Below are 133,316 nucleotides of genomic sequence, written 5' to 3'. Positions count from 1 at the left end.
GTTTACATGAAATATTTAATAATTAGGCCTACTTAAAAAACTAAAACTTTGAAAAACGAAAATCAGCGTATAAATCCACAATATTAGAATTTCATTTTCATAACATTCAAGTAATAAATTTTTTTTTCAGGAGGTGGTGGGATGACGAATGGCCTTGCTTCTACGAAATGACGCAAAGGCCTTATGACGATAACAAAGTAAAGATATCATGCCGTTACTAGAATAAACTTCAAATTTCATAAAACCCTAATGTAAGTGTTGAGTCTAAGGTAGGAAGGAGCCTTATTTTCCAGATCTTATCTGAGAATTAAACTTGGTGAGATAATGTATCTACTTTTAAAATAAGAATACAGAGCCGGCGCAAGGATGCTTGACGCCTTTATGCAAGAATTTATATGGCGCCCTAAAATTATTGTTATTATAATGTTTAATATTAATTGGTTATTTGTAACTATAGTTTAAAATAGGTACAATTTAAACTAAAAACATAGAAATAAAAGAAATGCTTACTGAAAATTAAAATTTTTTCCTTTTGCGTCCGAAGTGCCCCTATCACTGACGACCTTGGCATTAAGTGTCCTGTGCCTTGCATAGGCTACTTAGTGCGTTCAGTCAACCCTGTGAGAATGCAATTTGTTTTGAGTTGTAGGTATTAATTTGTAACTTTAAAAAAGTGAAATAAGAATTGTAAGTGATAGGTGTCTTGTATACATCCTCCAACTATTTACTCCATGGTCCTCACAGGCGCACGCATCGTGTTCTGTGGCCCTGTGTAGTGCTGTGTGATATCTTCAAAATTATATTGATAATTCAATAAATTAGCTTAATTAGAATTATTCACTAATTTTTCAGTATAGCTAGCTACTGCCTATATAATGTTGTTTATCCATCAGATTTTACCACAAGGATATCTAACAATGCCCGATTTCTGGTTTAACTTAAGTGTTAGCTAGGGTTAGGGTTTCCATATTAAATAACATTGGATTATATAAACATCTTGAAACTTTCACTTTAAACTTAAAAAGCAGCACAGATTCAGTATGTACAGAAATCAATAGTACCGATCTATAATAATCTATGTAGATCGATACTATTGATTTCTTCTGTATTAGCCATAAACTATTATATAGAGATTTCACAAAATATTTTTATATTGTAAAATAAAATGCTTTGTACTAAAGAAATTGCTCTTTATACGAGTATTTTTAAAATTATCTTGTGTAAAGTTATATCGATATTAGGATTAAGTAATTATAATCCCAACGTCGAAGTTAATTAATTTTGTAATAGCATTTATAATTTTATATAAGAATTGATTTTGTATAATATATTAATTATATATAATAAGTACTATTGTAAAAAATTTTATTTATAATTCATATTATATTATTTTTAATAAGATTAAAGACATTAGGTCTAATAAATTATCAATTAATAAAAATTTGAGCGAATTCTTGTATTGATAAAAATATTTAATTTAAAATATATACTCTTTATTTTATTATTATTTGAATAGAATATTTTTTAATATTATTTATTATAAATAATTGTAGATAAAATATCATATTTATGAATAAATTTTATTTTAATTAATTATTTATAATGTATAGTTTAGATTCTACAAATCTTTAAAGATTTATTTTATATTTAATAAGAAAAGTTATTAAAGTAATTTAATATAAATAATACAATAATTATATATATTTTTTAATAGTTTATGTATATCATATATTATTAATGTAGTATTATAGATTTAATTATTATTAGGTTTTTGAATGATATTAGAATAATATAGAAGAAAATTAAATATACCATATTTATTAGCTTAACATAATATTTTTTATATTTTATCATAGTATAACGTTATATATAACATACATTTTAATTGCGTCTTTTTATAATTTTAACCTGTATGTTAGAATTTAGCATTTCTATGTTATTTTAGTATATGTTATAAGAATATTAGTTTTATTATAAAATTTTTATAGAGATTGATACTGATTTATTTTATATTAAGTTATAGATTTATTAACAAATAACAGGTTTTTGATTAAAAAGAATTAAAATTAAAAAAAAAAATAAAATAAAGAAAAAAAAAAAAATTAATATATATAAATAAAAATCAGCCCTCGGGCTGAGGTTCACCAAAAGAAAGTGATATAAAGGCGTCAATAGATAAATTAATATTCACTAATTTTTCAGTATAGCTAGCTACTGCCTATATAATGTTGTTTATCCATCAGATTTTACCACAAGGATATCTAACAATGCCCGATTTCTGGTTTAACTTAAGTGTTAGCTAGGGTTAGGGTTTCCATATTAAATAACATTGGATTATATAAACATCTTGAAACTTTCACTTTAAACTTAAAAAGCAGCACAGATTCAGTATGTACAGAAATCAATAGTACCGATCTATAATAATCTATGTAGATCGATACTATTGATTTCTTCTGTATTAGCCATAAACTATTATATAGAGATTTCACAAAATATTTTTATATTGTAAAATAAAATGCTTTGTACTAAAGAAATTGCTCTTTATACGAGTATTTTTAAAATTATCTTGTGTAAAGTTATATCGATATTAGGATTAAGTAATTATAATCCCAACGTCGTTGCCCTCATTTGATATATTTTTATCATAGGAGGACAGATGGAGGTTGAGATTACGATTGCTCCAAGGGGGGGGGCTAATTGCACAGTATAACATTCATAGGATACACTTGCAGATTATAAAAAATGTAACTCATGAGTAAGGTGATACACTGAATCGAGTGAATCAGTGAGTTGACTCATTCGATTTTCTCTTTATAATAGTCAAATTGATATAAGAAATTCAACTTTTCATAAATATACCGATAATCTCGATATTTTCACTCAGGTAAAAGTAACATAAATTAATACAAATATAAACAAATTATCAGATATATAAGAATGGTTTATCTGCAGTCTCTTGTGACCCCAATTTCCGCCAAAAATTTAGCAGTAAGGCTAAGAAAATCGTATCGCTGAATTGAATCATTAGTTAATTTTTTAATAGGAGTCGGAAGCAAAGAAGCAACTTACCGAGTACAATCGCTTTTCTCTTTTCTGTTATATAATATTGATTTCCTACCAGCGATCAAACGGCGAATCACGGAACTTTCAATCGGAAATATAATATAGTAATCTCGTTACCCGGCTTAAATAGAAACGGCAATGAGCCGAATAATAAAAATTCAGTTTTTCGAAAGTTGAATATCGGTGGATATTTAACAACTTTCTAATGTAACGGTTGTGTTTACGTTTCATTGTAAACGATCGAGTTTTTGGTATGGTTTCGTCGTGTCTGCCATGTTGATTTGTAGACATCTCAACCATTCTGGCTTTATATTTTCTATCGACTTTCCGTTTCTGTATACAATAGAAAAATTATACATTTTTAAACTTCGATTTTTTTTTTACCTTTTACTATGCTATCGAAAATTAATGGACTTGCTTACTTTGCTGTTTGCCACTTAGAAAGGCCTATTATTTGAGATTATTTTCAAGTACAGTCAGCATATCGGGAAGGGGGTTTCGTTTATATATGAGGATTGCTGACGTTGGGGAAAAGGAGGGAGTGTCTTTGATGAGGTATGATTGCATCAATCGTTTAAGCCTACTTTTCTCCCCAATCATCACAAAATTGTAAAAATAATTCCTGTGTATTTGCAAAATAGTTTAAACTTCTGGCCTGATAATATAATTAGGCGGTGGAGTTACAACGATTTCTGATGATTACTTTCAATGTTTGGTTAAAGTTTACCTAGGGAACCCCCAACAGCTGCACTTCCAGAATCTCGATAGCATTTACGATTAGAATGCAAATTTTTAATTTTCGTGGGCCCGAGGACGCACGTTCTAACCTAATCTAACCTATTCTAATAAATTACCAAAATTATCGGTAATTTATTAGGGAATAGAATAGGGATTAGATTAGGTTAGAACGTGTTCCCTGATTCCAGAAAACAGAAGAAAAGAATAATTGGGTAATTTAATAGAATAGGTTAGGTTAGAACGTGGGTCCTCGGGCTCACGAAAATTAAAAATTTGCATTCTAATCGTAAATGCTATCGAGATTCTGGAAATGCGGCCGTTGGGGTTCCCTAAGTAAACTTTAACCCAATGGGTTTATTTTAAAAATCTAAAGCGAAATAAAGTTGTTATATCTAAAAATTTTTAAATGATTTATTTTGAAGAAACCAATACTTTTCCTTGTTATGTATACGTAACAGCCGGAACAGTATTGGAATCGTGTCAAATTTGACCCTCCGAGTTTTTTGCAAATCTCCACGTTTTGCATCCTTCTGAACCCAAAAAAGTAAACAAAGAGGCAAAAAATTCCGTGGATGTATGTGTGGTGTTGGTGTTTATTTCGCTTAATATCTCATGGAGGAGCAACGATTAAGAAACGAAATTTGTCATGGTAACTTGTATATAAGGGGCATTGATGCTATTAAATTTTGGTTGTGAAAGGTCAAGGGGATGGAAGGATAGGGGATGTTCACGTATCATATCTCGAGTGGGGTTAGAATTAATTAAGATTTTACTTGTTAGCATTTAGTGTTTTATAAAACTCATATATAAGGACTTAATTTTGAGGGTAGATATATTTATTATAAAATAGCAAAAGTTTTTTAAATCTCATAATAAAATGTGGCGCCATTTGTTTATTTATTATGGTTAATAATAATAAAAAATTGTTTTTAAAATAAAATCTCGTAAAAGCCGGAAAAGTTGCGCAACTCGTTGCTAGATTTAAAAAAAATAGATTTTAAGAATACATAAAAATCGGCACACTTTTAATCAGTATTTATTATTGTTTCATTCTCTCTTAGAGTCGTTCAATCTTCCATTGGCCTATCACAGCTTTTGAAATCTCCCAGTTTTGTTTTCAACTATTCTTCAACTATAAGTCTCGTCTCTTATTTATGTTACTTACAATTATTGGAAAAAGAGAACTGTTGTAAGTATTCGGTCAATTACTTCCAATGTTTTCTTGTCTTCTGTATCTCAACATCTCAAATTCTTATTTATTATTGTTCAAGTTTCTTCATCATTTTTGGTTGACTCGGAGAATGAAGTTCTCTATTTGTTTGCAGGCACAAAAAAATGACGCTTCTCTTCTTGTTCTAGTTCTTTGTTGTATACTCAGATACGAAACAAGTCATCACTGTTTAAGATAACGCGTTAAATTAAAAAAATTAAGTGTAAACCTAACCACGATCGTTAATTTCAGCTTTAGCTTCTTGACTGAATTCTCAAATTGGTTTCGAATATCAAATTCGTATATGTAATAAATAACATAAAATTTATTTTATTTTAAGACATATTTATTTTTTGATTAGTTTCTTCGGGTAACGGTTACCATGGAGGCAGCGAAAGTCGTCTTTTTTCACAGACGGGGAGGGAGGGAACCGAGGAGGTTTTAAAAAGAAATGCAGGCGAAGTCATGTTAATTTTGAATTCTAAGGAGAGGCGGGCGAATTCAGTTTCGGTAGATTCTTGAAATTTTTCGGAATTTTATAAATTATCCTGTCTGAAAGAGATCATTTGAACTGTGTCACGGAGAGCGATGTGTGTATTTCCAAGAACTTTGTTATGTTTTAAATCTGTTTTCTTTTTCAGATGTATCATTAAACAAGAGATTTCTGTTTCTTCGCTACGTCTCAGTAAATATCTTTTGCATGTGTTAGGCTGATGTAAGGCACGTGTGCGGACATATCAGTCAAAGATTATTAGAGTTTTGCACTGCAATCGTTTTGTGATATTTTAAGTATTTTTCGTGTAAAAATATACTGAGGATCGTATAAATTAATAGTGCTTTAAGTATTGTGTATACCCCAAATTAAAATATCACGGAGAGTTGGCTGAAAGAAGATTTTTGACGAAAAATATAGCAAGTACTTAAAATGTTTCTATTGACGAAGAGACTGAAAAGGCAGATACAAACGAAGGTACAAATTCAGGCACTAGCGCTGTTTAAAATATTGAAAGAAGAGAAGTTTAATCCTTCACATTAATCAATTACCATTCATTTTACTTTTACGGCCGTATTCTGTCGGTTGAGCCAAATAAAGAGTTGATGAACCCCAGTTTAGATCTAACTCGAAGTCAGATTACATCTTTTGTCTTTCGTATTCAAATAAAAATATAACTCTATTCTTTCGTAGCTCTAGAGCAGTGTTTCTCAAACTTTTTGGACTGCGACCCCCCTTCTGCACTTAAAAATTTCAAAGGACCCCCGAAGAATAAGTATGTGTCAAAAAACATCCCGGAGAGAGGGGGTTAGGCTCGTATTTAAATATTTATATTATTTTTATTATTTATAAGTGCAATTTATTTAAGTAAAAATTATTTTATACATTTTTTATTTCTATTATTTCTAAACACGAATCCACAGTAAATTTATAAAATATTTGAAAAAAATTGATCTGGCATCAGTTTTTCAGCGACCCCAAAAATATTTTTCACGACCCCCTTGGGGGTCGCGACCCCCACTTTGAGAATCATTGCTCTAGAGTTAGTTTTAAAACAATCTTGCATTCGAGATTAAATAATTATTCTTTCGTAAGGGGTATCTTGATTGGTTGCAAGCAAATACGTGTAAGCAAGTACTTATATATAGAAAATGATGGAAATACAAATGGAAAGCAACGCATGTAATAATTTTACGTAACTCGTAAGGAAGTACTGGAATTATTATAAGACAATACTAAAAAATAAAAAGACAAATGCTATTTCTTCTAAGTAGAAAAGAGATACTTGCCTAGGAAGTATTCTGTAAAGAATATAAAAGTAGTCAGGGTTTCAGGTCAAGGAAAAGTGACAAACTGTGGGATTGTTATAAAAATTTTAAAAAGCAGCACAGAATAAACGTAGTCGATGAGTTTTCTCCTGTTTTAATGTCGACAGAAACGGATGGAATAGGAGAAAAATTACTTTCTATGAGAGTCCTAACACAGCCTTTAGAAAATAACTGTAACGCCAAACACAATAGAAGTATTAAGGTACTAAAATAATTTATAAATTAACGCATATGGATTTTAAATGTGGAGTTCCCGCTCTAACTAAATATAATATAAATTTTTAAAGATTAAATTTTATTTACGGTATGATTCAAAATTCTCCAAACAGACAAATTATGTAGTCATTTATGTCACGAATATAAGATGCTTCCCATAAATTTAAAGCTACCTCTTATTTGTCTATATTATAATAGTGCGATGATACTATAACTTAATGTATTATATTATTGTGTGTTAATTAATATAATATATTTATAGGTCAGAGTATCTTAGAGTAAATAGGCTTTATTAAAGAATTTAACATTTTTAAAATTTGTATGGCCCATGAATATAAAGCCATCGTCCAAACAATGACAGTAACAAAGTTTTTACTAAAAATTAGTAACCAGTATAGTATCCTGTCTAACAATAGTTTTGTACATACGAGTAGGCATAGACAAAATTAAATGGTGAAGATATTTTTTCATATTTCGCAATTCCTCAATTGATGTTACTGTCGCCTATTTCCATAGACTGCACAAGGTAGTATGCCCCGTACAATAGGGAAACAAGCGAACCAATCAATTCTTGGCACTTCATTAATCAAGAACCACTCATATGTATCTTAGTCTTGTGCACAAGTACACTTTCTCGTTTAAAGAAATAACCAGTTCTTGGCAATATTTTCTGCATAGGGTAGTAAATCTTCCAACATCTTTTGGAAGATGCAACATTCATTCGATGCTTGATAAACGATAAAAGTTTTGACGCTTTGCAAACAGTTGTTCATCTTTGCGGAGATCGTGCCAATAGCAGCACAACCATCGGACCCGTCAAGCGACAAGGAAAAGTCCAATATTTTTCCATATTTCAGTCCAACAATATGCTGATTAGACCAGAACAGATACTTCTCCTTATGTCGCTGTTGTAGGGCAGGTACAGCTTTTTGTGAATGACTAGATGAGGGTAACTTGCCACAGTTCGGTCGATGGTCGATTCAGACATATTATTACCGTCTTGATGTATCTCCGCTCGTAAAGATGCAGAATATTTTGACACCCAACTCATAATCACCCGTTTTGTTGGTGGTGTAACTTTGCTAGGCCTACCAGTTGGCTTCTTTTTAGCATAATCTACACCTTATTGAAGAAAATTATCGACTACCGTGTGAAATCTGTTTAATTTTTTCGCAATTAGTCTTCCTTAAAACTAAGAATTTTTCTTTCTTCTTATCAGTTAAAGGTTAGCCATTCCATATTCCGCAAACAAGATAATGATTGCTCATTTGCATATTCCTATCCTAACATTAAGTACACCATATATATAATATTTTCAGTATAAAAATAGTAATTGCGATAATTTCCCTTTATAAAATAGCCTACATAGCTTTATATTTATGGGATAGGCAAAAATAAAAGTTAAATTTTTTTTAAAACTATTTAACCTTATAAACCATTCCACCTTACAATTAAGTTTCATTATCATGTCTTAGTATAACAATAGTGTAAATCAGTACATTAATATAGTGTGAAAAAAAATGTAGAAAAAAGGAGTGACCTTACATTAGTGTCATTTAACTAAATAAACATTTTCCTCCAAGGGCGTATCCAGAGAGGTGCTTATGATGCTGCACCATCCCTTGATCCGTTTTGTTACGTAAAAAGTAAATATAACACATACTGTACGTAAGATTAGGTAACTGAAGTAATTCTAATGTAATTGAGTAACGTTCTCAAAAAAAAGATAATGAAACATGTCTTGGTTCCTCGAATCTGCCTTGAGCAGCACTCACATTCTCAAAATCCTGGATATACCAGATTTCTTCCCATTAATAACACGTTATGTGCACACACATCTTTTCGAATGGTCTGTTTTATATGGAGACTTAAATCATCCTATATTAAACCGAATATGATAAAATAATTCAATTAGTGCTTTTAAAAACGAATTGGGAGCGAACATACGAACACGCTGACTCTGCAATTTATAAAATTATATAAAGTTAACTAATAATACATAAGCTCGAAAGATCTCCAATTTCAGTTACTTTGATATTTCTTTAGTAAATACGTTTATAATAAATATAAAATGTATTTTATTTTTATTAAAAAATTGTTTATCATTATATATAAAGTCACTTTTTAAATTATAAATATGAAAAATAACAATCAAGTAGTAGTTTGTATTAATGTATTGTTTAGACTAAACATTTATTTTATGAAGTTATTGTAGAAAACTTTGTTTTTTTTCTTTAATAATTTATTATTATTGCAAGTTATTGATCGAAATAACGTGTTTACGTCTTTAAAATTCTATTTTCACTCATTTCCGACTTAATGAAAATTATCCATCGTTTCTCAGTTTGTTAATGATACGAATTTGATAAGAAATATTAATTTGAAAATGTAGTAAATTCACTATTTTAATAATACATTAACGATAAAAAAATTTAAATGGGGGGGGGGGGGGGGGGGGGGGGGGGGGGGGGGGGGGGGGGGGGTTACAATATTTTAGTGTACAAGTATAAATTATAGGCTTTTTCATTTTATTTACTGCTACTTTATATTTAAATAATAATAATAATAATAATAATAATTTTAAAAAGCTCAAATTTTATTATCTAATGAGTTTTGGACACACAAAAGTATCATCATAATTGCGAGTTCAATTGTCAGGATCACACGAGAAAGAGGGGAGATCTAGACAAAAGGCTTTATTGTTATAAGAACCTTTTTTTTTTTTTAAATAAAATAAGTTGTTATAACGTCGTCAATTCTCTCTCAACGGGAGGGAACTTCTAACTTGATATCGCATAGATTAAGTATAATTCATTAAACAAAATTGCAGAACTTAGAGAGATTCTTGTTTCGTAGTCTGAATTTATATTAAATGACCGATTAAAAAGTGTTTAATTATGTTAAAAGGGTTAAAAGGCAGCATGTCTGGCACCTTATACATCAAGTGATTGAATTTCTTAAAGTCGAAATAATTTTATTATTATAAAATTTGGTCAATGTTTTAACGTAATTACAACTTAATATAGAAACTTACATATGTATACATTATTAAAAAAAGAATTTACGGTAAAATGTAGAGTTTGCAAAGGTACAATTCGTCGTATGAATTTTGATAAATGAGAACGTACGTATAACGAAAATCACAGCAGAGCGAATAGCACAAAAGCTGATTTATTAATTAATAAAGGATTCAATAGTTGTATGATAATAGAAGTGATCGAATTAAAAATCGTCTCTCTTCTAACTGCAGGCTTTTAACAGGAATAGGACAATTTTTGCTTTTCCTGTTGTTATTTATGTAACACGGGAAAGTATTGTAATCGTGTCAAATTTGACCCTCCGGGATTTTTGCAAATCTCGACGTTTTGAAACCCTTGAACCCAAGTTAAATGACGAGGAAAAAATACTGTGAGAATGTGTTTATGTATGTTTGCGTGTGTCTCGGGATGGGATAAAGATTAATAAACGAAATTTGGCATTGACACTATTAAATTTTATTGGTTAAAGGTCCAGCGAGGGGTGGCAAGATAATGGGATCGTGTGTCACATCTCGGGTGGAGTCGGGCTTTTAATGAAAATTTTAACGCTATTTACAACTTTTAAGAGCTCAAAGTTTTTAATAAAGAAACTTATCAAACTTTATTTAACTTTTAATTCTCTCTCAACTTATGGATCCGACCAACCATTTGTTTTTTATTACAAAAAAAAACCCCATTTATTAATTACAGATTTTTAACACGAATTCATTTAGAAACAGATATTTACTTTGATGACCATAGAAATGTATTAAAAGTTAATGTAAATATTTTGAAATCGTTAACCTAAACGCTATTTTTATATTAACGATAACGTTGTTTTTGTACTGCATAGAAGACTTATTCATATGCTTATTGCAGGTATTTAAGTTTATAAAACGTCAAACAAGGGAAATAAACTTTAACGTGCACGACAAAAACGCATTAAATTTAACAAAACGTGGTTTGGTGTTAGAATTTTTATCAAGATCCACCCTATTTATATCAATACAATACTCTCGTTAATAACGTATACACCCGTTATTATTAGGTGATCATCTAAATATAGTTTTGATTAAGGAAGATAAGAGATAGATAAATATTGTGTTTTCTTTCTCTCTCTATATATAATTGAAATTATATATATACATATACATCTTTTTATAAGTATTTTTCATTTTAAAAATAACTAGGTAAATAATGCGGTTAGAAAAATCACCAATTTCCTTCACAGGAATATATTATAAAGCTATTTCTTTCAGGATTTTTTTTTACTAGAAGGTAGCTTGGGAGTTTCTTTTGTAATTTTCAACTAAAGATATAAAAAAATCTGTAGAAGGAAGGTAGATAATTACTTTTTGTGAGAAATTATTCATTTTTTTTAAATATAACTTAATAATTTCTATTTTAAATATATCTCAAGATATATATAGAAGTTGCAACTAAAACTTTATGAATTAGTTAGTATTAAATATGTTTGTTGATTTAATATAGAGTAAAGAAAAATTTATTTACAAAAGAAAGTTTTATAGAACGTTTTAGACAAATTAATTCTGTGCATACGAGAGTAATTTGCATATTAAATAGTAGAAATTTTAAGAAAGCTTTCATTAATAGAACAGCTCCTGTAAACTGAAGGATAAATGACTCTATCAGATGCCAAGTGATGAACGGCGCAGTCTCTATTAATCCTTTCTACCTACATATAAAAGGAGAACTTTTAAAAGCAGAGACAATCGCATAAACTTAGGAAAGTAAAAATGTATTTGAAACTATTATTCTTCGTTTTTATCCTCGTAATCTTTAAAGTATTAGAAGTTCAGACTAGAAGCTATTACAAACATAATTGGTGGAAGAGAAGTGCAATTGTACCAATTTCAAGTAACGGCGATGAATTAGTAGATTATGATAAGCGATACAGATGGAATTTAAATCGAGTTACAAGTCCTAAAAAATTCGATTTTACTAAATTCGACTTAGAGGGTATTATACAAGATGGGACGAGCTTGTCTGGAACAGAAAAAATATCTAGAAATAGTAGAGAAATGGGAAATGATCGACTAACAAGTGAAGGTGAGTTGCAGTTTAATTAAACTACTAGAAAAAAGTTAAAAGTAAAAAATAAAGTATAGATTTTATAAATGTACTTTCCATTTATCTCCATGTTATATCCATAGATTTATAGCAAAAGTTAACTTGGAAAAACTGGATGATGACATAAGAATGACAATTGCGTGTCTCACTGCTAAATTTATGTTAACAAAAGCCGCAAGCAGACGTTTTAACACTACAAATAGTTATTTTTATACTTAAAAGCACGTTTACTAACAGTGAATAAAGGCTTATTAAAATAGTTTAATGCAGCTTTGGTTTATATAGATTTAACCATTTTGAATCTTTCAGAATTTTTAACTTGCAAACTTCAATCAGTAAATAATAATAATAATAATTCTTTTTAATAATTTGTTTAAGTAAATAACAAAATTTTACATTCTAATCCTACCTTAATCATAAATGTCACCAAGATATACTAATTTCTTGATATCAAATTCTTAATTTCAGTAATGACAATCTGTAAGAAATGTGATGTGTGTCAAATTTCCAATCAAAAACATACGAATCAATTAATTTGCCCATCAAGAGATAAAGAGGATCGTTCGGTCTGTATAGACATCATCATGCTTTGTGATGGTAACAGCGACTGCCCTTTGGGAGAAGATGAACTACCTGCAGAATGTCTTTTCTATCAAGCAGTAAGAGTTTATATTTATTATCTTTAGCACTAAAACTCTAGCTAATTTTCAGTTCAGGCAAAACGTTTACTTAATACTTTTTCTCCTCTACAAGTGACAAAATAAGTTAACTTTTTTAATACTTCCAGTTAAGAAATTATCATTTATCTTATATATTCTCCCAATATTAGATTATTTAAACTACGTAATTAGTAATTTAACACCATTTTACAAGTTCGGTTCGATTAATCTGTTGCTAAACTAATCTACTGTTGGGTAAATCATTTTGATATTCTCTAAAATATTCGAATGAGAGTAAAGTACACAAAACAGAAAAAAGTAATAAAGATTGTCTGGAAGTGAGGAATTTTAAAATGTTTACAAAACTCGACAATTTTGCCATTCATCATTCGTAGGTGCTATTTTGACAGCTCCTTCCGCTACGTAACATCTATGAATTGCAAAATTCATCCTAAACAGACAATTCAACTTAACTGTTCATTTTGAAATTTTAAGAATTTATACCGGTATATATTCAGCTACGTAACATCTATGAATATTTCAATTCACATCTGTTACGTAAGGCTTCTAAATTCAAAAAATTAAACTTTCTAACTACCAGACCGATAATTTTGATTTCCTACAAGTACAGTACTTAACAATTAGCTATAAATTATAATTGTTAAGTAATGTACTGTGTACTGAATATTTAATAAAATTTATTTATTTATATTAGTTAGAATTAGGTAATGTCTTGAGAAAAATGATTCCCACTCCCCACACCAACACCCAAACAAAAATATTTAATTATTATGAGATATTTAAATAATAATAATAAGTTATAATTAATACATTGTACACACACACACACACACATATATATATATATATATAGACTATATATAATTTGAAATTTAATCAAGATGAATATGAAATGATTTTTCTCATTTTAGATCACATTCCAGATGAATATGTTGGAGAATTACATCAAGTTCTTTCACGGATAGATAGAAAATACTGTTTTCCTTTTTTTCTTCAGCTTAACTTTATCTATTGTACAACGTATGTTATTCCTTTAATAAAGTCTTCAAGTACAACTTTCTCTTATTTACTTGGATTAAATCATTTTTTCACCTCTCTTCGTATAAAGTTTTCCCCCTTAATTTAATCGGAATCTCTTCTTAAAATCTATTCTAACGGATAAAATCCTTTCTAACTTTCTAAATTCTTTCGGGGGAAAAAAAAAATTAGATAATAATTACACTAATCAAAAATGACTTTTCTCTTAAATTTTTTAAATTATTATAGCCGAGAAACTCAATTTATGACGTTCTCGTCCTTATTGTTTTCATCATTAAGTTATACTTGTTACTGTGAATTTCTTCTTTAATTAACAAAGCTTATTTTAAGATTAAAACAAAAGAAAAACAATTATTAAAGTTACTTGTAAAACATTTTTAAAAGATAAACGTGAAATTTATAAATTTATTAGGCCACTCAGAATACATCCTATTGGATTTTGTAACCAAAAACAACTCTCCCATCTCCGTATTAAGATTAGAATTAGAAGTTTTAAATAACTTATAATTGATTTGGTTGACGCATTTTTTAAAATTGTAATCATCCTGCTGCTCTTAATGTTTCAACCTTTAGTACCAATCATTAATAAAGTTGAATATATTTTTTTCAATCATCGAAATAATAATAGTTATAAAAGCCAGATCCTCAATCTTCAAAACAAGCAACAAATTATATAACAAATAAGAATTGTAATGAATGGATTAGCATATATTTTAATTGTTTCTAGTTTTTCTTCCTCATTAAACGTTGATCGGTACCGAATATATCGAGTGGAGTTAATAATTATAGCGTAACGAACAGGTTGACCTCACTAGTCTCATCCATCTTAATTATATTGGGTTGTGGAATACCACTACAGGGAGGAAGTCCTGAATGAAATCTGATAACGTATGAATGGAAGAAACACCTTCTCATCCGAAAACAAAAACATTAACATTTGCATAAACGGCACTTATTTTTTCAAGCTTTATCCTAATAAATATTAAAATCGTATTATACGTAGAATTTATAATTAAAAATTGCATCAATTCTGCGGTTTTTAATAAAAAAAATTTCGTGTGTTAAGAGAAATTACCGTTGGATAAAACCGAAGTAATAGATTCAAAATGTTTCAATCATAAAAAAATATAATTCTAGGCTATTAACGAAAACAGCTGTAAGAAATATTTACACCGATAATTATATTCATAAACAAATAAATATTACAGTGTTCTGTTAAAAGTTTTACATAAGCAACTGAGGTACTGAAAGCTTTCGACCTTGACCCTTACCTGACCAACACTAGGTGAACTGCCACATCCGGTTGGCAAGGGGCAGTCGTGTCCTACTTCATAAGACAGGTTTCTATGCACGTCAAGAGGTCAATAAGGATACAGGATCTTGTAGCAAATATTAATGAATGAACTTTACCAATGATTCAGTTTGATTAATTTATAATTACACTTTTTGAATTTTATTTAATTACACGAATAGATTAAAAAGGTAGTAGTAGATTTGATCGCCGATCGAGTTGGTCTAACCAATTAGTTTTAATCGTTCTTAACGTATTTTTATAAGCATTTATAACTTTATTTTGACGACAGTTGACAAAACAAGGATCTGATATTTTTGGATATATATATTTGTGAGAGGTGCACTACACAACTCTCCCCAACCTTGCCCTTTGGCGATAAATCCTGTTCTCAGCGGACGTACAAAAGTGCCAGTTGCCATATCAGCATCACAAGAGAAGCATCAGGTAAGGAAGATACATTTACTAGGCTGTTTTGCATACTATTTAATTGTTTAATTAGCAATATACATCACCGTACGTCGTAACCACGAAGTACGAAAGTCAACAAGCTAGAATATGTAACTTAATTTAATTTTTCGAACAGAAGAGATGAATGACATCAACCGGGGGGTAGGGCTTTATCCTATATAAATTTCATCACTCTATCTCGACTTACGATCTGATTACTTAATCGCATTATCGCATCTATTGTTCTAGCTCTATATTTAGTGTAAAACAGCTCGAGAATCGTATTCTTCTCATATTTTCTGCTCATTTAATAGTTTTCTTACAACGCTTTATTGGTTTTTCTAGTATATTAATGTCATCATCATCCAGCGAAGAACAATGGATAGATGCGACTCGATTGAACAATTTTGCTTTAAAATTGGGTTACAGCCAAAATCAGATCCAAATGGTAGTTAATAGACTCGGTCCGAAAATGACCCAAAATGAACTCTTATCGGAATTAGTCAAGTTAAGAGGAAGCAGCAGGGAGAGAGAAACGCATTTGTTGTCTGAAGAATATTGTTTGCGTCATGTTGTTATTGATGGTGGAAACGTTGCTGTAAGGTAGGTTTTAGAGCTATTTTTCCATGTTTTCTTTAAGTTAACCTTGTTTTACTTTGACCTATTTCTTAATATTTTTACATATTCTTCATATTTTAGCTACTCTGTCTTATTACATAAGTATGCTTACTATTCAGACTTAATGATAGAATATATTAGATTAAAATAAGTCTCTTTAAACTTTTAATAGCTACGGTAACAAAGAGAAGATATCCTGCAAAGGGATCAAAATATGCGTAGACTGGTTCAGAAATCGTGGACATAAAGATATCACAGTTTTTACTCCGTCCTGGTGGAGGGATCCATCTCCTGATTTAATTATAAAAGGTAGTTAATTACATTCATTTATACAAAATTCTAAACTATAAATAAATCGCTTAATATTTCTTTAATTTAATAAACGTTTTAGATAGATATTTACTAGACGATATGAACAAAGATATTCTATGCGTTTCGTGCTGTGACGATCGTGCAATATTGAAATATGTAGCTCAAGTTGATGGCGTGTTGGTATCTAACGATAATTATTCCAAGTATGTAACAGAGGACATCGAGTACGAAAACGTTGTCGAAAACAGACTACTGATGTATTCTTTCGTAAATAACAGGTAATTTATTCTTCGTGGAAGCTTATAATTTATTACGTTAAGAATTTAGAATTAAGAAACGATTAAGTACAAAAACCTAAATATATAATTAAAACCTGAGCAACAAATCCAAGTTTTATGTGATACGGCTCGTAAGCAAAATATATGAGAGTGAATAGGACATAAAATCATCATAAATCCTTCTCCGTAAGAATTAAACGAAGGTTCTGCAAGTCAATATTATCTTTAAACATAACATTTAAAAGCACGCGGTGCCTACATAAACCGAGATACATCTTAAGTCTGGTTCTCAATTCTTACAAAAACGAAACGTGTTGAATAAGATTAGTTTACTTTGTTCGGATAATTACTATAAAAACTGACGAATTATTCAATAATCTGCCAATCTCGTGTAAAAATAATTATTTTAAATTGAATACTTGCAAAATTAATAAATTTGCACGTGTTTAAGTTTAATGTATAATGTATAATTTAAATTTTAAATATATTCTTGAAAATAAAGAGGAATCATAACTTTTACCTTCTTAACTCATTTTTTTTAATCTTAATGTTATAAGTATTTAATGTTGTAGTCATGTTTTAATGTATCAATAATATAAATAATCAGGTAAATGTAATCAAATCGTTCTCAATCTTTTTAAGCTACTGGCGCATTGGTGTTTTTAATCGCGCACCAACGATACGATGTGGAATCAAAGATGCTCTTATATAAAAAGTGACATTGAAGATCTGCAGTTTTTTTCGTATAAAAAACATATAACTAATAAATTTTAACGAATAATGCTTACGCTATTGTATAATTTAGTATATTAGATCTAAATCTTTCAAGTTTTGTTTCATTTTGATAGATTCATGCCTCCGGACGATCCTCTTGGACGCCACGGGCCTACTTTAGAAAAATTTCTGCGAAGATCAAAATCTCATCGAGAGGAAAGTAGAAACTTCAAAATTTTTAAGAGAACTGAAGGTTTATTATTATTATTATGTTTTTAAATCTAAACTCTGTCACAATATATAATTTTTTCTATTTAATTCTTTTAAGATGAGAAGTTCTTTTTAAGGAATAAGAAAAGTTTATCAAGAATTAAAAAGGGGAGAAGTCATGATACAGAACAAGCAGCTATAACGAGGACGGATTCGTCGTCTGAGACTGCACTTTGTCACAAACTGAAAAATTTGACTTTAGAAAGACCTAAACTCGAATTAGATTACGATAAAGTTTCATCGATACAGAAGAGCAAACAGCCACATTACGTAGCCTCTCATTTGACATTGCAAAAACATCGGAAATTACATCGGCAGAATTACGATTTCGAACAAACTTTAGGTCGTAAAAACTTTTGGATAGACCATCCAGCAGAAAAACCTTTAGAATCATCGAAAGACAAAATGGAAATGATCAGTCAAGAAAATTGGTTTCGCTGGATGAAAGATACGCATAATTCGATTGTTTATTCTAAAAAACCTATACAAAGTGAACTTTGGGTTTCTGAAGATTCTGCATTGTCAGAAGAAAGCGATAATAGGGATGTATCTAATCAAATCTGTCAATTTCCTAATTATAGCATTTTAAGAGAAAAATTACATTTTCACCTCTCAGCAATATTTCCTAAGGAACAAGTAGAAACTGTTTTGAATATATACCCTCACGAAACTAGACCACAGAAGTTGTGTGCTGCAATTCTTTCATTGTTTCCCAATGGCTAAACTTTGAAAATTACACTGTTAAATTCTAATATTTAATTGTGATATATAAACTGATTCAGTATTTTGTGATTGTGATTTTTCTTTTCTTTCCAAATTACAATTCAGGAATTAAATACAATTTTCAATTCCACTTTCGACTTCAACAAAATCCAAATGGATAGTTCAAATTATCAAAGTTTCTACCAGAATACTGAAGAATCAAATTTTTATTTCAATAATATTATTCGAAGTAAAATATGAATCTTAGTTAATTATACTTTTATATATTATTATAGTAAAATTGTATATAATATGTAAAATTTTATAATCTACCATTTCATCAATTTTTTTTTAAATTTTAAGAACAAACTTCTATACCATAATTGCTGGCAATATGGTTAACATTGGAGTTTAAAGTAATATAGAATTAACGTTTATTGTGAAGGCTTAATTGATTACTCATTACTATTAGATAGTAATGAATATTTTATAAAAGTACTGTGCAAACACAAAACAGTTGTTTGGTATTTTGCCTAGCAAAGCAATTATAATTTGTAATGTAAAAATATTCTACAATATTGTATACTTCATTTTTATTGAAGTTCATTACATTAATATGTATTTATCTTAGTTTAAAATAAAAATTTATAATTAATTATATATATAACACATCATCAATCATAAAACATTACAGAACTAATAATTATAAAGTAGAATTAGAAAATATATAATAATGTAATTTTATAAAATGTATAAAACAGTTATTTCTAATTATATATTCTTCAGGAAGCATTAATAGTAAATTTGTAATTATTATAATTTGTGTTATCTTATATAGACTATCAATATGTTTATATTACACTCGGTGCCGTAACTAGGGCGGTGCCAGCTGTGCCCAGGCACAGGGCGCAGACCCTGGGGAGCGTAGAAATGACCTGGACCAAGTTTTATATCGTAGTTTTGGGGCACAGTTACAGAAGCTCGCGCCGGGCGCATAAAAGACTAGTTACGACGCTGATTACACTACTAAAAAATTAATGATTTCTTATCTGAAACAATATATTTGTATATTTAGTAATAATAAAAATTCAATTTTTTATAATAAAAAGAATTGTCAAAATTCTTAATTTGTGTCCAAAATGTCATGAGTGTTACTTAAAAGCAAACATTTATTTATTAGTAATTTTCCTAGAGAATCTACTAAAATTTATTTAATGAAAACAATGGAATAATGAAGGATGTATCTGTTAAGAAATTATATCAAACCAGTTTTATTAACTATTTATGAATTAAATTAAAAATAATTTATAAAATTTATCTTTTAATTAGTTTAGGATGAGTCAAATAAATTTACAGTTGAAGTACAGCAATATACTGCAAAGTCCTATATAAAATCTAAATTGCTTTTTTAAGTTTATTACTGATAGCATTAATATGCATTTATTTATTTAAAAATTACATTAATTTTAAAATTTTGTAGAAAACGACAATTTCTCCTGCAAATGTATTATTCAACATAAAAAAATTGAAAATTTACTCTAGTTTTCAACTTCAAATAATTTATGCAAATAAAATTCAATACTATTTACTTATTCTCTTTTCGGTCGTAAGTTACATTTAGAGCATTTTCATTAACTTTGTTAATTTTTTTAATAATAATTTTATACCACAATTTATAACCTAAAGAATTTTTGAATAATACCAACTGTCAAAATACAGGATTAAACACAAATAAATCACACCACTAACACCAATAACCTAATGATGTCCATTATAAACAGAACAAAACATTAATTACAGTCAAATTTTTGTTCTTTTTGCCGGTTATTGTTGTCAGCGGTATGATAAATTTTTTAAAATTATTAATAAAATAAGTTTTCAAAATGAATAATTCCAAATATCATTCTCAATCTTTTACTCACGTTAACCACTGTATTATAAGTCATATCTGTTCAAAACAGACAAAACTGATACCAATCATAATCCATGTTGACAACAATCACATTACACAAACAGCAGGCCCTCAAACAGCCATTGATTAAACAAAATTCAGAGTACAATACGTTAATTGCATATAATAACAATATAAATATACCATATTTCCTTTATTAAATCCAGGAAATAAAGGTGCTGTTAGAAAAATATCCCAAGTGAAACACAGGTAACATGTTGAAGTACCGCACTGTATAGGGTAATGTAGTTTAGAGTGACAGGTAGAGTTTAACTAAAACTCTACCTCTTCAAATTGCCCAGAATTGGACAGTACTTTCCATTCCGGCATTCATTGAAGCATTTTTTAAAATAAAATATTGTTGAATATTGAGTATGGAAAAGTTTTAATTGAGTATGTAAGTTGAGAGCTTATCAGCTAGAGAGTAATTCGGGAAACTCTAGTTCAAACTCACCATCTTTCCAAAAGAGATGGTAAATTTGAACCAGAAGATAGTAGTCAAGATCTTGGTTCCTATGACATTAAAACAAACATGAATGACTACGTAATAATCTAATTGGAAGATGCTGAATCAGGTTAACTATGAAAATCAGTAATTATTCCAAATATTTTAGCTATAACCTGTAAATATAGTCAATAAATGGTTTTGATAATTTGGAAAAAAATATATAAGTAATTAAGATATTTCTTTTAATTTTTACTCATTCAGCTCCTGTTGCAAGATAATAAACTGTGCATCTTCAAATAAACTTTGGTGAATATGTACATTTTAAAAATATACCTCTTGAGGTTTAAATGAGAAATACAGTATTTGTAAACATATATATATATATATATATATATATATATATATTAATTACTTTTTCTTAAATGAAATATTTACTTCTACAAAGCAAAAATTAAAAGATTTGGAAGCTTAATATTAAATGTTTACAATTATTTTAATCTAAAGTATAAATTATTTGAAATATGATTTTCATTAAAGGAGAATGTAAGAATAAATTATCATTTATATTTCTAAATTTAATGATAAATTAACAAATTATTTTTAAATATAAGTGCTTGAAAATAAATTTGGCAAAGATCTGAAAAGATAAATGCATACTCAAACTGCAGTAAAGTTAATGCAGAAGGTATTAGTCTTAAAAAAATAATTTATAAAATAATGAATTTACAACAACTTTTCTATTTTTTTAATTATAAATTTAGGAAATTGATAACTTTGTTGTTTCACTGTAATTTATGAAACAAAATAACCATTTGATTTGAATTTATTTCTTATACACATGGCAAACACATATTTAAAAAAATTTAAATTAAAGATTGTTTATAGATCAATATATTAAACATTGAAAAGCATGATTAAGCTGAACAGCTAAATGATAAAAATAGTTTTGTGAAATCCAGTAGTTTACTTTAAGTTAATTACAGAAATTAATGATCAAACAAATTTGACACAAGGATTTGTTTGATCATTAATTTCTATAATTAACAAAAACAGTGTGATAAAACTCAGCAGTTGTTTATTTGTTTAGCTAATTACTTGTAGAAAATCGCATGTTAAATTAGATAATAAATGTCTCATATGTTAATCTCTAATTGTATAACAAAATTAAATTCAATATCTAACACAGTTTATATATAATGAAAAAACAGTGCCATACAATATATAAAAATTATAATATTTTAATATATCATGATAATTTAATTCGTGATTTAGTTAAAATGATAATTCAGAAATAGTAAATTTACATTTTTAATGATATTTTAATGTATGGAATATTTTAAGGATTCTCACAATTTTATAAATGTTTCAGTTTGATAAAATTATTTTGTCATCTCTGTGTATATTTGTATAAGATGTAAATAGCCGATATAAAATATTTTATATCGGCTACTTACATTTTAACAAAACAATCTTCATTAGCTTTATTCAAATTTCTGTTGTTAAATTTTAGCCAATTTAAAATGTTCTACCGAATTGAAATAATGCACTATATCAATAAAATTGAACATTTTTTTCCCTAAAGTTTAAGATAGCAAACTTAAAAGGCATGATTATTTCTATGCTAACAATCACAATCATTTCAATATCTATAAAACTTCTAATTATAGCTACAAGATCAAAATGCAAAATTTCTTAATATATGTAGCAACTATTATGAGAATATGATTACTACTGTATGAGCATTATTATTTACATATTGACCATTTAAACATATCTATTACTTCTGATCAAATATAATTTCATGAAAAGCTAGAATATTTAATGTCTTAAGCCAAATACAGTATATCTATTAACTATACACAAGACACAGCAATGTTGCTACTAAATATTTTATTCAAGAGATAATGCTGTTTTCATATAGCAAAACCTTTTGGTAAATTGCTACTCTGTTAACAGAATATTTTAGAAAACAACAATAGATACATTTTAATTCAAGATAAAATATACAATTAACTTAAATCAAAGACCACAAGTGTTGAGTGAGTAAATGTCTCAAATAATGTCAGTTATTACAATGCAAAAATGCTATATATATTTCAAATTGGTACATCGCACGTCATGTGTGATGTACCAATTTGAAATATATATTTCTGTATTTTTTATTATTCATAAACATCTTTAAATTAGTATATTTTACACATCTAAATTTATTATATTCTAAAGATTTTAAATTATTCACACATTTCTTCTCATCATTAATAAATAGTTTAAAATACTTTATTAACAAAAATATCAATTTAAAACAAATATATATATATAAAATAATTTTTTTAGTAAAGCTAAATATTTTCTGTGACAAAAGCTAACATATATATATTAGAAAAGAACAAAGAATTTAAAATTAATAAAATACTAAAACTTCAATAAATTTACAACATACATCACACTTGAAGATTACAAAAACGTTACAAAATAATTTTCATTATCATTCTTTAAAAAAATGTCTTCAAAGCACGGACATAAATTTTGATATTTCTCAAAATACAATTAACAAAACATTAGAAATAAAAAAATTAATCCGATTATATCTGTTCTGACCTTGATATCTCGACTCTTGTATGACAGACAGACAGACCTATATAACTAATATATGCAAAAATTCTGGTTAAAACACAACATCATTGCCAAATATATAAAAGTTGAATACTTTAAATAAAATACTCAACTCACCTTTCGTCATATATTTTTATACTTAAATATAGTATAATCTCAATAATTAACTGACGAATAAATATACACTAAATATCTTGTTAAATGCGTCTTTACTAAGCTACATTTAATGTTATTGTTACATTGAAATTTTTCACTAACTTAAAAATTACACATATGTGTGTAAAAACTATATTTTTCTAGCATGGTATAAAAGCTAGGATAAGAGTTTGAGAGTGTCTAAATACAACAAATGGCATAATGTTCTGGTTTCAAACAATTTTTCAGTAATCGGGATTTTTACATAAATTATATATTTAGGTCGTTTTTACTCATGAGAGGTTTCAGAATCAGGATAAATATTGTAATCTGACGTCCGAAAAAAATTTACTGCAATATCCAATAAAAAAAAAACTTAGAAACAAAAGTTCTACATGATATATTACTTTTATTTAAATATTGACTAATATTCAAATAATTTATATGTTAAAAACTGTTATTTCTCATGAAAAGATCATCACACATAACTACTTTTAATATATTTGTGTTCAACTGAATGACTAAATTATTAATAAATAAGAAACATCCAAAGTACAAATACAAATGTAAAACACCCAAGGAAATAATTAAGATCTAATTTGTAAAAGTCTTTAAATATATTCAAACACATGCAATTTTTTCATTTTTCATTCTATTCAAACAACAGTTGAAGACATTTAAAATGTATAATAAATAAAATATATTCTTTTAAATAAATTTTTTAGTATCATTAAATGTCTCCATAGAAATAATTTATCAATGCTTCAGGTGAGAGAAGAAATTTTTAATTAGAATATTTATGCATTCTATACATTTGGGTTTCTTCTTTAAGTACTGTATTTAACGAAAATTTTACCACTAAATCAGTATACAACATCAGTAAACATAATATTTCAAAAAATAATTCTTCCTTAAAGTCCTAGTAAAAAAACAGGATAAATGTGTATAAATGCTTTGGAAAGTTTAATTTTATAACCATCAAATCAACCACCACTGCCACTAGGATATCTAATGCCAACGTGCAAGTCCTATTTTTTGTACCTCTTACAAATTAGTATAAATATACTGCAAATTGCTATTTTTTGATAACAATCAAAACTCCTTTGAATTGAGACTGGATGACATAAATATCTGACAAAGTTGTTATATACTAGTCTGTACAATTTTATTTCTTGCTAGTTAAAAAACTCACCACCAGAACCACTTTGTACACCTTTGATCATACAATATTTATAAATCCAGCGTTAACACTTAGACTATTGAAGCCTACAATTTTGCTTTTTTTCAATATAATATTTTGTTGTTTTTTTATTTCATGAGTCAAATCAGGCACTTAATTAGGAAATAATGTCTTTTGCCACCCCCTTGACAACAGTACCTGCATGCAGTGCCGTAACTAGAGCAGCGTCAGTGGTGCCCAGGCACTACTGACGCTGCTCTAGTTACGGCTCTAGTAATGTGTAATAGTGCCACTACAGTGGGGCATAGAAATGACCTGGACCAAGTTTTATATCATAGTTTTGGGGCATGGTTATAGAAGCTCGCACCGGACACATAAAAGACTAGTTACGGCACTGCCTGCATGCAATGCAATGTACTGTACACCCACTTGCAGAGGCCCTGACATCAGCACTTCTTTTGCATTTTTTAACCAGCTTGCAGAGGCCCTGACATCAACAATGTTTTGCACTTTTTAAAAGCACATATTATTTAGCTTTTTAATATTAAATCCTTAAATTCATATTTCTATATCTAAATTTATACATAAAACTGCTCTATGTTAAATAATTTTTAGCCATTGAAGCAATTGATTACCCTTATCAATTTCATTCCAATTTCTTGACTATCTAGTGCCCAATATTTTTCTAACAACATTATCTATTTTCATCTACTTTCTTCTTTTTCTGTTGTTCTGAAAACTTGTATTGCCAAAGTTTTTTATTTTTTTAATTAATTTACAGATTGCACACTGTTTTACAGAAAAAAAACTGCATGACAAAACAAAAGAGTAATTTAATGTTCAATTTTATGTTTCAGATGGCTATTATGTTTAAAAACATAATAGCTATCTGATGGAATTCTACAGAAAAGTAATTATTTACACTTGTAGGTTCAAGTCTTTAATAAAGTATGAAATATCAAATGGAAATATCTTTATTAAAAAGATCTGAGTTTTGAAACAGTGCATGTTCATATTCCTGTATAATATAATTTTTAAAGAAAGATTTGACTCAAAGTACAAATTTTATTTTTGGAAAAAGATTTTAACTGCTTTTCCAATATTTATGTAATTATATTTTTTGAACATTCTGATGATGATAGGACAGATTATATATTTAATTACTTTCAGAATATATTGAAAAATTGCATACCATAAATAAACTGATATGATAGATAAAATATAGAGAATTTTTAAGGAATAAGATATAAAATTAGTGATGAGATGATTAATTGAAATTTGTATCAAAATCTAAAGAAATTGATCTTGATTTTCAGTCTTAAAATGATTCTTTAACATTTAATAAAAAATTTAATTTTTTTTACCAGATAATAATTAAAATTTCTTCAATTAGGGTCATTAACAATCAAATATTATCTATAAATCATGGAAAACATGAATTTTTACAGATTTAGAAACTAGAAAGAATTTCATGGAATTCTCATAGAAATTGTCACACCATGTTAATGTTATATGCTATTATCCAAAATAATCAATTAATTGATGCAGTGGGTGTGCAAAGTTTTATTCATGTGTAATGTATGAAAGTTTGAGGCATCTAACCTCAAAACCAAAGAATGCATTCAGAAACAAATTTTATCAGAAACTGAACTCTATCTAAATGAATTAGTTGGCTCAGAGTCCAACACCTATCAATCTCTCAGTGAACATTCTTTGAAAAAGTAATTCTTGTCTTAGTACCACGTATTTTTGATGATGTCTGCTATTGTAGATAAGCATGCAAGCACATTCACACATAATGAATTCAGGGGCTGTCCATAAATTACATCTGCATTTTTCTTGAAATTTTTACTCTTCCTCCCTATCTTGTCCCAGTTTATACAAGTTTCTATAACCTCCTCCCCTCTTCGGACATCTAACAAAACTCAACCCCCCCTTTAAAATCTTTATCACTTCATGAATGATAAATACCATAAGTAGAAACAAAACATACAAGAAATTTTGAAATAAATATAAAATGTGTATGATAATGATAATGTATAAAATCTCTCATTTGAACAACTCTCAACCTGTTACAAATGTTTCAGACTAATGTATTTTTCCCTCACTTTATTGTTGTGATAATCAATCACAAGAACAGAGTGCAGTCACTTTGATATAGGTCAAACAGATGCCCAGCAAGATAAGAAAACAGAGAAGATTATCATACTGAACATAATATCTTTTTTAGAAAGAGAATGGCTGCTGGCTATAAGTTTAGATAAAACAAGTGGTAATGTCAAAACTCTTTAGAGACCACTGTCATGTATGTCCAGATTATTGTCACATTCTCCTAAAGCTGTTGCCAGATATATATTGACTAATAACTTTGGGTATGAATTTTGTGACAGGTCACAATTATTTACATGCATATTTTTCAAATTTTGACAAGTTGACCTTCTCTGACATGTATTCTATCTATGACAAAGTAACCTTTGGATGGCCAAGGAAATTTCCAAAATCCACATACTTCCAGTTTCTGTCCTATGGAGATTTTAACAAAGAAAAATCCAGGCCCACTATACATTGGCCTTGCGGGCCCACTTTTGCAGCAAAACTTGGATATGTGCATTAATTTTTGTACCAATGCTGCCAGATTTAACTTTGTATTTTGGATTTAAAAGAAACAATGCTTTTAACTGGTAATCAATACAGTTATATTTTTAACATTTTTTATTCAAGTTGGTCAATCTCTCTTTTTAACAACTCTCTCACTTATGGGACTTTTATCATTGGTCCCTTTAGAGTCGTATAACTGAGAGGTCACTGTATATTGTTAGTTTGTATATTTCCAGTTACAGTCAGGTAAATGTACTAGGATAGATGTGCCAGTTTTGGCCAGTGTACCAGTTCTGGCCAGAAAACAAATTTAACTTAAAAATATAATCCCCACATATTCAAATCTGTCCAATGAAATTTTATTGTTAACTGTGTGAACAGTTAACAATAAAAGTTTGTTTCATTTGTGATTATATTTTTAAGTTAAATTTGTTTTCTGGCCAGAACTGGTACATCTACCCTATACTTTCTGTTGATTACAGTGCAAACTTGTACTGTGCTAAGATAATACGTTTGCAGGTTTTTCTATCACACAAAATCAACATTCACAAAGATTCATTTGCATATAATATTTATTTTCTAGACATCAAGGATGGATTTAGATTTGTTGTGGCCCTAAGCAATTACTCTGTGTTAGATGTCAAATAATACAGTTCTTACCATATTTGTCTGCATTCATCTACAATTTTCTCTATTCTTGCAGAAATATCATCTGTCCTTAAAATTTGGACATGTGCTTAAATAAAAAGGTGAGATATTAAGCTACAATTTGTTTGGCTTATGTAGTAATCTGACCCTTCTGGATGTACTGTGTACTCTGTTCAGCATTCTGGTATTGTGCATAAAAGCTACACATGCACAATACCAGAATGCTGAATTACCAGACATTCTAGACCAGTGGTCGGCAACCTTTCTTACCTCACGGACCACTATCATTAAGTTTTTTAAAAGATAAAAAATCTGTAGAATAATGATCATAAAAGTTCAATTTTACCATTTTAATATGAAACTAGTGTGTTTAATTATAACAAATTAATGCAAGCCTAAAGTTCACTGTTGCTTGTTTGAAATAAGTTTATGTATTCTTAGCGCTTTTCCACAAAGGACAACAATCGCACTCACAATATTGTTTATTGTTCATTATTTATTGATAACAGTCACTTTGTATTTTGTTCTAGATTCGAATAAAAGATGCCTATAGTGAAAAAAGTAACTAAGCATTTTGCATTTCTTTTGTAATATTTCGCATAACCTTCAGTTGATCAATGTCCAAATTTCTCCACGGACCACCCAAATTTTCTTGCGGACCATCAATGGTCCATGGACCACCGGTTGCTGACCATTGTTCTAGACTATTGGATGCCAAATTAACAAAGTTCTATTGTATTCCAAAAATTATATGATATATATACATACAATATAATCTTTGAATAGTGGACACTGTCGGGACTGAGAAGTTTGTCTGCTATTATGAGGTACATGCTGGTGGCTATACTGTATCGTAACCTGATCATCATATGATAAAGAATATAATGAATTATGAAATCATCAAATTTGCATTACGAATGTGAATATACCAAAAAGTATACATAGCATATATAATTAAAATATATATACAATATATTATTTGTTTCTTTCAGCTGTAAAAATCTCATTTTAATTGAATTTCATTGGAATGTTGAGTTACAAAGGTGATTTGCCATCCACTTCAAGGGATGGGAAATATATTCAGAATTGTTACATTTATATCATCATTTATGATCTAAGCAACTAATAAGAATTGATATAGGGATTTGTCTGCTTTGTAGTTGTCAAGCAGGTGTAACTTTTCAAACATTTTTGCTTTTTTCAGAAACTGATTTATTAAAAATTACACTTTAGCTACCACAAAACTTAAAACAGTTACAATAACAGTGTTTGTTTGGTGACAGTTCAAAAGTTATGTTACGAAGGCAATTTTCTTACCACTTTAAAGTGTGGGAAGATAGTCGGTTTTCTCGCATTTATGATAAGTTTCCTTTTCATTACTACTATACTATGGTTCTTGTCAAACGAATGAATAACTTCAGAAAAGTTTATAGTTTTTTTGGTAACATAAGTTCATTCCAACAATAAGACAGAAGTTTTAAAACATTAACATGTATAATGATAAATGGTAATGGACAACTTAACCAGATTAAACTTCTCTAAAGATAAAGAATATTGTTCAAATTTTTACGACTTGCTCTCCTCCCCTATTCCTATTTTAAGCCAGTCTTTATTTGACGCCTACAGTCAAAATTCATTGTCCAAAAGAGTATTTGAATGAATTCTTTTAGTTTTAAAATATTTCATATGTAATTAATTCTTTCAGAATAATGAAGGCAGGACATTGCATTTTCATAAGGTTGAGTACAAATGACAGCATCCATTATTTTAGTGTGTCCATTAATGCAGGTTTCACTGTGTGTGTGTGTGTGTGTGTGTGTGTGTATATATATATATATAATAGTAATTAATATATCCTTTCCCATCATCTACTAAAGAAATGAGAGCAATTTCTCAAAATACTAAAACTTTATTGATTTATTGAAAAGATATTTCAATCTTCAGAGTTATCTTCCATCTAAAATACAAGTTTCAATAATGATAAAACATAGTACAGATTGAAAAAAATTGTTAAAATCTTGATTATACTGTTCTTATCATTGTTAATCCTGATTTAACACATTGATCACCACATCAACCGTATATGGCTGACACGACTATTTTCTTAGAGCACCGTGTCAGACATATATGTTTGACACTCGCCGTTTCAACTGCCATACACATCTGACAATAAATGTAAATTTACATTACATTTCAAAAGTATGGCCCCTGAAGATGTTTTGCTGAAAAAATCATGGCATTGTGGTAAAAGTAAGTGACTAACTTATAATATTGTCACATATGTAGCTGACATGGCCTCTCAGTAGATTTAGTAACTTACTAAGTCATGTCAGCCATATAGATGTGACACAAAAGAAGTCATTTTTTAGGAAATCAAATGAAAAAAATATCATAAATCATCAAGTCAGATATTTGTTTATATATTATCATTCAAATTAACAAAAAATTTGATCTTGGCTCAGGGGGAAGTTTTAACATAAACTAGCATGGCTATCAATGTGTTAAAAAACTTAACTCTGAAAGTTATTTACAATAATCGAGCTATAGTTTCTCTATATTTATTAAAAGAAAATAATTATAATACGAATAAGTTCATTAAAAAATTTTAGAAAATGCCATTTTTCAAAAATGAAAAAAATGAATATATTTGCATTAATAAAAACAAAAAACTCAATTCCAACACTAAAAATGTTTTTAACAAAAAACTACAAACTATATTGTATAAAAATATATATTAAACAAACTTATTATTTTTCAAATACTTATGATAATTTTATATAATTAAAGATGTAATTAATTATATAAAATGTGTTGATATAATTAGTTGCAATTGCTGAGAAAAAGATGGATAGATGTAATTAAAGCTAATGATTCTAAATTCAACCATGAAGAGCAAAATAAAAGAAAACATAAAAATGTAAATTCAAATAGTATTATTTATAAAAGTTTAAAACTTAAATTTTTACAGAAATAAATTAGGATTCAATTTTTTAAAATGATTTAAATATAAATATTAATGGCTTAATACATTGATCTGAATTTGATGCTTAAGTAATTTTCAGAATTTTTTTATTTCAACAGAAATAATTTACAAAATGTACTCTAAAATGAAATAATGAGCTTGATAATACCGCTTAAAATGGCTTTATTGAAAGAATTGCAGCAAAGCAGCAGTACAAATGTTTCCTTTAAAAGCCATAAAAAACATAAATCATTCAAAGCAACCCTCAGCAGCTAAATTTCAGTGGTTTTACAAGGCAATGCACCCATGTAAGAAAACTAGTAAATTTTTCTTTCATATCTGTATTATGTTAACATCATTATCAAGAATTTGTATTTTAGACTCAGGTGAATCTTGAAAGCCAAAATGTAATATTAATGAATGCAAAAGTTTAAATAATCAAAGAAATTTCTTTTTCCTGTCATAAATAATATTAAAAGATGTACTATTAACATTGAAAATTATGTAGATTGTAAGAATTGTTATATAATCTCAAAAAATGTTAACTGACAGTTAAATTTGTCTCAAAGTGAAGTTTGTTTTAACAAAACTTTATTAATAATATTCATTTATTTATATTATCTTTCCTATAGTATAAATAAATAAATATTATCTTTCCTATAATATTAACATATATTAGAGATTTATACATAATATCAAAATTACATTATAATTAAATAACTATATTTTTAGCCCCTCAAAGTAAACATGTTTATTTTCAATATCTATATTATTTTTAATAATTGAAATAACAAAATTATACAATTTTTATTCATAAAAAAATTTATTTCTAAATTAAATAGTATCACATTTGCAATAAAATTAAATTCTTAATTGTTTAGTAAATAGGTTTTAAAGCAGCTAACATGTATTATCTAATTAAGTCTTATGATTTAACTGCTTCAACAGTATTAGAGGAAGACTTTTTAGGTAAGTATTTTTGATATTTATTTAAAGATAAAAATCTACTTGGTTTATACTTCTCGTCAGGAAATGCAACACTATATAAAGAAAAATGCTTCAATATTTGCTCAGTCATAGTTAAATCTAATTTATATTCTTTAGCAATTAACTTGGCATTCCATAAATTTGGATCAGTCTGATGTTTATTAAGGAATTCAATTACTTGACGTAAAGATATTTTTCCTTGGGGAACTGAAGTGGCTTCAAAAACACCATATTCAGAAGACTTCACATAAGATTTGTTTTGAGGTAAAACTTTACCATCATCCTTCTTACTTTCCTATGATAAATTAAAATAAATAATTAAAAACATTTAATGTAATATAAAATTTAACTAAACACTGTATAAATTTAACATAATTGATATGTTTTTACATATTAAATGTATTAATTTTGTATATTACACAAATTTAATATATGAAAACATATCAAGAAGTCTTATCAATTTTAGGTATTAATGGTTTTTTTTAAAACAAACAATTTCACATAATTTTTAAAATTTAATTTGAAATTTTAGTTCAATCTTTTTATAGAGCATAAAAATACAATATAATCAAAATCATAATACTATAACTTTGGATAAAATGAAATTAATTTTTATTGAATATTAACATTGCAAATTACGAAGTTAATTCAAATTACTTCATTCACATTGATTCATTCATCATTTTCATTTAAACAATTTTTAGTTAAAAGACATATTTTGAAGTTGTTTGAAGTTTAGAATATTTACATTTATTATACAGTAAGATCTTGTTTTATATATAGGATTGTTATAAGCATTTTTAAATGAAAAATGGTTAGGTTAACTCACTCCTAGTCTACTGAATCTGTCTGAAGTAAGTAAACCATTCTTCACCATCTTCTGATATTCTGAACACAGAACTACTGAATGTGGGAATAACCTGTTTGTGTGTATTTTTCTTAAGTAGTGTATTCAAGAAACACAAAATTTTGCTCTGTTTTTATCCAGAAATATCACACTAAAATGTTATTATTAGTTAATACTGTAGAAATTTCTGTACCTGTATACTGTAAATAATTAAGGTAATGCAATGTTTCTCAACTTGTGGTTTACAAATGGGTTGATTCTTGAGTTAATAAAAAAGATATTTCTTGTAATGTTTACCTTCATTCAAAACATCCACTAAAGTTTAAATTAAAAAAAAAATTAAATAAAATTTAAATTAAATTAAAATTTTTAAAACAAAGTTTTAAATATATATATAAAAGATATTAAATTAATATTAAAAATAATCATTATTAATTAATTTACTTTAGGGGTCACCAAAAGGCCCTGAACATGAAGTTTGAGAACACTGAAGAAATGCATGCTCTATAGCAGGGGTAGCCAAAGTAGTCGATATAACATTATTGGGGGTCGATGAAAAGACAAAACTTACAAATTTTGAACTGAATATAGCTAATCTTGCTAAGGATCATCAAGCTTATCTGTCTCATTGATTGTCAGTTACAAAAATTATTATTAACATATATACAATAAATGTAAAAAATGTAAAATTAAAAGAAATGTATTAAAATAATAAAAGCTTTTTTTTTATTTGTAACACAAACTTTTTGGTGGGGGTCGATGTGAGGTTTTGAAAAGTTGTAGGGGGGTCAACATTAAAAAATTTGGTGACCCCTGCTCTCTAGCTATAGTTATGAAACTTTGTTATTTTTTCAAACAATGTGCAAACAAATCTAATGAGTTAATTTTTACACACATAAGACTCATCTTTTTTTTTGCATTACAAGATAGTAATATTTTCAAATCATTTAAAATTAGACAGCACAAATCATGATCAGAATGTTTTTTGTTTTACTTCTATAAATAAATCCACAAATAATAAGTCAGGGTAGCATAATTGGCAATGCATCTGCATGGTATGCAGGTGCTACAGGTTCAAGTCCCACTCTGGCCAATTCTTTTCTTCCAGAAATTCTAAATTTAATTTAATTTACAGGGTGTCCCAAAAAGATGTACTCACTCTTTGATAGATGATTAATAATATGTTTTTTTAATTTAGTAATAGGTTTTAAATTAATGTATTATTATTTGTTTATTGATTTAACTTCTTAGGACTGTGTTTTTGTCAAGACACGTCTATTTACAAAAAAATATTTATATATTTGACAATCAAAGAGTGAGTACATCTTTTTGGAACACCCTGTATTATAATTATTATATTTAATAGGAGAAGGCAACCAAACCACCTACATCTTGTCAAATTACTTCATATTTAATTCTTAAAGTTAATTTCATTTGTATTTTTTTGTTTTAATGTTCCAACAATTAATACAAACACTTACTTCTTTTACTGACGGATGCAGATCCATTTTACAGTAAAATTGCATGCTAAGTTTTATAGTTTTATTTTAAAACATATTCTAAGTTTTAAAACTAATATTAATTGTTTGTGTGAAGAATTATTATAAAATGCAACGAGGAGGAGAGCATTGAAAAAGGTTGGAAATAGACCACAGAAGGAGATCAGACTTAGCCCCTAGTGTAATCTGATATAGCAATTGCTATATTTCTATATTTAAAATTTTAAAAATGCTGTGTTAAACAGACAGAAGTGAATTTAAGAGAATAATCTATAATACACTTAATAATCTAGCAATAATGAAATTTTTCCAAAATATTTTATCTGAACTCTTTTTATAGAGTTCAGATAAAGTATTTTGGAATTTCACTTTTCAAAACCTCAGTTTGAAAACAGATATTAATAAACTAATGAAAACAAAGTACAAAAGCTTAAAGTAATTGTAATTTAAAATGGTACCATTTATCATACTTCAATTTTCATTTTATTAATAATTTTGACTGTTATAATGAAAGCATGGATTTTTATTAAACTTTTTCCAGTTTGTTTATATTTTATAATTTCAGAAATTTATTAAGATATAAATTTAATAAATTTGTGTGTTTGCAGTGCTGTTACTGTTGTTTCAAGAAAAGTAGGAAAACTAGGACTTTCTGAGTAAAAAATTAGGATAAGTAGGATAAATTTAAAAATAGTGAAAATGATCACTCAGAGATATTCAAAGAATTCACGGAAGAGACAGAATAAGGCATATACTACATTAACTCTTTTTATTTGTTTATTTTTTTAATGTAATTAAATTTCCTATCAAAAAGACTTAAGCTTAGTTCACACTGAACGCGATTTGCTGGCGAAAGCGAAAAACAGAGCGAATAACACGTCAGACATGACGTCGTTTCCGGCAAATTTTACCATTTCGTGAATCGCTTCGAAGTTCGAAACCGTCGAGCTTTTTCGCTAGCGAAAAAATTCCGCCACCAATCGTATTCCCGCTAGTTGTCACGTGGTTCTTGTTGTTTTCGAGATGGCTACAGAAACTTCCTACACAATAGAGTAAATGTTGTAATTACGGATTTTTAATATTTCTCTCACCCAGCATCGTTTTCTTTTTGACATATCATTCTTTCTCAATAAATGAACAAACGTGGTTAACGACGGAATATGGAAGCGGCCATTTTGTTTTTCGAGATGACGTTTTCTCTTGCTTGCAGATGATTCGCCCCTTAAACTTCAGAATCGCTTTTCGCTTTTGGTTGTAGGGTCAATTTCGCTAAGCGAATAAAACTCGTTTTTCGCTTTTCTCATTCGCTTTCGCTATTCACTCAGTGTGAACTAAGCTTTACTCATTAGTTACTAGAGTAATAATCCTGAATAGGTTATAGTCTGTATTTTTCAATAACATTTATAATTAACAAATATGCAGAAACAATTTGAAAAATAAAATCACAGAAAATATTAATTACACCATCAAATTAAAAACTTCATAATATACATTGATACAGTCAATATTACTTTCCCGGATGTTATAGAACAGAAGGAAAGGGTTGCAATTGTTCAAATTTTCATTCTCTGGGTTTTTGCATTTTTCAACCTAAAAATCTCCAAATCTAAAAAATCATCACAAATTGTGTGTGTGTATTATTAAAAAATTAGGCATGAATATTTCTAAGCATATATATGAGGCATTAATTAATAATTCAGTTATTGAATTTACTGTAATAACCCTACAACACAGTTTGAGAATTGGAGACATCCCGATACAAAAAGTCACAATTTTTAAGTGTAAACACTATCATTCAGTATTTTCTTATTCAAGCAAGTATGTGTGTTGTCTCATATTTGCCTATGGATTTTAGAATATTGAAATTCTCAATGTTGTTTTGTACCTTTTTCCTGGTTTTCTTTAATGAGAACATTGTACAATTTTTCTTATTCCTTGTCCTAGATTCCTATTCTAGCTTTCCTATAAACCAGGTGTTGATGTCATTGGTGATAGAACTCTAAATGAACTCGAAAGACTGTCACTGTGTTTTGTTTTTGTAGATTAAATTGGAAGTTACTACACAAAAAGATTAAATTTTTAATGATGTCTTATATTTTCATTTGTTTGCATTTATCTAAGATTTTCTGAAAAAAGCAGAGAAAAATCAAGATGTTGCTGATACTTTTGATTAAGATCAACAGGAAAGCTCAGATGATGATGACATTTTGCCAAAAAAAAATCTTTGTTTAACAGAGCGTAGCAGTAAAGAAAAAATTAATATTAACATGTAATACTTTTAACTGTGATTGTTAGTTAATTATTGATTTCTTTAATAAACATATCTCTCTTATTTCCTGCTAGCTGTATTTTATCTTTACTGAATTGTAAAAATACTAACTTACTTTTGATTTAATGATTTGTAAGACACAAAATACAAGTAGCATATTACCTTTACTAATTACATTGTTTCCTTATATCTTTACTAATAATGCTTTAATAAATGATGATTTCAATTTAATGCTGTCAAATTTGAACTTTGGACTTGAATTCATAGAGTTTTAGATTGAGTATCAAATCCAAATGAAAGTGAAAAAACTTGACAAGTCTGAGCCAAAACACTCAAAATCAAAAAACCCTATATGTAGATAGTATTATAATAATTGTGTATGCAATACCCAAGTATAAAAACAAATATGCAACATTCAATATTATTAATTACAGTAAAAAGTATAAGTAAAATGTTTTAAACACATTTTAATGTTTTTCTGTTAATTATTGCCTAAGTGTCTAGGTAATTATCAAAGAATACCGGGGATAGAGTTCAAATTTATATGAAATTTTGTTTTACATAATACATGCTGACAAGTAACTTCCATACAAAACAGGACTAAGCCATAATTTCAAACTTTTATAATCTATAACTTATTAACAGAATTTTAATTTTATGAGATATATCTTTAAAAATATAAATCACATGAATATTTGTTCAAATAGCATATATATATATATATTTTTATCATTATTTATTTATATATATTTTTATATATATATGGCATCAAATCATACAAAGAAAAAATTTCACATCACATGAAAGTTTACAAAATTTGTTCATATAAGCTGGCATTTAAAAGAAATTAAAATATAATATATAATTAGAAATCAATATTTTTTTGAATATCCTTTCTTGGATATATATAGTATTTTTGGATGGTTATAAAGATGCCACAAGTGAACATTACACACCTCGTATTTCAGATCATTGTCCCAATAAAATTTGAAACTGTTTGAAATGCCCATATTTGCTATGTGCATTAGCCTTCAAGTTTTGCTTCAAAATATTTAAGTACATTGTTGGTCAATATTTGAATCATTAAATACTAAATTTCCAACACCCACAGACCATAACAGAACTTCCTCAAAGCTTAACTGACAGTAGAATATTTTAACTTAATATGGAGGAATCTAAATGAAGAAATGTTATCTTCTTACCATCTGATCTAAATAGATCAAATACACTCAAACCTGTTTTTGTGCGGTCTTTTTTTGTGCGATTTTTTTATATGTGCAATGTGTTTTGTGCAATTATTTTTGTGCAGTATACCAATTTGATTGAAATTCATATACCGCACACAAAAAAAAAATCACACAAAACAAATTGCACAAATAAAAAATCGCACAAAAAAAAGACCGCACAAAAACAGGTTTGAGTGTATGCTTTCATTACAAAAATAACATCACTCCAAAAGTCACCTTCCTTTGTTAGGTAAATTTGAGCAAAAGTAACTCTTCTATTAATTATACTCATTTAAATATGAATTTTTTTTTCTATCTATTCTTTGTGGAAATCTTACCATCTCAATGCTCTATAAATCATCTCTGGACTGACTGTCTTTCCAGTTTTTGTCTGAAGCAAAACACCCAATTTGGGACAACAAGAGATGCATCAGAAGAGAAAATATATCATCACTTCGTTACAAACCTGTTACTGGTGTGCTTCATGAAATTACAGTTCATCATAAACGCTTTTGAACTTTTGAGCAGTTTTTCTTCAGGTGAAATCTGATGGAACACTTCAAAATGGAATGTGAATATTTAAATAAATTGAATTCCTGTAAGCCGAGATCCGTTGCGACAGGCATGTGCATTCGTGCGTGGATGGCAATTAAAGGTTGGTTTCTATGAGGATCTGCCAAGCTACCGATAGATTTAGCTCCTCTTTCCGGTTGATGCAGGTGGTGCTCTGGCTAGCTCTATAAATGGCTATGGCTTTTGGCCATTTAACACTTACCATGCTGGTCCAGTTGACCTAGTTCATTACCTGTGTGCTGGCTGATTTTTGTAATTTTACTATATTTTCTACTGAAGATAGAAAATGTTCGACTGAAGCTAGGTAAAAAGTGAAAACAGATTCTGGTTTGTTTAACATTTCTCTATATTACACTCAATTTTGATGTTTGTGTGCAATATTTTAATAAATTGCATTGCAATTTTATTTGGACACATTTTACAAATAGACATAATGAGAAAAACATTGAAAACCACCACAATGCTTATATTATATGTCTTATTTACTAAGAAAACATATAATACATTGCTAATTTAGTTTTCTTAATGTAGTACTGTATGATACAATTTAAAACAGAGGGTTACACACAGTCCTATATCACATTCTTTTTCGTGGATGTGATGGTACAGCAGATGTAGATGGGAGGGTATTTACACTGCCATACATACACAAATCTGACTAAAAATATAATATCACATACTTTATAAACTATATATCTACAGAGAAAATAAAATTATATGGCTTACCTGTACTTTCTTCACTTCCAGATAAGCTTAAAATGTAATCGCTATCACTCTCATCAAATATATCACTATCATCGTCACTATATTTGTCTAACTCTTCATTAATAAATTGGCAAATATCCTCTTCATTACGTGTATGAGCCATATTTAAGTTGAAGTAAAGCTTGCAGGTAACAACTGAACTCCAAATCAAACTATGGAAGTGACCATAACAATGAACTTTTTGTTTGAATTTCTGAAACAAATATGCCCTCTGATGGTCAAAAGACAAACTAATAAACACAAATAATTCTTTCATGTTTTGCTGCACATGTAACGATACATTTTAAAACTAGAAATAACAGGATATATCAAAAAACATAATGTTATGTTTTTTGCAAAGGAATGTGGAAAATGTAATTTTATGTTCATAGCATGGTAAGTGTTAAGATGCTCTTGGTGGGGAGTACTGATGATGATCTTGGCCTTGTCAAATTGCACTTCGATGTCCGGGTCAGATGCACCCGTACACGAGAACACCAAGCGAACCTGCAGTATGGGTGACATGCTACTGCCCTTGCCACATATGCATCTGAGCTGGACATCAAAAAAGCTGCAGCACCACCTGCATCAACCGGAAGGAGGAGCTAAATCTATCGGTAGCTTGGCAGATCCTCATAGAAACCAACCTTTAATTGCCATCCACGCACGAATGCACATGCCTGTCGCAACGGATCTCGGCTTACAGGAATTCAATTTATTTAAATATTCACATTCCATTTTGAAGCGTTCCATCAGATTTCACCTGAAGAAAAACTGCTCAAAAGTTCAAAAGCGTTTATGATGAACTGTAATTTCATGAAGCACACCAGTAACAGGTTTGTAACGAAGTGATGATATATTTTCTCTTCTGATGCATCCCTTGTTGTCCCAAATTGGGTGTTTTGCTTCAGACAAAAACTGGAAAGACAGTCAGTCCAGAGATGATTTATAGAGCATTGAGATGGTAAGATTTTCACAAAGAATAGATAGAAAAAAAAATTCATATTTAAATGAGTATAATTAATAGAAGAGTTACTTTTGCTCAAATTTACCTAACAAAGGAAGGTGACTTTTGGAGTGATGTTATTTTTGTAATGAAAGCACATTTGATCTATTTAGATCAGATGGTAAGAAGATAACATTTCTTCATTTAGATTCCTCCATATTAAGTTAAAATATTCTACTGACAGTTAAGCTTTGAGGAAGTTCTGGCGAATGGATCAGTTAAGCAATGGATCTCGGCTTACAGGAGTTTGATTTATTTAAATATTCATGTTCCATTTTGAAGCGTTCCATCAAATTTCACCTGAAGAAAAACTGCTCAAAAGTTCAAAAGTGTTTGTGATGAACTGTAATTTCATGAAGCACACCAGTAACAGGTTCATAACAAAGTGATGATTTCCCCCCAGTGTTTGGAAGATGGTGAGTTTTATAGAGGAAATATACTTTGGATAGGATTCAGTGAGTAATAAAAACCCTATATTACTAGGTGTAGATGGGTTTTTGTTTCTTTGTAAAATGATTTAAAGATTAGAATGTATGATATATACTGCTAATCATAAACCATTTTCAACATTTGCAATAGCTAAGAGTAAAACAGCATGAAGGAGACTGTTTAATCCCATGCAGGTACATTTTTCCTGACCTGATTTATTTTAATTTTATTCATAAATACAATTAATAAATTATAAAATATTTTAATTAAATATTTATTTAGTAGTTTGGAAGAAGATAAGTAATTTTAATAAATGTAGAGAATGGAAACTGTTTATTCTGTATACATGCATATTCACTAAGAGTTATCACTTACAATCATTTTTAAAACATTGTATTTTATTACATTTGTTTTTCAAAGTACTACTTTGATCCTATTAGTGAAAATTTTATTTTATTGCTTCGTAAAAGTGACTACATAGAAGTGAATATCCTATAGAGCTAGTGGAACTGTGTTGAGTACGCAGGCAAAAAAAACGGCTTCGGGAAAACATGTGCGTCTTTGGGTTGGATACTCACATGAAATACGGTGCTTGTTTTCTTCCTGTGATAATGAACCACAGCTTTCTGCCACACAAAACTTCAAAAAATAACTGTTGTGTGGTTGGTTATAGTGTTACCTATATTAATGCACAACTAGGTACAAAGTTTTATTCGTTCCTGAATGGGAAATACCCTGGGAGGAAAGAGAAATGGCTGGCTGCAATTCGGCAGATTGAGTACGTATTCTTCATTTCATTGAAGGTATTTTTTTAAAGTTGTGTGTATATATATAACTGACATTTAATTAAAGGCATTGTATTATAATTATCTCTGTAAATTGCTAGGGTGCTTCTTTTAGAAGTAAATAGGTGTAGTCCACTTTTTATTACTACCCATTACTTACGTAGTGTATTGAGTAATAACTCATTGAAAATAGCAATTCTAAAATATTCTAATTTCATATTTCTAAAAATCTAAAATCCTGATAATAAATAACTAAATTTAAAAAATGCTTAATGGTGTCATTACTAGCCATGGAACACTATCAAAGATCATTTCAAGTAATTCATTATTTAAAAAGTGACCAAAGTTGTCTGATAATTGTAATATAATATGTAAAAATTTAAAAACTTTTCAGAAAAGATGACAAATTTGGCAACCCACAAAGTACAGCAAAGTCTGTAATCAGCATTTTGTAAGTGGACAGAAAATTGATCACTCTGACCATCCAGCATACGTTCCCACTTTTTCCAACATGCTACAAAAAATGGGATTGTGGAAATGTTGATAGGTTTTTAAGGCAGGAAAGAAGAAAAGGTGGAGGAGAGTGTGGGTAACAGTATGGATGTGAACACCAAAACCACACCCATGATCACCAAACATGCCATTGGAACACAAACTGATGTAGGGGAACCACTTTATAGCACAGATAATATTGCAGTCTTATTTTGTGAAAACATGTAATGATGTGGGATTTATTGTAAAAAGCTGTTACCTAAACCTAATAACCAAATAGTATATAACCAACTACTTCTTCAGTGATGACGGTTGAACCTCGATTCATATTTGGATCTGTATTCTCGTCCATGGAAATCTATTAGTTTGGAAACGTGTCCGCATTTGAACAGCTTCTCTCCTTTCTTTAAGTTACTCAGGGTTTCGGTAGATATTGCAATGCCGTCTAGTAACCATTATTTGTTCACCCTGAAGAGAAGAAGCACAAGCCACCTTTGTGGCCTCAAGTCTGTTTCCCTGGTGTCGCCTCTAGCGACAACACCAGGGAATCTAGTTTCACCATTCTTTCCACTAGCTCTATATTTGGTCATTTCTGTAAAGTTATTAGCATCAATCAAAATAAGTTATTCAGAAGAATATTTAAGACATGAAATGTTATATGAATTTAGAAATGGTAATATTGCATTGACAAATATTTGTAGCATAACTCTGAACAACTGAAAATGTCAGCATTGGTTCACTAAATTTTAAAGATAAAATTTTAAACTAACAGTATTAAATAACAAAATAAGTAACTAATAAATGCAGATAAATGGAAAAATGTTTAGATTTTTACAAAATACTAACTAAATGTTTAATTAAAATATTTTATAATTTATTAATTACATTTATGAATAAAATTTAAACAAGTAGATGAAAACAAAAGTAAATAAATGCAAATGTACAATGTGAGATTGAACCAGTCTCCCTTCTGTGTAAATCCTTGTCACTTGACTCTCAGTTATTGTGAATGTTGAAAATGGGTCACAATTAGTGGTATATATCATATGTCATAATGTTTAAATCCATTTTACAAAGAAACAAATACCCATCTAAACCTAGTAATTAGGATTTCACAATCTACATTTATAATCTACATTTTAAGCCCAAAAAAGTGTATTTCCTTCATAAGTTTAGAATTCTTCTTGAATAAGAATTTAGTATGTGATTTTTCCTTGTCAGAGATCCAACCCTCTTATATCTATTATAAGTTAATATATTACAAAAGTGAGTAACTTCTAACAACTTCTGAGATTTTTCTGTAAATTTCTCTCTTTTTGAAATATACTACATTCTTTCTAATTCAGTCCTTAATTATCAAGACTTTCAATTATCTGGCATACTCCCCAGTATGGCTCTGTTCTTCTATTTCCATGAAAATGTTAATCATGTCTCATATTCTCTTTTCCTGTTTATTTGGGTTTTATTTCTGTGTATAACATTGCTCCAAGCTGAGTTATGGGCAATACTCAAAGCCATCAACCACATTACAGATTATATTCACAAGTACAAGGGCACTATATGCCTTTACACAGACAGTAGAACGGCCTTTAATATCCTCATGAATGGTAAGAGGCACATCGGCCTTTCTGCCAATCTTATCTCCAAAGCCAACAACCTCAGCTAGATCAGAAAACTCCACTTCACTTGGATCCCCGAGCATAAGGGGCACACTGGTAATGAACTAGCAGATAAACTAGCCAGGAAGGCTTGCACCCTGAACAGGGAACCATCCTACAAGAAACTTCCTCATTCATGGTTAAAAAACCAGCTTACCGACTTAGCTCTCAACGAGTGGCAACACGAATGGGAAAATGCAGACACAAAGAGGAAAACTTACGCCTTCATTCCATCTATTACTCACCGTGTCAAGGCCACACACTACACTCCAAATGCCGAGACTACCCAAATTTTGTCTGGGCATGGCAACTTTGTTGCCTATCTCCACCGCTTTGGTAAAATGGACAACAACCTCTGCAACTGTGATAAGTCCAGTGAGGCCACAGCGGAACACTTCCTCTACACATGCTCAAAATACGATGATGACAGACTCCCATTCATAGGTGAATGCCTCATGGAGGGACAGAACTGGCCACCAAACCCAGCGGAAGTATTTAGCAACAAAAAACTGGAAAAGACTAACACAATTTGTGTATAAAACAAAGACTCTAAGCACCAATAGCTTCAGTAGAGAGGCCACCAGTTCTGCCAACTAGCTAGCTACAGCCTAAGAAAACGCCTTTCGTGGAACAGGGCGTGAGGAAACAGGTAAAGTATTTATGGTAGCTGAGCGTTGTGTAACAATCCTGTAAACACCGGCAATAATGTGTAATGTATTGTAAACACGGTTATATTTCTGCTGGTATCAATTGTAACCACCATCAATAATCCGGTACATTTTGTTGTACCCCAGCTGCCAATTCAGTTTAATTTTGTTCAGAATGGTTATCCATTTATGCAATTTGGTGTTTATTTTCTAATGGCCTCCCTCTCTCTTCAAAACCGCTACAAATGTGTTAATGTACTCATTATCTTTAAAATTTGTACTGACTTGTAACACTCACAACTGTATCCTTCTTTAATTCTCATCAACATTGTCATTGGTAAACCCTACTGTTTCTGGGTTGCACCTTCCAATTCTGTAAATCAACTGTTACCTGCTGCTTTTGTAATTGCCACAAGTCTTCAATGTTTGTATACTATGACAACCACTGTATATATTATGTATACATATTGTAATCTTCTGGTTTTATTTTAATAAATGTGATGCAGGCACCAATGGGGCCTCCCATCCTTCCTTCCTTTCAAACTTTACTATTACCCTTTCTTTTCACACTTCAACCTCTTGCTTTCTCCTTCTTTCCATTTCCAAATAGAGCAAAGTCTGTAGCCACAAACGGACAGCTCTCTTATCTCTTTAACTTGGTACTTGGTATAACGTTGCATGTCAGTGCTCCATATTACTTGCCCACTTGCCTCAAAGAAAGAATCAGTACTGAAGGGCAACAAATCAAGTTAATTCATTGTCTTTATGCAGGCTTTAAGCCTATACTCTTTCAGTAATTTAGCACCCTTCTGTACAAAGAATAATCAAATTAACATGAGTCTAGTGTAATAGATTATAAGTTCAAATGATTCCACTGATGTATTCTTTCATTTAAGTCCCATAACCAAAATTGAAAGTGAATAATAAAATTCCACTGTGTATTAATATCTAATTGTAAGATACCAGAATATACAAAACTTTGATAAATTTACAAAAAATTGAGGTTATTCTCATCTTTGCATACCTTAATGAATACATGTTATGTCAAAAATTTACATTTTTAGAAAATTAGAATAAATAAACGTCTATTTAAGTGAGAGCAATGCAATGTTGTGTTTTCACTAATTTCCAGTATTGTTAACTGTACAGTATAAATATTGTATGATAAATTAATTTCTATTTCATTTATCTGCTAACTTATAACAATAAACATCCATGAGATTTACTATATTAATTTTACAATTCATAAAAATGCCATAAAATAAACTTACTTCTTTAACTGGATCATAAGATGTAATTTTAACAGATTTTAGTCTATCCAATAATCCTGTCCATTGTTCTTTACTCTCTCTTACAACAGCTGTAAAAGAAATGTATTTTTTAGTGTACAAATAAAATATTTTACTACAAAATTACAGTATTTAACAGATAGATCCATATTAATGATATTTATAAATATTTATAATAGTGTCCCATTGTTATATTGAGCATTGGATGTATTGCACTTTTTTGAATTCCCAAATTTTAAAAGCACCTGAGTCAATAAATTTTAAAATATCAATTTCCATTAAATTTATCTTTGCTACGAAATATGGTATTTTATTCCTACCATTGTATTTAAAATTGCCACTGCAGGTAAAACAATAAATTCATCAAGATCTAAATATAAAGACCAACAACTGCCGAATTATCGGGCTAGCAAATGGCTATAGTAATATTAATAATTTAAGTTATCTTATATTGACTGGAGGGGGAGGATCGGACCGAAGGTCCGGGTAGCGTAACTGGTAACGTGTCTGCACGGATAGCAGAAGTTGCGGGTTCGAATCCCGCTTCGGGCCGATTCTTTTCTTCCAGTTAAGCCTAAATTTATTTAAATTATTTAATTAAAATTCTAATTATTAAATTTAGCAAGAGATGGTGCCTAACGCCTAACTCTAGTACCAAATTAACTTAAATTATTAATATTACTATAGCCATTTGCTAGCCCGATAATTCGGCAGTTGTTGGTCTTTATATATAACGGGTTAGTTGTTGTTTATTTATAAGATCTAAATAAGCAATACAAGTGGATAGATCAATTATCATTTATATTTCCTTTCGATATTAAAAGTTGTTCATTGGTTTCAAGTACCTTCTCCTCTATTTACAAGCTTCTGTGAATTCAAAATTTGACCCCTTTATGTAAACTGACTTAATACTGTCAATTCACATAAAAGTATGAAATTTTGAATTCATTCTGTAATGTGTAAGGAAAATATTTCCTTATTTCTGAACAGAAAGTTCTAAAATTTTTATACAGCAGTAACTTTATTTTACTTTTTAGAGAATTTTTACTCTAATTTTATAAGTTTTGATGTTCTATTATATGTTAAATATTTATTTTTTAAATTTTCAATTAATGTATTTATAATTTTTATTGGAAAATATAAATTACACAAATTTTTAATAAACGATTTATTTGAAATATAGTACTGTATAATAAACTGCAACTGATATTTTGTATTTATATCAACAATATTTGTATTTAAACGTCATTGTCAAAGAAATAATAATACTAAATGGGCGTTCGTGGTATTGATGTTTACGTAAACATCAATTAATACGATATAACCACGATTAAAAATTCAGTATTGAAAAACTACGCTTATTTTATATCAGAAACACTTGCTGATGAAAGAACAGAGGATAGAGATTCCATAGCATGTATAATCTGTTTAGTAAAAATCCAGAATTTTTACTACTCAGTTATTATATTGCGCTTTATCTTTCTCTTCCGACAAATGAGGGGCTATTGTATATATTTTACAAATACAGTGGAACCTTGGTATATGTCTGCTTTAGAATACGTCCAATTCGGAATACATCCTGTTTGGACAAAACAAATTTTGCTCGGTATACGACTTTTGTTCGGTATACGACTTAATTCAATTATACGCACCATCTATGAACAAGTAGCACTATCGGTGTACTAGACCAGACTAGATGTTCATGGTACCACAGTTTATAACTTTGTTAAATTTCTTCTGATTTTAATTTGTAAGTAAAACTTTATTATTTTTATTAATCACGAATTGCAAAAAGACAGATGAAAAGCAACAGAAAACTAAAAAAAAAAAAAAAAAAAAAATGACTAGAATCACAATGGAATTGAAAAAAAAAAAATTGTTGAGAAATATGAAGGTGGCATGCATGTTCGAGATTTAACTGAAAACGACGATATCAACAATCATGAAAAATAAAGACATTATCAAATCTGGTAACGTTGCGAAAGGGGTTAAATCAATTTCTAAACAGAGATCGGAGACATTAGATCATGTTGAGAAATTGCTTTTGCTTTTGATAACTGAAAAACAATGTATCAGAAGCAATTATTTGCGATTATTACTGTAATAACTTAAAAAATCTATAATAAAATTTATTCCTTTATTAATGTGCTCAAACGGTGTTTCAATTATTTTACAATTCCATTAATATACCATATCAAGAGGAGTTTTTTTACATGAGAACGGATTAATCATTTTTACATTACTTCTTATGGGAAAGGTTGGTTTGGTATACGTCCTATCCGGTATAAGTCCAAACATAAGGAACGGATTAAGGTCGTATACCGAGGTTCCACTGTAATAAGAAATTTCAATTCATTAGTTAATCACTAGAAAAAAATCATTTGATAAAAAACTTTTTATGGTAAAATAGTTTATAATTTTTTTTAAGAAATGAAATGGATTATTATTATGTTGGGTTTAGTGTGTTATACTCGATTGACACTGGTGGCTGTGTACTATGTTAGACCAGAGTCAAGGTATAGTAACCAAAACAAAACAAAAATTAAAAAAAAGTGCCAGTGTGTATTCAGGAATTTCCTAACAATATGACATGTTTTCAATATAGTGGCCTGTAGTGTGATGTATGTGTTTCTATTCAATTGTAATGTGCCCAGTCTTTTGTGTAGTGTGATATGACACCTGTAAAGGAGAGAACAACAGATACAATAAGCACCCTATCCATCCTTCACAGACGCCTTATTTACTGGGCAAGTTCCATGTACTTTCTGATTTTTTTCAGTGCATGTGTTTTGTACATTGTGAGTGTTTGGAATTGCTGTCTATAATGTATGTGATTTTATTGTGTTTGTCAATCAGTGTAATGTCTGGTCTGTTGTGGTAAATTGTTTGATCTGTGATTATAGCTCCGTCATAATATATTTTGTGTGTGTTATTTTTCAATAATGTCTGTGGAATGTATTTGTAGTACGGTTCATGGATGTCTAATAATTTGTTTATCTTTGCTAGCTCCTGGTGTATTATATTTGCTACTTAATCATGTCTACGTAGATAACATGTCTGTGCCAAGAGCTTGCAACCAGACGTGATGTGTTGTATAGTTTCTGGCATGATATGACATTTTCTTCATGTACAATTTGTGAGTGTTGTATCTTTGTAACTTCAGAAAACACTCAAAAACGTTTTTTGAAGATATTTGTATTTTGATCCTGTATGACAATCATAAATCCTTCTGCCTAACCAGAGAGGCATCCCCAAGCTAACCAGCTGTTTGATGCAGTTTTGTCAACAAAATCCTGAGCCAGGTCGTAGGGATGCCTGCAACCTTTTTATATGTTGTGTCATGTCCATATGTTGTGAGTGTAAATTTAATAGTGTGTTATTTGAGTCTGCTTTATGTAACTGTGATGTGTCTTGTTTTTTGTAGAAAAACTCTTGCAGTGTCTATTATTATTATACATAAAGTAAAATGCTGTAACCTCATAGGAAAATGCTATTTTTAATTTACTGAAAAATATGTAATATAATTTGATGCAAAATACAAATAAAGATATATTTATATGGCATTCATTAACCAATTTTTTCTTGATAATTAGTGAAAGTGTGAAAGTTGTAAAGGTAATTAATATAAAAAGAATGATAAATTTTCAAACTTTCATTGTAAAAATAAACTTTAATAAATATTTACAAAAATAAATTGTCTAACTTTAAAAATCATCTCAGCATGGCATTTGTTAATTTCATTGTTAATAGGAAAGTTGCTACAAATAACTAAAGATAACAGCAAAAAAATAAAAGTAAAATCTATTATAAAAACTGAGATAATCAAATATATAAAATTTGTAAATTATCAATAGTTTACAACAGTCAGTTTCACTATCTCAAATTACCAACATGCTATGCAATTTTTACATTTGAACTTCTGCAACAGATATTATTTTCCTTATTATTATTTTTTGTGCACACAATGATTTTCCTGCTAACATCAATTAGTTTTAAGTTGGGCTTTTTCAAACTTAAAAAAATCAATTTCATGGAAACTTTTCTATTTATAAACTTTAATTAAATTTTATTTTTAATCAAAAAGTATGAAAATTTACTATTGATTTTACATTAGAAATTCATATAAATTCTTCTATGATCAATATATTGTGAGAAAATTCTTGGGATGATTCAGTCGAGCATGAAAAGCTATGGATGGTATTGAGTGAGTATAGAGTACCAGAAAAGTTCCTGTGTGTGTTGAACTTGTATGTATGTGAACCGCAAGGCATGTCTGCGTGTGAGTCTTCTTCTTTGAATTCTTTGCAATTCAGAAGAGGTCACATCAAGGATGAGTGATAAGTCTGTGGCTGTTTAATATCTTTTGGATAAGGGTGCGAGGGAAGCTTTGGCCAATGACCATGGTGTGAAAGTTAGGAATGAGAATGTGCATGTGTTGTTGTATGCAGATAATGCAGTGCTGTTAAGTGAAAATGAGGAGGAAATGTAGAGTATGCTTAATCGTTTTAACAAGGTGATGCACGAGAAAGGGCTATGAATAAATACTAATACGACAAAGTTCATGGTGTTTGAACATGCTAAGGTGGACAGGATAGCTTGCCATTTGATGCTGAATGGTGTGAATGTGGAACAAGTAAACAACTTCGTATACTTGGGGAGCATAGTACAGAGTGATGGTGGGTTGAAGGGGGAGTTAGCCAGGAGAAAAGCAGCTGGTCTGAAAGTCATTGGTGCATTTAACTGCCTGCTTTGGAATGAGTGTACATCTAAGAAAGTAACTTTAGCTGTATGCAAACAAGTGCTGTTGCCTTCTATGTTGTATGGGTGTGAAACATGGATGTGACAGAAGAAAATTGGAAGTGAAGTGAATGTTGTTGAACTTAAAATGCTGCATGCAGTTTGTGGCAAGACGCTCAAGGATAGGATAAGGAATGAAAGGATTTATGAGTTGCATGGAATGCAAAAACAAGCAAGCGAAGGGGCACAAGGGAAGTTGTTAAGGTGGTTTGGACACATGAAGCGCATGAACAATAAACAACCGTTGAAGCGAGTTTATGTTGGTGAGGTGTGTGGCAAGCGACATAGGGGCCACCCACCAAAGAGATAGACAGATAGTGTGCGAGATGCTTTGATTGCAAAGAATATTATGAGTATGTGTGGACGAAGTCAGCGTAAATGTGTTCAAAAGACCTTAGTGAGTGTCGAAGAAGTGGAAGAAGTGAAAGAAGTATGTTTGGACTGAGCAGTGTGGAGACAGCTCATTCACTGCCAACCCAAAAGGAAAAAGGCATAAATATATTTATGTATGTATCCTATACAAAAAAAATAAACTTTGGCAAAAGAAGCGGTTTAAACATTAATATAAATAAAGATCCACAATCTTCAGATATATAAACTCAAAAATTTTCAGTTTTATAATTCATCCTTATTCTGCAAACAAAAAAAAACAAGAAAATATAATGTTAAAACTCAAAACATTAAATGCAAATGCAAAATTATCATTAATTTATATTTATGTATAAAATAATACGCTAAAAATGATTAATTTTGGTTTAGTCACAAATATTATATTATCTTCATGTTATCAACAAGTAACCACTTATATCGATCTTAATAAAATAAAATTTTAATTAAACCACTTCACAAACACCAAGAACCAGCAAAAACAACAAACTGCAAACAAAATTTTCTTCTTTGTATAATGACATTATCAGGTTCAACCAGTGGCATAGCAATCGAAAATGGCGCCTAGGGCATGCATCAAAGTTGCGCCCCTTCATAAATTATTTTAATATAAAAACAGATACACTAAATAAAACAGTCCGTTTGGCCAACTCCCCTTTTCCCGCCAAAACTCTAACCTTTTATACGAATTGAAGTTAAGTTTGATTAACCAATCATCGCTACCTAGCTCTGTTGTAGGTCAGGCTATGGTCCGATGATCTGCAGCCAATCACGATCGTGGATTCAAAACTACTGGTCATTTTCCAACCGACTTCTGCAACATTGACTAATTTGAAATAAAATAAAAAGAAACAAGAAAAGGCGGGACTCGTACGTCCAGACGATTCTAACCCGACAATGACAATTAGATAAATCAAGTAGCTTCAATAATGCTCGCTCACTCGAGAGTATTTAAATCAGAATCACAAATCACATGTAAACAAAATAAACAACTGCGCGAGAAGTGTTGAATTCGAAGGAGCAAGTGCTCCGCTTGCGCGTACCACTCATTCCCTCTCACTCATTCGCAAAGCGCATGAGTTGCGGATGAGATTGTTTGATATGAATTGATTTATTTTGATTTTTAAATTTAATAATTGGCGATTTTGCGTGCTCCCTTTGAAAGGCGCCCGGGGCACGTGCCCTACTTGCCCCACCCTAGCTACGCCACTGGGTTCAACAAAAAGAATTCAAAATGGAACAAATTAAAATTTAGTATTAACTAACTTCCATCTAGCACATAAAATACATTCTTCTACAGAAAAAACAAATTCAATCATCACATACTTTTACTAACCAGCAAAAACATCACGACCAGCCCACTGATGCAATGAACCATTTATACAGACAGAATGGTATGTGTCAAGGTATACAACAGCTTACAGCAAAATGGCATGAACAATAGTCATTATAACATGCAAATAGATTTATCTAATTTCAACAAAAGCCAAATTATAACGGTCAAGTTCATCGGTGATAGCATCTCCAAAACAGTGATGCTTCTGTATAGACTGTTCTTTTTCATCAATAGTAAATGTCTATCAAAAGTGGTCCAAACATGGTAAAATAACAACGTTGGCGAGGCAGGATCAGCCAAACCTTAATAATGAGAGAGATTGGTGTAGGCTATGTAGGTTATCCTGTCTTGCGCAATGCAAGGAAGGCTACAGTGGCACAAATCTTTCAGTTTCAATAGTGGTGACAGTGAAAGTCCATCAGAACACACCATTCGTCAAACACTAGTGAATACAGAGCTATAGAGCCACCGGCTGTCGTATAGATTACTCCCTATGGAATTTCAGGACTGAGTATATATCTGAACTCAGGGGACAAGACAAGTTCAATGATACCTTACTTTTAGAACAGAGATGGAAAATAAGAAAGTTATCATATTTACAATTTCTTGCCTTTCACAATGCATTCTACACCATTTTAGAGTTTTCTACTAGGTGGCTTTCGACTATTCGTGCTCCTGACAGACTCCTCCCAGAGGGGAACCGCTGATAGGCTGCCCATTAATGTCACTAGTTATTGATTCACGGTAGTTCTTGAACAAAAGAAAAAGAAAGGAAACATATACTAAACTACAAGCAGCGCCACCTAGTGGAAAAGTCTAAAATGGCGTAGAATGCATTGTGAAAGGCAAGAAATTGTAAATATGATAACTTTCTTATTTTTCGTCTCCGGTCAAACAGTAGGATATCGTTGAACTCGTCTCGGTCCAGAGTTCAGATATATACTCAAAGTCCCGAAATTCCATAGGGAATAATCTATACAACTTCCGAGCCACTGACCTCATTGCATGCCCATTAACGGATGTCCATTGCCAACAGTACTCGCAATGGGCACGTCAACACCAAAATTTGACCACTGAAGTTCATCGATAGTCAAAATGAGAGAAAATCATTGTAAAAAAGTCTGAAACTGATGGAATTTACACTATACATGATTTACTGTCTATTATACTCTCATTTCCAAGTGACTATCCTAAGCTCCACACAATTTCTGGATCACTGTACTACATTTCTTTGCACGCCGTTCAGCATATTGAGATTTCTGCTGTTGGTTCCAGACTTTTCGGGCACTCTGTACGTATCTAAGATTTTTCATTTAAATATTTACCTACCAAACGTTGTCTACAATATTATGCATTATTATTTAACTTTTAAGATTAAAAACCGTGAAGTCTTACGTTCCCTCTTGTTTAACTCGGGACGATGTCGAGGAGCAGGTCTTGGTTTTTCGGATTCGATAACTTTTAATGCTCGATTATCTACGTTAAAATTACGTAATGGTCGTTTAATTAACGATGAAAATACTCTTCCCATTTTACTATAAGCGCTCATACTACAAACCAGACGACATTATGACTTTATTGTTGCATATGGCACCCTAGCGGGTTTAATTAACATAATGATAAATAATATTTTATTTTAAAAAATTACAAATAAAATAATTATAAATTTAAGAAATAAATAAATAATTTTAAATAAAAAATGAAATTCTAAATAACTTTAAATAATTAAAATTTGACTTTTCCAACTGCGACTACAGTACGTTGCCATCTGTTAAAAATCTTTTAATCGGTAAAAAATGAAAAAAAAAAAAAAATATATATATATATATATATAATACCTAAATATGACTATTTTTAAAATGAATCAATAATGTTAATGTTACCAAATTTTAAAATTTTCTTAAAAGATTCAATTTTAATTTAAACTTTTTATAAATTTTTTTTATTAGAGTTGTTTGATGGTAAGCACAGGGAGGGCGATCAATCAAGGTGATGCCTCCTGAGAGGGACTTTTTATTAAAAACAGCAAAATAAAAATTGTAGACCGTAGGGTATCTGCAGATGTCACGCATGCATGCCACCTATTCTAACACGCGTATATATTTAGTAATCTTAAAAAAATAAAATAAAACCTTGCCGTGTGGGCACTAAGAGGGCCCTCTTTCGGCAAGCCCATTATGAGTTCGGCCAGACCCACAATGTAGTGGCCGGGCGATGAGGGACTAGGCTCGACATATCCGGACGGACCATCACCTAAAAAATTTTTAAGACTTTTTCTACCTGTCCGGATTCGATCTCGGATTCCCCAGAGCGGTAGGCTGTCGCCTTGACCACTTGGCATCTGGCTGTCATTCAGTATTTAGTAACCTGTGACGTACGCGTCATCGAGTGCATTCTTTCATTCCTCCGCGTAATTCGACGCGAGCGGCATTCGTTTAAAATTCCTGCGAAACGCGTTCCTATATTCAGGACGGAGTGCGCGCCGTCGGACGGCAAAAACGGCCACTTGTAGTAGCTTACGGTGAAAAGCAACTTGGCATCCTCCATGGCTCAGATAGTTTCGTTTCGGTATCCATTATGTGGTTTTATGAATGAAAATTTCGAAGTTGTGAAAGCACACGGTATGTGTCATTTCGAATGGTAGCCGACATTCTAATTTTTTTTTGTGGCTACTTTGAATGTCTGTAGGCAAGACAATCCATTTTATGATTAAATTTTACAATTGGAACCTTTTTAACTTTTGTTTCTAAAAGAGTCTACGAAAAGATATTCTCTTTTCGTAGACTACAGGTATCCCTCCTACAACACGGTTTCGCTCCAACACTGTCCGAAAATTGAAGACATCCTCGTATAAAACGTCACAAATATTTTAGGCGCAAACATCATCATTCGATAAATGTTTTATTCGAGCATGCATGATGCCTCAAATTTGCCTTTGGATTTTAGAATATTGACATTTTCAAATGTTATTTTGTGTCTTTCTCGCGGTTTTCTTTACTGATAACTGCTAGCAGGGCCGGATTTACATAAGGGCATTTGGGGCCGGTGCCCAGGACCTCCACAAAACTATGTTTAAATGTAATTTTCTTTTTTTTTTTTTTTCTATTACCGCGACAGTTTAGTGTGGCCTAATCATGAGGGCCTCGGGCAGAGAAAACCAAACCCGGAGAAAAACCTACAAAACCTCGGAAAATTTCGGGAAAAAATTTCACATAGGTATTTTTCAGTTAAATTAAAATAATTAGTTTACACAATAAAACATATGTATGTTTGCAATAACCTTATTTTTAAATGAAATTTACAACTTTATAGTTGAAATCCTAATTGTTGAAATCCTAATAAAATTTACAACTTTCTAATTGAAAGTACAGTATTTTGTGTAAATTTTCTAAATCATCAAATTTGCTTACTCTTAAACCGGGTCCCCACCTTATGTGTGCCCAGGGGCCTCTGATTGTTAAATCTGGCACTGACTGTTAAGACAAGAAAGAAAAAAAAATTGTACAAGTTTCCTATAAGTCAGGTGTCGCTGCCCTTGGCGATAATTTTCATTACTCGGTACGTTACACATTAACTCAGCCTACAGAATTCGGCTGTTAAAATAAACATTAAATCTAGTTTGCAATAAATTGGCATTCATAAAGTCGAGTAACCCTAACAGATTCATTTAAACTTTCACTCGAGAAAATTGGTGATTGAGTTAAAAATTAAAGTTGAGGCTTGCACAATAGCGCTGTCATTTTAAAGTGGCGAACTACAGTAGCGAAGATGAGGAAATGATAAGAAAATTTAGAATATTTGCAATACTTTCAACGTCGCTGTCGTGATCTCTATAGAAAATTAATGGTGAGAAGAAATGATTTGGAACAATTGAATGACGGCGAATTTATTTCACCACACTGTATAAAAAACGATACAGTAAAATGTTTCTTAAATCGATTTGATGAAAAACTTCAAGCACAACGTTCAAGAAAAAATATAACATCTCTAGAACAAATTCTTATAGTTTGCATATGCTTTCATACTAATTGTAGTAGCAATTCTTCCTCGAAATTCCTGAAGTTACAACATGCGTTAATGCGTTAGATTGAGGCCGAAATTTTAAACGCGAAAACGTGTACGTCGGAGGTTCAGCGCCACTTTCCTGTAAGCCTAGAAGTTTGACAATGGTGTTTGGAAAGTCAGTAGAATCATGCTCGACATTCCAAAAGCCATTGTTAAACTTCTAGGCTTACAAGATGGCGGCGCTCAACGTTCGACGTTCACGTCTTAGAGGTGAAAAATTCGGCCGCAACCTCTCTAAAATACGGTTTAGCAATACTTATTCATAATTCGCTTGGAATTTTTAATCGATTTTTTTAATGCGTTTTTGAAGCACTTTTTCTCCCTTTGCTCAATAAAGGTTTGAAAAAACACGCTTTTTAAACGCTTTGAGAAAAATCGATTAAAAAATTTCAAGCGATTTTTTAACGGATTTATGAGTTCGTTCAACCAAGCGGCTTTGATTATATGTTTTGCAATACATATCACCGAAGCCGCATGGTCAGGCGCAGCGTGCTATATTTGTAATTGCGAGATCGCTGATTCGTGTCTCAATGAGCGGATTTTCCCCCCTGAAATCGATACAATTTTACATAAAATGATTGTAAATTATGAGTTTATATATTTTGTCTATTTATTTTCTATTGACAATGCGCATAAATTTTCTCTTTGAAGATTAGTTTTCGGAATTGTTGTCTGATAAAAATAAAGTTTTATATATTTGAAATGCAAGAATATTGTGAAAAATTTGAAATTTTAAGCATTTAAATAAATTTAAAAATTTATTAGTTATAACTAATCCAAGCTAAGGTTTACCCTTACAAAATGTATTATTAAAACCCTCGATGATTCCGTCGTAACCTTATCTTATGAAATACGAGGTCTGTTCAAAAAGTTCCCAAACTTTATTTTTTACAAAAAAGAAATAAAATAAAATACTTTACTTACAATTTATTGGTCAGGGTCCCCTTCAAAGCAGTCTTCTCCCCAACGTATACACTTATCCTAACGGTGTTTCCACTTTTTGAAACAGTCCTGGAGCGCTTCTTCCGGAATGCTCATAAGCTCCACCGTCGAATTTTTCTTTATCTCTAGAATGGTGACAAATCTTTTTCCTTTGAGCGGGTTTTTTAGTTTGGGGAACAGGCAAACGTCGCATGGCGCCAGGTCAGGTGAGTAGGATGGGTGGGGAAGCACAGCGGTCTTGTTTTGTGCCAAAAACTCACGAGTTATGAGAGACAAATGAGCCGGCGCGTTGTCGTGGTGAAAAAACCACTCGCCGTTCCTCCAAAGTTCGGGCCGTTTTCTCCTGATTCTATCTCTTAGGCGTTTCATAACTCCCCAGGTAATATAATACTCCGTGTTGACTGTCCGTGATCCTCACCATAAGCCTTGGTAATCAACTCAAAAGTTTCCGTGAAGGATTTTCCGAGTTCACAGAGAATTTCACAGAACAACGCTGCTCTTTCAAAGAGCTCATTTCCGCGGATTCGATTTTTCGCCGAACCCCACAAACACCCCTTCACATAAACGGCCGTAACTAATCACCAAAACAAGATATCAACAAACGAATTGAAGGAGGTTACTCAAGAGATTTCCACGGACACGACGTCTCCAAGCGGATTAAAAAATAACCAACTGGAGGCGCGCTATTCAAAAAGTTCCCGAACTTTTTGAACAGACTTCGTATATAGAATTGAATTCCGAATATTGGTATGTATATATAGTATTTGGGTGCGTTTGTCAATAGCGGTCGCTTTGCGTCTCCACTACTACGGGATTCAGCTGCTGTTTGTTGGCATTTAAGAACGACGGCGAAAAAAAGAAAAAAATAGCGGCCCTCTTATTATGAATAGTACCGTGATGGAGGATCTACGATTTAAAAATATGCGTTTTTAGAGACAAAAGTTAAAAGAAGGGTCCCAATTGTAAAATTTAACCATAAAATGAATTGTCTTGCCGACAGAGCATTCAAAAGCAGCCACGAAAAAATTAGAATGTCGCTATCATTCGAAGAAACTTCGAGATGACACTTACATCACCGTGTGCTTTCACAAATTCTCAATTTTCATTCATCAAACCACGTAATGGACACCGAAACGAAACTATTTGAGCCATGGGGGATGCCATGTTGCTTTCCACCATAAACTATTACTACAAGCGGCCGTTTTTGCCGTCCGACGGCGCACACTTCAGCCGGAATATAAGAACGCGTTACGAGGAGTTACGCGAAGGAATGAAAGAATGCACTCTTTGCTTATTAATCGTCTTAGTCCAATATTCGGAATTCAAATATTAAATGCGTCTTAGTCCAATATTCGGAATTCAATTCTAAAGCTTCATGAGACCTAGGTAAATTTGAATCACGGGGCCCCAGGTACAGTCTTCACGGGGCCACGACTTCAGACATTTTTCTTCGAGGAATTTTTTTGGGAATCTCTGGTCTCCTCGTTCGTTTTTTAAAGCAACCTCTGGAGGGTTGCTTTAACGGTCTTTGGACAGTCTGTGCCGAGTCTTGCACCACATCGGTAATCTAGGGTCATTCATTAAATATGGCACCAAATTTAAATTTCGATATTCTTACTACAGTAATGGGTTTATAAAAGATTGGTTTGCAATTTCCATATGATAACGCGCCACTGTCATTCTCCCATCCTACAGTTGTAGCTAGGATCAATGGCGGACTCGGGGTTTACTTTCGGGGGCAATCGAGTTAAACGGATAAAAACATTTTTAACGCCAATTTAAGAAAATTCCTACCTTATGTGATCGCTAATTCACCAGTACTATAGAAATAGAAGACATCACAGAATATAAATTAAAAAAAAAAAAAAAAGAATTTTAATTCGGAAAAGATTTTTGGAACATTTTTTGTTTGTTTTCCTTTTTCTTTGGAGAGGACCAGGGCCTTTGGCCCACTTCGATAAGACGCTGGTTAGGATTATAGACTTCAAACGAACAAATATCCTACGATACATATTTTATGTGTATAAAAAGGAACTTCTTAAGCCCTAATTTGCCCAAAATAGTCTAAAACAGATATTGATTAATTTCACAAAGATTGACCTTTTCTTAGCTTACAAATTGTTCTTTATAGTAATAGAACTTATTAATGAAACTGATGAGAAAGCATATTGTAATTTTAAAAGACAGTTAAGGTCATTTCTGCTTCTGTAAAGTTTGTTCCATAAGATAAATTCGTATGTTTACCGTTTAAACTGGCTTGCGATTTTTATTTTAACTAACAATTTTAAAAAATGAGTCCATTTTCTGTTCACTTTTATCGACTTTCTTTTAATATGATGTATTTAAACTTACATCTAACTAACTTTACTACATATAATAAATTTAATTAGATCTAACTTTGTATAGTACATAACAGTAGACACCCAATAGTAATATTTTTGCCATCTTAAAATTCTATTTATTTTCATAACAATTATCCAGAATTATCAATTACAACATTGTTATTATCGGCAAACTTGAACAATAAAAATATAATAAATCTTTTCAACATGATTAATTATAAATATAGTTGTAGTTATTATATATATATATATATATTTTTTTTTTCAAAAATTAAACAAAAGTCAAAGTCCCTGGAGTAGTTTCAGAAAACGGGCCTTCTCGCTGTAATAAAATGTAAATCAAACAACTAGGAAACCTTGAAAACTTAAATTTATAATACCCAATGTCATAAAATAATATGCCTTACCAAAGAACAATTCACTTTTTAATAATAATGCATTTAATTAAAATATTTAAGTTATTTGAAAATACTTTGCATCAGACTAATATTATTCTAAATACATATATATTTTAAAAAAATCTTATTGATTTTTACATCATTAGCTTATTGTTTAATAATTTTTTAAAATTGTTTTTAAAGTGATAAATCTAAGGTAAAATCCTTGAATGCAGCAAAATATTCTGTTAACTTACAACTGAACACACTATTATCAAGTTTATAGCATTGCTTCCAAATTTTATACAACAGGACTTATTACCCTACATATATTTTTAATGAAGACAAAATAAAAGCTGAAATTATCTCTATATGAAAATATTAATCAAGAATCGAACCCGGTCTCTTTAATTGTATGCTTCAGTTTCAATTAAAGATATATAGCCTATAACATTTATAATCATTTCAAATAATTTTTTTTTCAATTATGCTATAATTGAGACAATGTAATTTTTATTTTGTATTATGGAAATAATTGTATTCCTATGTAAATGTAGTTATAATTTATTAACAATTTTTTATATGTAAGTCTATTTATAACAAGAATTTTAATTGATTAATAAGCTCTAATCAAATCTGTCTGTGACTGTAAAATGTAGCCTATATGTATCATATATCCTATTATTTATATGGAATATCCTATTATAATTATGCATCTAGTAGGTATAATCCTATATATATGTTAAACGTTTAAAGTTTATATGTTGTATGGCTTTGCACATGGCGCATTATTTTCTAATCTATTTGTATATGTAAGCTATAAAAATTGTAATCTATGTTTTAATAGTCACGTATAATGTCTATATTCGATTATTTCTATAACACTACTAACACCGAACATCTAGGTCTAAGCAAATTAACATTACATTCGTGAAAATAAAAATAAAATGAGAAAAATTCTGAAAATATTTAGTAGATAAATTAAGTTACTAAACGGAAATGAACCACCAAATTTTATAGAATTTTCCCCGTAGAATTTTTAAATGAAATAAGAATGCCAAGACTTGCATTATTCACAATTAACCTTCAGCAGAGTCCTTGAGAATGGATTTATATTGACACTGTCAAGGTATGCGAATCATTTCTCAACGGGAAAGGTGGTACCTTTACTTGCCAATCTAAAAAATCCACGTGATCCCGAAGGAATGTCAACAACGTCGTTAGTAGGCGGAGTAACTGTCAATCAACTCAATTGCTGGATATGGAGGATAAACGGAATAGTCATACGCTACCGATAATAGGCTTATTCTGCTTAGAAATTAAAAACGATATAACATTTAAACTTTAACAGTATAACATTTGCTATCTAACAATTATTATTTGCTCAACTATAAACGATTCAAAAAAATGTCGAATGAGATGACGAACGGATAAATTCTCCCAACCTCCAACGATCTCAATTTCCGTATATGGTAATTAAATATCAAAGATATATCAAACGTCGTCATTAATGGATATTTAAAATATAAAAAGAAAATAGTATTAAGTCGTATAAAGTGTTTAGAATCGAATAACATTTTAAAAAAAGTTTATATAAATATATATGCGCTTTTCTTTTTTTTTCTTTTCTTTCTTTTTTTTCTTTTTTTTTTTTTTATTAATCGTCGTGTGTTGAATGCGGAGTATGAATTTCAAGATGGCTTCTCTCCAAAGTTGTTGATTTGATTGGAGAACTGTTTCTACTTATTTTAAGTTTATATCGTTTATACTCTCCGTTCTGTTATTTAATCGGTGATTTGGATACGTTTATGTGATTTTTGATTACGTTTTCATCATTGTTAAGTCTCGTTGGAGTCTCTTTACAACTTCTTAACGAGGTAAGTTGTTAAATATGTTTGAAATTTCGATATTTTTCACCGATATATACGACACGTTTAGTTTATAACGGGGTATACGTAACTATAAAGGTGATTTAAAGTAATATTTCTTACTCTTAAGGCAAAATTGTAAAGTATTTATATATATATATATATATATATATATATAAAGTTTCCAGTCGATTATTATTATATTGGCTTGAATTTTGTTAGATTGAGATGCGTACGAATTTTATAAATGCTATTTTTACTTATCTTCAATGTTTATGCTTTACTCAGACAAATATCAGATTGTATAAGGTTTGTGTAAAGCAATGTCTGCAAGTGAGATAAAATTCAGTTATTGATATTATTATCAGCGAAACTAATCAATATTGATTATTGTTGAATATTTTAACAGAGATTAAAACTATTATAATCTTGTGTAGTTTGTATTCTTAGTATAATAAACTATGGAATTTTCTTACAGATGTGTCGAAGTTAATTTCGATACAGAATTTGAATTGCTTACCGGCGATAACTTCTTTACTCTTGTTAAAAATCAATACTTAAGTCTAACACTGTGTGTTATTGAAATTATATTATATAAAGATATCAAATTACAATTGTAATCGGTCCAGTTACCTAGATGGATTAATTGCTAATATAGACTCGGTCTGCATATAATTGGTGTTTAAACCGAATTTACAAAACTTGTGTTAGAGTTGCATCGCTTTAAAAAATTTAATAGTAATTGTTTACGTAAACGACGGCGATAGTGGTAATGCTTTATAAACCATACGCCGATGTTTTTTCTCTTTTATTAGTATTTTTTATTTTGATGGTAATTATTGCATTAGAAGAATATAAGGAAATGATCTTTTTGAAAAAAAATAAGTGTTTATTGCACAAACAAGAACTAATGAAATAAAAACATTAGCTTTATTTATCAAATATGTCTGATAAATTATATATATTATCCAAATATTAAAATGTATTTAATTTATTTAATATGCTTTGTAAAAAGATATTGTAAACATGTCGATATTTTGTATAAAAGTTTCGGTAAAATTTGTTCGTTTATGAAATTTAATTGAAGAAAACTTGTGTTCTTCATTGGACAATTAGATATGTAACAGTCTGTATGCTTTCTTAATACATTTGCTTCATCATTATTTTTTCTGATAAGTCATTCTAGATGTCTGAATAGATGAAGAAGTTACATCTTGAAATATATATATATATATATATATATATTGATGATTATTTGCAAATTATAAAAAAATATAAGTAGAATAAAAAAACAGAATAAGAGAGATTAATTTTTCATAATCTATTTTTCAAAAGGTTTCCAATTCTTTACCAAATTCTTTAATTATAATGGGAAGATATTTTCTTTTTGAGTAATATTTATAAATTAATTTTGATTGTTGGATAGAATATATTTTTCATTAAGAATTTATTTAATGAAATGTAGATCTATAGAATGTAATACAATCATTCAAATTCTGCCTAATAAACATTTATCTAGTTCTTATATGTGATAGCCCAGCTGACTTAATTTAAAAATGGATCTGTGTCACATAACCTGCCTATAAAATTATAACAAATTTAAAATAACTAACCAGCAATAAACATTTAAACTCTGTTATGATATTTAACAGCTTCTGTTTGTAAATTTGTTTCAAGCATCTTTTATTAATAATTCTAATAAAAATTTTAAAATGTTTTTAAATTATTATGTGATTACAACTGTTTTTTTTTTTTTTTTGCATTATGCTGATTTGTAACTGATATAATGAAGTAAATGATTACTGCATTTTTATATTTTTAATAAATATTGTTATATGACAATTAATGAATTGTTACAAAAATCATTTAAAACTTTTTTCTGTGTACAGTATTTTTCATAATAGAACTCATTGGCCTAGATTAAAGAATCAGTTAGACTTTTTGTTTTATAACTTTTAATATTAATTTTCAGATGTTAGTCATTTGTTTTAATTATTACCAAGTAGTAAGAAATTTTGTAAATTTTAAGTAAGGTTTTCAAGATTAAAAATTACATTATAAATTAGTGGAAATTTGCTATTGGGAAGTTTGAATGAGTTGGGAAATTCAAATTTATCCTAGTTTATCTTATGTCATCTTTCAGAAAAGATCTATAGAAGGATAAAGGAAGCAGTTATTCTCCTGTGAGATTAGACATGTTATGATCAAACTGTCTTTTCCAAATACTGTATTGTTAACATCAAAGAATGACCAAACTTGTCCTGTATAAACTTGTCATAATTTCAAAACAGGGAAATTGTGATTTTTTTTTAATGATGAAACCTTCCTTCTTTTAAGGGATGAAAATTACTGTTTACGTCCTTTTAATACAATATTTTTGTTATTTGAAAAGAATTGCTTGGAGCTAAATTATGCAAAGTATCTATAGAGCATTAAATGTATCAAAACTTAGATGACTTCATGCCCTAAAACTCTGCATAATTAAATTTGACTAATGCTGTAGCAATCTTCTGTTCATAAGATAATTTCCAGTTAATTATTTTAATTAAAAATTAACTTGAAAAACATTTATAATTGAAATAAAATTATTATCCAGATAATTATAATTGTGATCTGTTGGTCATTCAGTAATTATTATGGCACAATAGCCTTTTGAATCATGATCTACTACTTGAATTTAGTAGCTTTTATTTATAAATTGCAGAACATGTTTTGTAATATATCAATTAATTTTTTAATAAATTATAATCAAATCGTATTAAAATTATTTGTTAAAATTTATTAAAGAGAAGCATAACTCTTATTATTATTTATTTCGAATATTTAAATTGGCTATGGTTTGGCATCTTATTATATTTTTAAATTACTGTTTTCATTCTGTGTATTTATATAGTTAATAATAATTTATTTTTTGATGTGTAATCTTCAAAAATACATTTGAATGTTTCAAGAATGTTATATGATCTTGATTTAAGAGTTACATCTTGTTTCTTTCTTTTATTCATTTACAAGTCTATAAGTAAAAGTGAACTAATGAACTAAAGAAACCTTTTTTTTCAGTTTTTAGGTTTGTTTCTACTTAAGGTTTCTATAAACAAATTTTGATTTAAACATTTCGCACTTCCTACATCACATTACTTTTATTAACTGTTTTAAAGTTTTATTTTATATTGATCTCTTATTCTGAATTAATCTTTCAAAATTGTTTCATTCATTCTAAAGAATTTATTTAAATTTAATATAAACAAATACACATATGAATTGAATTTTTAAATCAATATATATTCTTTTTTGATTTAATTAATTAATGGTGCTTCGTCGTAATATTAATGAAGTTGAATTAAGTATATTATTAATGATAATCAAATGTTTTTAGTATTTAAAGTTTTAATTTTTAGTAATATATAAATGTTACAATAAATAATACATATTTTTAAAATCATTTGAATAAGCTGCTATAAGCATAATTAAAGAAATAGTTCAATGGTTTTAAAGATTAACATTTAATTAGTAAAAAATTGTACATGAAATATGAAACTGACAAAAGCTTTAATAAAAAATTTTTCTAATATATATAATTGCACAGATTAAAAATAAATTTAGTTAATGCATTATCCACATTCTGAATCTTCACCTAAATCCTTATTGTAAAAATGTAAATACATATGTAGTCATATGTCACTTAACACCCATAATATTATGTTCTGTGAAATAGGACATTGTGTGAACACCATATATTATGAATACTTATTTACTTTATATACATATATAACAAAGCTATATGGGATGTAGTGTACCTGTATTGATAAATATCCCAAATATTGTACATATATAGTATTAATTAAAATGTTTATTATGTAATTATTTCTGTATCCTAATTTTTGTTATATATTATCTATTTTAAATCTGGAGATTGAAAATTTTTTGCAAGAATTTTTGGAAACTGGAAATTTTAGTATCACTTTATGTTTGGCAGCACAATTGTTTTGTAGAAAAGAAATGTGAGATCAGTGCGGCCAAGTCCTTAACAAGCTTCCCCTATACCAGTTCACATTTCCCCACTAGATTAGGCCAACATCTCTCAGGATTTTTAGTGATAAAAGTTTCCTGTTCTCGGTTATTATAACCCTGTAGGACCACAAACATATATAAACTCAGACATTATGCAGCATATGACTGTATACTGTTGTTGTTATGTAGCTTATAAACTAAGGAATTTACTTGACTGAAAATTATTTAAATGAGGCCATATTATGTTAATAATCAAACAAAATAATGATAGTTCTTAATTTTAAAATTAACATTATCACATAAATTTCTATAATTAGTTATACATCTTAGAGAATTTATCATATTCAAATGCAACAGGTATCTTTTAATGTAGCCATCTAGTTGTGGATACAGATAGGAAAACAATCTCAAATCTAATTCTCTGTGTTTAAAATATCGTTTTAGTTCAAGAAAAGGAGTGAAATTTGTTTTTAATTTAGAAATCTGTTTAAATTAACAATATTATTGTATATCCTTTGAAGATGATCTTTTACCTTGTTTGTTTGTTTATTTTTTAAATTAATAATTCCAATAAAGCAATTGAACTCTTCATATTTTGAACAAAATCTTCACAATACTTTTGTATTTCTTTTCGGAAAACAATATTTTTATCTATTATAACTTTATATTCCATTAATTAAATAACCCTGATTTATCAAAATATTATAAGATATAAAAATTTATAGATGGCAAATTCAAATCAACTGTTCTTTAAATAAATATTTCTGTATTCTCACTGGCTCATTGAAGTTCTGGGTGATTTTAGAGTATTTGTTTTTATCAAAGAATTTAGAAATTTTCTATGCTACTTAGAATTTTGTTTTGCTTTTGTAGCACTTAAAACATTGAGTCATACCATATTTTTTAAATTTTGTTTGATTAAACATGAGAAATACTATTGTGTTAAGATTTTGAACAATTAGATTACCTGAATATAAATGTTCAAAAATATATTATAAAAAAATAATCAAACTGTTTTATAAAAGTAATACATATAAATAAATATTAATATTATATATCTCTTTGGCATTAGTATAAAATAATTTATAGAGAAATTAAACACACATATTCTTGAGATTCTCTAGAGCAGTGCTTCTCAAACTTTGTGTTCATGGATCAGTTTTCTTACATTCCAAACTCTCATAGACTAGTATTTTTAATAAAATTAAATAAAACGAAATAAAATAAAGAATGGAGTTCAAATGCGTTTTTATATATTAATTTTTAGACTGAATTAGAAAAATACAATAACAAAATTTGGTTCTAATCATTTTAAAAATGAATTTATGGGATAATTTTGATTACCAAAATATCCCTTACACTAAGTATTTAAACAGTAAAGAGAAAAAAAATTAATAAAATGTTTTAAAAAGACTTTTAAAGACATTTTAAAATTGTTTTATTAATGTAAATTTTAAGTTAAATTCTCTTCACAGCCCAGTAATAAACTGTTTGCAGATAGCACTGATCCATGAACCACTATTTGAGTAGAAGTAAGGATATAAAAGATTTAAAATCTATAAAAGACTTTGATGTTTTCTGTATTTTCTTTTATGAGAATATATTATGGAATTATTATATAAAATAAAATTTTTTCTGAATTTTAATGATTTATAGGTTTATTGTAAGTATTATGTATGTATCAAACTATATTAGTACTCAGTACATACAAGTTCTTAAATTTCTGATTTCATTTTCTCTCTCAATTGTTAATTAACTACTTTTATTACTACTGCTTTAACTTCCTCACTCTTGTCAGTATACAAGGATTCATTTATCATTTAATTAGATTAAAATATTAAAGTTGATTGCTAACAAATTCATAAATTAATGAAGTATCCTCTTCCTGTCCTACTTTTGTCATAATCAATATTTAATTAATGTTTGGCTTAGCCATTAAATAAACCAAACAGCTTCTATAAGAAGATTGTTAAATGTTGATGTAATAAATATTTCTATTGTAAACATTGCATAAATTAATAATAAATATGAGGTCTGCTAAGGAATTTATTTATAATTTCCACATATTTTTTGCACAAAGCTTTGAAATAGAGTATTACTCAATAATTCAATTACTCAATTTAGTTATTCTAATTATTTTATTCACACTCAAGGAAATTCTATTTTGATTATAATTTAAAAATTCCTTTTAAGTTATTAATATTTAATTTTTTTTGAGAATGTCATATGAATAAATATTATCTTGCATTTATTTATTTTTCAATTTTAGATTACTTCACTTTATTTATCAAATGTTTGAGTTGGGTGAAAACTGTTTTCAGTTCAAATATCAATACAATTTAGTTTATTCAAATATTGAATGTGTTTCAACAATTTATTGTTTTGGACAATGCAGTAGTAATGTAAAATTAAAATACATTTAAAAATAAGACATAAATTTATATTTTTGTTTATAAATATTTAATGTATTTCTAATAAAATTCTATTGAATTAGTATTCTAGACTTTTCAAATTGAATTTATTATTATGTTTTACTATTAATTTAAATAAATATATGTACATATAAATTATTCAATAGTAAATTTGTGTCTTATAGAAATTTTCTTATCAATATTAGTTGATTATTGCTTGAAGTTGTCTATGATCACTCAGCTGAATCCAATGGTCTTCTCAGTGTCTGACTTTGTTATTTTAAGTAATAGTGGTGAACAATTAATCATTTCTAACAAGGTATAATACTAATATTAATATCATTGACATTCTTTGTCTTTTATCTCTTCAAAAGTAAATATGATACTGTATTTTAAAAATATTGTTATTCATTAGTGTAATATACACAAAATTAATATGTACTGTACAGTACATAATCTATAAATTTTTCTTTTTTTAAAATTTTTTGTTTTTTTAAGAAATAACTGCAATTTTATAAAATAGAGAAATATTCTTAATTTTATTTCTGTTATATAATTTTTTATTTTTTACTTAAATATAATTATTGTTTTGGATTATGTACAGGGAATAACTTGAAGTTTATTATCAGTTCCAAACAAAAGAGAAGATTGTAAAATTCAATCAAATTGCATTTTATAACAAAGTGTATAAACTGTACAAGAATAAATGATAATGAATGTCTAATACCAAACGAACTGCCAAATAATTTATCTGCCTGTAACAAGGCTAATTTAATAATTAGATATAAAATAATTTGGCTACAGGTAGGCAGTCAGGCCACCATCTAATGAATAATTTAATTTTTAATTTAAATTTATTCCTAATTATTAAATTTAGCAATTTGTCTACAGATAGGCCTAACCACCTATCTATAGCCAAATTGCTTTATATGGAAGCATTAAATTCCTCTTGTTACAGTATGATAAATAAACCAGCAGTTTGTTTGGTATTAGCAATTAAATCAGGTTGATGTATATGTTGTTATATAATGGATGTCATTAACTTTAAATCATTTATATATACCTTTATAATCTTTTAACTATATTTTATACAAAGTCTACATTTTATACAAAAACGGAACGAAATAGACCAAAAAGGGTTAGTTAAACGGGAAATCAACTGATAAATTCTGTTGATAAGAACAGTTTAAACTCGATTCCCACGAGTTGAGTTCCTTGTTAAGATGAGTCAAATTTCGGTGACACGACTACGTCACCAATAATTTTATTGGTCCAAGAAGATCATCTCTTCTGACGAAATCAAAGAAGGGCCTGCAAACTCCCTCCCCATATAAAAAGGGAGCACGATGAGTAAGAAAAAGAAGTTGTTACTGACCGTGTGTTTGTGCGCTCAAAAGGATAGTTACCTGTCGCCGCCGATCCTCCCTCATCATCTATATTCAAGCCGAACTGTCATCGTTACACTTCCTACCTGAACAACTATTACCTGTTAGTGGACAGAGTCATTACCGACGATCTACTATAAGATCATTTATTCTTAGCCCGAACACCTACAACGGTCTACAAGGATATCATCGATTATTACATCGACATCCGACTACATATCTTGAGGTATTTATCCTACACGCGAATATTTGTAAGCTCTCTCTCTCTCTCTAATCCGCGTAGAATTTATGTTCGCGGATCGTGAGCCATGTACCTTATCACGTGTTTCTCTGTAAAGTAATCGCTTGTATCTAATTAGTCCTATGGAGAAAATAAACGGGTATATTTTTATATATAAATCTCTGGGTGCGTTCTTTCCGTCATCCTCTCCACTCGCTTCATTCCGGGTCTAACCCATACGTAACCGCTCGCGCAATTGATTTTCTGTATCAATCTAAGGATACAGTGGTGTCATCCTGACGTGGTATCAAAGAGATACCGGCCCTATGGTCACAGTGGTGTCCCGGAAGTGGGATTTTGTTTTGAAGGAAATAATCTAACAAAGAATGGAGGCTCAAGGTGGAGAGAATCCGGGAGGAAGTGCACCTTCGGGATTATCCGGAATGATTCCCTTAACCCCCTCATTTTCGGGCGACACATCAGGATTGCGCATCAGGGACTTCTTTGACTCGCTAGACGAAATAGCAAAACTAACTGGATGGACTAAGGCACAAAGTCTCGGCGTCGCGAAGTTAAAATTAACGGGCATAGCGAGGGATTTCGCATGGAAGGATGCGCGAATGCGAGCAATTGATACATACGAGGAGTTCAAACGACAAATGATCTTACGCTTTGAGAAAGAACCATACTCGCTTAGACTTCAGAAATTCCATGCATGCATTCAGAAACGCGACGAGGACGTACAGACGTACGCAGTTCGGTTGCAAGGCCTAGTATCGGAGACCATAATCGAACAGACAGGGGCCGATGCTCGCGAAACAGAAATAATCAAGCGATGCCAAAATAAAGAGCGAGACGAGCGGCTACTCGCCCAATTTTTAAGCGGTCTCAACGATAGAATTAAAAGACGGGTGATGTCCAGAGAACCAGATTCCTTTGATAAGGCAGTTAAAGTGGCAATCAGCGAGGAAACTATAGAGCAGTTGACCGGGAAATTACAAGGGATAGTCGGAGCAATAAGCAGTCCCGAGGACGAACGCACAAGTAACCTCGAAGCGACGTTAGCTAACATACTAAGCCAATTAAACGAACTAAAATTAAAGGAGGATCATCAGCGGCGTGGATTCACACATCCAGTAAGCAGGGGAAGACACTATTATTCCTCGAGAGGAGGACATGGGTATTCTCGATTTGATTCATCTGTCAGGGGAGCGCGCGGCAGAAGCCGACCGTATCGATCAAACAATCTACCAGGCAGACGAAGAGGCAACTTCCAACCTAATCTAATTCAAGCGCCATCTCAAAACCCACCACAGGGGAGAATAAACAAAATGAATTGGCGACAGAATAATAGGCGATGGAGGAACGATAATACACACACACGTCGACCTCAAAAAAATATCCGATCTGAGACCATGACTTTAGATGTACAAGAAAAAGGAAATGAATTGGGAGTGCGAAATCGAATAGGAGCTAGAAGGATAGGCGATAATCTAGAACCTAGTCTGTGTTGTTCAATCAACGATTATCCAGCTCGACTGGCGATAGATACTGGTTCCACGGTAACACTTATATCTCGAACCTTCGCTAAGAAAACAACTACAATCAATTTTAATAAAAGGGGAAGAAGAATACTCTTTCAAAGTGTCACGGGACATGGCATCAGAACGTATGGAACTATAAGGTTCCGGTTTCAAATAGGACCTTTACAATTCGACTACTCCTGTTATGTAGTAGACGATCAAATACCTCATCCTTTTGACGGTCTATTAGGACGAGATATAATTAAGGGCCAAGAACTTCTCATAAATTTAGCAAGAGAGAAAATAATACTTCCAGGAGGAGAGGAAATAGATTTTCGGAAGCCAGAAGTGGAGACAACACGATCAATCCGAGGAAATGGGAAACGAACTCGTAAGGGTACGTTTATACGACCTCCTACTAACTCTATAATTTCGAAAAACGACAAATCTAATATTTCACAACAACCTATTCCTAAAGAACAGGCAAGAGAGGTAATCTTGATAACAGACTGCAATCTTCCTCCAAGAACAGAGATTATTACTACCGCGAGAATATCCGGAGTAAAACGGAGAGGAGAAATAGGAGTTATAGAATCGGGAATATCTAATCCAGAGGGTGTCCTAGGTGTCGATTCCTTAGTAAAGACGAGAAAAGGAGGCCAAGTCCCCATCCGAATCATGAATCTATCTACTCAACCAAGGAAATTATCCAAAGGCGAGTGTGTAGGAACCTTCCACAAGGCAGTAGAGGAAGAAGATAACCCGAACACAATCAAATCTACTGACGCTCAGAATTCGAGTGCAACTGCAACTCTAACGAAAGAGGAATTCGGTCAACTATTCGATTGGACCCGCATTGGAAAGGACAAGAAGCGTCCCTTATTAGATCTATTGTACCAATATAGGCATGTGTTTGCCGCGAATGACTATGATTTGGGATATTGTCCAGTAGTAGAACATGAGATAAACACCGGAGATGCCTCTCCTGTGTATCAACCACCTTACAGGATACCTTATGCTCAAAGAGAACAGATGAATAAAATCATTGACGGACTATTGGAACAGGGTATAATAGAACATTCGAAATCTCCCTGGTCAGCCCCCGCTTTGTTAGTGAAGAAAAAGGATCAAACATGGCGTCTTGTGGTAGATTATAGGAGGCTGAATAAAGTGACAAGGGCAGATCCTTATCCTTTACCTTTGGTGCAAGAAGCGCTTAGTCTTATAGGTCGGGCGAAATACTTCTCGACAATGGATACCTTATCAGGATTCTGGCAATTAGGATTGCGCGACAAGGAGAAGTCAGCGTTCTCAACCCCTGATGGTCATTACCAGTGGAATCGCATGGCAATGGGCCTTTGCGGAGCCCCAGCGTCTTGGCAAAGGGCCGCAGACTTTATCTTACATGGCTTAAAGGGGAAAACCTGTCTAGTTTACATGGACGACATACTAACTTTTAGCTCCGATTTCCAAACGCATCTAATTCGTTTAGAACAAATCTTTCAGAGACTGGCTACAGCGGGTCTAAAATTAAAACCCAAGAAGTGTCATTTCCTTCAACAACAAATAAAATTCTTAGGACATGATGTCTCGGCTGAAGGAATACGACCCGATCCAAATAAAATAAAATGTGTTCTGAACTTCCCTCGTCCTACAAACGAACACGATGTCAAATCTTTCCTTGGATTAACGGGTTACTACCGAAGACACATTGATTCTTATGCAAAGATAGCAAAACCTCTAACCGATTTGTTGAAAAAGGATAACAAATTCCAATGGGAAGAAGAACACGAACGCAGTTTCGAGAGACTCAAAGAAATAATCACCTCAGCTCCTCTTTTGAAATCTCCAGACTTTTCCAAACCCTTTATTCTATCCACAGACGCATCAAACGAAGCAATTGGAGCGGTCTTGTCTCAAGAAGAAATAGACGGAGAAAAACCTATCGCATATGCTAGCAGAATATTAAGAAAACCAGAGAAGAACTATAGTACTACGGAGAAGGAGTGTTTGGCGGTAGTTTGGGCCACCAAATACTTCCGACCATACCTGTATGGGAGAAAATTCACTATAATAACGGATCATCGACCATTAAGATGGCTTATCAGTAATAAAGACTCTACTTCAAATTCTCGAGTTGCACGATGGGTCATTTTCTTACAGGAATTTGACTTTGATATCAAACATCGAGCCGGAAGTTGTCATAAAAATGCAGATGCATTAAGTAGAATTCCTATTCGACAAATTTCGACTGCCAACAACTTCGACCCAATCTATTCAAAGTCTCAAATTGGCGAATTTCAGAGAAAGGAAGAGAAATGGAATACCATTATTCATTATCTAGAAAGCGATACGTCTCCAGATCAGACACAACATTATTTCCTAGATGAAGAAGGAGTGTTGTATCATCAACAATCTACCCCTCAAGGGGAAATCATAGAACAACTAGTCATTCCGTCCATCTTAATTCCCTACATCTTACGAATTCATCATGACACACCTATTGGAGGCCATTTGGGATCACAGAAAATGCAACAAAAACTTCAATCGCTGTTCTACTGGCCAACAATGAAACAGGATATAAAAACCTATTGTCAGAGCTGTCAACGTTGTGCTTTAATGAAAAGAAAGGACAAACGACAAGAAGCGGAATTGCAGCTATTTCCTCCTCTAACACGATTGTTCGAACGTACCGCTATGGATGTAGTAGGACCTTTACCTGTCACGTCAAATGGCAACAAATATATACTTGTTTTCATCGATCATTTCAGTCGTTATGCCGAGGCCATACCTTTACCGAATATTCAGAGCAAAACTATTGCGAAAGCATTTGTCACACATATCGTCCTACGACATTCCACACCTGTTCAATTACTTACTGACCGCGCACCGAATCTAATATCTAAGATGTTTAAGGAAGTATGCGAATTATTACAAATAAAACGACTTCTTACTACCGCATATCATCCTGCATGTAACGGAATAGTGGAGAGATTTAACAAGACCCTTATCGATATCATTGCACATTATGTAGCTAAGGACCAACGAGATTGGGACGAATGGATTCCTTATGCGTTGTTTGCTTATAATACAACTATACATGCTTCTACAGACGACAGCCCTTTCTTTCTATTATACGGGAGAGATCCAACCTTTCCTTTTGATCTAATAACTAGTCCCACGAAAACTAAATACGATGTTGAAGACAATTATGCATCAGAACTTAGATACCGAATGACGGAAGCTCATCAGGTAGCACAAAAACATGCAGAACAAGCTGCCCGAAAAAGACAGACACGACATCGTCAAACTCACAAAATACCTACGTATCATATTGACGATCGAGTATTTTTGAACGAAGTAATTGTACCTCAAGGACTTAAACGAAAGTTGGCACCGAGGTGGTCAGGGCCATTCCGAATCGTGGCTGAACTAAGCCCTGTTACCTTTATCATTGAAAACCTAACTACCAAGAAAAGACTGCAAGTACATGCTAATCGCCTCAAGCACGCAATTGCGCGGCAAGAGTTTGAGCTGAACACTCTACATCAACCTGTCCCTACCACATCGATCAATCAATCTCTTTCAGAGGAATGTTCCTATTTAGACCCCTGGGACGAATTTATCTTCTCCGAGATGTCACGACAACAATCTGAACCCACATCTGAATCGGAATCAGAATCGGAAGCTGAAGATGAAAGGGAACCTGAAATAGAATCCACTATCGAAGAGGAACAACCGACTTCATCTCATTCTTATGCTTTAAGAAGTCAAGGACCTGTGGAAGATCGACCTTGGATCCTTCCAACTCCACGACGAAGTCGAATCCCTAAAAGGAAAGCTAGCTCACCAAGGGAAAGCAGAAACAATATACAACCCCCAAAGGTAACGAAACGCGGAACCTAAATCGCAAAATTCTCTAAATCGTAAACTTAATCCCTTTTAAGAAACGAAATAGCTACGAAATCAAAATTTTATTAATATAAATTATAATATGTCCTGTTACCTTCTTCATCTAACGACTTTTCCCCTTTATCCAGAATACTCCGACCAACGAGACTCCAGGCATTATGCATATACAGCTCTTGCTACGATTTATCCTTATAATTTTGCTATGCATGTAGCATTTATATATCAATAAATCATATTTACTCCAGATAACCTATTCCATGACTTCCTTATTATTATTTTTTTTTACTATTCTACTAGAAAGAGAGAGAGCAAATATCGTGAGGAAATTGCCAATTTCCGTACTTTATTAATAACCTCCGCGAACGAAAAGACGACTGATAGGACATCATGACGCGATCGCGATATAATGCAAAAGAGAGAGAGCCGGAACGAATCTGTAAAACCAATTCCTTAGGTGAAAATCCAGCTTGCTCGATAAAACCAAGCTTGATTTTAGAAAACCCAGGGTGATGTGACGATCGGGATATTGTGAACTTTATCATTTATATGTACCTTTATAATCTTTTAACTATATTTTATACAAAGTCTACATTTTATACAAAAACGGAACGAAATAGACCAAAAAGGGTTAGTTAAACGGGAAATCAACTGATAAATTCTGTTGATAAGAACAGTTTAAACTCGATTCCCACGAGTTGAGTTCCTTGTTAAGATGAGTCAAATTTCGGTGACACGACTACGTCACCAATAATTTTATTGGTCCAAGAAGATCATCTCTTCTGACGAAATCAAAGAAGGGCCTGCAAACTCCCTCCCCATATAAAAAGGGAGCACGATGAGTAAGAAAAAGAAGTTGTTACTGACCGTGTGTTTGTGCGCTCAAAAGGATAGTTACCTGTCGCCGCCGATCCTCCCTCATCATCTATATTCAAGCCGAACTGTCATCGTTACACTTCCTACTGAACAACTATTACCTGTTAGTGGACAGAGTCATTACCGACGATCTACTACAAGATCATCTATTCTTAGCCCGAACGCCTACAACGGTCTACAAGGATATCATCGATTATTACATCGACATCCGACTACATATCTTGAGGTATTTATCCTACACGCGAATATTTGTAAGCTCTCTCTCTCTCTAATCCGCGTAGAATTTATGTTCGCGGATCGTGAGCCATGTACCTTATCACGTGTTTCTCTGTAAAGTAATCGCTTGTATCTAATTAGTCCTATGGAGAAAATAAACGGGTATATTTTTATATATAAATCTCTGGGTGCGTTCTTTCCGTCATCCTCTCCACTCGCTTCATTTAGGGTCTAACCCATACGTAACCGCTCGCGCAAATTGCTTTATCTGGAAGCATTAAATTCCTCAGGATACAGTGGTGATCAATAAACCAGCAGCTTGTTTGGTATTAGCAATTAGAGATACCGGCCCTGATGGTCATATGTTGTTATATAATGGATGTCATTAACTTTAAAATTAAACAATAACATTTTCTATTGCACATGCAACAATATACATGGGCAATTTATATAATTTTTTTTAAACAAAGTATTCACTTTCAGAATTATTATGAAAAAAATAATCATTATTTCATTGAATATGTCTGTAATTTTATTATGTTGATAAAATGAAAGATAATTATTTTTGTTGTTTCATATATTTTATATGAAATAACCCTTGACAAGTATGCAAAAAAATAACAATGGAATACAACTTTTAATTATTGTCACCTAAAAAATTTATTACATTAGTCTTGGAGTTTCTATTGTTATTAGTTAGTGATTAATGTTGTGCTTTAGTTATTAATAAAACAATTAATAAAGTTAATTCATTCATCAATATTTCTGTTAATTTATACCTTTTATAAAATTAATTTTGAATGTAATTATTTTTTTTATCAGTTTTATAGTCATCAAGGCAATTTATTTACTACATAAGTATATTTTAAAAAATAAACAAACATTTATGCAATTTATTTCTTTCAAAATTGTTTATATATTTTTAAAATTTTCTATTTGATTACCGAGAAATGTTAATAATAAATTTTATAAAGGTTTTGTAAACTAAATTTTGTAAAATTATTAAAATGACATAATTTTTAGTTAAGGTTTCATTGTAATTTTCATAATTATAGATAATTTCATAGTTTAGTTACAAGTGATTTTATAGAACTTTGGGAATATAATAGCAGTAAAGAAGGCCAAAGCTACCTAGATTGCAGTCTTGACTGTTAAATTTTTTTAGTATTATTATTAACTCTGGTATTTAGATTATGCAAACATTTGGCATGAAGCATCCCATTTCTTTTACTAAAAATGGATTAATTCACCTTATAATTTGCTATGTGAATGTTTGGTACTATTTTGGTTGACAGTTTTGTTCAGTGAATGATTGCATAGTTCAATTAAGAAAAGTAACTAATTAAATAATAATCTACTATATTTTACTGGTAAAGTTTGTTGGTTGTGATGAACTTGAGTTTTTTATTTGAATTATTCTAATTCAGGGTCATATCTAGTATTTGATTTGTTCTAAGATATTGTTAATTTTCTTTGTATATTTAAGAATCATTATATATTTTTTTTCTAAATTATATTGTTACCAAAGTATATTTGAAAAAAATTATCAGTATTTGATTTTAAGTTATAAATATAACTAAAAATATCTAAAACTGATTACTTTTTATAAATTTAATTAATTTTAATACTTAAAAGTTTTGCTCACTGTATCAAGGTATTTAAGTGAATATTTTTATATAAGTATAAGTATACTCATAGATAACATTTAATATCAAAGAATATTAAATGTTATCTATGAGTATACTTTAAACATATCAATACAAAGTAGATAAAGTAATAATAAAATGCAAAGTTTAACAAATTAAGATGCCCATTATGCATCACAACCCTTGTCATCTGCAAAAAAAAAAAAAAAATGGAAGAATGGTCCTACTCAATAAATAGGTGGAATTCTGATGTCATGAACAAATCTATAACTTAATGTATAACATAAAACACATTACAAAGCTTTTCGTATTAATTACTTAATATACAAGGTTTGTAATGTTGTCTTTTATGTTATAATTAAGTTATAGATGAATCTTTATAATATTAAAAGATAGGGATACCTTGATAAACCACCAACTTAAGTGCCTTTCCCAAATCTCCTGTTTAACATTGCTTTTCTTTTCAATAAGTTGTCATAAAAATTGAAAATAAGCACATTTCTGAAATTAAATGGTTGATTCTGTACATATATAGTGCAGTCTAAAGGTAATGTACAGTACCTTAACCACTTTGGATCATCTCTTTTGACTGGATTAACAGAAAGTATCAATCTGCAATGTTTGCATTTTTATGTATGGTTACACACATTCACTTTTCACAAATTTAATATAGTTTTAGAAATTAAGTTAAGCCCAAGACAAAAGATGGTTCTTATGTATGTATACTTACCTGCACAAATCATCCTCAAAATCAGTCAGATATATAGTAAATAGCTTGTGTTTAGACCTTTAGTGGAAGCTTTATTGTTTCTCTAAAGCTTTATGCACAGAAGGGAATCTTGTTGATTGAAATTTTCAGCCAATCAGCTGTTGGGAACCAAAAATAAAGGATGCAAATTAAGTGTACAAGAAAGAATGATGACAGTGATTCAGCACTTGACTTGATGAATTTCTCAAAAACACAAATCAAAGCTAAACAATTGCCAGATTAAATCAGGCTAGCTATATTACAACTACCATTGGCCCAGTTTAATCTGGCAATAGTTTTTGGCTTTAATATAAGTATTGGGCTTAGAATGTATATATATGTATATATACCCAAATCAATTTGCATTTGCTATTAATAGTCAAAACGGTTCAAGTAATGGCAGGAAGAAGATGGTGATTTCTATAAAAGATAAGAGGAAGATTGTACAATCAAAGAACATAATCTGAAGCCTAGCCAGCATTTTATTGCCAGCAACTTTGTGCTGTTGTGAAGCAAGTCAGTCAACCATAGGACTACTGATGATATTCTTGGTGACAAAGAAATGTGGAGCAAAAACAAATAAAAAATTAACAAAAAACACATCTTAGAGCATCAAAACATCAAGTACTAGAAGATGCACTTGTCATATTGGACAACTGTAAATGCTAAGCATGGATTAGTAAGTGAAGAGATAAACATTATTTGGAAGTCCAATGGGAATTGTTGGATTCAATTTTAGTAATAGATGCTGGCATGCTACAAAAGGTCCCTGCATTGTGTAAAAGTAATTAAGCATGATGAAATGGCTGTTGATGGAAATGTCATCAATAAAGCCTTTCAAAGACTGTCTATTATCATTGAAGAATATGACCCATAAGATGTTTACAATATGGATGAAAGTGCATTGTTCTACCATATGCAACCAGACAAAACAATTTCAGTTAGATTGGTCGAGGGATGCAAGAAGGCCAAGGACAAAATTACACTTCCATTTTTCACCAATTCTGATGGAAGTGACAAGAGAAAAATGATTGTTATTGGGAAAAGTGCATGGCTCTTGTTCATGAACTTTAATCCAATACTTTGTCAATAAGGAAGCTTGGATGACTGCTGTAGTATTTGGATAATGGTTCAAAACTTTCTGTTCTTTATCTTTATGGAGGCACTAGCAAATGAGCCCAGCATTGCTTGGGCAAACGATTTGGATGATTTGGTAAATATTGTACATTTGGAAATTAAGTTATTACTATCAAATACAAAAAAATTGCATCTAAAATAGTACAGTAGAAGCTGTTCTTCAGGTTAAGCCTTAATCCTCTCCCTCTACCCCTGTGGGGGAATTTCCAAAAATTCCTTCTTAGTGTGCCTTTTTATGACGTACCCTAACTGTGTACGAAATTTTACCTCTTTAGGTTCAGTGGTTTGCTCTGGTTGATGATGAGTCAGTCAGTCAGTCAGGATGTAATTTTTTTATATATTTAGATTAAAGGTGCTTTGCTGCTTGATAGTGTTATGGTGAAAGATTGTCAGGATTGTCAATGAGATGCTCAATAATGTCAGGATTGAGTTTATATTACTCAGCTGTACTGGAATGTTGCAGCTACTAGATGCAGATATTATAAAGAGCTTCAAGAAATAGTATCATTAACACTAAATGGCAGACTATCAACTACATCAATGATAACAAATCCATTTATGATTTTCTTTTAGTGATGTGCTCTTCATGGTTAAACATGCTAGGGAGTGAAGTCACTCCAACAATCACTCACCAATAGCTAGGCCCATATCAGATTGACAAAAAGACACAATCTCTCCATTTCTTAAGATGACAACAATCATATTCTCAGAAAAAAATTAGAACAACTTAAAGGCTATGGTTCCATTGATTATCTCATGACTGCTTAGGAATTCATAGCAATTGACTAAGTGTAACACCTCAACATGCAAGATGTCAACAGATGACATTGTGAAGATGGTTATTGGCATCAAAGACAATTCTTCAGCATAGGATGATGATGATGGCAATGAGCAGTGTGACATTAAAGACAATAAGAGAAATCCTTGTAAACTTAAGGTGAACTTTAGAGAAGCATTGTGACAACTCAGAATTGTGTCATATGATAGCTTTAGATTCTTAGAGATATTAGCAAGAAGACAAAACAACAAATGTTTATTCATCCATTCTTCAATTCTCAAGAACAAAGGTAAGAAATGATATATAAGCATGTGCATCAAACTAAGTACATGATGATAAAATGTGATAGGAACATGTTATTCAGTGCAATATGCAATATAGATTTTCCTTTGTTCTTGCAGATAGTCTGAAGTTTGGATTGATGTTGAATGTGAGAATAAAGTACTGTGTATTCTTGATTGATAGTAAGGGCATGTTGTAGTTATGCTAAAATAATAAACATTATCATTTTATACGGTACAATATATCAAATAAAAACTTTGTAGAGAGTAGCCTGATGGTCTTCAAATTACAGTATTATTTTGATAGTACAGTACATTAAATCATATTTTGATAGACCACTTGCATTTATTAGCTGCTGAAATTATGATGGAACAGAGAAGGGCATCTTAACACAAGTATTATTTTTTAATGGATTAATCATATTTATAGAATGAAATATTAATGCTTTAAATTGCTTGCTTAAAATCATATTTTGTATCTAATTAGTTTTAAAATTATGAAGGAATTTTTATGCTGATTAATTATAAGATTAAATAAAATAAAATTCTGATTTTTATGCTAATTTTTTAATGATGATCAAACATAAAACTTGTTCATTAAACTGGTCCATTATCAATGATCATCTGCTTTCTGATAAATATATATATATATAAAATTGTATTTTTTTGGAATTTTTTTTGTGCGTGCAAGTTCTGCAATGTTTTTAATCATAAAACTTGCTGAAACCACAAAACTTTACATTATAACAATTTATCTATAAATCTAAGAAAAGATTTTCTAAATAATTAAACAGTGTGCTTTTTTAAACAGAAATCATTGATTTATGGCTGTTTAATCCTAATTTTATGATTTTTATTAGCATTTAATTAATATTTTATCATTAAGTTATTTGAATTTTTTTTTTACATCAGTTGTGAATTTTTCTCAATTTTTTTTTCAAATAAAGCAGTTATAAATTGGTAGACTACTTGTTTATTTATTTTTATTGTTCAGAATTTTTAATTTAAAAAAAAAAATTTTTATTGAATAGTAATAGTAATAATTATTATTATTATTCCTACTATTGTAGAAATATGAAATTGTCTCTTGATTTAACATTTAATTACAATTCATTTCAACATAATATTTCACTGTATTAAAACACCTATAAGGAGGAAAAAAATAGCTAAACAGAAAATTGAGATGATGTTTTATTAAATATATATCTTTATAGTTCCATATTTTAATTGGATGCTTCTGTAATTAATATAAAAATTTAACAAAACATATATTCAAAATATCAGCAAAATTTAATTTGTTGCGTGTAATTATACTTACAAAATTTTACCACTTAGATCAGATAGAATGTAGTCAACTTGGCAACAAGAAACATTACCCAATGTGGCTGGAAGAAAGTTTAAAAAAAATTAACCATCTGATATCTTGTGTCTCACCCCAAGTCTTTCTACACAATATCTTGCTTTGATAACTGCTTATCAACTTTGCAACTGATCCATAACATTATAAATAATAAAATATATGTAAATAATATATTCCAGTCTTTCTAATCATTAATTTTATTTTAAATTGATTGGCTTTATGTATAGTTTAGAAAATTGTGAAAACTCTAGTTGAGTAAAAGAATAATTAAGTTAATATTATAGTTCCATTGTTGCCTTATTTTTATTCTTAGATTTATTCTATTAAAACTACAATTTGTTGCTAGAATTTTAATTGATATAAAATTTGTTTAATTCATTTTTAAATTGTTTCTGAAATGATTCCTAGAGTTTTATTTATCAAATTATTTTATTATTAAGTTCTATAAATCAATAGTAATTCATTAGTAAATACTTCTTCCTGTTGATGAAATTAGAAATTCGATACAGCTGCAGAGTGACAAAGTATTGAAGAATTCCTGATATAAACTTGTCTATCAAAAGCTAATTCCAAAAAAATTCTTACGGATAACCTCCAGAACAACAATTTATTTTCATTAAATGTTACACAGTTTTTTAAACATAATTTTTCTTTTTTTTTACAAATTATAAAATTTTATTTTATTTATCACTGTAATTATTTATTGAGATTCTTTTTGTTTTAAAACTATGTAACACAGAAATAAAAGACTAGTTTTTATTACATCAATATTAGATAAATTAAAAATAAAATATTAAAAATTGTAATCCAGGTGCAAAACATTAAAGAGCACACATGGCTAGTGACAGGTGCAAACTTTCAACAGATAGATGTGGGCTCTTCACTTTGTCCTTTACACAAGTTACTGTTACTGACCAGATATATATATATATAGTTTTGATGGTTTCATGTTTTCCATAAGAAGGTTTATATATTTAGTTGTTATTAAATTATATATATATAGAAAAATTCAGTTTTAAAAGGTTATTTTATAATTCCAGATTTAGTTAAGTTCATATATGGTTCAGCTGGAAAATATTCAGTTACAAAATGATAGTGGAGAAGAAAACTTTTTTTTGTAATAAACAATAGTAAATTATAGATGGCTTGAATCATATTCAGTTTTAGAATAATAATTTTTAATTTTTACACTAAGAATATGAATATATATATATATATATTCATATTCAATATATATATATATATATATATATATATATATGTATATATATTGGATATATATATATTGTATTTATATTTTCAGGTCTTACTGTAGATTGAATTGTTTGTTATCTCCAAAAATCAAGAGTCCTATTAATAAAAGTAGGTATATAAGTGTTTAAATAATAATATCTTAATATTTTACTACATATTTTAACTGTTTAAAATTGATAAATAAAAGAACAACTAAATTTAACACAAGTATAATTAATTTTTTCGGAATATGAAACATCTTTAGACTAGTTTGAACAGTTTGAAGAATTATATCTGATTTTAAAATAACAAATTCCCAAAAATTGAAATAAAAAATATTTATTATAGTTTTCAAAGAATTTTCTGCAGGTCATTTTCCAAAATATCGTCATATCAAAATCCATACTCATTATATATCAATTTGAATATTCTTAGTAGTTGATAATATTTATGCTACCATGAATAACCAAAATTAGCAGGTTCTAAATTAGTAAAAAAAAAAAAAAAAAATTCTCTTCATTTCTAAGCAAAGTAAATTTATCTCTTGCATTTTGATTAAGGAAGATGGATTAGGAAAAAACATTTGCATCCATAAATAAATCACTGAATAAATTAAAGATGCTTCAAATATTATATAATCCTAAATAATAGCATTTTTCAGTATGTAAAATATTGCTTATAATTAATTTATAGTAACTGGAAATATTGTTTTAAAATTATCTTAAAAATGATGATTAAAAAAAGAAATATTTATTTTGCAAAAGAAATTAAGTTCGAGTACAAAGAGAAAATAAATTAGTCTTTTTAATCAGAAAAAATTTATAGAATTTATTTTAGAGAACTTTTTACATTATTAGCAGAGATTTTGTTTAGGATAATCTCTATCTGTTTGTCCGAAACTTAGCCGTGATTACTGTGACATGTTTTGATCGGATAATTTGACAGAAGGAATTTTTCTGTACTGATTAACCAGGTGATTATCTAAAATTGCTGGAATACACGGGAGGTATAGGCTGTTGTCTTTGTATATAAATTTAAGATTAGAAATTATATAAATAATGTATAGTAATTAATTTGTCTTTGTTCAATTTACTTTCCATCCTCATGCAAAGAAAAAAACATTTAATAAATATATGATATAAAATAGTATATCGAAAATGAATTTTAACTTTAATTTAAAAAGATGCTAAAATTTAAAAAAAAAATTATAATTAAATTTTAATATAATTTTTTTTATAGTAAATATAAAATAATTTACAACTTACTTTATAATGATTTAATGACACGTTTTGCTGTTTATAGTATAATTATTTTTCTACCAATTTCAAAGAAAATTTATAATTCATTCATCGGTTGCATGATTATTAAGGAATGTAAATATATGGTATTTGAACATAAACGTAAACTTATTAAATTTAAAATGTTAATTTCTATTCTTATACTAAGAAAAATATTTAATAAATAGTTTTTAGTATGATCATTACACGTTTCTCACGGAAATTCCGTATTGCATTTTTATTATGATTATATTTATACAGAAATAAACCATAAAAATTAAATCATAAATGAAGAAAATTTAAGAAAATCGAATTTTGTAATAGAATTTTTCCAAGTAATATTTTAAAAATTTTTACTAAATATATCAAATCTTCCTGTTAAAAAAAAATATATATCACTTTTTTAAATTTAAGTATTAGATTAGGAATATAAAGTAATCACATACTTTAAAATAAAATTTCTGCTTCAATTGAATTTCCGAAACTCGATCTAGAGATTACATTCCAAAAGAGGGATCAAAAAATTCTGAAAATCCTCCCCCCTCCTTCTTAGTGCACGTGACCCATTTTCGACACCTGTCGACTTTCCCACTGTCTTAAAAATGTCGGAGACGATACAGAAATTAAAAAGAAAAAAAAAGATTCAATAGGGGAAGGGCGTCACATGACTTATTGGAAGGGAGAGGAAAACAATCTGTATTATCTCTACTCCAAAATTATTATTCCCTTTAGTATCTCGGTAGTTATGGGGGCTAGATGCAGAGAACTGTAGGAATTTTAAGCGTAAGTTGTGCGTATTTATCGTTGTTTTTTCGATTGAACTCATCATTCCAGATCTGATTTTGATGTTCTGTTATTTCTCGTTGCCTGTCATATAACATTCTTCAGATTCTAACAATTTTTTTATCCCTTCTTCTTACGTTTTATACTCTGAACTGTTGTTAAATCCTATTTACGTTCATTTACTTCCAAGTTTTCTTTCCTCTTAATGGAGCATTCTTCTATCAAGGATGATTGATGGACGGTTTTACTATCATTTTTTATAGCAAGCATGGCAGAGGTCCTACTTCTTTCTCGGCCGTTTTCTTCCTGTTAACATCGGTTCCGATGACGGTAAACTAAATGCCAGTTTTGGTGCAGTTAACCTGAACCAGAGTAGATAAAAATTTAAATGGTTCAATCGGGTACAAATTTTAAGTGAACATAATGTGTTCGAAAGCTTCTCAACGATCTAGAAAAGATAAAGAAAATTTATTTAAAACAATGGACACTGTCAATTAAATATTTTTCAACGGGAAAAAGTATCCTTAAATTGTAAAAAGTTAGCAAGTTTTCCAAAAATTAAAAAAAAAAAAATTATAAAGAGAAGACAAAAATTATATATATATATTATAATGTTTTTTTCTTTACCAGCCTGTGTGTGTATATGTGTCTGTCTGTCTAAACTCAAGATTTCTCATAAATATGGAGAAAGTCACCCTTAAAATTTCATTACATCAATATATTAAAATAACAAAAAATTTGTTTTGAAAAATGTTTTCTAATTTTACATGCATACAACAACGAAGACAATTTTCTCTAAAATACATTTTATTAAGAGCAGTTTTCTTTAAAAATAATAAAATAACATTATTATTGAATTTTCAAAATATCTAAAGTCTTAATAAATCTAAAACTTAAGTTTATTAGAAGAGGTTTGATAGAGAAAACACAAATTTATTTTGGGTTTTAATTAATGACCGCCATTTTCATCCTTTCTCCGTTGTAAAGAACGTATCGGTGTAGTTAATAAAAGTTCAAATGTCGAAAGTTAAAAGTGGCTTTTAAAAAAATGTTAACAATGTTTTGTTGTTTTGAGATATTTTAATTTGGAATTATTCCCGAATAGTTTAGCACAAGGTGGCATTTTTATAATACAACGAGATACCTAACCGGCTAAAAATATTTAGTAGGTAGTCAGTACTGCTGTGCTTTACGGTAACGTTAGATTATTGTTACAAATATTACATGAAAATTTGAACTCGCATCTGACGTTAGATTTTTCTCTTTTACAGAGTCCTTCCCCGATAAACATGCCATCACCTGCTTGTAACGTGACAGATAAGGATTGAAATATCGAGAGGAGGATAGGATTAGGAGAGGACCTACCTCCAAAACATTTGGCTGGATGTGGACGAATTCTTGGTAAAGACTGCAAGCGACCATCTTAAAATACCAGGATGTGTTATTTTTGGATGCGATGCGGTGGATTGGCCTTGAAGGAGACTCAGTACAGTGTGCATCTGTCGGCGGTACGACATTAGTGTTGAACGTGCAGGAAAATTCTATCTATTAAGATATGAAGTGGACGGTTCGATCTTTGATAATGATGTACGCCGGCTCTGTGCTCGCCCATCGCCCCTCGCATCCCACTATCAAAGAAGACGGTTAGGGGAGACAGGAAAAAAGAAAAAAAAAACGCTAATTCGGTGTTCAGTGAGTGTCGCGCGACCCTTATGAACCGAAGGGAAGGCGATCGTTCCATGTACAGGGAGCGAAAAGACGAACCACCACCACCACCACCACCCTCCAATAACAACAACAATAATAACAACAACGTTCAAGTTGTCAGTATCCAGAATTTCCCCGTTATCACCGGTCAGGATGGGAGGAAACCTACTAAAACCTCTAGATGTAGTTATGGATATCGTCTCAAGGCCCTGGCCGAGATTAGAAACAGCCTTTTGCCCTTTGCCACCGGCGATCTGACCGAATTGAGCAGTGCCAGTAGTAGTACCACTAGCGAATGTGGATGCGGTCAAGTCGACGGGGCATCGAACGAGTTGGACTGTAATTCTCAGATTATCTTACAACAGTATGCCAATTCTAGAGATGCCGAGGTAAGTTTTTTTAAGCTCATTAAGAACTGATCTGGCTTATGTACTGTACGCCATGTAACAAATCCGGTATGACAGTATGGCGAGAGAGAGAGATGAGAAGGGGGAGCAAAAACAAGCAGAGTTAATCGGCTCGTCTTCCTGTATCCTATCAGGACGTCCTTTTTTTTATAATGCAACGTCATCCTGTGTCGAGTGCCGAATTAAACGTACCGCTACGCAAATGGGTCAGACGTACCGCTAGACGTAAATCCCATCCCCGTAAAGTGGCATTTAATTTGGCTACCGCGGTCGTTAAAAGCTTGGAATACGAAATTTGAAAATTGGGTTAACCTCCTCGACAAGAGACGCCGACTTGTCTTACAGAATGAAGTCTAATTTCCTCAGACTGCGTATTGCGACGGTTTTCCTGGAAACCATCCCACCAGTACAGCTTTGACTGCAATTTTTGTTTGTCAGTCTCTGGCTCATTCCGACTGTTTACTCCTCGATTCCGTCTAATTTGGGAATGGGTAGGAAAAATATGTTGGCTGCCGCTTTGTACTTCTGTATTTTTATACACTATAAGTTTGAAGGCGCGTGTCTGCCCTTAGATAATAATCGTAAATAATAATAAACTGTTTCAACTGACTCGAAGAAATCATCTCATTTTTTAAGAACATGGGTTTGTTCGAAAAATAATAAAATTAGAATCACGCCTTAAGTTACTGCTCGTCAAAAATGTCCTTGAGTCTTCATATTATTTATTTCTGGATCTGTCACGTAAATAATACACTACTGCCTTTTTTTTCCGTTCTTCCCTCTTTCTCTGGATCTCTTTCATTCTCTCTCTCTCTCTCTCTCTCTCTCTCTGTATATTTATCTCACTACAACTCCGACCTTGACTGGTAATTTGACTGATAATGATTAAATCTGTAACGGGGAGATGATTTATCGTAACTTCTGTATCATTCTTGTAATGTATAATTTCGAGGTGCCAATAGATTAAACTCTGTTATTCTGTATTCTTTTTTTTGCTCTTGTATAACCTGCATCTCTGGATAATCTGCTTCGAATACAATTTTAGCCAGTATAGTAAATATATTGATATTGCTATGATACAGCTGTCGATAGTGTTCACCGTCCTTCCGCTTCCATCCGACTGACCGGAACGATCGACACACTTCAACAGAATTCGTTAGCCCGAGGTCATTTTTGGTAACTGCCTCCACGGTGATTCACAAACAGGTCTGTCTACTTAAATAGTTCAGAATTTTTTCGTTTTTTTTTAATTTTAACTGCCTGTTTTTGTGCTAGGAATCAAGAATAAGGCTATTTCTCTCGCTCCTCTGTCTCTCTCCCTCTTTTTGGATATATACGTGCCAGTCTTAAGCTATGTCTCTAAAAAATTACATTCTTCAGTGTTATGTTTATGCATTTTTGGACGGTAGGGGACGGGCGCGATACGAAAAAAAAAAAAAAAATCGGCGCCAAAAGTCACGCAGACAACTCGTTTGTAATCGAATCACCTCTAAGGCACTTTGTTTCTCTTGATATCGAGTATTAAGCTGTTAGGCTTTTGCCCTTCTTAGCTCCTGACCTGAATATTCCGAGACAACTATTCAGGTTTCTGGAGTTCAGAGAACTCAGACTAACCTAATCAACTTGACTAGAATATCATTAGGGCATATTAGGCATAAAATTATATCGCCCGATCGAAACTGGAGGTGGATCGAGACTCGGGCGTTCTTTCCCTCCCTCTCTCTTTCTGGAGAGGCCCACATTTTGGAAGAATCCTTTCTGGCGCCGTCTTATTGGCAACCCGTTTGCGGAATTTGGAAGTGTATCTCGGCCCGGAAATGCGTGTGTCGAATTTCCGCGTTCGCAACAAAATAACGTCGTGCAATCGTCACCGCGATCGAAAACTGCCGCCCGAACGCCGTTATCATTTAACAAATACGTTAAAAATGGGGGCTGGCATTCTTTCGGTTTGGTGTGAATGTTGTTTCGAGTTCGTCAATAACGAAACGTTGCTCCTAATTTCAACATCTGCCTTTCCCCGTTAGCGATTGTTGTGACAGATTGGCGTTTGTGTAGAAACTGGCCTTTAAAGAGTCACGTGTACGAAAGGTCGTCGACCCTAATAATCCGAGAACCGGTCTGCAGTTTAGATTACTTTCAGAAAAGGCTCACTGCTAATGTGACTCAATTTTGTACCACCTCCTGCACTAATGATGGAATGCAGTCTGACTCCCACTTACTTATAACCATAAGGTGGGGTGTTTTCTATCGTCAATCTGTATTATTGATCCATATTTTCTGTATTTTAAAATGATTAGGCAATGAATTTTTATCCTTGATGTATTTATTCTGGAGGGCATGCTGCACTGTTATGAGTGAAATGTATTAATGATTGATGGCTGTTTTTGATAAGCTTATCTCCCACATTCCATCACAGGATAAGTGTATTCCTGTTTCTGTTTCATTTAAATGGTAAATAAAAAATTTAGGTCAAATAGCTACAATGGTTTTTACTTATCAGAGATTTTTTTTCCCCTCTTGTTTGTCCGATTAATGCGACCATCTATGCATTTATCAATTACTGGTAGTTTTATATTGGCACAAAGTGCAGAAAAGTTCAGTTTTCGTTCTAACTCGTACTTTCAGTCTTTTAAAATTTTTATAGATTCTAACTTGGATGCCAGTAGGTTATATATAAGAGGATTTCTGTTCGTAACTAACTATTGCAAAATATTGACTTTTTTAAACAAACAAACATCAAAATTATTAATGATACTGTCATTATTTTTAATACAAGATTCTTATTTATTATCTAAAAGGTAGTACTATTATCTTTTCCCCATTAATCTGAAAAAAAATAATTAGCTTTCAAATAAAGAATATGGAAAGTCACATAGAATTTTGTGAGTATTAGAATGTGCCATTATACTGCAATTTTGTTGGTATTTTAATTATATAAATATATATATTTTTTTATTAATTTTGAAAAAAAAAGGAATTACGTATTTGAACATATCCAAAAAATAATTCGTTTATCAATCTTTGGTTTAAATAAAAATGCCATTGGCATCTATTTTCTTCCTTTTTTTTTTTCTTTTTGCAATTTGTATAATGTTTCACTTCTGATATTAATCAGTTGAAAGAGACTTGGTCTTTGGTTACTTTTTCTGTTTATAGTCAGATAATTTATCAATGAAATTTGCTGATTTATAACTTTTAAATTTATAGATGTATTTTTCCTTTCATTCTGTAGTTTTCCAAATATGCACCTCTTCAGCTTTATATGATACTTAATTTAATTATTATAATATGTAGCATATGATGATCTCTTTTTTCTTTGAGTGCTTCTTATTTTATTTATAAAAATAGAGCTGTAAGGAAATTCAAATTATATTTCTATAATTATTTTTTGATTATATAAGATACACATTATCAATTATACAAATCGAGTTGAATCCATATTTATGAATTAGATTAATGGAATCGGCAAAAGAAATCACTTTTGTTTTCCTGATTTCTGTTATCAATAAAGATGATATATGCCATTTTTTACTAATTCATTAGATTAATGGAATTTTAAATATTTACTTGTTTTTTTTTTTTGTCAATTGCAGGAACCATCACATCGGATAACAAAGCTGTCATCAGGCAAATCCATTGAACCGAATTTAGAAGGCAAGCAAGATGCTGTAACAGAAAATCAAAAACATGAAATTAATGGTCTTACAAGATCTAGTTAGTGTTAATTTAATTTAAATAAATAGTAATATTTTTTTTGTTTGTTTTATAATTTGTGACATATATTTTCTTCTACTTTATTAGATCTTTTGAATGCAAAACCTCTTCGGAAATTAAATGTTCAAGAAAGCTGTAACCGGGAATTATCTAGATCTGTGGAAAATTCTGGTAATGCACATACAGATAACTCTGGTATTAGCATCACTGGTCTTCAACATCGAATTCTTCCTGATGCACCCAAATTAATTGGTGGAAATGGAAAACATATTTCAGATTCTCAGAATCATCATCAACTTTCTCGACAACAGTCACCAAATTTTCCACACAATGAACCTCCTCCACCTCCACCTCCACCAAGAGGAATACAGGGTCCTCCAACTCCACCTTTAACTCAGACTCCTTATGGTGGTTTAGTTGGAAATCATGTTCAACATTTTCTAAAACGGATATCTCCTGTGCCACATGCTTCAAGACAGCAAACTGTTGGGTCTTCCTCTTCGACACCACAGCGAGGAACGAGTCCAGTTGCATTAGGTTGGGCTACTGCTGTGGTATCAAATGCCATTCAAGCAAAACAGCAATTAGCTCATCAACTTCAAAATTTAAATATTTACTCTAGTAGTACATCATCATCACGAACTGAACCACCACCACCATATCCATCTAGTTCTTCGTTATATTCCTCTTCTCCTCCATCATATGCATCATCTAGCTCAGGAAGACAGAGTCCTACACCAACAATCAGTAGTAGTGAATATTCAGTGCCGCCTGTTTTACAGCATAAGAAAACACCACCACCGACTGAAAATTCTATACAAACACAACATTCTTATAACTTTCAAGCCACTTCTGCACATGTATCAGTTTCTGCAGCAACTGTTTTGACTACAGCCATTCCTCGTACTACTTCATTACAAGCATGGAGTGTACGTCAAGCAAAATCGCAACCTCCAGTTATTATGCAATCTGTGAAAAGCACCCAAGTGCAAAAACCAGTTCTTCAAACAGCTATAGCTCCTACTGCTCCAGCTGTAACCACTGCATCACATGCAGTATCGTATATTCAACAAACAAATCAACTACCTGCTTGTTTAACTCTTGCTCAAATGAATCATGCCACACCTTTTTCTTCAGTACAAAGTGTCCCAACATATTCTCAAAATTTACAGGCACCCATTAATAGTTCATCAAATTCTCAAATAACTTCTACTTCCTCTCCTGCAGATGTCTATCATACATTGGCAACTGGGCAAGTAACAAATTCTACATTTTATACTTCAAATGCTCGCAGTCATTTAACAACAACTGCCATTCTAACTGCTAGTCAGCAGACACAAACTTCATCATCATATATGATACCATATTCATCAAACATAAATTTATTTACCAATTCTAACCAAATGCCCCCTCCACCTTATACGTCTTCAATTCAGTCAAGTGGAATAGCAAATCTTCCACCTTCTTATTCAGCTATTGTTAAAAATACTGGTAATTCATGTGGAGAATGTGTAACTGTAAATGCTAATTTAACAACCATAGCACCTCATTTGCCAAACAAACAAAAGAAGAAAGTGAAACAAGATGGACCATTAGGTATAGTATCTGTGCATAATCAACTGGCATCTACTGTACCAACAACAGATCCTCCAAGCTATGAAACCAGCATTGCTGCATTAGCTGCACAGAAAGCAGCTTCTTCTGCACTCAATAACAATTTACCTCCATCTTTTACAAATTCTGGAAATCCTGTTTCAGTTAATATATCTATTTCTGCACCATTAATCAGTAGTAAAACATCAAATCATCCTACAACATGTAATTTAGTAGATACTGTAGAAAGTATATGTATTTCACAAGTTTCAGCTCTTTCAGATGCAAATAATATGAGAGTAAATCTTAATATGCAAGGTGAATCTATGCCTTTTTCTTCACATTCTTCTTTGCAAAGAAAGCCATCACCAGTTTCCATGGATACAGCAAGTTCAGCATCAAGATCAGACTCTCCAGTTTCACATGGTCTAAGTCAGTCTCCTGTTTCATTTATGTCTACCACATCTACTTCATCACCATCAACACAATCGGACACAACACAAGATAGTAGGAAAAATCCTTCATCACCATCTTATAAACTTTCTCATCAATCTCCAATACCTCCAAGGAAAGTCTTATCAAAAGAAAAGGAGGAGGAAAGAAGAGAATCAAAAGTTAAAAATTACTCACCAGCTGCCTATAAATTTTTCATGGAACAACATGTAGAAAATGTCTTAAAATTTCATCAGCAGAGAGAGCATAGGCGACAGCAATTAGAAACTGAAATGGCAAAAGTAGGTTTATCTAATGAAGCTCAGCATCAGATGCGAAAGATGTTACATCAAAAAGAATCAAATTATATTCGTTTAAAAAGAGCAAAAATGGATAAATCCATGTTTACAAAAATCAGAACAATTGGAATTGGCGCATTTGGAGAAGTTGCATTAGTTAGCAAAGTTGATACTAATCATTTATATGCAATGAAAACTTTAAGAAAAGCAGATGTTCTAAAAAGAAATCAGGTGGCCCATGTCAAAGCTGAGAGAGACATTCTAGCAGAAGCAGATAATGAGTGGGTAGTTAAGTTGTATTATTCTTTTCAAGACAAAGACAATCTGTATTTTGTGATGGATTATATTCCTGGTGGTGATCTCATGTCCCTGTTAATCAAACTAGGAGTATTTCAGGAATCACTTGCTCGGTTTTACATTGGAGAACTTGTGCTTGCAGTTGAAAGTGTTCACAAAATGGGATTTATTCATAGAGATATCAAACCTGATAACATTCTTATTGATCGAGATGGTCACATTAAACTAACAGACTTTGGTCTATGCACAGGGTTTCGTTGGACTCATAATTCAAAATATTATCAGAGTAATGGTTAGTGTTTTCACAATTGTGCAGTGTGTCTGAATTCTGTTATAATATATTTGATATATTAATTTCTAATTTGCAGGGGAACACAGTCGCCAAGATTCAATGGATCCAGAAGAAAAATGGAATAATAAATGCCATTGTAAGAGTAGTGCCAATTTAAAACCTTTAGAAAGGAGGAGGCGAAGAGAACATCAAAGGTGTTTAGCTCATTCATTAGTTGGTACACCAAATTATATTGCACCTGAAGTGTTAATGAGGACTGGTTAGTGTTTTATTTAATTTCATAATTTTTATACATAATTCAGTGACAAAAAGGTGTATAATGACAGAAAATTTAGTGACAAAATTGGTAGTTTAATATCTTTTGATACCATTGAAACCGTGTTGTGATATATGTTGCTATGTGCTGACACAATGAAGTGACTTTCTTTCAAACACTGCCAAGTGTTTGAAAGAAAGTCACTTCATTGTGTCAGCATATAGCAAGTTTAATATCTGACAAAAATTTTATACAAAATGAATTGGAAGTGGAATCAAAAAATTTTTAGTTTGTAAATTTTCTTTCTGGAACAGTCTAGGATGCATTTTATATATGCGAAATTATATATTATTTTTTGAAATTTTTCAAATGAAATAAATGTTACTTCCTGAATGAATGTTCATTCATCTATATGAAATTTTAATAATTTATTGAAATTCATTTAATTTTGCAACAAAATAATATTTTTCTATTATTTTATAGGTTATACACAGTCATGTGACTGGTGGAGTGTTGGGGTAATTTTATATGAAATGTTAATAGGACAACCTCCTTTCTTGGCCAGTACTCCTGCAGAAACACAATACAAGGTGAGTATTAAAGTTCTAATGATTACATATAAAAAAACACAAGCATTAAATCATTATTATATATAGATGTAGAAAAATTCTATAAATAAATTATTTTTTATTCTTTTTTCTTAGGTGATTAATTGGGAAACAACACTACACATACCAAAAATGACAAATCTTTCTACAGAAGCAGCAGATTTAACCTTGAAACTGTGTTGTGGACCTGATAAAAGACTGGGAAAGAATGGAGCTGATGATATCAAAAAACATCCATTTTTTGTTTCCATAGATTTTGAGGGTGGCCTCAGAAAACAGCCTGCTCCTTATCTACCTAAGATAAGGCATCCTGCAGACACTTCCAATTTTGACCCAGTAGACATGGATAAACTAAGGAGCAGCAATTCCAATTCTAGTGAAGAGAGTCCATCCGAAGAGGGATCAGAAAATGGAAAACATTCTGAGCATGCCTTCTTTGAGTTTACGTTTCGGCGTTTCTTTGACGACGGAGGTCAGACTTATCCTGCAAGGACTAATTTGGATGACAATGATAATCAAGGCTCACCAGTGTATGTGTAAAGTGTGTCAAAAATGCTTGTTTCATTTTTAATTTAATATCATTTACTATATAATAGAAAGAAAGCCATTTATCTCAATAAGATACTGTTCTGTATATCCTTAATCTTCAGATCTCAGGGATAAAATCAATACAATACTACAAGAAATCCTCACGGTGTCTGGTGTCAAAACACCTTAAATGTATTAACAGAATCCGGGATCAAAAGTGACACCCAACAAAAATGTGTAAGATTTATTGTGATTATGTACTTTGTCAGAAGCTTAGCTATAGTGATTGATTAAAAATATCAAGCCGTGCCTTAGAATAAACCCGTAAGCATAACCAATGGATATCCAACTTTGCAGAGTAAAGCATCACTTTTTAAGCTACACACCTCATTGTGAAGTTGTCTTATGCAAGCATATATAAAAGAAACTTTTTATAAAAAAAAGGTGTATATAATGTATAATTTTCACTCACATAGTATGCCTTCCACAAATATGTAAAATAAGTAATCATCAAGCCTGTAAATATTGGAGTCACGACTCAAAGTCACTAAATATTTGAATAGAAAATAAACGAGGAGCGAGCTGCTTCTCGAAGGGGCATTGTTAGTCAATTTTCTGTACAGGTGTGCAAAGCATTTACAGTATGATGGTTTTAATCACATGTTGCCATTAGATTTGTATTATTGATACAGTGAGCAGCAATTATTAAATAAACAAATAAAAAGCTTTCTGCCTCTTTTTTATTATAGTTTTTTTTTTTTAAATTTGATATTAAACACTTGATGTTATAAGGCTCACTTATTGTGATAAAATAAGGAATAATGTAAAATAATAAATTATTCAATTTGCATTGAAAATACATTTTGTAAAATTATTGATAAACACTAGTATTAAATTAACCTAAAATTTCCAAAGACCGAATCTTCCATATAAAAATTCATAAACTAACATCACACGCATTTTCAAAGATTATGAAATATTTCATTTTCTTCTATAACTAACATTTACCGATAAAATTTCAAGTTCTTCTAGCAGACATTTTAGAATATGATTTTATAAACAATTTCCATGATTATCATCATAATAATTTAACGTGCAGGGCATCAATTGAAAATTTTAGTTCTAATAAACTTGGAAATTCAAATTTGTAACGAAAGTATCAATGCAGCAAATATAAAGATCAGCTAATTTTATTTTATTTTAATAGAGAGATATAACCACATATTCAAATAAAATTGGCAACAAGATATGTATTTATTTCTATTGTCAGAAGTTACTATTTAAAATATCTTCATTTTAACCAAATTTAACTGTTTTCAAAAATACTTTTTGGAATTGTCATGTCAATAATTGGAAATTTTTCTGTAAATCAGTCCAGTATTAACTGCTATTTTTAAACATTGTCAAAATTTGCAGTAATAGCAATTGCTTCTGTTGTAATATCTGTAAACTGGAAATAAGGTACTCTCTTGCTGTTTTTTTTTTGAAAATCAGATTTCTTTAGAAAAGTATGAAACCATTAAATATTACAATTTTTAAGGACTCTTGGCATTAAAATACAAAATAAGTCAGTGTTCTTAAGAATCAGTAGTTAATATTACTTATGGTTTCAAAATGGCGGCTCGTCTCTTGATTGCAGCAAATAGAAGAAAGGAAACAGTGGGGACGCACGTTCTAACCAAACGTATTCTAATAAATTACCATAATTTTTACCGACAAAATTATTAGAATAGGTTAGGTTAGGTTAGAACGTGCGTCCCCACTGTTTCCTTTCTTCTATTTGCTGGAATCAAGAGACGAGCCGCCATTTTGGAACCATAGGTAACATTAACCGAATCGGTAAGTCTTCCTATATAACTGTGATATAATTTCAAAATTTTTTAAAAATTACAATGAATTTAAAACACAAAATTAATTTTAGAATATAGAAAGATTTTTAAACAAAATACCTAGACAATAAATAAATTAAAATTTGTTCTATAGGATTATTGATATTTAAAATGGCTTAATTCAAAATGTCCTGAATGACAGATGAGTGGATATATTCTGAAATGATAGAATATCTTACTCACCTACGGGAAAATAATTTTTATTCTTTTCTTCAAATCTCTCACTATGGTCTTGTATAACGAAATAGTTTGAAAAATTATATAAATTCTTAATACAAAAAACAATATAACATTTAGAAGCTCGAGTCCCATTCAAGGTCAATCTTTATTTTTTCAAAATTTTTAAAATTACTTTGATGTCCACGAACTGATTAAATGAGCAAAAAAAAATTGTCCTCAAATATACTTAATTTACTATGAAATTAATTTTAAAATAGCAAAAACAGAATTTAAAAAACTGAACCAGTATTTTTATTCTAGTAGTATATTCTGTAATGTAAATAATACCGTCAGCCATTTTAATTGAAATTATGTATTTTTAATCGTTCGCATATTACCAGAGAACGTTTTTTGAACTGATTTAGATGATTTTTAGCCTGTAATAAAAGGTCATATCTGTAAAAGAAGACTGCTTGGATCCATCAGTGGCCAAGCGGTTCTGTTTCCTGAACACTTGAAGTTCGGGTCGTAGGCCAGGACGGGCTGGCCACGTGGAGTTTTGTGGGTTTTCTCCACGTCTGAATAGGGACCAGTTACCTTTAAAAGACCTCCCGGAAGGCATTATTCCCGCTTCCCGCTTATGGCCAAGCAATAAAGCTTCGGCCGGCTCATCCGATGTTTTATCGGAGAAATAAAGCCGCACAGGCTGATCTTCCATGTGAACCATGCGAATAAAGATTTTTTGACAGAATTTCGGAGTTTCCGCGTCTGTCTTTCTATAGACCGATCTCGACGGACCATTCCGTATTTTGTCTGTAAACTTTCACTCATTCCCACGAGATGAGGTAGAATCAGTTTTGTTAGAATTAGGATGTTCGAAAACTCTCATATCTTAAGTACATTTGAGTAGAATTCGACTTAAATGGAGCAATGGTAGAATCTTCTGGAACTATTGTTTCTATATTGTTGTTGGGCTGCAATTTTTTCAGCCCAACAACAACATAGAAACGTCGATTCGTCGCTAAAGATAAAGACTACATGCTGCCAATCCGAAGCAGTCCACGTTTCTCTGTCATGGCACTATGTCAAACGAATCCGACGTTGTTAGGGTGCTGATGTTAGGAGAAAAAACAGGTTCTGTAGCCAGGCTTCCATCTGTCTCTCAGTCTCTGTATAGTGTACAACAGTGGCGTGCCGTCATTGGAAGCGATGGAAGCGCCGATTCCACCTTCCAATGACCTTCCCTTGTATTTTATAAAATATAAATTTTCATATTTTAACGTACAGCATTAATTAAAAGTAATATTTTATTATAACTGCATTATGTATCTTTTACAAATTTCTATACTACATGTGAAAAAAACAAACGATAAGATTGCTATTGTATATTCGAATAATTCGGTGGCGGAAGGAATGTCGAAACCGGGTCAGTCTCCAATCAGCCAGATTATATAGGCATTAGCACATGCGGTTTAAAGTGCACCAACCTCACCTGGTTTAGCTGGTAGAAGCGACACACTCGTAAAGAGTACAGCTTTATATCCCGGAGCGGTTGTGGGCTGTTAACCACCTGCCTACTAGATGTTCGGCCGCCCTCGCCCGATTATGTGAATCACGAGCAGACTAGATCAACGGCGGGCAACCCCCGGCCCGCGGGCCAGCTACGGCTGGCGAAAAGTTTCTATCCGGCCCGCGAGATCTTTAATAGATTATTAAATTGGAAAAATAACTAATTAATAGTTATTTTTCCAATTCTTTGTAATTTTCGAAAACGATAAGAGAAATAAATGTAGTAATTAACTTTTTATTTGTTTATTTCATATTTGCAGACTAAAAAAATTACAAGTCACAAGAAGGCGTCAATTAACTACTACGGCGCGCGGAAGAAACGTAAAATTTATTCAGGCCCATGTTATAAAAAAGGTTGTTCACCCTAGACTAGATTTATAACTTAACCCTACCGATAGGAATTTACTGGCATGTTTTTACGATAGTTTTGTATAGTTGACAGGAGTTTTAAAAAAATCCATTAAAATATTTGATATATTTATTCCGCTCTCCCATCTTATATTACTTACGGATTTCGATGTTAAACCGGTGATATTACGATTTAGTATGTCCCATCTGTAAGGGGATGGAGTAAAAACGTGTACAATTCTAGTACAGTGTTAAAAAATTAACTGTTACTTTGGCAGCATCATTTACAACCAAATTTAATGAACAAGACGCACAGTGGTACAAAAAAAGCTCTAGAATTTATTTTCCTCAAATTTACGATTTATGTATCTGTTATCATAAAAATTTCTTTCCACTTCTTTCCCAAGATATTCAAGTACAAAGTAACCGGTTTTGACTTATTTCTATTTAAGAAGTAGTTAAATAATTAAGCGAATAGAAAATTAGAAACATAAATAAAACCCTGATGAATGAGCCGAAATTTTACTTAAACAGAAGCTTAACCCAACCAATCTCTTGCCGAGTGCAGTGGGGTCTGATGTCTTCATAATATTAGATGTAATAAAGACAGAAATTTCTCCAGTTCAATGAGAGTGACCGAAAAGTTGTAAATTTTGGAAATTTCCGTGAACACTCGGTCCTAAAACGAATTAGTTAGAAAACGAAGGACGGACAATCTGTTAAGTTTAACATATTTAGATTTTTACAGCTATGGTGAGAAACGTTTAAAATCTACAACAACCCTGTCGCGTCCTTTGAAATATACTAGTGATGCGACAAAAGAGGCATTTGACATTGACCGGTATCGGCACCCTCGGGATTTGGCACGCACACACATACCTGGACCGTCTCTGATTCCATTCATTAGCCACTCGTAGGGAGCTATTTCACTAAGTGGATTGTTTTAAGATTTAAAAAGTAAAGAATATTTTGTTATTTTTATGTACGTTTCTTCACAAAGTTATATTTAATTATAAGTTTCATTAAAAGTATATTCGTACAATTGAAGAATTTTTTGTACTAGGTATGTATATTTGTCACACATTTTGTTTTACCAAGTAAGTTTTTTTATAATTTTAATTTTAGCCCTTATATCGTGGCTAGTGATTAAAAAAATTTATTTTAAAAAAGTTTTGGTTCAAGACCATATAACGAAAAAGAAAACATTATTAAAAGAGAAAGACCGATGCCTAAATTAAATATGAATACGTCGTCAAAAAAATTTCGACATTTTGACGATTCTTTCGTAAAATTGAAGCAATTTGGAAATCAAAGCGGAATAGAATTTAACATTGGTAGACAATATAAAATAAATATTGAAAATTATAACGAGATAATTACGATTAATAGAAGTATCTAAATTAATAGATGTTATATGTTTTTTTTCAAAGCAAGAATTGGCATTTAGGGGCCATAGGGAATTTATTGAATCTAATAACGGAGGTAATTATATTGAACTTTCTTATTTATTAAGTACGTCAGATAATCTGTTAAAACGACATTTATAGAATTATACGGTTTTTACTGGCTTATCGAACAAACGAATAAGAACGGGCAATAACGCGCAATTAATTGGTTGCCCTGTAAGTCGGCTTCTTACAGAAACATAGCTTCCCTATCATCGAATGTCACGGCACGCCACTGGTGTAGAAAGACACCGTCACGGCTGTTCGTCATTGTCTGACTATCAAACGATCGTCTCTCCTCGTCCTTTTTGTCTGGAATGTTTAGACCCTGCCCGCATATATATATGAACCCTGACGTATCCACTGTCCCTCAGAATCAGATCAAATGCCCCAGATGGCAAACAATTCGGCGAAATGGCCATCTTACTTCCTTCGGCCAAATGATGCGACATTTCTCAAATTCCGTCAACCGTACATGAAGTCTTTGTATCGTACTGGCATGTCTGGCATTAGAAGACAAAAAAATCCAGCAACGAGTTGCTTAACTTTCTCGGCGACAGTTGGTGGCACCATCTGTTATGATATTTTATTAAAAATCTTTTTATATTTTTAACTATAATAAAATGCAAAAGGCTTAATTTTGAAGGTAGGAGCGGGTTTTATAAAAAGAATTCTAAATGCTAATAACAAGTAAAATCCTCATTAAGTCTGACCCTACTTCGAAAGCGCATTTTTGTTTAAATTTTAATTGTGTTTTTATAAATTTGTCTTAAACAAATTATTTATAATCACTTATTTGTTATTATTCCTTAAGAATTTTTATTCTGATTCTAGTTCTAACAAGTAATTTAGCGTAAACAAAAGAAAAAAAAAACTTGAATTTGCGTGGGTTTACTTTTTATAGGATGATGCGATTTGAATTTGTTTAATCTCATTTGCTCTAAACCAGGGGTCACCAAACTACGGCCCGCGACCACATTGTGCACAAATGAGGCGAAATATAATTATTTATATAGAAATATCATAGTTTGTAGATAAACTTACACTTATTTTAATTTTTTATACATAGTAAATATAAATGCCAGAAGCGGTCCAATTTGATTTTTGTATCTGACAATATAATTTTTAGGAAAATCAGAGAAATAAAAAATTCGGCGACTTTTTGCGACTAACAGAGAATTTTTTGTGTAAGTACCGGTACCTGCAATGAAGTTTCTAACAAAAGCAATTACGAGCTTGCTGCAGCCGTCGTGTTTGTGTATTAGTAAATAAATATATTGGTTGTCTTTATTTTTTGTGCATTCAGTATGCTGTATTGAACAAACTGGTTATGCGGCCTGCGCTCGTCATTCTCTGTTATCCGGCCCGTTGTGAAAAAAGTTTGGTGACCCTTGAGCTACACCAAATTATTGAGCGGTGCTATAGTTTCTCCGTTCGAAGAAACATCTGATTCCTCACTTAACCACTTTTTTTTACTAAACCTTGTATGCTTATAAGCAAAAGGAAACTTTTGCATTGTTTGCAGTGTCAGAAGTGTTATTAGTGGTGAGTTTTGGTACTAATTTTTTATGGAAATATCCCGCATGTCCTGAAATGTCACTACACCAGATTTAGTTGTACTTGAATTGTTTAATCTCTCTCTAGACAGCGCTAAATAGGGATACTTCCGTACTTTAATTACGATCGCCCGGTATATATCTATGCCCCAGCCCAGCGGTCGCCAACCTTTCTGACCTCAGACCATTAAGTACACAATTTTGAATCCCGCGGATCACTGCCATAAATTTTTTTAAACGATATAAACGTCTATAGAATAATGATCGTAAAACTTCCATTTTTCTTTATTAATATGAAACTCACTCGTTTAATCATAACAAAATTAGTGTGAAGTTAATTGCCGCTTGTTTGAAAGTTTATGGATTCTTGACTCTTCCACGAAGGACGATTATCGCACTCACATTATTTATTGATAACAATCATTTCGTGTTTGGTTTTAAATTCAATTAAAAGCCCCACGATCATTTTTTCGTTCTTTTCGACCATCTTCCACAAACCCCGATATAACCCCTACTTCATGGCCGAAGTGGTTAAAACGTCAGACTATCCCTTTTGATTACTCGGGATCGAATCTAGATGGACAAAGAACCCCAGAAATTTTTTCTGTCAAAATATGTCGGGCTCCGTCCCTCATTATCATTGTGGACCTGGCTGAAAGCTGCCTTAGTACCCATGGGACTTTTAAAACTCGACGAAAAAAAACCTTATGTCATCATTTTATCCCGTAATTTCACCTTTCTTCCAATCATTCATTTCTATATTTGACAAACTGCAGACATCATTATTGTTAATAACCAAGATGGCGTCTTTTCAACCGATATTCTTGAAGGCATGATTTTATTTATTTATTTATTTCGACAGTTTAATGTTTTGATGCAGAGCCCGAAATCTCCAGAATACTAAAGATGTATCAATAACTAGAGACATAGTTTTGGGTGATAAGTTGCTACTCCTGATCAATTGACCATCCACCGTCACCACCGAGGCCACAATGCATACGTCTGCTTTTAACACCTTGCTCGTATTTATCAATGGAAAAATATTTAATTTGGAAAGTAATATTGATGATATAATTGAAATTCATCTGTATATATTTGAGAAAGGTAAAAATCTCGGGTGACCAGTATTCAACAGTTAATTGACTGTGACAACGCACAGAATAAGAAATGAAGTCAATTTAATTCTGTATGAAATTTTAATGATGATATCTCTCAATATTTAAAAATATTTTGCTTTTAAATAAAAGAAAGTTCTCATATTCAAAATTGCTTTTATCTTATAGACAGAAATTTTTTATGTATAAATTAAAAAATACAATTCAAGATCATTTCTATTTTGTCTTTTATTTCTTATGTTTTCATATTCCTACATTTCATTCTTCAGATTTACACTTATAAAACCATTAACATTTCAAATTAAGAATAGAAGTTTGAAACACTTTTCAAGTTAAAAAAAAATATTACAATTATAAATTTCTTAAAAATGACTTCTTAATATAGAAAAATCTAACATTAATTCTTCATAGAAGTCATGTTTTTAAGTCATTATTTCTAATGGTAAACATTCCTCGGTCAGATAGCCAAGTGGTCGAGGTGGCAGCCGAGCACTCTGGGGCCCCGGGACTGAATCCGGACAGGTTGAAAAACTTAAGGTTTTTGGGTGGTCTGTCCAGATAAGTCGGACCCATTCTTCACCATTCCGTGGGTCTGGCCAAACCGATAATGGGGTCACTTAAAAAGACTCTCTTGCTTTCACAGGACAGAAAAAATTATAAAGGATAAATATTTTTGAAACAAAATCATTTTAAATAATGAATATTGAAAACTTTATGACTTTTTTGATTTAGTTAATTATTAAAATCTTTCAGCTACCTTTAAACTATTCAAAATCAATCCCTATTTCATTTAATCAATATTAATTTTTAAGATAAAAACATTCCTTTCCATTATTACAGTAGTTACAAATTTATTCTTTACTCACTAACATCATTCATAATAATTAAAATAATTATATCTATAATATTTTCTATGTTTATAATAACCATAACTTATAACTTATAAAATATATTTACAAAAATTATAGAAATCTGATTATCCAGCCTAAAAAAAAGACTTGCAGACTATTAAATTAATGATAGTGTTAGATAATAAAGAACAGTGAAAAAGACTGTAAATCTTATAAACTTAATCAGTACTTGGTATGAATATAAAATCAGATTTGTTAATAACTATTCAATTGAATCATTTTCTTTTCACTGATTCTATTCTTCACACAGTAAATTGAATAAAGTGATTTTAAGGGGAAAAAAAAAGAAATTGGAAAAATAAAAGACAATTACACTATGTACACTATAAACATAAATAAATACAGTAAACAGATAAACAAATGAAGCTATGTCTGCAATAGTATGTGATATGCAAAAAAGCAAAATCAGCGGTATATAAACACTGTATATAGCAGGGGTGGCCAACAAGTCGATCGCCAAGCCAATTTTGGTCGATCGCTCGCGATGTCTTGACTTAATGTATTATATTTCTAACCGAACACAACAGTATGCATGCAGTTATGACTCGACTCATAAGCAGTGCACCACATACTGAAACACAGTGTATAAACATAGTATGTATTTCACACCTCCCCTCCCCACTTACACTATGCCTATGACAACAAGTCGATCGCGACGCATTTTTAAGATAAAAAGTAGATCTTATGTATACAAAAGTTGGCCACCCCTGGTATATAGTATGCCATATGGATATTTGAATAACAAACAATTGGATAATTCAATCTATTGTTTCATTATATGACTGAATAATTTGAAAAAAATATGAACTTAAAAAACAAACTTTGTCTGTAAATATGAAAATTCATTTAAAATTACATCCTTATTTTTTTTTTATCTATCTGTTGGACCTATTTACAGGTATTTTATCACACATTTACACAAATTAATTTACAAGTCTAAATTAATTTTAAATAATTACACATCTCAATAAAATTTGAAAGATTATTTATACATTTGATTCAAGCACAATATCTTCTCCAATTATAAATTTGAAATATATACTAAATAATTAAACCTAAGCAGAATTTACTTTTGATTTTATGTTTCTTTTCTTAACAAGCATTTACGTTGGATTTGAACTAAATTTTTTAAATATTACATCAATTTTGAACTAATATTTATTATCATTAAAATAATTTATTTTAACTTAAAAATTCTTTAATAAGAATGTACCATGCTCTTATCTATTTAATCTGTAAAAAAGTTCAAAGGACACTTGAAATTATTCTTTTTGGATCAAATCCAAAAATGACTGCTCTGCTCCACAAAGCCTGTATCTGTACAATATTAAATATTCATGAAGCACTTGTGAAATTACAGCATCAAAGTACAATTCTTACAGGAACTGAAAAATAAAAAAAAAAAATTATAAAATGCAATTTCATCTTATTACTCACTTAGACATACAAATCATTTGCTAGATTTAAACTCTACATAAATTTAATAATTTACACATGATGATTAAAACATAAAATGATATTTTAGAATTTTATATTTATAAAAACTTCTTAATCTTCTTTTCATAATTGTTATATATACAGTAGACCCCCTATAACATGGGTTCATATAACATGAATTTGTATAACACGGCGAAAAAATTGCGATCTTGTCCGTATAACATGCTAAAAGAGGCTCGTATAACATGGTAAAACGTCATTGCCGACTCGTGTTGCGACAGGATTGGTCAAATCTGGACCAATAACGGACATTGCACAAACCGTTGAGTTTAAACGAGCAGCGGACCTACTAAAAACCATTTATTATTTAACGGCCATAAAAATTATATTTTTATTAATGATGTCTTCAAAGTTCAGCGAATTTTTCGCAGAAAAATAACTTATCCGGAAATATGCACTTGCTGTTCGATGAGCCATTCTGTGACAAAAACAAGCTTAAGCAATGGCGTCGTCGAACAGTGCAGACTCGGTAAGTAATCCTACAATTTTTTGTTTATAGCATAGTTTATATGGATTATTCCCAAAAATTATATGTGATTTGGAAATGTTGAGTCAAATTAGTCTAGAATCGGTTAATTTTATGGAAGAAAACCTTTCAAACAGCCGTAGCCCCTAAACTGCACACTTGCCGGGCTGTGATTGGCTCATGTATTTAAGTGACTCATACAACGTGGAATTCATATAACACGGAACTTATCTACCATGTTATAGGGGAGTCTACAGTACTGTATTATAATAGAGTATATATAACAATTATATAATCACGGTGATGGTTCAATAAAAGTACAATCTTATTTTTTTAATATCAACTATGCTGCAAAATATTTAATATCTACAAATTCATGATTATTTGAAAATAGACAATGAATCTAAAAATTGACAGGTTCATTTAATTAATATTTATCACAAAATATTTAATAATCAAATATTCTAAAATGTGTTTTGTTTAAAAAAGTTATGTTAATCAGTGCCAAAACTTATTTATAATGATAATCTATATTAAAATATAACTGTGTATGAAATATTTTTAAATTGATAATTTGAATTACTTAGTCTCAAACTCTTATTTAAATTTAATATATTATTATTAAACAATGTGTTAATCATTTAGATATTAAGAAAAAAAAAATTTTCTTTAATCAAAATGAATCAATATATATTATAATTAAAATTTTCATAATTTATATTGTTTTTTAATACTTACTTTTAAAAAATTATACAGGTAACAAATCATCACCAAGTTCTTCATTATCGAATTCATCTTCAACGGGGTCTTTGCGTCTTGCTGCAGTTTTGGGTCGCTCTTGTTGAGGTCCTAATGGATCTTCATAATTTGCATCTAAAAATAACAAATTTTATTTTTTATTACTATAATTTAATTTAAATAATTTAACCTATTTTATCACCATACCAATTTCTTTTCTTGCTGGCTGAAATGGTTCTTCTGCTTCTGAAATAAATTTATGGTCTAATGATCTTGCTGATGCTGCAAGAGAATTTCGAGAACTGCTTCTATGTGGTGTTCCAGGTGGAGCGCTGTTAACTAATTAAAAAATAATTCCATTTTTTATGTTATTACTTTTTATCCTATCCAAAAAAAAAACGTCAACTTACAACTACTTGCTGAACCATCTCTTGAAGTCCTACTACTGCTATGACGACTTCCAGGACGACTAGTATTGCTGGCAACCCTCTATTAAATTTAATATGGTAAATTTCATTTTTAAATATTTTATATAAATTTTTATACGTATTATACAAATAAGTGAGTTAAGCAATTCAATTGGAACATACTAGAATTTCATGTTAAAATTTTACACACACGAAATGATTAAATAAACTAAATATAATTTATAAATAAATAAATAAATACCTGAATCTATTGGGTATAAATATTTAGAACCTTTGCTTATAGTCTATTCGTTGAATTAATATAGCAGATATATGCAAAGCTTAAGCTAATAATATTCTATTATATCCACTATTATAATATCAGTAAATTTCAATTTCTTTTTAATAATAACAATTTGGTGCATGAAAACTGATCCGGGGTGACCATTCATCCCGAATTCTAGCTTCGCGTCCCACATAGATACACATCCAAGAAGTAACAATTTGTTTAGTGTCAAAATTAATTTAGTTTATATAGTACAGCTGACCCTTGATAATCCGACATGCTCAGTAGTCCGACGCACTTCCCGTCAAGGTCACCACAGTCCCCGTCCCATTACGTGTCTGCTTGAACAGAAGGATGTTGCGACATGAATCTCCCCACCCAATTCTTACACGATGACACACATTTCTTGTGTTTTCTGTGAGCAGTTCTGTACGTACTGTATTATTTATGCCTATACATACTGTATGTACATTTATTAGCTTCCATATTTCTTTTAATAAACATGTTTTAGTTAACCGAAATGGGTGTTTCATTTCCATATTAACCTAGGCAGCATTTTACTCATAAAATGTAGGAATATTGTAGGCTACTGCTAGCAAAACAATGCCAAATATGTAATCACCTTCGGTAATCCGACACCCCTTTGGTCCCATACATGTCGGATTATCAAGGGTCAGCTGTATTTCCATCATATTTTGGATCATATTATTTTCAGAGCCTTGCATTGGCAGTATTACATGTGCACTCTTGTTTGCAATGAAGTTTGCTGCAAATTTCATTGTGAACTTGTGACAAGAGTGATTATAATAACCTTTATTCTTAAACTCTTGAAACTGTTTTCTGTTGTTTTGATAATCATTCTATGAATTAATAGTACTGTATTTTAATTGCAAAGCATATTTTTTATAAGGAGGTATTAGATTTAGGAAAATACCTCATCAACTAAATGAAGTGCTACCGGTAAGTATTTTTAGAGTTTAGAAAAACAAACTGTACTTTATACAATATTCAAAACTGAAAAAGCAGTTAAATTAAATTTAAATAGTAGTTTAATTTTTTAACACAACTGCTTAAATTTTCTAAATTTAATTTTTTTAGAATCCTTCCAATGGCTGGCAAGAAAAGAGTTTGTAAATTCAATGATGATATTGCAAAAGAATTTCCATTTATAAAGCAGACAAAAATTGATTGTAATGTTCTCTGCACTCAGTTCAATTCCACATTTTCAATTACTTACGGTGGATGAAACAACGCTGCACAACACATTAAGTCCCAAAAACATAAGAAGGCAAATCAAGTAGCAGCAACTTCTCATAGTGTCATGCAATATTTTTGCAAGAAAGAATTTAGTGAAGAAGAATGACAGCTTACACTGCTGAAGTAGTATTTTCATTTCACACAGTCGTGCACAGTCAGTCATTTAGATCTATGGACTGCATGTCAAATTTAATCAAACTATTTTTTGAGAAAAAATTTTCTTGCACACATACAAAAATTGAGGCAATAGTTAAAAATGTGATAAAACCATTTGCAATCTCCACTCTTAAAATCAAATTAGAAAACATTCGCTTTATTACCATTTACACAGATACTTCAAACCACAAAGATTTAAAGTTATTTCTGATCCTAATTAGATATTTTAATCGCAAAGATGTTCAAGTTAATAAGTTAAAATTTTAATTATATTTAGTCATTCTTCCTGGAGAAACATTGGAGATAAACAAAGTCAGTTATTGATACATTGGATTCAAATAACTTGATGGGATATTGTGCAGATAATACAAATTCCAATTTTGGAGGTGTTAATATAAAAGGAACAAACAATGTATTTTTGCAATTAAACTGTACAATAATTAGAATAGGTTGCGTAGCACCCATAATCCACAATGCAGTTCAAAACTGCGGCAGATTTGATTCCTTTAGACAGGGAAGGAAAAATTGGTGAAATTTATAGCCACTTTTACATTTGCATGATTTGGGTAGAGCTGTTTCTTATCTAGAATTACAGGGTAAACAATTTGAGGAAATTACTCGTTTTAAATGGATTAATTTAAAATGTCAGGTAGACTGAAACAACATAGGAGAAACAATAGTTTTCATGAAGAAATATTTGCCTGAAAACAAATATCTGGTACTGAAAAATAAATTAATCAACAAAATTTCATATTTGAAATGATATGTAAATGTTGAAAAACTTCAACAATGGAACAATGAAGAAACACCCACTGATAAGTGTTGCATACAAATTTTCAATCATTTCAACAAAAATCATATTCCCTGTGTTCATCTCACAAAAGTTGTAGAATTCATGCTTTGTTTATCTGGTACCATTGCAACTACTGAACGAATGTTTTCTATTATAAATAGTTTATGGACAGCAGATAAATCACAGTTGAATGTTGATACTGTAAAGGCAATGGTTATAACAAAGTGCAATTTAGAGTGCAATATTTGCAAAAACTTCAAGCAACAAATAGAAAAGTGTGATGAATTTCTTAAAAAGATTCAAACCATTGCAAAATACTCTTAACTACTCTTAAAAGTTTTAAATTGGGTTCAAACAGTGTACAAGTGAACAAGCAATTAGTTTGAAGTTAAAACTAATAACTTGTTCAAATTATTTATACTTTAAATAAAAAGTTTTTATTGTATTTGTATTTGTTTCATTAAGTGTAATTTTTTAATTCTTTTGTAAAATCCCTCCTACCGGGCTCAATGTCCCAGATTGCACCGCAGAAAAAATGGTCAGCCTAGTTCTATCTATTATCTCAACTCAATAAAGGAACTATAATTTTTAAACTTCATAATTTAAAGGAGTTATAATTTTTAAATTAATCTTCAGTTATAAATCAACTATACTCGGGGAGGGAGACAAATTTTGTTTAATAATATTTAATGGAACTTTTTTTAGTGTAATTAATTCCAAATATACTTTTGAATTCACTATTTATTCATACTAAATTAAATAGCATTTTCTTTGCTTTAATAAAACTTTTTTTGATTACAATAAATTAAAATTTATTTCAGTGCTTATGTTAAACAAACACTACATAAAAGCATAGTTTTTTTGCTTAACATATGAGATTTGTTTCATCAGAAACAATCCTTAATATGAATTTACATTGTATGAAAATCATCAATAAATTCATATTAAAATTATTATTAAAAAAACTGTTTTATGTTATGACTTTTATACAATTAAAAATTTTACTTTTTGTAAAATAATTTAGAATTTCAATACCTGTTCTTTAAGCTCCTTTGCCTTTTCAGCTTTTTTTAATTTCACAGCATATTCTGCTGCTTCTTGCAAGCCAAGATCAGTACATAATCTGACTAGAAACTTCAAACCTGAGAAACAATCAAATAAACAATAATTTTCAAACTGTTAACTCAAAAATATTTAAAAAATGATTTCTTACATTCTGTGTTTTCAGGAAACTTTTTATGGATATGTTTATAAGTCTGTAATGCATGCTGATAATTTCCACTCCTGCGATGACAACTAGCAACCATAAGTTGCCATTTAACTTGTGAGGGTCTAAGATTAAATGTTATGGGATTACTATTATCCTTAATATTGCTGAATTTAAACAAGTAAAATTGAGAATTGCACTTAACTGTATAATTGCTGCTCTTTCAAAATATTTTATAGCTTTTTCATACACTTGAGAATCGATATGATATGCTCCTAACCATTCAATTATTTCAATATTTGAAGGAAAATATCTATATGACTAAAAATTTTATATAGATAGATAGATTTTAGAAACAATGTTGTGTAAAATTGTAGAAATCTAATGACGTGCTTACATCTGAATGATATTGAAAAGCTTGCTGCTTGTCACCTTCTGCTTCACACATGTCACCAATTTTAGCCAATAAGTGTGGATCAGTTGGAAGAAGAGTAGCTAATTGTTGATACCTAATTTGATATTTCATTAATTTTAATTAAAAAATCATTTATTTAAAAATATTTATAAGCTTACCATTCCATTGCCTGATCCAAATCTTCTAGCATTTCATATCTATTTTTATGAATTAAAGAATATATCAATTTAAAATCATTTTTTTAGAACTTAAAAACAAATGTTTTTTTTTTAGTTATTGATATATGTTATCATCATGTTAAAATGTATTATATATTTTAAAAAGGATACACACTAGCAATTTCATACACAACTTGTGGGTGATTTCGAACAATAGCATGAAATTTATAAAAACATTCCAATGCCTCCTCTAAATTTCCCAGTTTTTTATTTGTTAAACCTATAATGTTTAATATCAGTTTAGAAACATTTCTTTCTTTTTATAAAACACTATGCTTGAAGATAAATTAAATTACCTAAGTTATATAATGCTTCCATACAACTAGCTTCATTACTCAAAGATTCTTTGTAAAATTCTTTTGCCTTCTCAAGATCACCACGTCTAAAGCATGTATTTCCTTTGTTTACTAATGCTGAATATACCAAAGTTTTTTATTTTTATAATATAGGAAAATACGATTTAATATATCCGAAATTTGTAATATTTACCTCCAGCATTATAACGATCTGCGACAATAGCTTGATCAGCATATTTATCAGCCTGAGTATTATCCCCTTGCTGAATAGAGAAGTAATAGATTTATCATTTTACTGCCATAAATTATGAAAAAACTTTTTTTATATGTAGTGTACAAAATAAACAAAGTAAATGAAATTGCTTGTATTCACAAATACTTTCACATTTATTATAGGACTTTTTCAAGTGAACATTCCATAATAAATACAAAATAAAATATAAAAATTTTTAAAATTTATTTGAATAAAATAACTAACAAAGAAAAAATATTATTATTTATTAATGGTAAAAATAACTAAACAATGAATATGTTATGTAGTTGTATTTATTATATTGTAGCAGAATGTTTCAATAGAAAATTTGTCTATTATTAGATAATAAATGCATATTTATAACCCTAGCCGTCCATCTTATTAAAAATGACAGCATTCTTAATTATATAAGAACCAATAATTGGACACTGGTAACAAATAAAAACAAGAATATTCCTGCATTGCTGATAAACTACCAAGCTGTCATAAATGACATTAGATTACAATTACACTACCATACCATGTACAAACAAATACAATACCATTTGTGATAGAATGTTATAAAGCAAAATAGACTAATATGTACAGTACCTTATCTCTTACTAAAACAGTTGAAATATTGTGCCTTAGTATGATAAACACAGCATTTGATTTGGCTCTTTGTTTTGCCTCTAATTAATAATACTTTTTGTACCATTGATTATTTTGTTTGAATTAATATAGTAATATTATGTACCATGTTTTATTTGTAATTATGAAAAGTTCACTTAATACAGCAATGTAATAGAAGTGACAGTACTTGTATATATTAGCAAGTGAATTATCTTTAGCCATTTTAATACTGACCTGTTTTAAGATTTTATATTATAAGTTAGAAATGTAATGATAAATCAATATAACTTAATCTAATTTAATAATATAACAATTAAATGCTTACAAAATTTTTAATATAACACAAATCTCACCAAAAAATAAAGAAATGATAAATTAGTTGCAGCTGTACTTGCTACTTTTGTTTCTTTTTTTTCAAACATTTTTAATGTTTCTATTGCCTAAAAATAAAATTTCATCACTTTAAAGGTAAAAAAATTTTTCTTATATTTCAAAAATAATGAAAAATTAATTTTTACCTGGTTAAATTCTCTCTTCCTTAAATACATCACAGCTTTATTAATTTCAATATCATTTGCTAATTCTGCATGGGAAGATGCATTTATCTGTTGAACACACCTAGGACAAACACAATTTTTACAATTGTTTTAAATAAAACTTTTAATTTTTATATTTAAAAGAAACGTTAATAGATACCATTCATATCCTTCTGAAAAACTTGTGAGAATTACAGGAGCAATCAATTTTGCTGCTGTCAGAATACTAGATTCAGCTTCTTGTCTTCTATTAATGCAGATTTTATAAAAATAAAAATTTGTATACCAAAATAAGAAAACAGAAAACAATCATGTAGATAAATGTATAAGCACCGGTATTGTACTTTTAGTGTTTTGTAACTAAAAATTTTAAATTTATTGTGTAATACCTTCAAAATATAAAGTTTCATTCTAATATAAACAATAGAAATTTTCTAATTTATGCAATTTCAAATAGAATACAATGTATTTCAACAAAATATGTATCAGGTGCCGTAGTAATGTAATGCTAAAAATTTTCCATCTTACAGGTATGCCTGGAAGATGGAAAATTTGTATGTTCTATATTTGTAGTTTCCATTGATGAAAACTGTGCAAGCATTAAAATTTTTTTAATATTTATAATAATCTATTTTATGTTTTGTTTAATTTAATGTTTACTAAAATTACATGTATAAAAAATGATGATTTTAGCATTTACATGACTATGACAAGCAACATTTATATTTTGTTCAAAAGCATACTAAAAGCTTTTGTTTGAACAATATAAATATTTGAGCATGTTTGAATACATTGTATTCTAATCTTTAAATTTGCATAAACATGAAAATATTTTATTACAAGAAATGAAAGTACTTGCTTTAAACTGGTATTTTTTGAATTAACTTACATTAAATAATTCAGATATATCAACTAGTATGCTTTTGCAGTCTGTTGGTCTTGCCAATGAGTTAAACAGCACATAACTCAAATAAGCATATTCTTGTATTAATGCAATATATAGAGATCTCTGTTGTATTAACATATTTAGGTTGAAATAGCAACTGACATCTCAAATAAAGTTTTATTCTATTATATTTAAATATTTTGTAGAAGCACTAAAAATGATATTCTTTATAAAATATGGAATTTCAAGAAAAAACAGATTTACAAGCATATTGCAAATAGTGGTATCAGAGATTGATTTCCTTTCTAATAATTATTTTAATATTATATCTCATTTTTTATGAAAAAGTAAGCAATATTAAGTTATCACTATAAGAATAATATAAAAAGTACCTTTTTCTTTCTATCTTTCTTAATGCATCTTCTTTGATTGCTTCCATAATCAAATTTGAATGCGAATCTTCCTAAATTCAATAAATCATTCGTAACTATTTAAATTTAACTTGACTTTAAAATTATTATTGTATTCATTACTTAAATAATAAGTTTCTTACTGAACTTGAAGAATATTTTTCATCATCATCTACATTATCAAGAGTTACATCAAGAAGTTTTAAAAAACTGTGTTTCATCTTTTCACGATCACCCAATGAATAATGGCAGAGAATAAGATGAAGAGCAGTTTTAAAATCTGGTTTCTCAGCCATTATATATTCAAACGATGTTATAGCATCAGTAAATTGCCCCATTTTCACAAAAGTCAATCCAATATTCTTCATTATTTTTATCCTTCAATATTAAAACTTTATGGTCAAACATCAATTAACATTAAAAAATGTAACATAAAAATTAAAATCTTACCTCATATCTTTATGAGTATTTGGTAGTTGATCTAATGCCATTCTATAAAATTTAATTGCTTTTGGATAATTACCCTGATTATAATAAATGTTTCCAATATTTACCTTTAAACGCCCTACAATATTTAATTCCAATAAGTTATATATGAAAAAAGTATATTCAATTAAATTAATTACATATAAATGAAAACCTGTCTTCTTTTAGCATAATATATATATTATAATTACATCTACAATGAACTGCTAATGGAAGTGAAACAGAATAAATTAACATTTCAATGTTTGAGATAGTACTGTCTAAACTGCATATTGATAAATGTTATGATTTCAATGATCATTTTAAAGCTTTGGACTACATGATAATAGTGGAGCTTATACAAAAGTTTTAGTTCTGTTCTAACAATTTTCTACAGGTTATCCGTATGAAATTATAGTAATTCTATAACTTATCGTTACTTTAATATTTATTTCTATTTTACATTAAGCAGAGATCATGCTAATTTATTATGAAAAATTGAAATTATATGAATAATGTTTTTTTTTAAAGAAAATAATTTGTAAATATTAAAAAAAAAAACTAGAAGTAAATACTAACTCGGTACATTCAGGGTGCATAATCAGTATTTTGCTATTTTCCTTTGGGTGTCTTTTATAAGTCTAGGCTCACTATTAAAATTACTACTCCCATATCCCTTATTCCAGTTTTGATTGTGTAGATCAGATGCAGAACACCTGATTTGCTTAACCAAGATTGTTTAAGTTTTATGTCATATTTCCAATTAAGTGAGTAGAATAATTTAAAATCTACTGTGAATTTATTCATATATTAATTAAAACTAGAAGTAAATACAAAATTAATGACTTAGTAAAAGAAAAGAAAAAGTTATTTTTAAAATCCAAAATTTTCTAAAAAAGTATTCAAATAAACTTTTTAGCAATTCTGTTTTCTGTCAGTAAATTCAAAAACTAGTTAAGAGAATGAATAGTTCAAATCTCGTTAAAGAAATTTTATTTATTTACAGAATACTGTAAGGCAGTGGTTCCCAACCTTTTCTAGGATGCGGAACACTCTTGTGAGCAATTTTCTTTAGCGGAACACTTACTTAAGTTAATATGAAATACATAAGCTTGTCATCAGTTATTTTATTAGAATTGAGCAGTTATAATTCAAAATCTCTACTCATATTATTAACGCCAATTCTAAGATAGGAAAAAATATACCTAAATAACTTTAATGGGAAACTTGTGCCTGATGTTTTTTTACATATTTCATTCAGTTTTTATCATTGCCTTTATCTTATTCGAAACAGTAGTACACTCCATAAGTACGAGTCGTATAGTACATATATATATGTTTATGAAAATTTTATGATTTTAATTTTTTAATATTCAGTGGCTCGAATACGATTGTACACTTTCCGATTTGCAACTAAATCTGCGGAACACTTGGGAGATGCTTACGGAACACCGGTTGGGAACCACTGCTGTAAGGTAATGCCATTAAGGCAAAATAAGTTTTCCAAGATAAAAAACTTTCTCGGTAAAACCAAAAATTTTATAACAATAAAGAAACACGACGATAATGAAAAAATGACAATGATAACGATAAGCTAGCGTACATATAAAACCTTTCTACAAAAACATTTAAGTGTATAGAAATCTTGATATATGTCCTACATGTTTTGAATTAAGCTTATGAATCTATAAAAAATGATTTTTGAAAGCCTAAAATAAGGAAATAAGATGATAAATTGAATTTTGTCTTAATTAATTAATTTTTATTACCAAAAATATTTGTTTCATTTTTGTTTCAATAGATGTTAAGTATTCAGATATTATCCTTTACAAATCCTTAAATGCTATTTTTTGAAAACAGTATTACTTACGTAGAGTAAAGAGTATAGAGTAAATAACTGATAACATGTCTCTATATTTTTCTTCTGAAGATCAAAAACAGCAATTTAAAATAGAGACCTTATATATCAAAGTTTATTACATTAAATTATTTAACAAAATTTAAAATGGTTGCATATAAGATTCAATAATTTTTTCTTTTTAAAACAGAAATAAATAAATAAATACTTGCCTGCATTAGAAAATGATCTGTTTTTTACTATAAGCTGATAGGTATTTAAAGCTTCTGAATACATTTCATTAGCAGCATATTGAATTGCTAAATTAAAAAGAACCTGTAAAATAAAATTTTTATTTAATACAAGAATTTTGTATCAATAACTCTGTTATGAAATTATTACATATTTTGTGTAATTTAAAATATAACCAACAGATATTAAATAATATATTAATATTTAAATTATTATATCTGTATTTTAACTTTTCATAATATATTTACTAAAATTTCAAGTATTTTTATCTTTAAATTTTAAAATATTATTATTTTTAATTAAAAAGTTAATTTATTGTTCACTCACACAAAACGTAAGATCCATATTTGCTGATGCTTCTGAAACAAGTTGTTCTCTTTGTCTACTTAAAGCTCTTTCTTTGGCTGATGCTTCTTTTGCTTTTTCAAGTGCCTTAAAATAATTTTATGTAAACAACTTTCAATTTTATATAAGTACGTAAATATTATCTTACCAATTTCATTTCATTACGACTTGCAGCTCTGCAGCTCTCCTCCATTAATTCTTGAACTTTTTTTTCTAACTGTTTAAGTAATTCTTCTGGACTAAATACATAGTTTCTCATTTGAAATATTTTATATGTCTTAGAAATAAAAGTAAAATACATTAGATATGTTTTTACCTATTTTCATCTTTTATCTGCAAAGGAGATACAGAATGTTTAGCTTGATTTAATGGATCAAACATTCCAGTTTGGACTAAAAATGTAAATAAGAATATTTTATTGTTTAAATTATTTTCATATCTACATCAGATTAACATTAACAATTTTTACAAACCTCTATTTCCAGCTGATGAATAACCAACACCTCTAACAGCTGTCATTGGCCTAGCTAAACTATCTTGAGAATTTGTTGTAGTATGACTTGCTGAAGACAACATTGACGTGTGTCCATGATACTAAACAGTAAAATATTAGATTTACATTTAATACATTAGATATTACATTTCACTACATTAACAGTAAAAGTTATGTTAAATAAAATTTACCAAAATAAATTAATTACAGTTGAACTCGATTATAATGAGCATTAACGGACCAGCAAGATTTCCTCGTTATAACCGTTACTCATTATATCCACAAATGGCAGTGACACAACTAGGAGAGAATGGCAGCCGCTTTGGGCGCAAACATGTAGGGCACCTGTGGGCAGCAAAATTTATAGCTACGCCACTGATAATTAGTAAAATCTTTTAACTTTTAATTCTAAATAATTTAATTCAAAAATACGTATATATATTATACTGCATTTTTATTAATAGTTATATAAACTACAATATAATTAATATTTAACAATTTATTTTTTTGTAATTAAAGATAATACTAATTAATAATATGCCTGATTTCAGTTAGTCTTTTTATCTACAAATCTAAAATTGAGGATTGCTTTATTTTTCAATAATGTTGATACTGTCAAAGATGACAAAGAAAACTTTCTACACAATTCAATGCTTTTAGCATCACATTCTAACTTGCAAATAATTTCTGCTTTTTCATAAACCAAGGGACAGTTGTTTTTTATAGCCATCTTTCTGATATAAAGATTCATTTTAAACTAGAGTATAAGGTAATTTTACAATCATAGAAATGATTAGATAAATTGGCAAGTAGGGCCAGAAGCTAGTCAAAAAAGAGGGGAGGGGACAGTCTCCAAAAAGAAAGTTACATAATAAATAAGCCTTTAATCAATGCAAGTCAAAAAACTAATTATCCAGCAGTCATAACACAAAGTAACCTTTTAAGTTTTATCTCTTCCAAAAGTTTAGTATTGCATTTCTTACTATATGAACAATTAAGAATGTTTGTGTGTTTGCATAGCTACTGAAGATTTGCTTAGTATATCCTTGAAATACTCTCGTTATAACCGTGAAAAAATGTATGGAAATATGCATAAATTAAAACTGTTACGGCATTTTGCTCATTATAATCATATCTGTTATATCTGTTTTCATTATAACCAAGTTTAACTGCAAACTATACTATATAAAAAAACTGCTTACTCCTGTTCCTCCTCGAGATGTTCCAATTTTTGCAGTCCCAGGAAGTTTTGCCGTAGCCTTTAAAAATTTAATAATTTAAGAAAAAAATATATTTTACAAACAATTATTAATTATATTAATTAAAGAAAATTATTGATAAATATATAGCATACAATTGGCCGACGACCGTGACTAGTTCGAACTGCTTTTTGAAATGCTTCATCTTCTTGGAGAGTCTGTAATATTTAGATTTGTATTATTTATAAACTTTCATATACAAAATATCATAAAACAACATTCCAATTTATTATGTACATATATATTATATTATAAAGATACTAAAAATATTAAAAAACATTCAAAAAATCTTTAAAAAAACAGCAAAAGGGAAATAAATGTTTTTTAAGATACGATTTCAAGGTTTACTTAATATATTCAATTTCTCTAAATATTATTTTATAATAATACATAATTTTTTGCAAGAGTATTTGGAACACAATGCAATAGAAAAAACTCAATAAAAATGTACATGTAGGCCTGTGCATTGGAATATAAAATACTTGTATATATCTAACTATATATTTTATATATTTTCTTTTCATATTTCATATATATTCTATATACAGTATTTTTTTAATCAAAATGTATATTTTGTGTTCATATTCTAATTCTTACCTATTAAGTTCTAAAGAAAATGCAAAGGTTATAAACAATTCAGTCTGCTAAAATATCTAACTTCTTCAGCTAATTCTAATCTTTGGAATGATCATTTTAAATTTGCTTCTTAAATTCTATTATAAATCTCAAAATAAACAAAGTAAATACTGCAATACAATTAAAACCAAACTTAACATTATAGATAAAGAGAATTTTAGTTAAAGTATAAAAACTACAGTGTCTTATTCTATTTTTATTGGTAATTTAACACTTTTTACCAATGCAGAAATAATACAAGCAATTTTTGATAAAAAATAAGAAAAGAAAAATCAACCTAAAAGAATTTTTTCTAATACTTTATTGTTAAAATAGTTAAGATAAATTTTGTGTTGCTTTGCTGCAAATAGTGGGTTAAAAAGATTTTCTTATTGTTTATTAAAACAACATAAAAATATTTTTGTCAACATCAAATATTTAAAAAGATTATATTAAAAAGTATTGAGTTAAATTACTCAAAATATTTTTACATATATAATAAATATGAAATCAATTGCTCCTATCATTGGATGTGTTCAATAATGATCCATAACTTCCTAATGAAGTATTTGATATCATATTGTTATTATCAAACACGCTTTATTTACCTCCAGCAGAAAAGATATTTATGACACCATATTTATATTTAAAACATTGAGAAAAATAATGAGTTATATATATATATAATCATATGAACCATATATAATCATTTGTATAAATATTTTCCTTTCTAATCAATAAAAGAAGCATAACAGATATATGTTAAAACAAGCATAGAGACAGCAGTTAATATTGCAGTTTCTACTTGGATTAGAGTGTTAATTATGATAATGTAATACATTTTGCAAATGCCCTTATTCATTTCAGACTTCAAATTGTGCACCCTTTATCTTTCCACCATTTCTACCACCTTCATGGAAAAAATAGATCCACTTTTTCTATGAAGACATCATCTACTGGCATTATTGAATACATCAGTGCATCTAGTGGAGAATAATGAATTATCAAATACATTGGTGGAAAAAGTGAAATTGTGGAGCATTATCAAACATGCCCAATTTTTATATACTTATATATTACATAAAAATTACATCATCATCACATTCAAAAATATTTATGTTATTCATTTAAATGTAATCCAATAAGTTAAGAAAATTCAGAAATAGCTCCAAGTATACAATCTTAAGAATTTTAATAAAATTTATTCATTGAACAAATAAAATGTCGTCATATAAAGCTTAGTTTGAAGACAGTTTTGAATAATAGTTTATATTACAGTAGAGTCCCATACAATGTGGGGGATTCGTTACTCATCGTATGAAATTGTGTTATCGAAACCTGCATTATCACACGATTTACGAAAGTTTAAATCTTGGCCTATAAGTTGAAAAAAAACATATACCTCTGATTGACAAAATTTGAGGGTTGTTGCTTGTTTTATTTGCACGTTGTACAGGACTCTACTGTATATTTTTGAATGTGTAATTGGCTTTTAGGGTACTTATAACACAATCACATACATTTTATAATTTAACCTTATGAATTATAAACATTGTCAATTTTTATTGAATTATACACAAAATTATACAACTGGATTTTCACAATTTTGCAACATTTAAGGAAATTTTATATTGTTCCTTTTTATAAAATTTTTACTTCTCTTTTTTTAAAAGTAAATAAATAAATAAAGGTTTGTTCAGATATATTTTGAAATAAGATCTGTATGATCTAATATAACTTTTACATCAATGTAATCAATTTAAATGTACTTATGGATTTATCTGAAACAATATATTTGTAATATTTTTAATAAAATCATCATAGATGCATCATTATTAGAAAATTCACATGCATTTAATTTCCTAATGCAGCAGCTCTCACACTTTTTTGACTTGTGGCACACTTTATAGCTTACAGGAAATTGTTAATTTTTGTAATTTTATTTTCTATAGATAATTAAACGTTTTATACAATATAATATTGCTCATTAGTATTAAGTATTTGTATTACTCTACTTTTTTACTATTAGTAATTTGTCTAGTAGAAAAAAACCATTAAGCCATTATAAACTTATTATTGTGATAAATTGGTTTTGTTCATATACAATTTGCCTACAGAAATGCCTCCTGAGAGGTCTTTTACGGGAAACTGGCCTCTATTTAAATGTTGCAAACATGAAGAAAACTCCACAAGGCTAGCCCATTGATCAGGCACAAACCCACAACCAACTACCAGTGTTCGGTGGTGTTATTCACTCAGCCACTGTGGACTATTGTGATAAGAACAAAAATTAAATAAATGCTAAAAAGTGCTGTAAGCTTCATACTTGCCAACCTTTAGAATAAGGAATAGCTGGAACATTGGTAGAAAAATGCTGCTTTTTGAATAAAAGCACTGATAGATAAAATGCAAGAAAATTCTTTATTAACAATGATATTGCATAATAAATACCTTTAATAAACAAAATTTAATTTTATCTCTGCATATGGTATCATGTAAAGCTATTGCCATAAACACTGCAAGAGTATGACAATAGCATTATACTTTTTAACATTAGTTTAGAAAAGGTTACAGGACACCTCATAAATTCACACCAATTTATCACGTGTTCCATCTTTGTGTGTCACAAGTCTTGATACTGCACGATGAGTGCCTCCTGTTGTATGTGTTTGTACAATGTTTTGCTTTGTTAATTTATTTTGTTACAGTGTACTCATGACAGTTGTTATCAGTCAGTTTACTGACTTTCACTACAATTATTAAGGACAATGATTTTTCTGGTTGTGATTTATTTCCTATCTCTGTTAATTTTTTCTTATTATATTGAATATATTTTCCTTTTGCTATACAGCAATACAGGAAGACCTTGCAATGCTCATCAGCCGTACTATTTTTATGAGTTTACAAATCTTTGTAAAATCCCACAAATCTCAAAGAACTATCTAGTTTCTTTCTTTGAGAAAGTTTATACCATATTTCCTGTATATTCTTAAGTGATGAATCAGATGTTTCTTCATTTTGGACAGAGAAACCATAGTGCCGCTCAATGGTCTAACTAAAAGTAACGCATTCCTTCCACCAGTCAGCCACCATACATATATACATATATCAATCTTGGTTTTTTTCTCAATTGAACAAATCTGAGAATGTTTTCCTGGTTTGCTTTAGTTGTTCGTAATAAAATAAATATAGTGTCTTTGGCATGTTTATTGGTATTAGACTCGTTAAATAAAGTGTTTATGTGATAATATCAAGATTTAAAATGCTGACAAAAGGTAAAAGTGGTCTGTCCACTGATGGAGCATACCAAATGCGGTTAATACAACCCTTGGTGCCAAGATGGCGACTCGTCTCTGATTCCAGCAAGGAAACAGTAGGACGCACGTTCTAACCTAACCTAACCTATTCTAATAAATTACCATAATTATTAGCAACCGAATTATTAGAATAGGTTAGGTTAGGTTAAGTTAGAACGTGCGTCCCACTGTTTCCTTGCTGGATTCAGAGACGAGCCGCCATCTTGGCACCAAGGGTTACATTAACCCCAAATGCTACTATTACACTATTACTACTTCTCAGCCTTTGCAGTCCAGGATCAGCTGTTCGGTAAATATCTCACCGATTTTAATTATTTTGTCTTATTATAACAACATGATATTACCCTGGTATCCAAAAGAGGGTCAACTTCATTATAACCACCGTACAGATCATCTTCGTCGGCAAGATGCACGTTCTCCATTTTCTTGTTATTACAAACTATTTGGTTACTATGGAAACAACGAAAACTTTAATTATAACACCCAGTCATCACCTATCTCGATTTAACTTTAAATTATTTTTCTTTAGAAAAATTATGATAAAAGTATTATTTAATTATTACTTAAATGAACAAAATAAAAACTTTTTTTTTTCAAATTGAAAGTACGAAATATATCTACATTTTAGTTTCATTTTATAATTTTGTATATAATAAATGCATATATAAAATAATACGCAAAAATCAACTCAAAATAAACTAAATTATAGAAAAATAAACAAATCCTATCGACGTGATATTTTAAGTTTCGATTTAAAGGTGGCGTCTTATATAAAATCGGCACGCGTGTGGTAGTCAAGGCAAGGTCCTAGATTATAATCTAGGACCATGTGTTGTAGCGTCCCGCTCAAAATAACTTTCGTATTCGTATTTACTACTTGTTAATTTTGAATGTGAAATAAATGAGCATAGAAATTATTTTTATATATTGAATAATCTAAAAGATTCCTTTGCTATTGTAACGAAGACCGGTCATTTTTAGCATATTTTTAATTGCAAGTTCATTGTCGGCCCGTCTTTCATTACCGGTCGCCCCATTGTGGGCCAGGCCAAACCCATGATGGGCTTGCTAAAGAGATCCACTAACTTATACGCAGTGGTGATATTCGAAATATTTAACAAAGGGTTCACTAGCAGAAAATTTTTCCCTGACAATCACCGACAAACGAAATGGATGTTTTAGCTAGAAATAAATACAATACCTTTTCTTGCGATATATCTAATAATCAGTAGCACGAGCCCTGGGCGAAGACCAGGTAACAATAGTATATTAGTGCTGTCGACCTTAATTTTTTTTTAGGCAGAGAAATTTCTCACCCCGAATGGCACTGCTGATAATAGACAGATGTCATCATCTCTCGAAATACAATATCCTTTTTATTTCGCTGTCCATAGCCCGACACGTGTTCCACAGCCATCTTGTATTATCTCGCGCGCGTGAGATTGTGGGATCTGTCTTATGACTGGATCTAGTTTCAAGAACTCTCTTGAATCGATAGCGATTAAACCTCGTTTCGGTCGAGATTGAAACGGTCGAGAGAGATCGCACCAAGACATAGTCCCCGACCTTGCTCACAATCTAGATTGAAATGCTCGGTGCGAACGGGGTATAAGGCTCTAGTTTAGTAGTATTACAGAGTATAACACGTATATTTTAATATATTTTTAAAAAAAAAACAAACCCACTGAGAAATGTTCCGTGTGTTTAACAAGGTTCGGGAAACTGAAAATTTTAACAACGGGTTCGGCCGAACCTGTGCGAACCCGCTGAATATCACCACTGCTTATACGTACAGTACCGTACACACAGGGTTGAGTCAAAAATGGAAAAAAGTCACGATTAAGGTAAAATTATTACAACTATCTTATTTTCAGTATGGTAATAAATAACGAGAAAATCTAGCAGAAAGTATCATTTTTAAATGTTTCTCATAAAGAGCGCTCCATTAATTTATTATTAATTTTATGAGAAAACAAATTAATTACCTTTTATCTAAATTTATTATAAACGTTAAAAAATATTTCATTTAATTAAATGATTTTATTTTATATAATAATTTTTTAAAAAATATGACTAAGATACTAAATCCAAAATTTAAAAAAATATATTTATAAAACATTTTGAAATTTTTTTAGGTTGGCAACCTCGTTTGCGCCATCTTGCAGTGTAAACTTAAATCATGCCATGTGTCAATTGCGATTTTGATAAACATTACAGTGATTGATTTCAATAAAGCATTAAAATGTCGTATTTAACAGAAGAAGGTGAAAACCAAGAAAAAATGAAAACGGAATTGGAACAAAAGGAAATTCTTCAACAAAAACATTATTTTCTTTTAAATGAATTGCAGAATATGGCAAGAGAATTACCACAGTAGGTTATTACATGTTAATTAAAATTAAGTGTACAACCGAATTAAATTCGAAATATATCTATTATTTAAATTTCAATTGTTTCATAAGGTAAAATAAAAATGAATTGACATTGGAAATGAATAATAAATTTAAATATTAAAATAATTTATGTATATATATTTTTTTATTAAATAAAATTTTATTACATGCATTATGATCATGTCTTCTCTCCTCTGATCATAGTAACAATGATTTATTTTTATTTTATTTTATGATTTTTAAAAGTATATAAGTTCCATTAAACACAATGGCTGCATCAACAGTTCCAGAGCTGTTGAGTATTTTTTTACTAAATGCCCTCTATGGTAGTGCTCTTTCAGAATATGTTTGGTGTTTTGATGTCACATTTGGTAGAGTCTTTCGTTTACGCTATCTATCGCCACCTGAAACTGATCAATGAAGCTTTTTGTTCCAACACAACGCTATTCGTCGTTCGGCAGATCCAGGATGTAACTGCTACCGATTTGCTCAGTTACAACTGTTGAGTCTGCTGAATGCAGCCAATTGTTATTATTTTTAATTTTAAATTAAGCTTGGAAAATTCTCATAAATTGTTAATTATATAATAATAATAATAAAACTGATTAGCAAAATAATTATGTTTAATTTTCATTCTTTCAGAAAATATCAGCAAAGACTACCTTATGAATTACTTTCCAGTTTAGCCCATGCATTATTAGACGGAACTGTGTTCCAGATAGTTCAAGACTTAAAAGAGATACAATATATAACAGAGCGTCAGCTGTTTGAAAGGAGAATGAAGACAATAAATATCAATAAGAGTACAAATTTGAGAAATGAAATGCAACAATGTAAAAGTATGATTTATTTTTCATATTAATTGAATATTATTTATTACAGCTCTTCGCCAAGAAGTACTTAAGAAGCATAAAGAAGCTTTAAGTCAGATTAATCTTCCTAATATTGCAGCTATTCAAGCAAAACAAGAAAAAGAAATTGAAGTTAGTTTTTATTATATAATATATATCTAAATTATAAAAAATGGTACTAAATTGATTAATACATAAATTAATGAACAGATTTTAAAATAATAAAAAGAAATTATTAATTAAAGAAAAAGAAATTATAGTTTTCCAATGTCAAACTAATTTATAAATAAATTTATACATCAAATCATTAAACAAAACAATTTTCTTATTCTATTTAAAAAATTTTTTAAAACTAATTAATATACTAATATTGAAATTGAGGAAAAAAATGATTAAAGTGACATCCTAAATGAATTATCAGATACTTACACGAATCAGGTATGACACTATATGTATGTGTATATACATACAGTGGTGTAGCAAACATAACTGATGCCTGGGGCACAACACTTTATTGGTGCCCCCTCCCCCTCCAGAAACACATATAGTTTGTCTTGGCGACCATTTGGGCACCCCTCTGCGAGTGGTGCCCGGTGCACAATACACCCCCTTGCCCCCTCGCTACGCCACTGTATACATATATACATTAAACTCTTACCAGATAGTAATTAATTTCAGATTTAAGAGATAGAAGTATGATACTTTTCAGCCATCTTTGATATTAAAGATCTTTCTTACTTTTTTTTTACGAGGTAGAATTATTTTAAGAATATATACTGTAGTTAGACTTCCATATTAAGAATTTCTTTATTCTATGAATTTTTCTGTGGAATATTGAAAATACTTTTTCTTAATATTCCAAATAACTAATGCATTTTTGATTTTAAAAAATTCTCTCCATTTTTCAGAGAAAATTTGTTATACGGAAGTTCAATTGTATATTATCGATATAAGTAAGAAAATATTCATCTAAATTGTTAATATTATAGGTTTCATAATTTATACTTGTCACAACTGTTTATTTTTGCTCCTTGATGCAAGGTAGCAATATTTATTGATATATTAATTTACAAAAGATACAGTATTATATTAAGACATATAAGTATTTCTTTCTTATCAATAGGAATTAGACAAATGGCAAGATGAAGACGAAACAAAAACAAATATGAAAATAATACTTGAACTGGATCAAACTGTAAGAAATATTTATGAATTTTGTATATTATTTTAGATTTCATTCTCATTAATATAAATTAATTAAAAATATTGTGGATTTATTATTTTTAACTGTTTTACTTATAGTTTGTAAATAAATAAATATGTATGTATATATTTTTGCTTTTAATACCCACTAGAATTAGTAATATACTATTTGTTTTATTGTTTATATAAACAAATCTATAAATGTAATATTAATAACAAATAAAAAATAAAAATTAATAAAAGCATATGTTAAATGAATAATAGAATAATTCATATTCAATAATGATCATTCTTACAAGCTTTAAATAACTTTTAGGAATTACTTTTTAACTGTTTTAAGAGAGTAAGAATTTAAATTACAAAATTAACAACTATAATTAATCCTAATAAACTAATTGATTAATATATCTTTATTTTAGAAAATGTATGTATGCTTTTTGAATTGTTGATATTTCACTGTTGAGAATTTTGAAAATGTTAAAATAATGAAGTAAAACATTTTTAATATATAAAGGAAGGTTATAGTGATTTTTTTTAATTGGAATTAAGCATGTAATTATTAAATTTTGGGTTACTGTTACGTATGGTAGCGAACATGGCGGCTTGTCTCTGAAACAGTGGGGACGCACATTCTAACCTAACCTAACCTATTCTAATAAATTACCATAGTTATTGCCAACCAAATTATTAGAATAGGTTAGGTTAGGTTAGAATGTGCGTCCCCACTGTTTCAGAGACGAGCTACCATGTCCGCTACCATAGGTAACATTAACCAAATTTTGTAATTTGAATTTTCTTTGTATCTGCAACAGTTAAAATCTGGAGTTTTAATGAAAAATAAAAGTACAGTAACATCTCTAATTAGTGAAATTCAGAGGACTGAAAGTCAGACATTTTGTTAATTAGAGATTTCTTTATATGCAGAGTCTGTTCAAAAGAGTTTATTACATTTAAAAATCCATGAAGTTATACATACAGTAGTTAAAAACATATGCTTTGCAATACATAACTATTCAATTTTTAATAAACAAGTACATATCAGTAGTAGTTTGTGTCATGGTTTAGACAGTTCTCTAGTGATCAAACTTTCCATTTCCACAAATTGTCCATAAGGCATTCACTGTCCTCAGAACAAAGAAGAGTTGCTCCAGTGTTTGTAGGGCAGCTTTAATTTCATTTCTCTTAGGGTACTTTATTTCTGGTTCCCCATCTGTCTCCATTTGCACTTCTAAGCTCTCTTCTGGGTCTTCTGCTTCTATAGTTGTACTGACAGTACTATCTGCATCCACAAAATCATCAAATGAGAGCCCATCTTTACAGAATGTATGAGCAAATACATTTCAATTTTTGAGTTCATCCTGAATATCTTCTAGACCATTTTCATCTTCTGTGTCTGTTACATAGCAGGATATCCTGTGTTTTCAAAACACTTGTCAATTGTTTATGGCAGTATGTCAGTATGTCATTTCATGCCAAACATGGCCTTTGCATTGTTTGGTAGACCTTCCACTTCAGAGATGCTATATCAACTGCTTCTTCATCCATTTGGCTTAATAGAAATTGAACAAGTTGTCTCCTGTACTTGCATTTTACACATGAAATTATGCCTTGGTGTGTAGGCTGAGGTTTGTTTGTGGTGTTCAGGGGAAAGAAAATGATCTTTACATACCTTAGTGTAAGACCATTTCACACTAAGGAATGTGAAGATGTCCTGTGAGCAAGACAGGAGTTTAGAAACAAAAGAATTTTTCTATTCTTGATTTCCATTTTAACATCCAGACATTGCAACCACTTCCTGACAATGAACAATGTCATCCAGGAGTTTCTGTTGTTTTTATACACACAAGGAACATTTTTTGCATTATATTAATTAAATAATTAATTTATTAATTATATTAATTATTTTGCATTGTTGAAGCACCAAGGCTTTGCAAACTTTCCAGTGACAACTGAGTTAATCTTTCAGAGTCATCAGAGTTTGCACAAAGAAGTATGGAATCCTTACTCTTCTTTCAAAGATAAGGTTTTGTCTTGCAACAGATTATAAAAATGTGGAGCCTCATCAATGTTAAAGATGTATCTGCATAATCTGCTACAAAAGATTTCAACTTTGACTTCCAGTCATCCTGCACTGTTTTGGATCCATTTTCTTTTGACTTTGGATTGACTTCTGCTTTCTTTCCACAAACTTTCAATGATATGATACCCCATTTGTTCTTAAATTTCTGGAGCCAGCCATTAGAGGCTTAAAATTTGTCTAAACCATTCTATCCGTTTCCTCCCTTGCTTTCTGTCAAAGAATAGAGCCACTGACTGGCAAATTCTTTGAATGTGCCATCATCAACCAGTCAAACACCTCATCTCTGCACTTGCAACCATACAGCTGGTTAGGCCTAAGGTTAACATTCTTCTTAATCTGTGCCCAATTTGCGATGATAGTGGATAGGCTGGAATTGGAAATCCCATATTGCTATGCAATCTCCCCTTTCTTCTCTCCATCATCAACATCTTTCAGAATTTTAGGCTTGGTAGTGATTGTGAGCTGTTTCCTTTTCTGGTCAGGTTTCCTCATCTGTATTTTGTATAGATGAGGAAACCTGACCAGAAAAGAGTTGCCCTTATTAATTTAAAATCTGATTTTTAGTGAAATTGAATTATTTTCTTCATTTAGTTTTTTACATTTTTAGAGCTTCTGGCATGGCTTCAAATAATTCAGCATTAGAAAATATAATTCGGTCTTACCTATAACTTCATGCAGAAAAGAAAGCAGTATCCAAACATGTTGAATAAGTTTTTCTTTTGATGAAATTTAAAAATTTAGGTTTAGAAGCATTGTTTTATTTCATTCTCTTGTAATTTTTTCATAAACTTTATAATCCAGTATTAAGTCAGTCCTAATTATTTCTTAAAGGAGAAAACCCATTTTAAGCAAATTGTCATTTTTTATATTACGTATATTTCTTGATTAACGCAGTAATTTTCTGAAATGCATTATAATATTGATGATGATAAACAATTAATCTAATACTGATTAGTTCAAATTATAATTAATGATTGCAAGAAGTATTAATTAAGTATAATTTCTTTATTAAATTTAGTGATAGAGAATGTTTGAAATTATTTAATTTACTGCTCACTAAATTCAGCCATTATAATTACAGTCTCGATAATTATTTCTATAATATTTTCAAACTTTTTTATTTAATATAAATCTTAAAATAAGTAAATAATATTTTTGCCATTTTAGGTTAGTGATCAACAAGTAACTTTAGAAAAGGCAGGAGTTCCTGGATTCTTTGTTACTAACAATCCAAATGAAGTCAGACTGCAGATGTATTTATTAGAATTTATTATTCGTATAGGTAGTTCGGAAGCTTTCATGTCAAACAATTGAAGCCACGTTTTGTAAATATTTTTAGCAGGTTCCTGTTTGTAAAAATTTTGTAAATATATTTGAAGAATTTTGAAAAGTTGTATTTGCTTTTATACATATCAATTTTTGCAGATATAATTAGAAAATTTTGGTTTATAAATTTATAAAATAAAATTTTAAGTAATAAACTTTCAGAAAAATAAATGAATTTTAATGTTAAAACAATATATAGATATGAAATTGAATAATATAAATTATTATTATTATTGAAGCAATTATTCCCTCCCAAATATTCTTTGTTAATGAACAAAATTATCAATAGAAGCCAGTAAAATGCATGTTACAATATATGGTACTTATCCACAATCTTTTCTAAAATAGTGAACTACTACTATATTTAACTTTCAGAAGTACATAAAATGTAGAATTATACAAAATTTTGAAGCATATATTGATTATGAACAGAACAATTAATAATTATTATTTTGCATACTGGTTGATAAATATGGGGAGATTTTATTTTAACAATAACATTTGTATTATTAGTCAAAATAAATAACTAAAATTGTATGTGGTGCCATCTATTATGAGATTTTGTTATAAAAACTTTTGCTATTTTATAATAATTAAAAATATGTAAAGACTTAATTTTGAGGGTAAAGATGAGTTTTATAAAACACTGTAAATGCTAACAACAGTGTAACAAGTAAAATATTCATTAAGTTTGACCTTGTAAGATATGACATGTGACTGCCCTTTATCTCTTTATCCCCTTGACCTTTCATAACCAAAATTTAATAGCAGTAATGTTCCTTATATGCAAGCTACCATGCCAAATTTTTTTTTTCTTTATCTTTAACCTTTCCTGAGATATTAAGTGAAATAGATGCCAACACACAAACATACACATCCACAGAAATTTTTTACTTTTTTGGGTTTAGGGGTCTCAAAATGTGGAGATCTATAAAAAACTTGGAGGGCAAAATTTGACATGATTTCCAAACTTTTCCTTGTTATGTATACATAAACTAAGAGGCAAGTATTTTTTCTTTCCTGGCTGTTATGTATACATAACAGCAGGGAAAGAAAAATACTTCTTAGTTTATGGATTGACATAGGACCTCTCCTGAAATGATATTCCTTTTAAAAAGATTTATTAAAATTCAAAATAGCATTGAAATAACCTATTGACTTTACAATATCAGTTTGAAATTTTGAATAATTTTACACAAAAGCTTAGGTTTAAGTTTAATGGTTGTCCATGTTTGTCCACAGGGTTCCAGAGAGTAACTACATGGAATTTGATCTAGATCAGTCAAAGGGTTTGGGAATTTGTAGGAGAGAAGAAATCAGCAGAAAAGTGTACTTGACACAGATGTACTTCATCATAACTGTGACTTTCTTTTAGGAATTTTATCAGCAATAAAGCTCATTCACATGTCTACACCTGAAAAGTAACCAAAATAACTCAATTTATGTAGGTAGATATCTCGTAACAAAACTAATTCTTATTTTTAAATGATGGTATAGTAGAATTAATACTAAAACAATAAACACACAAAAATACTCTAGGGCTACATACAAAAAATTTAGTTTTGATCCCAGAAGTAAGTTTGTTCTTTATAGTTGTGTCTGATAACATAAGAGTATTATTATAAGAAACAAATAACCAAGACAATATAAACAAAGCATATGCACAACTACCCAAACTGCATGAATCGAAACCTAAAATATAAGAAAATAAGTGTAAAAAGCCCACCAGGTGACAAAGGGAATTGATCTTGAATGGAGCAGATATATGACAACATGAGACAAATGCCGCAGTAAAAACATCGTTCTCATGCATTTTTATTTTTTAATATGAAAATAGTATATGGCCTATATTCATCTGGAAGGAATAAGCTTTTCAATAGTAAAAAAGTTTTAAAAATCAGTTCAGTAGATTCCAAGAT

General features: G+C 30.0%; 6 protein-coding genes across 8 annotated transcripts; 4 read left to right on the top strand and 2 right to left on the bottom strand.

Annotated features, from left to right (window-relative positions):
- The first annotated feature begins 11,788 nt into the window (after window positions 1-11,788).
- On the top strand, window positions 11,789-13,886 carry LOC136982109 (uncharacterized). The gene is made up of 3 exons (XM_067278529.1): window positions 11,789-12,135; window positions 12,625-12,815; window positions 13,748-13,886. The coding sequence occupies exons 1-3, from the start codon at window positions 11,823-11,825 to the stop codon at window positions 13,799-13,801; spliced, it is 558 nt and encodes a 185-aa protein (XP_067134630.1). The 5' UTR covers window positions 11,789-11,822; the 3' UTR covers window positions 13,802-13,886.
- Window positions 13,887-15,967: 2,081 nt separating this feature from the next.
- LOC136982108 (endoribonuclease rege-1-like) lies at window positions 15,968-18,602 on the top strand. The gene is made up of 5 exons (XM_067278528.1): window positions 15,968-16,218; window positions 16,406-16,542; window positions 16,625-16,823; window positions 17,672-17,790; window positions 17,866-18,602. Exons 1-5 carry the CDS (start codon window positions 15,968-15,970, stop codon window positions 18,528-18,530), a joined length of 1,371 nt encoding a protein of 456 aa, XP_067134629.1. The 3' UTR covers window positions 18,531-18,602.
- Window positions 18,603-31,773: 13,171 nt separating this feature from the next.
- LOC136982121 (protein NDUFAF4 homolog) lies at window positions 31,774-53,603 on the bottom strand. Its single transcript, XM_067278547.1, has 3 exons — window positions 53,411-53,603; window positions 45,478-45,566; window positions 31,774-32,326 (listed from the first exon to the last, which is right to left on the bottom strand). The coding sequence occupies exons 1-3, from the start codon at window positions 53,562-53,564 to the stop codon at window positions 31,970-31,972; spliced, it is 600 nt and encodes a 199-aa protein (XP_067134648.1). The 5' UTR covers window positions 53,565-53,603; the 3' UTR covers window positions 31,774-31,969.
- A 7,480-nt stretch (window positions 53,604-61,083) lies between these two features.
- On the top strand, window positions 61,084-96,263 carry LOC136982119 (serine/threonine-protein kinase Warts-like). 3 transcript variants are annotated; one of them, XM_067278544.1, is made up of 8 exons: window positions 61,084-61,213; window positions 83,414-83,472; window positions 86,675-87,499; window positions 91,111-91,231; window positions 91,319-94,144; window positions 94,221-94,403; window positions 94,884-94,990; window positions 95,105-96,263. In XM_067278544.1, exons 3-8 carry the CDS (start codon window positions 87,116-87,118, stop codon window positions 95,546-95,548), a joined length of 4,065 nt encoding a protein of 1,354 aa, XP_067134645.1. In that variant the 5' UTR covers window positions 61,084-61,213; window positions 83,414-83,472; window positions 86,675-87,115; the 3' UTR covers window positions 95,549-96,263. The 3 variants fall into 3 exon arrangements, 2 of the variants coding, with proteins under 2 accessions (XP_067134645.1, XP_067134644.1); XM_067278543.1 differs by lacking the exon at window positions 61,084-61,213 and adding an exon at window positions 61,407-61,618; XR_010881851.1 differs by lacking the exons at window positions 61,084-61,213; window positions 94,884-94,990; window positions 95,105-96,263 and adding exons at window positions 61,406-61,618; window positions 94,625-94,754 and having other exon boundaries at window positions 94,221-94,490.
- Window positions 96,264-107,231: 10,968 nt separating this feature from the next.
- LOC136982107 (intraflagellar transport protein 88 homolog) lies at window positions 107,232-124,294 on the bottom strand. The gene is made up of 26 exons (XM_067278527.1): window positions 124,166-124,294; window positions 123,889-123,994; window positions 119,708-119,770; window positions 119,556-119,612; window positions 118,334-118,454; window positions 118,177-118,252; window positions 118,009-118,099; window positions 117,843-117,947; window positions 117,497-117,599; window positions 115,412-115,526; window positions 115,105-115,339; window positions 114,944-115,014; window positions 113,826-113,912; window positions 113,648-113,747; window positions 113,483-113,569; window positions 112,458-112,527; window positions 112,265-112,381; window positions 112,080-112,188; window positions 111,909-111,947; window positions 111,733-111,844; window positions 111,541-111,656; window positions 111,342-111,460; window positions 111,164-111,270; window positions 107,640-107,718; window positions 107,437-107,568; window positions 107,232-107,364 (listed from the first exon to the last, which is right to left on the bottom strand). The coding sequence occupies exons 2-26, from the start codon at window positions 123,964-123,966 to the stop codon at window positions 107,240-107,242; spliced, it is 2,514 nt and encodes an 837-aa protein (XP_067134628.1). The 5' UTR covers window positions 123,967-123,994; window positions 124,166-124,294; the 3' UTR covers window positions 107,232-107,239.
- A 1,399-nt stretch (window positions 124,295-125,693) lies between these two features.
- gdl (gonadal protein gdl) lies at window positions 125,694-131,461 on the top strand. Its single transcript, XM_067278526.1, has 5 exons — window positions 125,694-125,917; window positions 126,580-126,740; window positions 126,820-126,920; window positions 127,912-127,983; window positions 131,239-131,461. The coding sequence occupies exons 1-5, from the start codon at window positions 125,787-125,789 to the stop codon at window positions 131,383-131,385; spliced, it is 612 nt and encodes a 203-aa protein (XP_067134627.1). The 5' UTR covers window positions 125,694-125,786; the 3' UTR covers window positions 131,386-131,461.
- The last annotated feature ends 1,855 nt before the right edge of the window (window positions 131,462-133,316 follow it).

This window comes from Centruroides vittatus, unplaced genomic scaffold (genome assembly GCF_030686945.1).
Source record: "Centruroides vittatus isolate TY-2023 unplaced genomic scaffold, ASM3068694v2 contig_808, whole genome shotgun sequence".
In the NCBI taxonomy this organism is placed as follows: domain Eukaryota; kingdom Metazoa; phylum Arthropoda; class Arachnida; order Scorpiones; family Buthidae; genus Centruroides; species Centruroides vittatus.
The sequence above is the reverse complement of the archived record's forward strand: the minus strand, read 5'-3'. Positions and strand labels throughout refer to the sequence as shown.

Bases quoted from the DNA above. Each gene is read 5' to 3' on its own strand.
- LOC136982109 (XM_067278529.1), top strand. From the start codon at position 11,823: ATGTATTTGAAACTATTATTCTTCGTTTTTATCCTCGTAATCTTTAAA. The intron at 12,136-12,624 runs GTGAGTTGCAGT...TCTTAATTTCAG, and splicing joins TGATCGACTAACAAGTGAAG to TAATGACAATCTGTAAGAAA. The intron at 12,816-13,747 runs GTAAGAGTTTAT...TTCTCATTTTAG, and splicing joins AATGTCTTTTCTATCAAGCA to ATCACATTCCAGATGAATAT.
- LOC136982108 (XM_067278528.1), top strand. From the start codon at position 15,968: ATGTCATCATCATCCAGCGAAGAACAATGGATAGATGCGACTCGATTG. The intron at 16,219-16,405 runs GTAGGTTTTAGA...AACTTTTAATAG, and splicing joins GGTGGAAACGTTGCTGTAAG to CTACGGTAACAAAGAGAAGA. The intron at 16,824-17,671 runs GTAATTTATTCT...TCATTTTGATAG, and splicing joins TATTCTTTCGTAAATAACAG to ATTCATGCCTCCGGACGATC.
- LOC136982121 (XM_067278547.1), bottom strand. From the start codon at position 53,564: ATGAGCGCTTATAGTAAAATGGGAAGAGTATTTTCATCGTTAATTAAA. The intron at 45,567-53,410 runs GTAAGACTTCAC...TTTCTTTTACAG, and splicing joins CGAGTTAAACAAGAGGGAAC to CTGTTGTAAGAGAGAGTAAA. The intron at 32,327-45,477 runs GTAAGTTTATTT...AATTTATCATAG, and splicing joins CTTATGATCCAGTTAAAGAA to GAAAGTAAGAAGGATGATGG.
- LOC136982119 (XM_067278544.1), top strand. From the start codon at position 87,116: ATGAACCGAAGGGAAGGCGATCGTTCCATGTACAGGGAGCGAAAAGAC. The intron at 91,232-91,318 runs GTTAGTGTTAAT...CTACTTTATTAG, and splicing joins TAATGGTCTTACAAGATCTA to ATCTTTTGAATGCAAAACCT. The intron at 94,991-95,104 runs GTGAGTATTAAA...CTTTTTTCTTAG, and splicing joins CTGCAGAAACACAATACAAG to GTGATTAATTGGGAAACAAC.
- LOC136982107 (XM_067278527.1), bottom strand. From the start codon at position 123,966: ATGGAGAACGTGCATCTTGCCGACGAAGATGATCTGTACGGTGGTTAT. The intron at 111,845-111,908 runs GTAAGCTTATAA...ATATCAAATTAG, and splicing joins TTGGATCAGGCAATGGAATG to GTATCAACAATTAGCTACTC. The intron at 111,461-111,540 runs GTTAAGTGCAAT...ATTTAATCTTAG, and splicing joins GAAAGAGCAGCAATTATACA to ACCCTCACAAGTTAAATGGC.
- gdl (XM_067278526.1), top strand. From the start codon at position 125,787: ATGTCGTATTTAACAGAAGAAGGTGAAAACCAAGAAAAAATGAAAACG. The intron at 126,921-127,911 runs GTTAGTTTTTAT...TCTTATCAATAG, and splicing joins AACAAGAAAAAGAAATTGAA to GAATTAGACAAATGGCAAGA. The intron at 127,984-131,238 runs GTAAGAAATATT...TTGCCATTTTAG, and splicing joins TACTTGAACTGGATCAAACT to GTTAGTGATCAACAAGTAAC.